General features: G+C 44.2%; 2 protein-coding genes and 2 long non-coding RNA genes across 9 annotated transcripts; 1 reads left to right on the top strand and 3 right to left on the bottom strand.

Moving 5' to 3' along the window:
- Positions 1 to 15777: 15777 nt before the first annotated feature.
- Positions 15778 to 30882, bottom strand: LOC309525311. The gene is made up of 3 exons (XR_014216139.1): positions 30479 to 30882; positions 28667 to 28852; positions 15778 to 15964 (listed from the first exon to the last, which is right to left on the bottom strand). It is a non-coding gene; the product is annotated as an uncharacterized lncRNA (long non-coding RNA).
- A 5370-nt stretch (positions 30883 to 36252) lies between these two features.
- Positions 36253 to 40922, bottom strand: LOC309525372. Its single transcript, XR_014216192.1, has 2 exons — positions 40791 to 40922; positions 36253 to 36737 (listed from the first exon to the last, which is right to left on the bottom strand). It is a non-coding gene; the product is annotated as an uncharacterized lncRNA (long non-coding RNA).
- Positions 40905 to 77965, top strand: DYNC1I2 (dynein cytoplasmic 1 intermediate chain 2). 5 transcript variants are annotated; one of them, XM_082240782.1, is made up of 17 exons: positions 40905 to 41063; positions 45062 to 45179; positions 47319 to 47433; positions 52242 to 52332; positions 55727 to 55786; positions 57370 to 57485; positions 67915 to 68004; positions 68246 to 68408; positions 68500 to 68599; positions 69022 to 69147; positions 69771 to 69917; positions 70865 to 70978; positions 71795 to 71928; positions 73491 to 73635; positions 74718 to 74858; positions 75833 to 75958; positions 77189 to 77965. In XM_082240782.1, the coding sequence occupies exons 2-17, from the start codon at positions 45072 to 45074 to the stop codon at positions 77300 to 77302; spliced, it is 1890 nt and encodes a 629-aa protein (XP_082096908.1). In that variant the 5' UTR covers positions 40905 to 41063; positions 45062 to 45071; the 3' UTR covers positions 77303 to 77965. The 5 variants fall into 5 exon arrangements, with proteins under 5 accessions (XP_082096908.1, XP_082096906.1, XP_082096909.1 ...); XM_082240780.1 differs by having other exon boundaries at positions 52188 to 52332; XM_082240781.1 differs by having other exon boundaries at positions 40910 to 41093; positions 52188 to 52332.
- Positions 77966 to 80353: 2388 nt separating this feature from the next.
- On the bottom strand, positions 80354 to 138827 carry SLC25A12 (solute carrier family 25 member 12). Of its 2 annotated transcripts, none has more exons than XM_082240146.1 (18): positions 138637 to 138827; positions 136067 to 136120; positions 129271 to 129413; positions 125407 to 125522; positions 119267 to 119406; positions 116915 to 117061; positions 116456 to 116594; positions 115062 to 115155; positions 113109 to 113193; positions 108347 to 108431; positions 106330 to 106488; positions 101638 to 101690; positions 100930 to 101010; positions 87582 to 87722; positions 84467 to 84605; positions 82987 to 83145; positions 82764 to 82854; positions 80354 to 80933 (listed from the first exon to the last, which is right to left on the bottom strand). In XM_082240146.1, the coding sequence occupies exons 1-18, from the start codon at positions 138646 to 138648 to the stop codon at positions 80741 to 80743; spliced, it is 2031 nt and encodes a 676-aa protein (XP_082096272.1). In that variant the 5' UTR covers positions 138649 to 138827; the 3' UTR covers positions 80354 to 80740. The 2 variants fall into 2 exon arrangements, with proteins under 2 accessions (XP_082096272.1, XP_082096273.1); XM_082240147.1 differs by lacking the exon at positions 138637 to 138827 and adding an exon at positions 136376 to 136473.
- Between the last annotated feature and the right edge of the window lie 973 nt (positions 138828 to 139800).

The following is a 139800-nucleotide window of genomic DNA, read 5'->3' as shown; positions in this document are numbered from 1 at the left end:
TCTTGAAAATCTCCTGCAACAGGCTTGCTTGTTTGTCCCGTTCCGCTAGTGGAATATGGCAACAGGCACCTATTTCAAAACCAGTCCACATCCAGAAATAGATTTCCATAGGTGGATCAACACTCCCAACCAGCACAGTGATTGGTGGGCTGTGAAAAAGCAAACATGTGGTCCCACGGAGGACCTTACGGTCTTCAGACAAAAACATCTTGGAGGCCCCAGGGAGGTTAGGCTGGCTTCAACCAGAGCCAGGGCTTTTTCGGCTGTGGCCCCGACTTGGTGGAACGCTCTGTCACAAGAGACTAGGGCCCTGCGGGACTTGACATCTTTCCGCAGGGCCTGCAAGACAGAGCTGTTCTGCCAGGCCTTTGGTCAGGGCACAGCCTGACTCCCTCCTTTGGTAATCCTCACAGAACTCTAGCCCAATGGTTGCCATTAATTAGATTTGAACTGATTTTACAATGAATTGATTTTAGAATGCTGTATTATTTTACTGTTGTGAGCCCGGCTTTGGCTGGGGAGGGCAGGATATAAATAACATTTTATTATTACCGTATTTTTCACCCTATAGGAGGCACCGGCCCATAGGACGCACCTAGGTTTTTTGGGGGGGGATAAAAGGGGAAAAAATTATTCCCCCCCGCCAGCCGCGGCTGCAGCACACCCTGCGCTCCGGGCAGCAGGCTGCTATCCACAGCCTAGGGAGCCCGGCGGGAACTCCCGTGGGCTCCCCAGGCTTGCTGATAGCTTCCTAAAGCCTGGAGAGTGAGAGGGGTCAGTGCACACCGACCCCTCTCGCTCTCCAAGCTTCAGCGAAAGCCTGTATTCACCCCATAGGATGCACACACATTTCCCCTTCATTTTTGGAGGGGGGAAAGTGCGTCCTATAGGGCGAAAAATAGGGTATTACTATTATCTAGGCTTGGGAGCCCTAAGTGCTTACTGCCAATTGGTGACTGCTCTTGGCTCTAATGCCACAGGGAAGCAGGGCAAGAGAGAAGGAGTGCTGGATTCAGCCAGACACACAGCCCAAAGCGATGCCCATACTGCTGCATTTGAAATTCGAAATACTTTATTGTCACTTGTACAACTTGTATACTGTGAGATTACATGAGCACCCCCCACTCAGCTCTCTTAGTCTTGATTCCCCTTGTTTACTGACGCACACCCACCAAACCCCAAAGTCAGTGGCCCTGTTGTTATCTTTTCATTCAGCAGCCTAACAGCCCATGGATAGAAGCTGTTCTTTACCCTGTTGGTGTGACTAATCATGCTTCTATATCTTCTGCCCGAGCGCAGGAGATCAAGAAAGTGCCGGCCAGGGTGTGAATCATCCCTGAGGATTTCCCTCACTCTCCTGAGGCAACGTTCTTCCGCTATGTCATCCAGTGGATTCACGGGACAGCCCATAATATCTTGTGCTGTATTCACCACCCTCTGTAGGCACTTCTATAAGTTGATGTCAAACCAGCGTACCACACTGTGATGCAGTATGAAAGGACACTTTTTATTGTGGACCGGTAGAAAGAGATCATCAAATGTTGATCAACATCGTTCTTTCGCAATACTCTGAGGAGATGGAGGTTTTTTGGGGTGTTTCTTTCCAGGTTCTTGGGAGATGACAAGGGGAAGCTTGCTTTGATATCCCTCAGAGCTACCTCTGCACCAAGTACATAAGCACTCAAGCAAATGGATGTAAGGACTGCAAACGTTCAATCCCGATTGAATAGCTCAGCTTGCGTATTCCTTCTGGACACAAAATGTCCAAAGGCAGAGTTTGAACTAGGAGAACTTTCTGTACCTGCCTCCCTCCCTGAGATTGCTTGGGCTGGAGAGGCATGTTGATGCCCGCACTCTTGACCCATAGAGAGCCCCAGTAAATAGCAGCAGGTAAACTATGGCTCAATTACCGTATTTCTCGCTCTATAAGACACACCAGACCATAAGACGCACCTAGTTTTTGGAGGAGGAAAACAAGAAAAAAAATATTCTGAATCCCAGAAGCCAGAACAGCAAGAGGGATCGCTGTGCAGTTATCCCTCTTGCTGTTCTGGCTTAGCCAGGCGAAGCCTCTTCAGGGCAGCGGGATGAAGGCTCCCTGGGCCCGGAAGAGGCTGCGCGGGGCTAAGGCAGAAGCCAGGACAGTGAGAGGGAGTGCTGCGCAGTGATCCCTCTTGCTGTTTTGGCTTCTGGGATAGCTGCGCAGCCTGCATTCGCTCCATAAGACGCACACACATTTCCCCTTTTTAGGAGGGAAAAGGTGCGTCTTCTAGAGCAAAAAATATGGTATGTAAGATGTTCATTGCATGCCTTTAGGGTCCGCCAGCAGGTAAGACAGGGTAGATAGAGGTTGTGGATATCTAGAGGCACGCAGGTGCTTCAAAATTCCCTTAGGTATTTATTTACAGTACATATGACACATCTGTACAAATACCAGGATAATTGATTTGTTGCTGGTGGTTGGAAAATTTGTTCTTTCGTTGTTTTTGTAATATGGAAAATAAATCAAAACATTTTTTTAAAAAACCCCTGAGGGTAGTGTAGAACTTGAGCAAATACAGTCAAACCTCGGTTCCCAAACAGCTCCATTTTGGAACGTTTCGGCTCCCGAATGCCAAAAACACAGAAATAAATGCTCTGGTTTTCGAACGTTTTTCAGAAGCCGAACATCTGACACAGGTTCCGCTTGAGTGCAGGAAGCTCTTGCAACCAATCGGAAGCTGCGCCTCGGTTGTCAAACGGGCTTCCAGAACGGATTACGTTCAACAACCAAGGTTTGACTGTAGTGGAGAGCCCTAACCTTAAACCAGATAGGTCAATTCATCTTTCATAGTTCCTCCAAGACTCCATCCTATATATCAGGGTCCGCAAACTTTTTAAGGAGGGGGCCAGTTCACCGCCCCTCAGACCTTGTGGTGGGCCGGACTGCATGCAAACACACACACACACACACACGGCAGAGGGGGTGTCTTCTCACCTCAGCCCCTCACCCTGATTTCTTACCTCCTCAGTCGCTCTGCCGGCGTTGGGAGCCAGCGGTGGTGGCGGCGCCTCTCCTTTCAGGGCCAGCTTTCCCGGGCGCCAGGTGTGGGGCCGGCAGGCGTGCCAAGCTCCAGCTGAAGACCCGCGACGCGCCCGTCACGATGCGCACAGCACAGCCATGGACGGAGAGGCGGGTAGCAGGCGGCGAGGCTTCGGATTGGCTGGCACCAATCAAAGCCCATCTCCCTTCCTCCACAGGGTAGGGAGAAGCCAGGAGGGAGGAGGTGCTGCCGCGGTGGGGGGGGGAGGCGCCCCCGCAAAAAAAGTTGCAAAAAAAATAATGGTGCAGCCTGAACGATCATGCCGATCCAAGCAGCGATTCCAGGACCATCCATGGGCAGGATCCAGAGAGCAATTGGGCCAGATCCAGCCCGCGGGCCTTAGTTTGCCAACCCATGCTTTATATGTAAAGGTAAAGGGACCCCTGACCATTAGGTCCAGTTGTGGGGTTGCGGCACTCATCTCGCTTTACTGGCCGAGGGAGCTGGTGTACAGCTTCCGGGTCATGTGGCCAGCATGACTAAACCAGAACAGCGCACGGAAACGCCTTTTACCTTCCCGCCGGAGCGGTACCTATTTATCTACTTGCACTTTGACGTGCTTTTGAACTGCTAGGTGGGCAGGAGCAGGGACCGAGCAACGGGAGGTCACCCCGTCACGGGGATTCGAACCGCCGACCTTCTGATCGCCAGGTTCTAGGCTCAGTGGTTTAACCCACAGCGCCACCCGTGTCCCATGCTTTATATGTATATAACTTATATAACTGCATTCTGATATTGGCAACTTCCTAATGATCCCCAACGTGGAATTAGACTCCCCCAACCGCAGTTGAACACTGGGTCAGAGCTTCCATTGGGCTATGCACCCCAGCCCCAAGATCTGTGTGCCAAAGCTTAACATCAACTTTGAACATCTTTGAGTGTTGTTTTGTAATTAATGAGAATGGACTATGAAAGGCAATGCAACAATGTTATGATCCTCTTATCAGCTGAAGAACTCATTAGCTTGCTTTTCAGCGTGAGAGAACAAGAGAGCAAAGCGAGGCTTTGGGGATGCTGTAATGTGTAATAGTTTTCTCATTGATTGCTTTTCCTGCAACGCTCTACCTTGTCTGCGATCCGCATTCTGGCTTATTTCCATACACTGAAATGAATGTTCGCCATCACACAGCAAGAAATAAAAAGAAAAGGAAATACAACAATAAAACTCTGCAGTGAGCAAGCAGTACAGATTTTCATTCCAGCAGCAGTATTTGGCATCTGTACACCACGCAAACATAATTAAACTGTCAGTAGAAAAGTTATTAAACATGCTGTTTTCCACCAGTTCCCTGTATTTATCTTCTCAGTTGCAATTCAAACAGGTTAAAATGCTACTCTAAGTCTTTGTAATATAGCAGAAATTAACCGGGGATTATATATTACTAGAGAAATTGGGTTTATTTTGCACTGAGTATATTTAATCTTCCAGATGGTCAAAAGATGGATTTGTGCTTCCTACCAACCAAAATGAAGTAAGATTAGGGTAATAACCATTACGGATCACACTATACACTACAAAAAGCAGACTGTTAACCTGGTGCAATAGCCAAATTTCAATATGGAGAACATCAGTTCAATTTTTTGAATTCCCACTGCATCACCAGTGCTTGCTAAATACTTAATGAAAGTGTTTTGTTTTTGTTTTTTGTGTTGGCCCCTGCTGTTAGCAATTTCTGGTGGGTTAGCAGCAGGTAATGTCCTTCTATTTATGGTCCATTTTAAGGAATGACACAAAGGAAAGAAATCTATGTTGGTAAAGTCCAATACAATGGCTGGAATCGCTAGCGGTATGTGTATGGTTGGACAAAAAGGGCTGTATCCAACAGTCTCTTTGCTTCAGTGGAAAGCACCTGAGTCTTGCTCATCTTTCCTACCTACTACCTTGGCCATTCTGTTCTGTAGGATGCCCCAGATGGGACTCATCCACCTGGGAAGGTAGCCCATGTAGGAAAACTCTGGTCCTAAACCTCTGCTACCTTGCAGGATATCTTCAGGAGAAGAAAAGGCTAAGGAATAAATCCTAACACAAATCCAGAGTGGAGTCCCTAAGATAGTTGGATGGTGGTTTGTATGCCTCTTTCTGGCAACTCCTGCAGCCAAGCTGGAGCCCAGTGTATTGCTCTGTTTTCCTTTGGACCACATCAGTGAGGCTGAGAGTGGGGTCTTTTTGTATGGGCAGCCCAGGACCTCCAGGCTGCCAGGAATTGGCTTCCTCCCCTGTGGCAGTAAACAAAGGACCAAATGAAAGGAATGTCTTGCCAGTCAGAATCTTTAATAACCACAGAGAGAACAAATAACAAGTCTCCTATAAATGGGGGTCGCTCAGTTGCGGATATGCCTGGAAGCGAAAGGAAAGTCCAATGCTGTAAAGAAAAATACTGCATAGGAACCTGGAATGTAAGAACCATGAAGCTTGGTAAGTTGGATGTGGTCAAAAATGAGATGATAATAATAATAATAATAACATAATAAATTTTATTTATATCCCGCCCTCCCCAGCCGAAGCCAGGCTCAGAGCGGCTAACATCAAATGTATAACACATTAACATAAAATCAGACAATCAATTAAAATACATCCTCAAATCAGATCAGGATCAGAGTAAAATCCAATCAGATGGCAACCCGCAGATTAGGGTTGGGGACCTTAAATGCTCACCAGGCCCAACTGTTTGTGCTGAACTTATATGTGAGAAAAATTGGGAGGCCACTTTCATGCAAGTTCTTATGAAAGGGGAGAGGGAGTCAGACTGAACCCCGACCAAAGGCCTGGCGGAACAGCTCTGTCTTGCAGGCCCTGCGGAAAGATGTCAAGTCCTGCAGGGCCCTAGTCTCTTGTGACAGAGCGTTCCACCAGATCGGACCCACAGCTGAAAACGCCCCGGCTCTAGTTGAGATGGCAAGAATAAATATTGACATCCTGGGCATCAGTGAACTAAAATGGGCGGGAATGGGCAAATTCAGTTCGGATGACCATCATATCTACTACTGTGGGCAAGAATCTTGTAAAAGAAATGGAGCGGCCCTCATAGTCCACAAAAGAGTGGTGAAAGCTGTACTGGGACAGCATCTTAAAAAGCAGAGACATCACCCTGCCAACAAAGGTCCGTATAGTTAAAGCTATGGTTTTCCCAGTCGTGATGTATGGAAGTGAGAGCTGGACCAAGAAGGCTGATCGCCGAAGAATTGATGCTTTTGAATTATGGTGCTGGAGGAGACTCTTGAGAGTCCCATGGACTGTAAGAAGATCAAACCTATCCATTCTGAAGGAAATCAGCCCTGAGTTGAGCTGTTTGGAAGGACAGATCCTGAAGCTGAGGCTCCAATACTTTGGCCACCTCATGAGAAGAGAAGGCTCCCTGGAAAAGACCCTGATGTTGGGAAAGATGGAGGGCACAAGGAGAAGGGGACGACAGAAGACGGGATGGTTGGACAGTGTTCTCAAAGCTACCAGCATAGGTTTGACCAAACTGCGGGAGGCAGTGGAAGACAGAAGTGCCTGGCGTGCTCTGGTCCATGGGGTCACGAAGAGTTGGACACAACTAAACAACAACAACAAATGGTGGTGATCCCAGTTAAGGCTTACACCCCCTCCGTTCCTATTAATCTACATCACTCCTATGTCTGGTAATCTGAGTTTGTACCCTCTATGCTTTCTGTTCTGAGACTTTCTGAGCTCTCCTTGGGGAGGGTGGAGGAATGCTGTTCAACGACTGAATCTATTAACACTCTCTCTCCCAGTGTTTCTTCTTCTAGCTGTTCTCCATCCAAATTTTCCAGCTTCTGCCTTCTGAACTATGCCCCTCGGCAAACCCCTGTTCCAAATCTATACTGCCTCACTGCTCCTGGTGAGATTCAGGATCAGGGGAAGGGGTGGCTCCCACCATTCCTCCTCAGTGCAGCCCTCCTCAGCACGGTCCCTGACACATACGCACTGCCCAGGCTTCGCTGCTGTGGTTTGTATTAAGTTGTGGGTTGACATAGCAGCCGGCACAGCGATTCCTTCAAGTAGCTCTTTATTAAGGTAAGCTGGAACAGAACTGACTGTGAACAGCTCAGCCGGCCTGTATTTATAGGCAGCCGGCTGTCAACATTGTAACCATAACAGCCCAGAGTTCCCGCCTAAAATAACTGCCGCGGACCTGAGTGAAAACTATCTACAGACCTGAGTGAAAACTATATACAATATCCCCCTGTTGGCCCAGGGTGAAACTACACTACATAACACCCCTCCCCACCGAGATAAGGCGTTAGTTACAATCGTAATGGTTTCCTTATATACAGCACTACGCGTAATGGTTCAATTAGGCACAAAAGCATATCGGTTACATTTCCCATACTTAGACCAACAGTGATACCTGTCCAACAACATAGTCCTTTAAATAAGTTGGGCGCTTGGAAACTCTGCCAGACCGCCGGGGACTGGTAGCCAAGTCCGGAGGGCCACACAGTTCTCGCTGAGGCTGTGGTGCGACCCTAGGTGGCGTTGGAACCAACTCCCCTGGATCCGCTGCTGTGGGTGGAGTCTCCGCAAGTGGAGTGGTCTGAGTCTGTTCTGAAACGGCTTGGTTCGGCTCCACGCTGGCAGTTTGCGAGGGAGGTGTAGGTGGGGCCTCGCCATCTGTACGTGTCTCTTCTGGAGCCGCAAGCACAGTTGGGGGCACCTCGGTAGTGTCCAAGTCGCCAACCCTGCGCCTAAGCTGGTCTATGTGCCGTCGCCACAAACGTCCGTCTTCGAGTGCCACCTGGTACGAGCGAGGTCCAGTGACTCCCACTACTGTGGCTGGCACCCAAGGGATGTCCCCCACATAGTTCCGGGCAAAGACCTGGTTTCCTGGGACAAATGACCGTGGTGCGTTGGCACAGCCTGGGGGTTCAGCCACGGCAAAATCTGGGTGTAGCCGGTCGAGCGGTGACCTGAGGCGGCGGCCCATAAGCAGTTCAGCAGGACTCCTCCCTGTGGCCGCATGAGGGGTGATGTGTTGCACGAACAAGTATTCGGCGACCCGCTCATGCCAGTCTCCCCGGTCCAGGCGCGCCAGTGCCTCTTTTGTCGAGCGCACCATTCTTTCCGCTTGCCCGTTGCTGGATGGATGAAAAGGTGCCGTTAGGGCATGGCGGATGCCCAGTCCCAAAAGATACCGCTCAAACGTGCCTGACGTGAACTGCGGTCCGTTGTCAGAGACAAGGACATCAGGACACCCATGCGTTGCAAACAGGCCTCGCAGCACCCGGATGACAGCTTCGGTAGTGGTGGAGGGCATCAGGGCGACCTCCAGCCATTTGGAATAGGCGTCCACCACTACCATAAAGGTCCGGCCGTGAAAGGGGCCAGCCAGATCGATGTGCACCCTCGACCAGGGTGTCTTTGGCGTCTCCCAGGTGTGTCCCTTAGCTGCCGGTGGTGCAGGCCTCGACTCTTGGCACGCTTGACAGGCGGACACCCAGGCAGTGATGGCATCGTCCATATTAGGCCACCAGACGTAACACCGAGCCAACGCCTTCATTTTGACAATTCCCGGGTGGCCAATGTGCAGAGCCTCCAGGACGCGCTGACGGAGTCCCTGGGGAATCACGACGCGGTCTCCCCACAGCAGACAGCCGCGATGAGCTGAGAGTTCATGTTGTCTGGTTGTGAAGGGCTGGAACTCCGATGCAAAAGGCCCTTGTGGCCACCCCCTCCACACCCAGTTGAGCACCCGGCTGATGGTGCGATCCTGGGCAGACGCGGAGGCCACAGTGGCAGCCGATACAGGCGCTGCCGGAAGATCCTCAATCAGAAGGAGCGATGAAGCTGGAGCCGGGTCTTCCACAAATGCTGGAAGAGGGCAACGGCTGAGGGCGTCGGCATGGCCCATCGATTTCCCCGGGCGATGGATGAGCCGGTAGTGGTAGGCAGCCAGGAAAACAGTCCATCACAGCATGCGTGGTGAGAGGACCGGTGGAGTTGGACGATCACCGGCGAGGAGGCCCAGGAGTGGCTTGTGGTCAGTGATGAGGTCAAAAGTCCTGCCATAGAGGTATTCATGGAACCTCTTCACTCCAGCCACAAGTGCCAGTGCCTCCTTGTCAAGCTGGCTGTAATTCCATTCCGTTGGAGATAGCGTCCTGGAAAAGTAGGCGAGCGGTGCTTCTCTTCTGTCTGGAAAACGGTGACTAAGGACAGCGCCGATGCCAAAAGGTGAGGCGTCGCAGGCAAGGACCAGCAGCCTGGATTCACTGTACTGTACCAGCACACTGTCTGAAGAAAGGAGGGCCTTGACCGCGTTGAAGGCCGCCGTCTCTCGATGACCCCAGGCCCAAGGCGTCTTAGTGCTAAGGAGTCGGTGAAGAGGCTCAGCCACTGTGGCTTTGTGGGGCAGGAACATGTTATAAAAGTTCAGCAGCCCCAGGAATGCCTGCAATTCCGTTTTGTTCTTTGGGGTGGGGGCCTGCTGGATAGCGCGGATCTTGGATGTGGTTGGATGAAGGCCGGAGGCATCGATAAGATAGCCCAGGAACTCTACCTGTGGAACGGCAATCTGGCACTTCTCCCTCTTTACCTTGAGCCCGGCCTCCTGGAACCTGGTCAGCACGGCACGGAGGCGCTCGAACAGCTGCTGGTGTGAGTCTGCAGACACCAAGACGTCATCAAAATATGGTACCATGCCAGGAAGCCCTTGCAGGAGACGCTCCATAAGGCTTTGGAAGATGCCAGGAGCCACACTCACCCCGAACTGCAACCGGCGGCAACGGAATGCCCCCCGGTGGGTGACGATCGTCTGGGCTTCAGCAATGGCATCATCGACTGGCAGTTGTTGATAGGCTTGGGCAAGGTCCAGCTTAGCGAAGACCTTACCCTCACCCAGGGAATGCAGCAGGTGTTGGACAACAGGAACCGGATAAGCGTGCTGCGGAAGTGCCTTGTTGATCGTGCACTTGTAGTCAGCGCAGATTCTCACCGACCCATCTGGCTTGACAGGCGTGACGATGGGGGTTTCCCACTTTGCGTGGTCAACCGGCTCCAAAACTCCTTGGGCGATCAGTTTGTCCAGTTGTTCGTCCACCTTAGCCTTGAGCGCAAAGGGAACCCGGCGTGGCTTTAGCTTGATGGGGGCGACTTGTGGATCAAGGCTAAAGGAGATGGGCGTACCTGTATATTGTCCCAAGGTGCCGTCAAAAACCTCGGCAAAGTCTTTGACCAGACCCTCAGTCTCTGCGTTAGAGATGCAGTTGATGCCGGTGACTTCCAGGCCGAGGGCATCAAACCAGTCTAGCCCTAGGAGGCTTGGCCGCTGACCTTCGACCACCACCAACCGGAGCAGGCCCGAAAAATCCTTGAAGGCGATCCGGAACCAGCCAACGCCTACCACGGGAACGTCGTTTCCCTGGTAGTCTCTCAGGTGTACGCGGTGAGAGTCGAGTTGCCTTTTGGACACTCTGGGTACCAGTCTTTTGATGGTGCTCCATGACACGATGGACAGGGCAGACCCGGTGTCGATCTCCATGTCACATGGAGCTCCTTCAATGAGCACCGTGACGTTCAGCTTGCGTCGCGTAGGCGAGTTGGTTTGGCCAATCGTGGTTCCAGACGGGCAGCGGCAGTTGGTGAGAGCGAAACAACTTTCCTTGGCAGACTGGAGTGAAGACTTGCGAGTCGATGAAGGGGGGGTGTCAGACGGAGCCAATCGGCAGACCTTAGCGATGTGGCCCCTTCTGGAACACTTCCTACAGATGGCGTCTCTGAATCGACACTTGGCACGGGAATGGTTGCCTCCGCAGCCAGCACATTCCGGTTGGCCCTTGGACTTCTGTTGGAACTTCCTGCGCTCCCGCTTTGTCTGGTGCACGTCATCGTCTTCACTGGAGGATGCCTCATCACTGCTGGCCTCTTTATGATGCACCGGAACTGGCTCCCTAGCAAGACGCGGGCTGCTGGACTTGTGGATCTCCTGGGCGGAGCGTTCAGCAGCTTCTGAGGCCACAGCCTCCTCAATGGCTTTCTGTAGCGTGAGGTCTGGCTTGGCTAGGAGACGCCGTTGCAGATGGATGTCCCGGACCCCGCAGACGATTCGATCCATCAGGGCATCGTCTAAGTCTCGGAACTCACAGTGCATTGCAGCCTGTCGCAGGGCGGTGGTGTAGTTGTTGATTGACTCCCCCTCTGCCTGGTTCCGGTGGTAGAACGCATGGCGGGCAGCAATCTTGGACGGCTTCGGTGCGTAGTGGTTGCGGAGCTTCTCTTGGATCGTGTCCCATGGTGTTGCCTGGACTGCTTCAGGCGCAACCAATGCTCGGGCCGTCTCAAACACCTCAGGCCCACAGAGGCTGAGGAATAGGCCCCGCTTCCGATCCGTTGATACTGCTGTCAGCTCGTTGGCTTGGAGGTAGCAGTCGAACCGAGCGAGGTAGGAGTCCCATGATTCAGAGGCTGGCGCAAACGGCGGTAGAGGCACAAGTGAAGCCAAGATTCCGATGCTGACGTGAAGGGCGATGGATGGAACACAGTGCTCCAGCCAGAACAGTCAGCTCTGAATTGGTTCTGCCCAGTGATTTCGCTCAGTGATTTCGCTCAGTGATTTCGCTCTGTGATTCAGCTTAGTTCAGAGGCTGGCCGCATCTGACTGTGCTCTGATGTCCATTATCCCACCTTCGTCGCCAGTATTAAGTTGTGGGTTGACATAGCAGCCGGCACAGCGATTCCTTCAAGTAGCTCTTTATTAAGGTAAGCTGGAACAGAACTGACTGTGAACAGCTCAGCCGGCCTGTATTTATAGGCAGCCGGCTGTCAACATTGTAACCACAACAGCCCAGAGTTCCCGCCTAAAATAACTGCCGCGGACCTGAATGAAAACTATCTACAGACCTGAGTGAAAACTATATACAATATCCCCCTGTTGGCCCAGGGTGAAACTACACTACATAACAGTTTGACTTCACCCCTGGAAGTCTCTTGAGACAGACAGCTACCAACAACAACAAGCTTGACCAAATCCCTTCCCTTCAATCCCCTTAAAGTTCTTTTTTCTTTAATTCCCAGAGACAGGAATAAGGCACATTAAATGTAGCTGAACAAATATCTAGCCATGTTGGCAGATACTGATTAGAAAACACTGAGCTAAGAGGAAACGGCAGGTTGAAGGGAGGACAGGTTGAAAAAGGCAAAGATGAAAGGTTAACCATAACCAACTGAATTGTGACAGTGAATATAAATCCTTTTTCCATCCTCTCTCTTAATATTTCTACAAGATAATAAGCAACAATCCAATCATTAAACAAAGGTGCCCAAGCAGGTTATTCAAGCAACAAGAATGTACAAAGTTCATTTCAACTAAATGAAATAATACATTAGGCACTAGTGTAGAGACTTATGGGATCGCAAAATCTCTAATACCTGTCACGACTGGACTTAAGTGCCAGACTCACTTTTTTCTGCTTGTCTAGGCAGCAGTCCATTGTCATTTAATATTAACTCTAATTTATATATAAAATGCAAGGGACGCGGGTGGCGCTGTGGGTAAAACCTCAGTGCCTAGGACTTGCCGATCGCATGGTCGGCGGTTCGAATCCCCGCGACGGGGTGAGCTCCCATCTTTCGGTCCCAGCTCCTGCCCACCTAGCAGTTCGAAAGCACCCCTAAGTGCAAGTAGATAAATAGGTACCGCTTTATAGCGGGAAGATAAACGGCGTTTCCGTGTGCTGCGCTGGTGCTGGCTCGCCAGAGCAGCTTCGTCACGCTGGCCACGTGACCCGGAAGTGTCTCCGGACAGCGCTGGCCCCCGGCCTATTAAGTGAGATGGGCGCACAACCCTAGAGTCGGACATGACTGGCCCGTACGGGCAGGGGTACCTTTACCTTTATACAGTGGTACCTCGCAAGACGAATGCTTCGCAAGACGAAAAACGTGCAGGACGAAAGAGTTTTCCTTTTTTTGAGTCGTTCCGCAAGACGAATTTCCCTATGGGCTTGCTTTGCAAGACGAAACGTCTTGCGAGTTCTTGCGAGTTTGTTTCCTTTTTCTTAAAGCCGCTAAGCTGTTAATAGCCGCTAAGCCGTTAATAGCCGCTAAGCCGCTAATAGCCGTGCTTCACAAGACGAAAAAACCGCAAGACGAAGAGACTCGCGGAGCGGGTTAATTTCATCTTGCGAGGCACCACTGTATATAAAATACTATTTTCATTACGTGTGCATATGAGCAGCATCCACTAGATGGCAAGCATCACCAAAGTTGCTTGTCAGCAATTTCCATTTCTCTGAATCTGTGATTGCCAGACGGACAGTGATGCATCTTACAGTTCAAAGATCTTTCTTGTGCTTATGTTGATCAGCTAAAAAAGTGTAGATTTAGTCAACACGTCCTATTAGAAGTAGCTTCCTGGATACTGCTTTTGTGCAATTCCTTTACCTGTCATTTCTGATGCTACCTGATTTACCAACCTTTTATCTCTGATTGAGCTATGGGAATACAAATTTGGTTGAAAAACTACATGCAAATCCAGAGCTTCCTGATAGCAAACTACACTGAGAAAATAAAGTGATTCCCATATGTAGCGCCATACAGTCCTACATTGCCAACAGACAATCATTATGGGGTATTCTATTCCACTGAGCCTAGGGCTTGCCGATCAGAAGGTCGGCGGTTCGAATCCCCGCGACAAGGTGAATTCCCATTGTTCGGTCCCAGCTCCTGCCCACCTAGCAGTTCGAAAGCACGTCAAAGTGCAAGTAGATAAATAGGTACCACTCCTACGGGAAGGTAAACGGCGTTTCCATGCGCTGCTCTGGTTTCGCCAGAAGCGGCTTAGTCATGCTGGCCACATGACCCGGAAGTTGTCTGCGGACAAACGCCGGCTCCCTTGGCCTATAGAGTGAGATGAGCACTGCAACCCCAGAGTCGTCCACGACTGGACCTAAAGGTCAGGGGTACCTTTTCCTTTATTTAGCTCCATAGAGCTTTTATACTAAATACAAATTGAGATACTACCAGCCAGTGCTTTTTTCTTTAAAAATGTTTAGGGGCACTTTCATTTTCCTACTCATATTGAAATACCGCTCCTCAATGAGGCCAAACTTAGATTCACAAAATGTTTAGAGGGTATGTGCACCCCTGCGTACCCCCAGAAAAAAAACACCACTGCTACCAACTATCTACAATACAAAAAAACCACACAAAAATTGGACATACTTTAAAAGGGTTTAAACAGTTGCAGATGTTGACTATTTACAGTTTAGTAGCGCTGCAGAGAGCTTGCTGGGGAGACTATGCATAACAAGGAACTCAAAAATAACTTTAACAAGGTTTTAATAACAAAACAAAAACTCATTTTACACTAAAAGTAACAACAACAAACATGACCCAACCACCAACCCATCCCCCAGGGTAAGGAGAGAGCTAGGTGCTGCTCCTTATATACTATACCCAAATGCTGACACAGCTTGATTAACACAACCTAGCAGCACCTGCTATGTTTCACAGCTGTAAGACTGGGTCTCAGTGGCGTAGCGTGGGGGGTGCAGGGGGGGCGGCTGCACCGGGCGCAACATCTGGGGGTTAGGGTTAGGGGGCACAAATCCACAGGTTAGGGGGCGCAAATCCACGGGTTAGGGGGCACAAATTACTTGCCTTGCCCCGGGTGCTGACAACCCACGGTACGCCACTGCTGGGTCTCGTTATTTGCCCTGGCCCTTAAAGACATACACAACTTGTGAGACAATAATGAACCTTCACATTTTACAGTGACCATTCAACAGCAAGCACCATGTACAAAAATACTAGCATTTAAGCACACCGTTCTAGTGACTAGAAAAAATTGGGTTTGCTTTTGCAGCCCAACTCCCCAAGGGACTCGGTGTCCCTTAAGTTCATGTTTGGTCAGAGAAGAATGGATGAAGGCAGGATTCGGCGAAAAGCAAGGAAGATCTTTATTTTTCTGTTGCAGCAGAGTCGTCCCCCCACCCTCACTTGCAAGGAGGTGAGAGACCAAGAACAAAGCTGTGCAAGAACTTTTACAGACTTGAAATTGCTTAAGCGCTTAATCAAAGACCACCCAAAAGGCATTATGTATTGGGGAATATTTCCTAAATTTTGAAGGGTGAAGGTTTGGTTTTCTGCGGAGTGTGTGCCTGCTATGTGTGTGCACCCTAAAATGTTACAACACATTAAAAAAAACCCACAGAGAAGCAGTAGCCATGATGTTGACACAGATCTTCCTTTACATTTTTCATATTCATCCCCTCTGCCACTAACCCCCCCCCCAAAAAAAACTGCAAAACTTAATGTACAAAACTGTAATGGCCCCTATGCATTACAACCTGGTCAACTTTTAAGTCAAAAGCAACATGCTTGCAGAACAGAACAGCAGCTTTTACAAATGGGTTTCTGCTGAAATTGAAATTGTTCCCTTGTTAATCTCAGCCTTCCATTCCAGGCCAACAGGCTATTTTGGCTTTTATTAGATGCAGTAGAATCCAAAATAGAGGCTGAATAAAGTAATTGAATAGGAAGATAGTATAGTTTAGCCACCTCTCTCTCCCCCCTTTGCTTTTATTCTCTCCCTGGGGGAAAAGCTCTTATTATTCTTTATTCTCAATCCAGTTGTTCCTTTTGGCAATCATGTAAATCCTGGCAACCGTCTCACAGCAGAAGGAGAAGTCAAATCAGCAGGAAGTTTCTTATGAGAGCAACAGGCAGCCGAGGAAGAAGAAAACCCCCAAACAATCGCTCTCAAAAGTGTTGCATTTATTTATTTTTTTAACTCCTTAAGAGATAAAAGGGGCCCTTATTCACTGAAAACACTTAGATACTCTTGAGAATAGAGTGCCCTTGATAATTGGTTTCAGCAAAGCCGGTGCCTCTGGGGGGAAAAAAAAGCCATCTCTTCATTTCAAGTTGTTCCATTTCAAATCTGCAAATAGAAGGAAATGGTTCTCTCTAGCGTCCTTTGTATTCTTCACACAAACGTTGACACCAGATTATGGGCAGGGATGACAATTAGGGTCCCTGGGTCAACAGCATCCTAAAGCAGGACGAGACACCTGCGGATGCCACAGGGTTGCCAACACCTGGCAGACAAAAGTCTGGGACCTGGAGAAAAACCTTGCAGTAAGAGGGCAAAACCAAATGAGCGAAATGCTCCAGAAAAGGGCAAGGTGGGGAAGGAGATGGGGGGCAGGGGGAGAGAGACTGGGAAGAGAAAGTGTGTAGACCATCAAGTAACTGGGAGACCACATCCCAAACCTAAAGCACCAGGGCACATCCTAAAGGTAAAGGAACCCCTGACCATTAGGTCCAGTTGTGGCCGACTCTGAGGTTGCGGTGCTCATCTTGCTTTATTGGCCGAGGGAGCCAGCGTACAGCTCCCGGGTCATGTGGCCAGCATGACTAAGCCGCTTCTGGCGAACCAGAGCAGCGCACGGAAACGCCATTTACCTTCCCGCCGGAGTGGTACCTATATATCTTCTTGCACTTTGACGTGCTTTTGAACTGCTAGGTTGGCAGGAGCAGGGACCGAGCAACGGGAGCTCACCCCGTAGCGGGGATTCAAACCACTGACCTTCTGATTGGCAAGTCCTAGGCTCTGTGGATTAACCCACAGCACCTAGAGTGGCACAATTCTGTGTCCAGGGCAGCTGTCTGCCAGCTCCATCTGGTATGAAGGCTGAGACCCTACCTGTCCGCGGACTGTCTCGCCAGAGTGGTGCATGCTCTCGTTATCTCCCACTTGGACTACTGCAATGCACTCTACGCTAACAACCAATGCGCTCTACGGCTAACAACCAATAATAAAACCAAGTTGATTAAAATACAATTTAAAAAACAAGATTAAAATACAACATTAAAACATTAAGATGCAGCCTCTTCAGAGGAGGAGAAAGGAAAAAAGAAAGAGGGGGAGGGAATCGAATTGATTCTAAGCCAAAGGCCAGGTGGAACAACTCTGTCTTACAGGCCCTACGGAAAGAAATCAGATCCTGCAGGGCCCTGGTCTCATGAGGCAGAGCGTTCCACCAGGCCGGAGCCAGTGTTGAAAAGGCCCTGGCTCTGGTTGAAGCTAATCTAACTTCCTTAGGGCCCGGGACCTCTAGGGTGTTGCTATTTATGGACCTTGAGGCTCTCCTTGGGGCGTACCGGGCGAGGCAGTCCCGTAGGTACGAGGGTCCTAGGCCGTGAAGGGCTTTAAATGCAGTTCTGCAACAGGAGCGAAACCTCCCCTGTACCCTTGACACTGGATAACCTAGCCCTCATTAATAGAGGCACCCAGGACCATGCTGGGGTTGGGCAGCCAGGTACACTGGCCTCAGGGGGCTAGGTTGGCTGGAGGGCACATCAAGGACAGGCCAGACTTATGCTGTTTTGAGTTTAGAACTTTATTCGAACAAGACTTCTGCTCCAGGCCTCAGACAAGCTCTGTAAGGGTCTGGGAGGCATCCAAAGGGGTGTCATTGTATTCCTAGGGCACAGAGATGGAGTGCATATCTCCGTAGTACACAGAAATTTAGGACGCATGCTATACTTATTGGCATTTTGACAGTTAATCGAGAATAATAAGGATTTTGCACATTTTCCATTTGGGCAGTGTTATGTACTGAGTTGAATAGGATCCAAACTGCAGCAGTCTGATTGGTCCTAGAACAATAGGATTCAGAATGCAGCAGTCTGATTGGTCCTAGAACAATGCAGCAGTATGATTGGTTGGCAGGAACCACCCAATCCTGCTCCAGATAGAAGTGAATCCACAACCTGATTGGCTTACAGTAGAATTCTGGAATTAGCCAATCATGTGCAGCCCATTGTGTAAATAATGTATATAAAGCAGATACTGTAAGGGGACTTTCATTCATTCCTCCTCACCACTATAAGCTGAATAAAGAGCATGAAATCACTTTGCGACTCTGAGTATATTTCAGGCAGGCTGCAGCTGTTTTTCTGTGGGCAATGCCAATTGTAACAGCAGCACTGCAACCACTGAGCAAGGCTGTTCCTCTTGCTACATCAGGGCTATAAGAAATGCATTCATTTGGCCCCCAAATTATCTGCTTCCAAACCTGCCCAAAATAGGTCAAGGTAAGATACGAGACTCTTAAACTTCACCTTTATGTTAAAACATGTCGTGAAGCCATTAATTACAGATGGCGTAAGGTCTGCATTTGATACCTATTTTGCAGCAATCATTATCATACAAATTAAACTAAGCCACTCTGGAGAAGTACTTATATTCTCTCAAATAAGACAAGGGAAAACTTACAGGTCAGTGTCGAAGTGGGGTAATTATTAGTTTAAAGATTTTATTTTAAAATGTATATCTGGAGCATCTGACTTCAGTGATGAAATCGCAAGGCATGCAGTAGAACTTGAGTTTCAGCACATGATCTTATATTTAATTATGTCTTTGTAGTCAAGTAATAGACTCATACAGTTGGAAGGGTGGCGCTGTGGTCTACCACTGACCCTCTTCGGCTTGCCAACCAGAAGGTCAGTGGTTCGAATCCCCACAATGGGGGTGAGCTCCCGTTGTTCTGTCCCAGCTCCTGCCAACCTAGCAGTTCGAAATTATGCCAGTGCAAGTAGATAAATAGGTACTGCTGCGGCGGGAAGGTAAACAGAAGCTCTGGTTTCCGTCACAGTGTTCCGTTGCACCAGAAGCGGTTTAGTCCTGCTGGCTACATGACCCAGAAAGCTGTGGACAAACGCCGGCTCCCTCGGCCTGAAAGTGAGATGAACGCTGCAACCCCATACAGTGGTACCTCGATTTAAGAACAGTCCTGTTTAAGAACGATTCAGTTTAAGATCACTGCAAAACTGGAAGTAGTGTCCCGATTTTAGAACTTTACCTTGGTCTAAGAATGGAATCCGAACGGTGGAAGGGCGTTGGCAGCAGGAGGTCTCATTAGGGAAAGTGTGCCTCGGTTTAAGAACAGTTTCGGTTTAAGAACAGACTACCGGAATGGATTAAGTTCGTAAACCGAGGTAACACTGTACTGGAGGTCCGTTCTTAACCTGAAACTGTTCTTAACCTGAGGTACCACTTTAGCTAATGGGGCCTCCCACTACCGCCACACGATTTCTGTTCTCATCCTGAAGCAAAGTTCTTAACCTGAGGTACTATTTCTGGGTTAGTGGAGTCTGTAGCCTGAAGCGTCCGTAACCTGAAGCGTCTGTAACCCAAGATACCACTGTAGTTGCCTTTGACTGGACTTAACTGTCCAGGGGGCCTTTACCTGTTACCTACAAATGTCATCTAGTCCACCTCTCTGCTGGTGCAGGAAATCCACTGCATTGAATCATAGAATCATAGAATCATAGAGTTGGACGAGACCACAAGGGCCATCGAGTCCAACCCCCTGCCAAGCATTGCTAAGAGATGGTCATGATGATGAGCCTATGAGCCTATGCTTAAGAAACTTCAAATGAATGAGAGTCTACTACCTCCTAAGGGAGTCTGTTTCATTGCCCAAATGCTTATCATATATTTTTTGCATAAAATGGGCAATAAAATAAGACATGTGTGATGGATTCAACCTGTTTTGTCTGGGATTTTCGAGAAGCTACCTTGCAAAACTGCAGATGGTAGTGTTGTCAAAATCCCCTTTCTTATCATTTCAACCATTTGGTTTGGGTCCTACAGATCTGCTCCTTCATCTAGGTGACTTCAAATATCTAAATATGGCTAATCATTTCCTCTTTCCACTTAAGTCCACCAAGGTCTCAGAACTTTGTTTTATTCTTGTTCCTGAAGGTCTTTTCCCCCCAGGTTTTAAAGCATTTTATTCACTTGTTTTGCAAATGTAGCAGATAAGCCAGTGGGATGTAAAATATCTCCCCTGTACTTATTTTCACACGCCTTCCTAATGTTGAAAAACAATATTTTGCATGTAGGTGTTCTGTGTCAATACAATTAGTTTGAACAATGAATAATAATAATAATTTATACCCCGCCCGTATAGCTGGGTTTCCGCAGCCTCTCTGTGTGGCTCCCAACAGAATATTAATAAAAAAGCAATAAACCACCAAACATTAAAAACTTCCCTAAATAGGGCTGCCTTCAGATGTCTTCAGATAGTTGTTTATTTCCTTGACATCTGATGGAGGGTATTCCACAGGGCGGGTGCCACTACCAAGAAGGCCCTCTGCCTGGTTCCCTATAACTTCACTTCTCGCAGTGGGGAACCGCCAGAAGGCCCTTGGAGCTGGACCTCAGTGTCTGGGCTGAATGATGGGGGTGGAGATGCTCCTTCAAGTATACTGGGCCAAGGCCATTTAGGGCTTTAAAGGTCAGCAAAAACACTTTGAATTTTGCTCAGGAAAACTCCACTAGTTCAAGAGGCAACTTCTTTTCCACAGTGGTCAACTGGCTTCCTCTGCGAAGCCCAGAAGCAGGATAGGACCAGAATAGCCCTCTCCTGCTCATGATCCACATCAACAAGCATTCAGAGTCTCTGATCTTGGGAGCTTTGAAACTGCCAGCCTGCTTGCAATTTCTCCAGGCTGGCAGAAACGGGAGTGTTTTTGTTTTCTATTTAACAAATGCTGGAGATTTTCATTCACATTTCAATACTTAACTGGTCTCTTGGTATCCATTACAATATTGTCACCGACTGCTGGAACGCTACCAATGATTTGTTGTCAAAAACAGAAATTTCAAAAGCCTGCGGGATTAGTTGGGTCAGAAATTATGCACTGTGCTTCATTACCATATTACTGAAATTACATGCAGTCTAAACATTGTGTTTTTCCTCTTGATATATAATCACATCATGTTAAGATTTGATTCCAGAAGACTTAGCTAATTAGTTTTCATCATCTTCAGCTTATGTTTACGTTTCCTTGTAGCTGCTTGCAAGTCTCATGCCAGTATTTTTCAGCGGAGTTTGTCAAAAGTAGTTAACCCTGTCTTTGCTAGTTGTCTCGGGAGACTGTAGTGCTCTGGGTACGTACATTCCACATACTGAAGCCTTTTTCATTTGGGAGGTGTCGCTGTACTGGCAACTGCCGCTCATGAGCACGCAGTATGCAATACGCTCCTGAATCTCTCTTGTTTATAATACCATTATGGGATACATGACTCTGCTAAGTGTAATAAAAAGAGTGTCTTAGGCCCTCACCTTTCTCTATCACACAAAGTAAGGGATACGGAACCCAGAGCTTCCTGATAGCAGATGACACAGAGAAGATAAAGTGATCCCCATATGATTGTTAGAACCCAATACTAAGATACTTTCAAGAATGTATAATTTGCTGTTAAAATGGAATACTCAGGATGAAACGGTAAAATCTGCTATAATTAAATGGGCACAGGATGTTGGACATAACATTATGTTTGCTGACTGGGAACAGTTGTGGACCACAGGTACGAAATGTACGGCATGTAATGCCTTAAGAGAGAATATTATGAAAATGATATATAGGTGGTACATGACCCCAGTCAAGCTTGCAAAAATTTATCACTTGCCCGACAATAAATGCTGGAAATGTAAAGAAACAGAAGGTACATTCTTTCACCTTTGGTGGACGTGCCCAAGGATTAAGGCGTTCTGGGAGATGATATATAATGAAATGAAAAAGGTATTTAAATATACCTTCCTGAAGAAACCAGAGGCCTTTCTCCTGGGCATGGTCGGCCAATTGGTGCCAAAAAAGGATAGAACTTTCTTTATGTATGCTACAACAGCAGCAAGATTACTCATCGTGAAGTATTGGAAGACCCAGGAGCTACCCACACTGGAAGAATGGCAGATGAAAGTGATGGACTACATGGAATTGGCAGAAATGACTGGCAGAATTCGTGACCAGGGAGAAGAGTCGGTGGAGGAAGATTGGAAGAAATTTAAAGACTACTTGCAGAAGCACTGTAAAATTAAGGAATGTTAAAATGATGTCTGATTGAAAAGAAGTGGTACTGGTAAAAAGATTTTAAAGAAAATGTAAATGGGGATTGATAAAGGATAAATGCTAGAGGGTAAGGATTTGCTGAATTTAATATTTGAACTGGAGTACAAGGTGGGAGGTGGGAGGAGGTCAGGAAACAAGTGAATGAAGTATGAGAGATGAAAATATTAACCTATTTTCTGTTTTGCTTTTTGGTTGTTCTTTTCTTCCTTTCTTTTCTTCTTTCTTTTATTTTGCTAATTGTTTCTTATTGTGTATTTTTTATATGTTTTGGTTCTGTATTGTTTGTGAAACTTTAATAAATATTATTTTAAAAAATAATAATAATAAAGTGAGTCCCATATGTAGCGCCATACAGTCCTATGTTGCCAACATAGGACATGGGTGGCACTGTGGTCTAAACCACTGAGCCACTTGGGCCGGCCGATCAGAAGGTCGGCAGTTTGAATCCCCATGACAGAGAGAGCTCCCATTCATAGCTGTCAACGTTTTCCCTTTTTTAAGGGAAATTCCTTTATTCCAAATAGGATTCCTCGCAAGAAAAGGGAAAAGTTGACAGCTATGCTCCCATTGCTCTGTCCCAGCTCCTGCCAATTTAGCAGTTCGAAAGCACACCAGTGCAAGTAGATAAATAGGTACCGCTGTGGTGGGAAGGTAAAGAGAGTTTCCGTGCGCTCTGGTTTTCACCACGCTGTTCCATTGCACCAGAAGCAGTTTAGTCATGCTGGCTACATGGACTATGGACAAACACTGGCTCCCTCGGCCTGAAAGCAAGATGAGCACCACAACCCCATAGTCGCCTTTGACTAGACTTAAACGTCCAGGGGTCCTTTACCTTTACTATTTAACACACAAGGTGGAGGTTGGTGGAACAGTCACCCCACCTTTTTTTTTTACTCAACTACATGCCTGCACATGTCTGAATACAGTTAATGCAAGTTAATAGTGTGAGAGATCTCCATAAACGTGCACAGGAGGAAATAATAGGTTGGATCCCAAGTGATGAGTAGGGCTGGAATGCAACCGCCAACAGCAAGGACCCTGTTACCTCAAGCATCCTTGCAAAAGGGACGAGACTCTCTCCTTGTCCACTCCCAGCCTCTTCTTTTCTCCTATGCAAGCTAATGGAGCAATTGCTCTGTCAATGAAGTTGCTTTGGAAGAAAGGAGAGCCTGCATCCTTGGGAATGGCTGGGGGAGAGATGCCTGCCCCCACCAAAAACCCTTGGAGTTGCGGGATCATAGGTACATAGGAATCTGCCTTATATTTAATCAGGCCAGTGTGTGTGTGTGTGTGTGTGTGTGTGTGTGTGTGTGTGTGTGTGTATGGACCCCTGACCATTAGGTGCAGTCGTGGCCGACTCTGGGGTTGTGGCGCTCATCTCGCTTTACTGGCCAAGGGAGCCGGTGTACAGCTTCTGGGTCATGTGGCCAGCATGGCTAAGCCACTTCTGGTGAACCAGAACAGCGCACGTAAATGCCATTTATCTTCCCACTGGAGTGGTACCTATTTATCTACTTGCACTCTGATGTGCTTTCAAACTGCTAGGTTTGGGGCAGGGACCGAGCAACGGGAGCTCACTCCATCGCGGGGATTCGAACCGCCGACCTTCTGATCGGCAGGTCCTAGGCTCTGTGGTTTAACCCACAGTGCCACCTGCATCCCATATATACATAATTTTTATTAAATTTTATCATTTCCATTTCAAAATACTCATTTAAACAACCTTAAATCAATGACTTCCCTTCTTCTCTTTTCCTTGGTTCATTTTGCATACCATACATCCCTGCCTATTTTACATGAACTAAACCGTTCAGTGTTCCATTATTACATCCATCAAAACTTATTTACACTGTTGAATTTATCTTAATGCTACCAGCATTTTTAAATGAACACTATATTCACCTATATATTCAGTAAACATTTTCCAGTCTTCTTTAAACGTACTTTCTTCTTGTTCTCTTGTTCTATATGTTAAATCTTCAAGCTGCGCGTATTCCATCTGTTTAAGTTGCCATTCTTCTTTGGTTGGAACCTCACTCGTTTTCGATTTTTGGGCTAACAAAACACGGGCTGCCGTAGTAGCATACATAAATAGTCTCTTTTGACACCTGGGAATTGCCCTCTGAATTATCCCCAACAAAAAAGACTTTGGGGTTTTTTTGAAAAGTACTTTTAAAATATTTTTACCCTATTCATTATATATCATTTCCCAATACTCTTTTACCCTTTTAATCCATCTAGCTCAGGGGTCTGCAACCTTTAAGACAAAAAGAGCCACTTGGACCCGTTTCCAAAGAAAAAAAAACCCTGAGCCGCAAAACTCGTCATTATAAAAATAACTTTTTTGTCACTTTTATTATTATTTCTTTGTTTGGCCCCTCAGAATTACTCCTCCTCATAGAAATAAACGTTAAATTAACAAGTTACCTTTTTGTGTGTGTGTGTTCTTCACTCCCCTTCAAAACAGTGACCAGCGTACATGCCCCCTTTCAATGCAGTGACCAGCGTTCATGCCCCTTACAATGTAGTGGGCGGGCGGGCAGGAAGGTGACGTCGGGACGGTGCGTGACTAACGCACGCACCGCCCCCATGCGACGTCACAGCCAGTACAGCGCCCGCGACAGTGGGGAGTGTCAGGGCGCACAATGCGCCTCCTCCCCTCGCTAGTATCCGCCCCAGAGCCGCGGCAAAGGTGTAAAAGAGCCACATGCGGCTCCGGAGCCGCGGGTTGCAGACCCCTGATCTAGCTGAATAGACGTTTCCCCGCAGTCAAGTTCTGTAGGACTTCAGGGGAAACAGACAGTGTCCAGAGTGCAAGCAAAAAGTCCAGGTCTAGGGTTCAGATACCATGCTAACTGAGATTAATCAAAAGTGGAAGAAGCAAAAACGTGCAAGCTCCTCATCATGGCTGTGCCAGAGGAGAGGGGGGGGCACAGAACCCCAGGCTCATTTTTGTCATGATAAACTATGGCTTGTGACATGGGCTTAGCCAGGGGGATGCAGGCAGGCATCTGCCCCCCCCCATCAAGTAAATTAATAAAAATTCTTAACAAAATAATAACAAGGAAGTCACGCATGGGGGGAGGGAAGACACAGGGCAAGAAATAAGAAATGGATAAATGCTGGTACATAATGAAATGTGAAAATGTGAATTTATGAATATCATGTATTCTGTAGGTAGGTTGAGTTAGTGTAGCGAAATAAGCTGAGTCAGGAACACAAGTAAAAATCTGAGAGGTGGTTTAGTGAGTGATTTAGCAGAAGTTATAGGTCTGGATAGGCACCCCATGGTTGTAATGGACCGATACTGTTTATGAAGCCACACGCCTGTTAAACTGCAATAAATAAACAGAAGTTTATGTTCCAATTTAACCCTGACTGGACTCAGTATTTTACCCAGGTAGGGCCTGGGTGGTGGCAGTGAGAAATAAAGTGGTGGCACAGGGATCAATAGACGGTGAAATGTCCGGGGACCCTGTGTGATCGCCACAGAAAAGTAATGTATGTAAAGATTCCATATACAGTGGTACCTCGGGTTAAGTACTTAATTCGTTTCAGAGGTCCGTTCTTAACCTGAAACTGTTCTTAACCCGAAGGATCACTTTAGCTAATGGGGCCTCCTGCTGCTGCCGTGCCGCAGGAGCACGATTTCTGTTCTTATCCTGAAGCAAAGTTCTTAACCTGAAGCACTATTTCTGGGTTAGCAGAGTCTGTAACCTGAAGCGTATGTAACCTGAAGCGTCTGTAACGCAAGGCACCACTGTAGTCGATGAAGTTGTCTCATATTGTATGTATTGCAACATTAATAATAAATAAATAAATGGGGGGATTCTTAACTAACTGACCAATTTCATTACAAATAACTTGGTTCTGCCCCCCCAACATAAAGCTTGCCCCCCCTAAAATAAATCTTGGCTACGCCCATGATTTGTGATGTCTGAATGCAGTTGATGGCTGTAATTCTCTGCAACCTCTTCATTCACCCCACTGAGGTCATTGCAATGCCCCCCTCTTTAAAAGCTATTATATGGCATGCCATTTTATCATCAAATTCTCTAGTCCATATGTTCTTTCCTGGGGTTTTCCTTGCATTCTCATACGCCTTAGGGCAGGCATGTCCAACTGGTCGATCGCAACTGAAATATACTTGGAGTCGAGAGTGGATTTCATGCTCTTTATTCAGCTCATAGTGGTGAGGAGGAATGAAAGTTTCCCCAAAGTATCTGCTTTATATACATTATTTACACAATGGGCTACACGTGATTGGCTAATTCCGGAACTCTCCTGTAGGCCAAACAGGTTGTGGATTCACTTCCATCTGGAGCTGGATTCGGTGGCTCCTGCAGACCAATCAGACTGCTGCATTTTGGATCCTGTTGTTCTAGGACCAATCAGATTGCTGCATTTTGGATCCTATTGTTCTAGGACCAATCAGACTGCTGCATTTTGGATCCTATTCAACTCAGTACATAACAGCAATCTACTCTGGTCAATCGCGGGGCTAACCACTGATCAACAACTTTGGTCAATCCAGTGGGTAGATCCCTGCCAGTTTGTTAATAGTGGGAGTAGATCGCAGTCTGCCTTAGGAGATTTCCCCTTGCTTTCCCCCTTATTTTTGCCTACTATTCTAAGTACTTGACACAATTATATATTTAGAAATAAATGCACTTGACACACATATAAGTAGATGCTAGGCTTGAGCCCATGATATATAATTACAGTTTGCATCACTATCACGGAACGTATTATTAAAAGGGAAGTTATGACACTTTCAAATCCACATTAGCATATCAAAGAATGTGCTCTTAAATTGGAATGCGTGAAATAAGTTACATTTAACACACACATATAAGGGACCTGCAGATTCTATCTATTCATGTAGTTTAGAAAGAGATTTGTCTGACCAATTTAAGATGTTCCCCTTGCATAATCCACTCGCAAGGCCCATTGTCCCTTGACTTGTAGGGGAAATGTCTCACACACATGATGGCATACAATGAAATAGGCTCTGGCTATTCCTGTCCACATAGGGACGCGGGTAGTGCTGTGGGTTAAACCACAGAGCCAAGGGCTTGCCGATCAAAAGGTTGGCAGTTCGAATCCCCGCGACGGAGTGAGCTCCCGTTGCTCGGTCCCTGCTCCTGCCAACCTAGCAGTTCGAAAGCACGCCAGTGCAAGTAGATAAATAGGTACCGCTCTGGCAGGAAGGTAAACGGCGTTTCTGTGAGCTGCTCTGGTTCGCCAGAAGTGGCTTAGTCATGCTGGCCACATGACCCGGAAGCTGTACGCCGGCTCCCTCGGCCAATAAAGCAAGACAAGCGCTGCAACCCCAGGGTCAGTCACGACTGGGCCTAATGGTCAGGGGTCCCTTTACCTTTACCTATTCCTGTCCACACTGCAGGGTGACAGAATTCAGCCACCAGCACAATATGATGCAAATGAGTCATGCCATAGCATGCTTTGCAGACTCTCCTCATAAACCTCACAAACCTCACTTCATTTTCATCCTGCTTAGTGAGAAAGGGGCTCTCTCATGTTAGGCAAGAAGGCTGCGGAAGCAAAACGCTTTGTCACTACTTTACCAGCCTGACTGACTTTTGCTATGGCCGTTGAAGAAGCATCTTCACTTCTTCCATAGCCACCACAGAAGGAAAGTAGATTGATGAAGTAGGAATGGTGAATTCGGGTTATGACAACCAACCACGACTGCTGGAAGAATAGTGGAGGGAGCAGAATTAAGCCAGTTAGGGTGGGCAATGAGCTGGTGTGGGGCAGGGAATATGGTCTAGGGTGGGGGGAAGCCTCAGGTCCAGGGGTGTAATGCGGCCATAAAAAAAATCAACACGTGAGAGAGGAGCTAGCTAACCCGTAACTACAGCTAACCACCGGAGTTATCCATGTGCAGAATGGAATGCGTTTCAGGAGTTACAGTACAGTGGTACCTCAGGTTACATATTCTTCAGGTTACATATGCTTCAGGTTACACACTCCACTAACCCTGAAATAGTGCTTCAGGTTAAGAACTTTGCTTCAGGACAAGAACAGAAATCGGGCTCCGGCGGTGCAGCGGCAGCAGGAGGCCCCATTAGCTAAAGTGGTGCTTCAGTTTAAGAACAGTTTCAGGTTAAGAACAGACCTCCGGAACGAATTAAATACTTAGCCTGAGGTACCACTGTAAACTGCTAAGAAAGAAGTCTGAGGGCTAAAGAAATAATAAAAAAGAGTTTTAGGAGCTATGTGTTTGTGATCTAGACTGTCCCGTGGCATCGCTTCCACGCAGGCCCAGGTCTGGAGACCTGTCTGCCGTGCTCCAATCATCACCTGCCACTCTCTGAGTGGTTATTTGGGGAGGCCTGATCTGTGGGAGAGGTCCATCTCTAGCTGCACTGCTGTTCTTATTCCTCCTCCCCTCTATTATATACAGGTACAAGAGAGGCCCTTTTTGAGCAGACTGAGCAGGGTCATACTTGTAGAACATAATGACCGCTCCCCACATTAAATGGGGGGGGCACCCTTTGCGTGGTTGCGTGTAGCCCCTGGACCCTATGCGGCCCCATTAGCACAGGCTTGGCTTCACCTTCCCCCAGGTGGGATACCTGAAGGTCTCCGCCTACCTCAGTCACTTGCCCAATCCTGCCTATGGAAGCGTTGCCAAGGTGACCAGGCCAGGTAGGGGGAGGGACTATCTGCCCACACAATAGAGGGAGGATCTTACCTGGGAATCCTCAGTTGGCTCCAGAGCTTTTGAGCAGACTGAGAAGGGTCGTGCTTGTAGAACATAAAAACAGAAGACCATGCAGAATATTGGGGCAATAGCACCCTCCCCTTTGTGATTCCCTGCAACTGGTATTCAGACTCTGCCCTGCATATTTTTCTTCCACGAACCACTTGATGTACGCTGCTGCGTGAAAAGAAAACTAGGGTTGCCGTAGATTTGGAATTTCCCGGACATACACGGAATCAGTGTCCAGGTGGAAACCCGCACAAAAAAAATGTCAAGCCATGTCGGCCATATTGTTTTTGCCAATTTCCCTGAAAAATAGCTCGAAAACGTTTTCTTCTTCTTGGCGAATTTGCCATAAAAAAAAGCTCAACAACGTTTTAAAAACAACAACACAACACCTCAACACAACTTTTCAAAATACGGCAACCCCAATAAAAGTGTGTATGACTGGGGTATCTGATTAAGCTGGAAGGTACCTTTCTTCTCATGCAACCAAGTGCAATATGCAAATGGAGAGAGAAAAATACATGACATTGGGGACTGAACCAAAAGCACCAGCCCCACTCCTCACCCTACATATTTACTCCCTACATGCAAGTAATGCATAGAAAGGTCTAATATGTAACCCTAAACCTAAATAATTGTGCAGGGATATTTGTATATTGGCTTTATTTGGAGAGTCCATTTTTTGTAAAACTAGTGAAATAGTGACTACATTTTCAATTTGCAATGGCCAACACAATCTGTCCTGACACATACATGCTAGCGGAACAGGTCCTTGCCATCAGGCTGTTACTATTACCGCGTCGAAACCACTCATTTTCAAATATTATTTGTTAAGATGCGGTTTATGTAGTATGAATTACTGATCTGATATCAAACATCCTGGATGCATTCCATATGTGTGTTATTTACAGTGTATTTTCATTGTTGGTTAAATTGCTTGTCAGTTTTCTGACACAGTAATTAGATTACAACAGATCAGCCTCACTTGATGAGAAGCAAATGTTTGGGCCGTGATTGATTATTTAAGCAAATCAGTTTGGATTGAAAATGAAATATTGGTGATGGCTTACATTTAAATTATCAGCAAGCTACATTCAACCAAGCCTGGTGTACTTACTATGAAATAAGCCCCACTGAATTTAAGAAGATGAGAGAAGAAGAAGAAGAAGAAGAAGAAGAAGAAGAAGAAGAAGAAGACGACGACGACCTGGGGAAATCTTGGCAGGATATGCCAGGAGAGGAAGATGGAAAAGGTGCCGGACACAAGTTAAGAGGCTGTCCTGTATAAAGAAAGCTCCACAAGTAGATTTCTAAAAGCAGCCACACAATAAAAGCAGCCAAAATTACAACAGGAGGAGCTTTCATCGCAGAGAATGATGGTACCATGCAGCTGGACTGTGTCGTGAGGGAAATTGGCTGGGGTGGAAACAATGCAAACATCCAAAACCCAGTGGTAATCTGAACATTCTGGGATTGAATTTGGAACTATTAGTATATAAAGCCCCAAAGAATCTCAGGCCAATGGGATTAAAAGACTTCCTTAAAAATTAACATTTTGGAGCTACTTTTAAGGACAATCACCAAAAGCGACACTGAATATGTCTGGATTTCCCCAGACATTTTTAGCGATTTCCGCCTGGACATTGCTTCCAACTGCAGTATTCTGGCTATGTCTGGGAAATTCTGGATGTATGGCAACCCTTCTTCCCAGCTACTTCCAGATGTCCCAGCTAAGGTGGGAACATCAAATGAGGCCTCTATCGCCCAACTTCAGGATAGCATGTCTGCCCCACCAACCGAGGAGGCATGTGAGCCTGCGCTGGACAGCGAGATGGTCAAGCAGACAGGTCCCATCAAGGCAGTTTCATTTCAGTACAAGAGAACAAGGAGTGTTGTTGTGACTGCCTTGAAACAGGAATGTATCCCCCCCATTTCCCTAAGAGCAATGTGGTTTCATTTCCCTCCTTTGACAGCATAACTGATTGTGATTGGTTATGCAGTATTGTGACATCCTTGCGTTCTGTGTGCAATGGTGGATTTGCTAGGAATACGCAAATCAGAAAGGCCGGGCGAGAAAAATGGCAGCAAAGGTGTTATGTACTGAGTTGAATAGGATCCAAAAGGCAGCAGTCTGATTGGTCCTAGAACAATAGGATTCAGAATGCTGCAGTCTGATTGGTCCTAGAACAAAAGGATCCAGAATGCAGCAGTTTGATTGGTCCAAAGGAGCCACCCAATCCAGCTCCAGGTGGAAGGGAATCCGCAACCTGATTGGCCTACAAGAGAACCCCGGAATTAGCCAATCATGTGGGGCCCATTGTGTAAATAATGTGTATAAGGCAGACATTCTGAGGGAACTTCCATTCTTCCTCAACACTATGAGCTGAATAAAGAGAATGAAATCCACTCTCGACTCCGAGTATATTTCAAAAGGAATAATAGATGGAGAAGCAAGAGTTGGGAACTACTTCAAACTGCAGGGGTGTGGGGGAAGACCTCTTTAGAGGTTATTCGTTAAAAGCTTCATACCCACCAAAACTCTCCACTCAGAAAGTTTTGAGAATGAAAATTTGGCACCAGCTTAATAAAAAACAAACTCAGTAGCAGGAGCTCACAGGATCTGGCATGTGAGCTGAAAAACCCAGTGAACAGTGGATTGAAGCGAGGCCTTTGATGAAAGAACTATATCAGAGATTATAAACATGCTTGCCAAAGTGTCAAGTTTTCCTGCTACTGCCAGAGCCACCAATTTTCTTTTAGCTCAACAGGGAGCCCTACTGATTTGAGATGCCAAGGGCCCTGGTTCAATTTTTTGCTGGAACGGATTCCTCACAAAGAAGAATAATCTCTTGTTTGATGTTTACTCACTTGGATACCTTTCCATACGCTGTTTGCGATTTTTATTTAATCTTGCTGAATGCTCTTGTGCATTAGCTGATTTGACTGCAGCTATATAGTCAAAATATCACTTCCCTACATATACCGGTATTTACGATATGAAGATTGCAGTCCTATCCGCACATACTTAAAATAAAACCTCACTCTTCTATCAGGAAGAATACAGGGGTTGAAAGACCAAAGGAAAGTTTGGGTTCAATGAAGTATCCTCTCTTACAATATGCAAAACAAGGACATATTTGCAGCTCAAATGATGTCTTGGACTTTGTTTTATTTTTAACATATCTGCATTGTGGTTTTACTGGGAGGAATCCAGTGAAGCAGTATGGCATTTGTTCCATCAGTGCAAGCTTTTCAGCTTGCCAAATGGAACCCCTCTCTCCCTGTGGGTTGTTCTGGGGATTATTCTGACACACACACCATAGCCAATGGGGAGGGGGCATAGGGGTACATGGGTGAGGGGGAAAGCCCTGTTGCACTAGCAGAATTCCTTGCGTGGTCTTCCACTAGTGGGACTAGTTAGCTGAATCCCACCCACTCTATTTAAATATACAGTGGTACCTCAGGTTACATATGCTTCAGGTTACAGACTCCGCTAACCCAGAAATTGTGCTTCAGGTTAAGAACTTTGCTTCAGGATGAGAACAGAAATCGTGCTCCGGCGGCGCAGCAGCAGCAGGAGGCCCCGTTAGCTAAAGTGGTGCTTCAGGTTAAGAACAGTTTCAGGTTAAGCACGGACCTCCGTAACGAATTAAGTACTTAACCTGAGGTACCACTGTAGTTTAATTGTATTTTACAACACCGTAATTTTTAAATTGCTGTAAACCACCCTGAGTAGTGCATAGGCAGCAGAAAGTGGGATTTCTTTCCCTCCCTCTTTCAACTATAGCCATAAAACAGTTGCTGAGGTGCCATGTGGGATGAAACCGTGAATTACAGCAGTGTTTTTTAAATCTATCACCATGGCAGGCGATAGGTGTGTGCTGTGGGGGTTGGAGAAAGATTCTCATCTCTTCCATAGAGTTTCCTTTTCCTTTCAATGGAAACTAAATACATGCACAATCACTGCTGAATAGAGTTAGCACTATTATAGTGTTAGCAGAAAAAAAATGGCTTTTCATTGTTGTTTGGAAGTACCCACTGGCAAAAACTCTGATTTTATTTCAGATACAAAGGATTACACCATTGTCACTTCATATTCAACAATGTGGGTTTAATATGAAGTGATAACAGGACCATTTCTGAAAGCATTATTATACTGAAACTATCTGGGTTTTATACCTAAACCAACCTAGAGACGCTGGGCATCTCACTGTTACTCTGCATTCACCAAGACTTAAAAGGAACCTAATTACCGGTATGTCCAAATATTTACTGCCATGTATTCTGTTCAACCCAACAACGGATCAATTTCATCTAAAGGCAAGCAGAGTATATTCCACATCAATTTATGCAAAGCAGTGACCTTATTTGATTCAAATGCAAAACTGCCCATTCCTATTGCAGATGAAATTCACCAGGGTAAAATGTTCAATGGAAAGATTACATTTCCCGTGAGGCAGAAAGGTATTTGCCAGTGTCTCGTAATGGCTTGGATATAAACATCCTGGATTTCAATCAGCACAAAGACAGAATAGCAATAATCTCTCAGAGAGGTTCTAGCCGAGTTCTTTGTCGCCTGCAACATTATGCAGGCTCCCCGCCCCAATATATTACAATAAGATCTTGAACAATTTTCAGGAGGAAAGAAAGAGAAGGAAATAGCCTTCTAGTCATTTTCACGTCAGAAATGTGATGTATCTAGTGATGTCTGCCTTGCCTGATAACTTTGCAACTGGGAGGTGAAGGTTACATCATTCACATTATTTCCAGCATAAATGAAAAGCAATGAATTCTTTGAACTGGAAGTGTTCCATCATTTCTCCCACCCTCCACAGCCCACCTCCCATTATTAAGACAACATACTGGCTCTCTGATGCATTTGATCCTTGCCTACGAGAAGTCATTTGTCTCCTTAATGGAAATATATGAAATTTGCTTTAACAGATTTTACGGGCTTGAATGAAAGGTCCCTTCGAACGCTTCATAAATGCCCATTTTGTGAAACGTGCACAATTTGAGCATTTTTAATAAAAGGAGGTTTTGTTTTGCGATGTCGCTTAGCAGTGACGAAAAAGAGAGGGTCACTTGAAAGACTGACAGATGCCTTCTGGCCAAAGATTCTATGCTACAAGAACAGCCTGTATTTTCACAATCAAAGAATTTACGATCACTTAGTATCTGGAAAAGATAGGATTTTCATCACGCTGTGTTGTCTTGACAGAAGGAAAATGAATGGTTGTCCACTACACAGCCTTGTGTATGGCCCTGCCCTGCCATGTTAGAGACTGGGGAGCAAATAGCAGTTGCATCCCATGGGTGGATCACATCATTCTAACTTCATGCAAATCCAGTACTGCTGTGCCAGGCCCGGGGGTAACCCGAACAATGCGGTCCAGATCCGGTCCCTAATCCAAGGGTTCTGCGAGGAGTCAGTCCAACAGGGCCAAGGCAGGACACCAGGCAAGGTCAGGCACAGGGTCTCAGGCAGTTCTGGCAAACAGCAATGTTGCTCCCGCAACCTGGGGCAGGGTCCGACAGCCTTTTATCTTTGTCGGGGTAAAGGCCGGTCCTGATCCCCCTGTGACTCATCTCCCTGTCTCCCCGAAGGTGAGCACTCCTCCTGCAAGTACTCAGGTCTCTCCTTCTCTCAGACCTTAGTCTCTGCAGCTCGGGAGATGTCGGTGGGTTACTAGACCCAGAGGCCGCCTCAGCCTCTCCTGACCCAACTGGTAGTGGAGCAGCTGTAAGTGATAGCCCAGCTGAAGGCAACAAGGTAATCCCTGCATCTGGAGCCAGGGCAGGCTCAGGCCCCTGACTTGGCTCAGCTGGTGCTTGCTGCAGGGGAACCTGTGCAGACTGGGGCTCTTCAGAATCAGGCCCCAGACTTGGTCCAGTTGCCACCTGAGGCAAAGGATCCAGTGCGGACTGAGATTCCTCTGGTTCTGAGTCTGAGCCCGAGTCCCAGCCATCACAATTGTGACATGGCACTACCAATTATCCAGTGGTGGTTGTGTGGTGACAGCCCTACATTTTTATGTATATAGGAAGAAATTCTTATGTAGAGGAAGGACCAGTCATCCCATGTGGCCGCTTTAAGCATCAGATTCCATAGCGGGGCAGATCTATGTAAACGACATTAGACTAGTCTGTTCTCAGCTCAGTAACAAACGTGTGTGTACCTGTGGCAGTTTACTTTGTTTGAATCTTTGAAAGCTAGTAGAAATAATGGATATTCACATGGCAGCGTCATGGAAGCAAATCCCATTGAACTCAACAGAGCCTGCTTCCGAGTAGACATGTTTAGGATTGTACCGCACATCATTTCTTGTATACGCAATTTAGATTGGCAGACTGCAAAGTGAGAGTCACAGCAATATAGGTGACGGGCTCTGGCAGATTGAGCGGACAAAACCAGTGGTGGGTCCAACGATCAAGAAGGCAGTTTCTACACATGCTGTAGAGGGAAGTGAGGGGCAGATGGGGCTTGTCAACTTGGGAAGGCTATATTTGGGAGAAGAAAAAGCTAGACAAACCCAGAGTGGAGTCCCTAAGATGGTTGGATGGCGCCTTGCACACCTCCTTCCGGCAACTCCTGCAGCCAAGATGGTGCCAAAAGTATTGCTGTCCTTTCCTTTGGACCACATCAGCGAGGCTGAGAGGGGGGTCTTTTTGTATGGGCAGCCCAGGACCTCCATACCCACTGCCCAGTCTTGCACCCCAGGGAGTCACTTTGGTGCTGCTAACACATCAGTTTGACTTCACCCCTGAAGGTGAACTCCATTGTCTCTCAAGACAGACAGGCGCCAACCAATTACTGGAGGAAATTTTTCCTGTGCTGTATGAACCTAGATGAACCACATCCGTTGTGCATGTAGAGGTGCTGTTTCCTGTAACCAAAAGCCATGTGCGAAACGGACCTTTGCCTCTGTTGCCACCTGTGCTTTTATGCCAGCACTTGAGCCGAAGTTATTTTCCTGCAAAAACCAATACAAACTGCTCTTCTTCTAAGCATAAAGGCTGCACGTATTAAGGCAGACTGACAGACAGGACCGATTGACTCCACAGGAAATTGAACACTAAGAGTTACTGTGACCTATGGAGATGGCACCTATGGTTAGGAGCATTTACTGGATAAAAATTTGCCAGCAAGAAGAGAATGCTAACTGTTCTGAGCATACGTACCAGCAAAATGTATGCTGCATGTTGGAAAACACAGTAGCTTTGCGCCTTCTGTTGCTTACTTTATCCCCTTGAAGTTGGGAAGGAAAGACCAATATGACAATGGGGAAATATGACGTCTTGAAATCTCTAGGTTTAAAACCATTCACCTTAATAGACTGGGGGGGGGGGGACCTCTCTCCTTAATTTTCCATTCCAATCCAGATTCCCAGTACTCTAAGAATTATTAGACAATAGCTTGAAACAAGGTCTCAAACTGATTTTCGGTTCGTGAAAGGAGAAACTGTAAATTCTGAACTAAACAAGCTCATCCCTTGCAAAGATCTTGATTTTCTTCATTGAAAATGAACAGCAACCCATGCACTGTGGATGAAGCAGCAGCAATACAACACTTCCTTTAGAAACAGGGCTGTATTATATTTTGAACGATCAGACATGTTCCCTTGCCTTTCTCCCTGTCAAATGCAAACTGATGGGAAGGGCAGAGAATAAGGGCAGAATATACAGTAGCCTACAATGTTTCTTTAAATGGTTCCTTTTCTGCCGATCTTTTTGGTGTTTCCATTCTTGCTTTTAGAAACCACTGCAACAGCAGAGGTTTGGGGGCCTTTTAGGAAGCTTTCATTTTCTCGCCTCTTAACCACATAATAGGAATAAAATTAGAGCGCCGTACTTGCTGGACCAAAACCGAGGAAAGGGGAACTTGGTCTTGTATTCTTTGAACCCGTGTAGGTCTATTTTCTATAATGTTTGGCGGTGAATCGCTCTTAAGTGCTTGCCCATTCACGAGTGTATGTTTTTCGTGGCAAAGGTTGCTAGATTGCAGGAGTACTCATCTCAGGAGGGACTCGCGATTCACCGTCACCTTATTTTGACACTAAAGAAGGAAATTTGTATCAAGCAAAGGGAATAATAGGGGAAGCATATTAACGGTGTAACAAATATAAAAGGAAAAGGAGAGACTAGAACAATAACAACAACAACAACAACAATAATAATAGGAAAGTAAGAGTTTTACCTTGTAAGAGGAGACTGGCCTATCAGTTAATGTTTGTCGGTGGATCCCTGAAATACAATGACTGGTACTCAGACTAGCAGAAACTGGAGCAATGCGCAGTGGTGAACTCAGAAGACATGCGGAAGGTACCAGTGCTTGAAAACACACACAACTGAAGAATGTCCCTACTGTAGATTGTTCACTGGCTTTGCAAAGAGAGCAAAACATCAGTTCTGCACTATTCAGAGAAGTGTGAGTAGGTGTGAGGACTTCTTCCAGACAGGGGCCTTATATTGCAAATAGGTTGTTCAAATCTGTTTTTTTCTATGTGCACATTTGACACACTCGCTTCCAAACATTGCTGTGTTTCCTCAGTCATGGATATTCATTGCTTATTCTGCTACTTCCCATCCACAACACCGGGCAGAGTTTGATGCTGTGTATCCAGATGTTGATTTTTTTGTCTCTCCCCTCAGTCACTCTCCTCACTACCTCCCACTGCCCTTTTCTGTTCTGGGCATGCATGCAGGTATTTCTGTACTTTTTTAAAAAAACAACCCCAGATCCTAAGAAGAGTGCAAGAGCACATTTTACCAGTCCTAACCTGGGTGAGACTTAACAGAGCAATGGGGCACCAACACATCCACAACACTGTTGTGCACACTGACCGGAGGAAAGGTGGCTGGTTGGAGCAGGCAGATCATTGCACTAGCCTCACAGTGCCTGGGTCCAGATGTCAGGTGGCGGAGGAACCAACCCCCACAGCAAGCTGTCAAGAACGGACCAGACAAGGAAAAGTTCTTATCATCTGCTTTTATTCAATATTCACACAGAGAGGCTTGGGAATGCAGCCTCTCAGAATAATGGTGTTGCCCTGAGTGAATCTCCACTCCCTCCGTCTCTTCCAATTCTTCATGAGTCATCGCTACAGGTGCTGCTATTTGCCCTCTGCCTTTGAGCTCTTTGCTCTCCTACTTTCAATGCCCGCCAGGTTCTGGGAAAGGGGAAGTCTGGATTGCTTTCTAAAGACACCAAGTCCATCAGCTGTCGCTCCCCTGGTGCTTCTTCTTCTTTTTCCCTCCTCCTCCTCTCCCATTATTTCCCAGCTTTCCCCCTCATCTGCCTCTGAGCTGTGGTCTCCCTCAAACCCCTGCTGTAATTCTGAACTGTCTCCTTCTTCTCTGGAAGGGTCAGGCTGGGGAGGTAGTCTCCACCATTCCTCTTCTGCCCAGTCCCTGACAACAGATCAGGCCTGATGCTGTCATGTGATGGCAGGGAGTAGAGTCGTAGCTACTGAGGGGGGGCAGAGCTAGACATGGTCTTTTGCCCCAAGTGAAGCCTCCAGAAGGGCGCCATTGAGACTCGCAGCCTGTGTGTGTACGCAAATGTGCATTGGGTGTGTGCCAAACTAGGTCTTTGACCCAGATGAAATATAGCCTAGTTTTGCCCCTGGCAGTGGGACTAGTTCAGGATTCAGCAGATCCTGGACTTGCCCAACACCTTCCTTGGAATGCCCCATTCCAGGGCTTTTGGCTGCTGCTGTTAACCTTAGTTCTTCTAGTTGGAATATACTGTATATGCACATATTTACCCCAACTAGTAGATATATTCATTTACTAAGTTTCTAGTCCCTCAGTATATGGAGGTTAATTATTTATTTCATAAAAATTATACACTGCTCGATTGTTTAAAAAACCCTCAAACACGGTAGTAAAAAGAAAATGAATCCAGGAGTCTTGCTGCTCTTTCAGTTCTGCAGCAGCTTGTTTTTAATGGTCTTAAAACAAATCTGTATCTACAGATTTATGGAGCAATAGACAGAAATGCAGACAGTTTTTCTTCCTGAGGGCAGTGAGCATCACAAAACAGGGTGACGGTGCATACTTTTGCCCCCATGGCAAAATTTGCAGATCTGGCATTGATTGTATTCCTTGGATGAGCATTGTCAGTAAGCTATGAAAGCTGTCAGAAAGAGTGACAGTAGTTGAGGATATCTATACAACTGACACGGAGATTATGGTGTCAGGTTGCACAACTCCAACCAGCAGAAATATAAAATGGCCCTGAAAATGTCTTCATATATCCTGCTGTCAACCTGCTTTTAAGCAATGTGAGTTGTCTCCGAACATTACAAATGATAGTTAGCCATTCACTCATGTTCCCCTGATAAATACTGGCAATATGAGAAGGAGCAGCCTCTTTAAGGTTTGAGATAGTCTATAAATTGTGCAAAATAACTAACTACATAACAGCCTCTATTGTTTACACAGATGTACTGTTCAAACTCTCATCTGATGAGAGACAAGAGAAAAATTCAAAAGTTTGATTATTTTCCTAAGACAAAGCTGTAATCAATGTAATGAAGCTAAAAGAAAAAAAGGAAACTGGAGCTATTGCGGGGGAAAGGGCAACTGGCCTGCTCAAGTTCCTAATAATTTATACTAAGCATATTGGAAAAGGGGATTGGGGTTGGACAATATTTGGCCCTCTAGGTGTTGCTAGACACGGACTCCCATCATTCCCTGACCACTGGCCATGATGACTGCAGATGTTGGGCATCTGAACAATTTCTGAGGGGCCACAAGTTCCCTATATCAAGAGTGAAGACAGACCAGCTCTACGTTCAGCTTCAAAGAAGTGCAAACGTCTTATGTCCAGAGGAGGAAATGGGTCCAAAGATTGAAGAGTTTGCAGCATGGGCAGTTATGGCAGTGCCTTTGTACCTTCTGTAAAACGTCCAGCCAAAGGCAGAGACAGCAGACAATGTCAAAGTGCTGTTTCTGTCCTTATGGAGAAGGGGCTCCCAGAAATGAACAGCAGCGCCTCACCCTGCTGGTGGTTTTTGTTTGTTGTTTTGTTTTCTTAGAATGGGTGTCGGGTGAGGAGAAAGCACATGCTACTGCAACATTAATTGGCGCACACGCATCAGATCCATAGCTGTCAACGTTTTCCTTTTTATAAGGGAAATTCCCTTATTCCGAATAGGATTCCTCGCAAGAAAAGGGGAAAAGTTGACAGCTATGATCGGATCTCGGGGCCAAAAACAAGCGCAACCGACCACGCCCAGCAGAACTACTGTGTTCTTTTGCTGCCCGTTACTTGGGAGTCACACAGCTTGAATTCAGCGCGATTTACTTCCGAGTGGGTGGGTCACGTCGTCCGGATTAGATTTCGGGCAACCTGTGCTATGAAAAAAACAGCAGAAACCCCTATCAGGACCAACATCCGCTGAGTTAATTGCATTTGGCAAGCGCTGCACAATGTAAGGATGCGCACTTTCAGCCGGCGGACCAGATGGAAGAAGAAGAAGAAGAGTTTGGATTTGATATCCCGCCTTTCACTCCCCTTCAGGAGTCTCAAAGCGGCTAACATTCTCCTTTCCCTTCCTCCCCCACAACAAACACTCTGTGAGGTGAGTGGGGCTGAGAGACTTCAGAGAAGTGTGACTAGTCCAAGGTCACCCAGCAGCTGCATGTGGAGGAGCGGAGACGCGAACCCGGTTTCCCAGATTACGTGACTACCGCTCTTAACCACTACACCACACTGGCTCTCATGGAGAGCAAGCAACGGGTTCACTTTCGGCTTCCTTCATGCAACCCAAGCGCGGAAAGCGGACTGCAATTCCCAATTCGCCCCGGGACAACTCATGGCAGTTCCCAGAATGCACCGCTCTTCCTCCTTTTACAAGAGGCTGAAGGCTTGACAGTAAGGCAAGTGGGCGGGAACGAGGCTTGGCCGCATGGCATGCTGGGATTTGTAGTCCTTACCCTCCCCTTAACCAACGCTATATTTGAGAGATGTCAGCAAGTGGCTGACTGATTCCTTCGCTCCATTAAAAACAAAAACACCCCACACAGAAAAACAGTGGAGCAACTTGGTCTTGGGCCCCCAGACAAACCGCCCTTCCGCCCGTTGGAAGGTTTACGTACGTACGTCACCCGCGTTTCTCGCCGCGCGCATGCGCCCCCTTCCCCAACGCCCAAGGGGCGGCGGCGGCTGCTCTGTCCAGTCTCCTCGCCTCATTTCGGCGCATGCGCAACTCGTCAGGTGATGCTGAGCTGTCTCCGGCGGGGCTTTGCTTTGGGTCTCAACCTCCTTATTGGAAGCCGCTGCCGTCTCGCCCCTTCCCCGCCGCCCTTTGTGAAGGAGCATCTCGGAGCAAAGCCGGCGGCGGCAATTTGAGCGGAGGAAAAGCCCCGGTGACAGGTCAGCGCGGCCTTCGAGACCGCCGGCGGGGTGAGCCCCACCCGCTTCCTCCAGGCGGCGGGGGTGGGGGGGAGAGAGAGACCCTGGGCGGCTTCGGAGCCGTGTGGCCTCAGGAATAACGGTCAGCCTGTGACCGTTGAGGGCGCGAGGGGAGGGGGGGCGCGCGCGGAGAGGAGGAGGAGGGATGGAGCCGCGCCTCTCCCCCTGCCCCGCCCGCGCGTTGTCGCCGCCGCTTTCCTCTCAGAGCGGCGCTTGCTTGCTTGGCCTTCGGTTTGCTTCCCTTGTATCTCCGGGCGCTTTTGCTTCCCGTGTTGGCAGCAGAGAAAGTGTCTTACCGTGGTGGGGGGGGGGGTGTCATACCGTCATGAAAGACCTACACTGGCTCCCAGGACGTTTCCGAGCACAATTCAAAGTGTTGGTGCTGACCTTTAAAGTCCTAAACGGCCTCAGTCCAGTATACCTGAAGGAGTGTCTCCAACCCCATCATTCTGCCCGGACACTGAGGTCCAGCGCCGAGGGCCTTCTGGCAGTTCCCTCCCTGCGAGAAGCCAAGTTACAGGGAACCAGGCAAAGGGCCTTCTCGGTAGTGGCACCTGCCCTGCGGAATGCCCTCCCACCAGATGTCAAAGAGAAAAATAACTACCAAACTTTTAGAAGACATCTGAAGGCAACCCTGTTTAGGGAAGCTTTTAATGTTTAATAGGTTATTGTATTTTAGTGTTTTGTTGGAAGCCGCCCAGAGTGGCTGGGGAAACCCAGCCAGATGGGCGGGGTATAAATAATAAATTATTATTATTATTATTATTATTATTATTATTATTATTATACTGGAATTACTTTTTAAGACCCGGTTACTCACCGGGGCAAGACGGTTTGAGCATATCACACTGGTCTTAGTCCATAGCTGTCAACTTTTCCCTTTTCTTGTGAGGAATCTTATTTGGAATAAGGGAATTTCTCTTTTTAAAAAATAAATGTTGACAGCTATGTCTTGGTCTGACTGCAATTAGTCAGCTACCAATTAGTTTCCGGGCCCAATTCAAAGTGCTGGTTTTGACCTATAGAGCCTTCAACGGCTCAGGACTGCAATAACTCAAGAACCTCCCCTTCCCATATGAACCCACCTGGAGCCTGAGATCATCTTCTGAGGGCCTCATTTGTGTGCCTCATCCGCAAGAGGTCCTAAGGGTTGCAACACGAGAAAGGGTCTTTTCCATAGTGGCTCCTCATCTGTGGAATTGCTCTCCCCAAATAGGTTCGCCTGGCACCTTCATTATAAACCTTTAGGCGCCAGGCAAAAAACGTTCCTTTTCCTACAGATCTTGGGTTGATTGACATCCAATGCCCTTTTAAAATGTGTTGGGGGCGTTACTGGGTTGTTGTATTTCATTTTCATTATGTATTTTGTGTTTTTGTATTGTGATTTTATCCTGTGAACCACCCCAAGACCTGCGGGTATAGGGCGGTACAGTGGTACCTCGGGTAAAGTACTTAATTCGTTCCGGAGGTCCGTACTTAACCTGAAACTGTTCTTAACCTGAAGCATCACTTTAGCTAATGGGGCCTCCCGCTGCTGCCGCGCCACCGGAGCACAATTTCTGTTCTCATCCTGAAGCAAAGTTCTTAACCCGAGGTACTATTTATGGGTTAGCGGAGTCTGTAACCTGAAGCGTATGTAACCTGAAGTGTATGTAACCTGAGGTACCACTGTATATAGATAATAATAATAGCAATAGTAATAGTAGTAATAGTAATAATAATATTCTTCTGATGCCCCCATTTCCTGCGGCAGCTTTTTCCACACCTTTTAAGCCTCCAGTTCTAGGCCAAGGCCAAGTTTATGCTCACCAGCATGGATGTTCTTTCCATCAATTAGGGCAGATACCCAACTCCAACTAGACTAGAGTTGTTCACTTTTGCAGAAATAGAACCGGTAGGATCCAAGAGGTACTTTGTTGCTTTTGCTGCCCGCTGCCCATTTAATGTTTACAGCAGTCTCAACATTGTCACTGACTTTGGGGTGACGGTGCAGCTTTGTACTGAATAAGTCTTCTGTAGACCAGAACCTGCCTCAGCTTCTGCCATAAAATCCTCTTAAGGTGCGCCCCCCCCATTACTCTTCATAGGTTTTTGCCCACTTAACAGGGCTGATCCTCTGAAAAGCTGACAACACATTTTAGGTAGGGGCACAAGCTTGGTCAGAGCCCACTTCAGCCAGTTACAGCTTTGCAATGGAAATGGGCTATAATTAGGGCTGGGGCAAGGCATTTTGGCACCTGAGGAGGACCCAAGAATGGTGCCTCTTTCCCTGCCAGAGAAGAAGGCATCAAGGATGATTTAAAACAGGAAGAAAGATTGGCAATAGGATGTGCTGCCCGGGTGAGTGGTTGCCTCACCTTGCCTAATGGGTGGGCCAGCCCTGATTCTAATGCTCCGTGGAAGCACCTGTGTCTGGGGAACCTGCGGCCGTCCAGATGTTGTTAGACTGCAGCTCCTATAATCTCTTAACTGCTGACCAGGCAGACTGGGGCTGATGGGTGTTGAAGTTCCTGCGTTGCAAGGGGTTGGACTAGATGACTCTTGGGGTCCCTTCCAACTCTACAGTTGTATGTTTCAAGGGGGCACAGGCTTCCCACCCTTGCTTTAACGTGATTCAAGCATTGCTTGCCTGAGTGTCATTGTTTGGGCATGTCTTAATTCAGCATAGGATTAGTTTGCAAGGTCCTGTGCAGAGTTATGGTAGGAGTGGTCCCTTTCTTGAAAGTAAGCATAATTTGCTTCTGAGTAAACATGCACTGGAATAGTCAATGTCTGGCAGGTTGCTGTGCTTTTTATGAAATGATGGAAACACACCAGAGACAGTCCTAGTGGCATTGTTGTTTGTCTCTGCCACTGAAAAAAGAAAGAAAGGTTACATAACTGGATTAGTTTAACCTCAAAATTGTTTAAAGTATTAACATTCATAATAGAACTTTTCAGGAGTACAAGAGTGACTTTTGCATCCATTCGTTCATTTCCAGCTAATACTGTACTCTGTAATCCTCTAAGAAGCTCTTAAAAACTTTATTTTATTTTAATTTATATTTTTTAAAAATCACAAGTTCCAAAGCATGTCACAGCATTACAGTATACAGTTATAAAAAATGAGTAAATGTGTTCCAATCAAAACCAGAATAATATAGAATCAACAAAATAAACTAACTGTCAAAGGCCAGGGTAAATAGGTGTTTTCAGCAGGAAACGAGAATGCCAGATGTACCTCTGTGAAACATCTTGAAACAGGAGGTTTGATATATTCAATGAATGTACATTAATTTTACTTGCTGCCCCTTCAGAATTAAATTCTGATTTTAATGTGTACACGCACTAACTTGTGGCATACAACTTTTATTTAATCCAATTTAGGAGTTTCTTAACTGAACAGGGACTGTTATCTCTCTCAAAATTATTATTTGGAAAAATTCTGCCCAGCAGGTATTAGCTGTCTTCCTGCTCCCTGTATTTATGTACTTATGCCAACTGTATTTAGGCAGTTGGAATTTTCCTCTCCTATGCTGCCTTTGATTGTTTTGGATATAGGAGTATCGGCAGAGTTTGGTTTGCATTTCTCAGTTGCAAACAAACAAATACAGCCTGTTTGAAAAGGATGTACTGCATTATAACCACCTTTATTTCGCTTTTAGCAGAAAGCTTAGACCGGGGGTGGCTAACCTTCCCACCATCTCTGACCATTGGCGATGCTAGCTGAGGATTTCTGAAATTTGAGTCCAGAAATGTATTGAGGGCCATAGGTTTCCCATCCCCTGTTCTAGTCTTTGGAATGCAATAATGCAAAAATTAAGTCTTATTTTAGTACGTAATATATGTCTTCCAAGAGAGGCTAAGGTTTTTCATATGAGCATACATTTATTCTAGGGAATTTATTTATGATAGATTTGCATAAGGGCCTTTCATTTATGTATACATAATTCTTCATGTAATCTTTATTTTGTTGACAGGATTCTAATCATGTCTGATAAAAGTGAGCTGAAGGCTGAGCTGGAGCGTAAGAAACAACGCTTGGCCCAAATCAGAGAGGAGAAGAAGAGAAAAGAGGAAGAGCGAAAGAAAAAGGAAGTAAGAACTTTTCAAACTACATCTGTGAGATGATTGTATCCCAGCTTAATATATTGAGATAAATAAACAAAGGATCTTTATGCACCTGCTTCACTCCTCCCTACATGTGAGGAGGCCAAGGTTTTGTTTAAGCTCACAGAAGCACATACATATAATGCTAAATTGTGGTTTAGCATTTGTGTGATCCAAGCATGTGTGTTACATGCTAAAAAAATCATTGGAAATAGCTTCATTCTTTTAACTGGATATTCATTAAAATGTACGTTATCTGATGACTATATCTGTGGTGGATGAAAGATGACAGCTATGTGGCACGTTGGGTGAGATAGAAGCTATCTGTATCTGTACTGTCATCATGAAGCTTGGCTTTGTACTCCAAGCATAGTCTTCTGTCCTGTTCATAGACTGCTCCAGTAGCAGCTTAGTTTAGTAGTATGAGAACACTACTCTTCCATCGGCTCCGCTAGAAAGTGATTTCCTGGCATGGCTCATCTTCCTGTAAGGGAAGGTTTTTCTCTAGCGGCATTACCAAAGGCAGTTCATTTATTCTTCGAGGCATTTTAATGCTGTGGTATACTTGTGCAAGGGCATATGCATTCTGAAGTATTAAGATTGTAAAAAGAAACAAAAAAACTGTCCGGCATTCTGCTCTGGGATGGCTCAGTCAGTAGAGCCTGAGACACTTAATATCAGGGTTGTGGGTTTGAGGCCCATGTTGGGTAAAAGATTCTTGCATTAGACTAGATGATCCTTGCAGTCCCTGCCAACTCTACAATTCTATGATACGCTTATTTTTGGTATTCCTCTGGCATGCCAATATTGGGTGTGTGTGGAGTAATTGGACCCTATGGTAATGATTTAGCAATACTGGAAAAATTAAAAAAAAATGCATATTTAAACCATTCTAATTAGTGTTGTACTGTTTTTGGAATGTTGGTGTACAAGCACAGGAAAACAGTTCAAACTGGAAATATTTTGTTAAGACCCTAAGATGAGGACAGTATCTCTCAGTCAAATTTGCCGCACAGGGTTCTTTAGAATGGAAGGAGAGTGACATATGCCACTTTGAGGCCCTTGGAGAAAAGATACCTTATATATGTAATAAATAAAAAGAAGAATGCAGTGCCATTTTAGTACTTTCTTGATCTTTACCCAGTTACTTTGCAGTCTTCATATACTGGGAAATTGGAAGTTGGTACAAACACTGCCTTAAGTGCACAATTGGCAGAGATGATGTGTAGGTTTTTGACAAGCAGCTGGTATGAAGCTTGGCTCTATTTCAGCAAAGTATTTAAGACCTGCTGAAGTTAAGCTTTGATGAACCAACAATCTTGAATGTAACTTCTGTGTAGCTGAACTGTACAGTTGTCAGATATCTCAGAGCACTATGTGATTGAACAATCCAGATATGTCAATTAGAAGCTAAATTTTTTCTCAGTCCAATGCAAGACTATGGTTACAGAAAAGTAGCTGGTTGTTTTCTAATGGTTCAGTTTGATACAACTCGCTTTTTGATAAATATATAATATCACGGATCTTTGAATTTGCATAAATCTCTGGAATGCAAAGGCTAACATCAATATCTTTAAAGTGTTCACTAATGTTAAATGCCATAGCTGGTGATTAGGATTGAGACCATTTAGATGAGCTTTTTCTTGTAGATTTGGCATTAAAAAAGAAACAAACAACGTCCAGAAATCACAGAGTGGGGGTGGATTTTTTAAAAATATTGGCAGTTTTATATTTACTCATTAACATGGAAATCATATTTTTTCACACCTGCCACAGACTTGGTTGATATTTTCATTGAGCTATATCCTCCTGCCATTGACTGATTTTAGGGTAGACCCTTAGGCCATATGTTGGTCTTCGGGAACTTGCTACAGTAATAAGCTTAAGTTCCTACCCCTATCCACATTCGCCTTGCTCTGTGTTGTGACCAAGAAATGGCTAGAGCTGGCACAATTCTTCCTCACTGACTTTATCAGTGAAATATAGATGCAATTAATATTACCTGTATCCCATTTCTATGAAATGAAGTAATTTTTCTTTTAAAACCTTTTCCTTGCACATAAAACAAGTGGTATGTGAAAGTATGCACTGTCACATATCTTGTTATTTTAAAATATATATATATAGACTGATCAGAAGAAAGAAGCTCTTCCTGTACAAGATGAGTCTGACCTTGAAAAGAAGAGACGGGAAGCTGAAGCCTTGCTTCAGAGCATGGGTTTAACGCCAGATGCTCCTATGGGTAAGAGTTATAAAGAAAATTTATCATGAATATCTCTCACCACCACCTTAGTGGTACTTGTATTAGCATGAAAGTTGTTACTCACATATGCATGTATCTGTTGTATGTTCATTATTGCCACAGCTTTTCTTGTGATGCTTCTCGTAACTTATTGCTTATATCTGATTTTAAATATGGCCATACACAGATAACTATAATTTGATCATTTATTGTTACAATATTTGGAGCATAATCCCAGAGCTTTAAAATTGCCCTATAAAACTATATGCTAAAGTATCTGAGATATGAAAGTAATATGAAGGCATCCAAAGCTGGATTTGTTTAATTTATTCACACTATATTTCTAAAATATAAAAAATGTAATGTATGGATTGGGTGCAGGGTTCCCCAGAGAGGCTTCCTCTGGAAGAATGGTGGCGGTGGCTTTTTTTTTGTCCATTTCTCCCTTTGCCCAGTACCCTCCCATGACACTTCCCATGATGTTCCGGAGGGTCTCCTGGGCTGGCAGAACAGTTCTGCTGGGTGAAATTGGAGGAAATTGCCTCTTTCCTTCCTCTTAAGGGAGTATCCCATGAGTGGAGTTCTGCTTGTGGGAATTCAAGATTCAAGCCAACGTTTCTGTTATTTCTTAAAGTACCCTTTAAAAAAGTGTTCAAGCAGGATGTCTTAAACTATCTGCTGATTTAGCAAGTAGAAACAGGAATATCTTCCTAAACTGAACATATATTTGTAGTTAATATTACAGATGCCATAATGCTTAAAGGAGAGTATTTTCAAAGTACTTCTAAGTAATTTTCTTTTTAAGTTGCTAAAACTTTTAATGGTTTCTTTTAAGCTATCTGTAGGCATATAAAAAGGAGACGATAACTCTGCCACAAGGGGGCATTGCAACATTGCAAAAGATTAGAAATAAAAGCCTACCCTGCATAGATATGATACTTTTTCAGTTCTTCTCTTGGAATAGGGCTGCTTCCTAACCAGTACAAAATAAATATGTTGTCCGCATGTACCTTCCTTCGGCATCAAACACTGAGAAGCCAGTATTTCCCAAACACAACATCCATCCTTTTGCCTTGTCGGCAAACGAAAAGGCGCCTCTTCTGTGGCCCAGGTGGGTTGGTGATCCTTAAGGGCTGCATACTCTGGCAGAAGATTGTGAGGGGCCCAGTATCCCCTGGTCCTTGATCCTCCTGCAGTCTTCGATCCACCACTCTGTCAGTGAACATCAGGAGGGAGAGGGATGAATTAGCATTTAGAATGGCATATGACCCATAGGACACCCACGTGCCGCACTCTTCTGCTTTGGTGATGTAATTCTTGGGCAGCAGTCCATAGCACCCTGTCACAAGTGAAGAGCCATAAATCCAGCCTGTGCTGGTGGTGACCTGCTCCACAGGAGACATGACGTCCCTTGGGACAAGCTCCAGCTCATCATCGTTCTGCGGTGTATGGGTAGATCACCTGGAGGGTCTCATGATTGGCAAATCTAAGATCCTAGGAGAATATTGCAGCCACCCATATTGCAGCCCAGCTTGACATCTATGCTCTGAGCTAACTTCTCGAGCATCAGCAAGGGACTGGCTTGGAAGTGATAGGCCAGTGTGACGTGGAGCTACTTCTTGTGGGGTTCCACGTGAACATCGGCTTTAGAAGTGGCTTCCATAGCAAAGTCTGCAGCAAATTTATTGAGGACCTCGGTGCTGTCCTCCTTGACATCGTGATTCCTTGGATGTGATTCCTTGACTCCTTGGATGTGAGGGCGATCTGGCTGCGACATAAACATTTTTAGTGCAGTAGTATAACTGAGGCAGCCTCCTTTTGTTTATGTCTACTTTTCAAGCTAATGTACACTGGTACCTCGGGTTACATACGCTTCAGGTTACACGCTCCACTAACCCTGAAATAGTGCTTCAGGTTAAGAACTTTGCTTCAGGATAAGAACAGAAATCGGGCTCCGGCGGCGCAGCCGCAGGAGGAGGCCCCATTAGCTAAAGCGGTGCTTCAGGTTAAGAACAGTTTCAGGTTAAGAACGGACCTCCAGAACGAATTAAGTACTTAACCCAAGGTACCACTGTATTTCCAAATACCAAATATCCTTTAACACTGCTGATGGGAATATTTTGAAAAGGAAAAGACACTAGTAGAACTTGGTAGCCATACTTTTATCAAATATAACTTCATTGGCGCTTTTGTTGGAAACTGCTTCCAAAATTTCAGGGCTGGTGGTGCAGGAAGGACCTTAATCTTTGGTGCTCCTGTGAATATTATAATATTTGGCACTGGATCGTAACTGACCATACCATTTTATTAACAGGAGTAAGTCCTATTTTGTTCAGTTGGGCTTAGTCACCAGTTTTGTTATGCTTTGATCATTTTGATTTAATGTTTGAATTGGCAAACTCTCCTTGTTCAAAAAACGATGAGCTAATTTTATTATTATTTATTAATTTTATTAATCGGCTACTAATTCAGCTTAAGTAGAGTATGTTCAGTTTTGCTTCATTAACAGACCAGTTCTAATTGTATTTATGAGGTAAATAGTAATAGGCTTCTGAGGAGGTAGGACAGATTAAACCACTTCAGACTATAGGTGAGTGATCACATTTTAAAAATACTTCCCGATCATTAAAGGGAAAGACATGCAGATGGAAAGCACCCACACTGTGGAGTGGTCTGAACAGCAGGGAAATTCTTGCATAGGGGAGCATTTAAAATTCATGGGTTGTGCCCAAGTTGTTCTGTTCAGGCAAGGAATTTCACTTGTGCAGTAGAAGACTCCCTCCACAAAATAATCGGCTTTAGGGGTCCAACTTTCTGGAGCAGACTTGGGAGCATGAGGTGCATGTGGGGAGAGGAGTTGGAAGAGAATTTTTGTTGTACAAGTGGAAGTCATTGTGTGAATGTGATAACATTTTTGGGCACAACTCCATGTTTCCGATCTGTTGTCTGCAGTGGTTTAAAATCTATTCTACCACTCTCTACTCTGGCTCAGGTCTCACTGAATTGGAAGCTATTTGCTTCCTAATCAATATTACATGTAAACTACTTTATTGGAGGAAATACTATAGTTTCCTCTAATAGAAAAAGGCACCTACAATATTTAAAGGTTCTAAACCAGAGCTTTCAAAACCTTTCATGTTGATGACACACCTTTTAGACATGCATCATTTCATGACACAGTAATTCAGTTTTACTAGCAAACAGGAGGTTAAACTAACCACTTTCCAGCTGCCCTGGAAGGAGTGTGGGGAGCTTTTGCGCGACACACCTACACATACTGTCGCAACATACAGTTTGGAAAGCTCTGTTCTAAACCATCATACTGTTTAACAACCAATAGATGGCAGTAGCAACTAGTTAAAAACATAACAAAGAACTTGATTCAGCATGCCCCTCTTAGAATAATCAAATAATGGGTTGTGTCTGTCTCCAGGACTAAGTGTTAGTGCATATTCTTTTAAAATAACATGAAAATAGCAGTTCATTAAAAAAAAATGTTTTGATTTTACTAGTCCTATAGAAGAATTAATGTGTTTTATTAAAAATACTTTTCCATTTCCAAAGCTTATATTTTCATATTTTGAAGACACTGAGCAGTGATGAGTAGCAAGGCATATGATTTTTAATATAGTGCTATAGGATAAGACATTCTGTCCTTCCCCTTTCTGAAAATATTTCTTATAATCAGCAATTATATCTGCAATTGGAACACTTTTAATTCCTTTGTATAATTCAAATAAGAAATCTGTATATCAGTTCAACTGCATCAGCATAAAGTTTATTGATTGACTGGCTTTTGAGTTTCCCTTTCCCAATCAGAACTGCCTGAGATTTACCATGTGGGTTATGGAAGATGGGGGAAAACTTTATTTGTCAATGCCACCTTCCCTTTCTATTTTGGAGGGTCCCCAAATCCTCCAGAGTAGCTTTTCTGGGGTCAACAGAACAAAGAACGAGTCTGAAAATTGCCTCTCCTTCCTCCAGCAGAAGCATCCTGTAAGCTGAATTCTTCTCATGGAAACTCTGAATCCAGCTTAATACATACTCCCATTTATCCTCAGTGAAAACAAAATTACTTGTTGTGGGGATATTTGGCTCTGAAAAATGCAGATCTGGATAAAAACCAATGTAGAGACATTAAAACTTGTACATCTTTATTGGATGTTGCACAAGCATAATTAATTGATAGGCACATGTTTTAGGTTGCATGCTGCTGCTTCTCATTTACCATTCCAGTTGCACTAAATTTGTATCACAAAATGTTGTAAACAAACTTCCCTTTTAAGGTGAGGCTTTTAAAAATATAATGTTAACAACTTATAAATCGAGGTTTAGCTGAAGAGAACAAACTGTTTTCAGTAAATAATTACAAGTTTAAAACACTGTGTTTTGGAGAAGAGCTTGTTTTATGACTCCTCACCCCCGCTCCAATAATAATTGGTATTATAAGATATAACAACCCCAAATTCATTGTGTAAATTTTAATAACATATTTCAGTTTCTGAATAACAGTTTTTTAGCTAAGTATTAAACTGTAGAATCCTTATTATCCCAGCATTTTGTATAAAGTATACTTGCTACATAACCCCAAAATGCATTAAATGCTAAAAACTGCATGAGTCTCCAGCATGATATGTTAACATTGTCTTTTCCCCTTTTTTTCTATTATTCATTTTCATCCATTTTATTTTATTTTTTGTTTACCATCACTTTTTTAATGCTTCCATGTTAAATTAATTTGGAAACATCCTAAGCTGTGCAACCTCTACGACTAGTAACAGCGGATACCTGTCTGTTTCACTATTTAGTCCCTCCTCCTATGTCTCCATCTTCGAAATCTGTGAGCACACCAAGTGAGGCTGGAAGCCAAGATTCTGGTGATGGTGCTGTTGGTTCTAGGTATGTTTTCTTAAAAGATTTCCGGATTAAATATGTTGGGGTCTCAAAAATGCAGTACAGTATTAAAATTGACAAGCGTTAACGTTACTGAAAAAATATTTTTCTGCTTTAAAGGTATGGCACAATCTCTCTAAACATGTCATAGGACCCAGCAGAACCCTCTCCTCAGAATGAGAAGCTGGTGTGATTTCCTATTTCCCCATCTAGCCTTCTCTTTCTAGTCCAGGTCTCTACCCAAGATTGTACTTCAAAGTTTACCAAAACTCTTGGATGAAATCTTTGGTTACAGAGGAAGGGTTAGATGAGGAAGTGGGCAGTGTGCCAGCATCTGGTTCTAAGTAATGAGCAATTTCCATATACTAAGGAGGGAGGGATTGTACCATATTTTTAATTCTAAAATACTTTAATAAATCACATAGTTCACTTAGCCAGTGTTTATCCAATGCTGCACCCCAGTTCATTGTTTATTGCTTCTTGTTTTTAAATTCAACTTATTACTCTGTATGCTCAAATATATCTCTCAGGAATGTTCTGATAGTTATTCATTTTACCCTGGGATTGCTATATCATCACTGGTGGGGGGGTGCACACACGTACAGAAATGCTTATGCGCTGAGCATTGGTATTTTGAGCAGATGTCAAGATCATCAGTGCCATGAGTCAGGTTAAACTGGCCTACATTAGGGTGTAAATTATCTCCCTGAAGAGCCCAGTCTCTTCCTAAAAATCGGTATTGTGAGAATTTAGGATTGGCTTTCTTGGCTGCATCCATGTACATGGAACATACAGTCTTAAGTAGAAATGGAAGTATCATTTCACTACTAGATATTTCCTCCTGGTGGGTCACCAGTAAGAGAAACTGTGTCATTATGTATTAATTCATATAGTCATAGATAGCCTTAGTTTACCATCAACATGTGGTTGGGTACAGTCATGTGCAGATGGAAATCACTTGTAGTGTAGTAGTTCAGTTGTGACTGTGGGCTTCGCTTCTGCCATTTAAGACACTTTCTTTGTTTTGAAAAAAAGAAAATGATGGTATATCTGACCTGAGCCTGCAAAATAGGGTAGAGTTCCACTTTCTATTGGAAAATAAGGAAGTGTATCTTTAGGTTAAGCACCTAGGGGACAGAACGTATACTTTGTAAATTCCACAATTATCTGGCAATGAGGGAGCCACAGTAGCACCAGTCCTTCATGTGTCAGAAGGATTGCATGAGGATTTCTGGATCATACAGGAGAAGCCCATCTGGTGGCTTCTCCTACGTAGTTTGGGGATTCTCGTATTACATTTGGTGGGGCATAAAAGAGCAGCTGTGCTTCTGTGACTTCCCTGCCATGAGAATTCTATGAATACCAAGTCTTCCATCATGGGATTCACCCAATAAATGGTGTTGATTAAGGGTTCTAGCCAACTGTGTCTATGGATGACTGGAACACAGTTTCATTCACATAGTGTGAATTACGCTTTCTCTCCTCACCCCTGGAGCCCCCTGCACGGCTCTGGAGAGTTGAGGGACCCTTCAGAGCAGATCCGGGGGGGGGGGGGCAGGGGCCAGGAGAGGAAGGGGATGTTCTGTTCTGTGAGTTATATCCAGTGGTAGTGCAAGTGGAAGAAATCTTGTACCTATACTGTACCTGTATGTATGTATGTGTTGGTTGGACCAAAGCCTGGTCCCAGGGGGTTAAGAGTTCTCTCCAGATGTATGTTCTTCCATGCAAAGCTGCCTGAGTCCTAAGATTGCCTTCAGATGCCCTGTTCTCCATCCTTCCAGCAGCAGTACACGGCCTTTTTGGCTATGGTACCAAAACTAGAATTTCTACCCTGGGAAAACCATTAGGTTCCCTTTTGTCTGCTCTAGGCAAGTTTTGAAGATCTATTCAGGTGAATTTTTAATGCTAGCACTCTGCTATTTTGTAAACTTGTTATTCTTTTGTTGCACTTCTACATTATTAATATTTTGTTGGATTGCTGGTGATTTTATTTTTGTGTGCTGCTTTGGTGCATCCTGTTGTAGAAAAGAGGGGTATGAAGTAAATTTAATAAATAATTGGAGTAATGAATTTATAGTGAACAGTAGACCAGTTATTTTAATGCAAAATCTGTCTGAAATGATTTTTGAGTTTCATGAAAGCAACTTAATTACTTATCAAAAGACAAACTTCTTTATTCAGAATTTTGAATGTGGTTAGTCATTAGAACGTCTGATATGTGTGTTTATTTGTATTTGCTTTGCTTTTCTAGCATTCTAGCATTTTCTAGCATTCTAGTAGGCCACAAGACTAAAATGTATACAATTTTATTTATGTAGGTTAAAGCTAATGCTTGGTATGTTGCTCTTATATACTATATAGTTGCAACTTGAAATATTTCCTAAATGGTTGTTGTCTTAAACCTACTTACAAGAAAGTAAATTCAAATTCAGCAGACTTACTTCTGAGTAAACATAGTTAGTACTGCACTGCTTAACTTGCTGAATGCTGCAACATTGACTGTCTTGAGTTGGCTTTAAATTAAATGACATAAGCCCAAGGCAGTGCTTAACCCATAATTACAGCAATGTCACATCTTGGAAACACTAGCAGCAGTATATCCCAGTGGAAAAGCGCTTTTTCCTGCACCCAAAGGTTTATGTGTTGACTCATTTCCTTTACCAATATGACAATTTCCTGAACATATTTAATGCTTCGGGCAAGATCACAGTATGTTAACAAACTGGATCTCGGGTGACACCACTAAATCTATGTAGCTGTATAGTGTTAATAAACTCTTAAGTTAAGTCAAAGCTTATCCTTGACTGAATGCATCTCTAAATACAGGGGATGTCACCTATTTAAAGAAGTGTTATGTGATTCATTGTATAACTTTTAAATTTGCATACATTTGCATGTGTATAAAAGATCTGAGGGTAAAGAGCCCTGCTCTTTGTTAGGACCTGATGCAACACATGCACATCTATCTAAGAAAAGCCATTTCTTCCGTGTGGGAAATAAGGGGGCGTGTCTTCGACGGAAATACCTCCCTTCCACAGGTGTTGCATTAAAATCTTATATTTAAATTAAAAACAATTACACTTTTTAAAACCTCAGTTTTAGCCGAGTAGAAAGGTTTTAATCAATCTTACTGATTGATCAACTGAATGCTGTCGCTCTACTCATTGTTCTGAACTGTATGTTTCTATTTTAATTGGTATGATGCATGTATTGTTGTAGTAGCGCTGAATGTCCACTCAATTTCCACTAACTGATATTTCTGGCACTTTTAAAATATCTGAAGCCATGATATTATTGTAGCTTCCAATAGCTTTTAACATTTAATAGAATGTATTTGCTTCACTAATCTCTGGCCTTTTTTGCTAATGCTGCATGGTTGTTCTTCAACCTGTGTTGTCAGGACGCTGCATTGGGATACTGATCCATCAGTTCTACAGCTTCACTCTGATTCCGATCTGGGGTATAGCAGAGATTTTTTTTTTATCTTCCATCTTTGTTGTAATGATTGTCTTTTATATATGCCAAATTATTTCACGTCTTAAAATATAATATGTAAAACAATTTTAGCTATGCGTTTAAGGTTGCATCCAGATCATTAAGTGAAAGTGATGTATGATGTGCAGTTTATTGATCATCAGCTTCCACAAACAGTGTGTTAAACCAGAAAAAGGTTTTGTGTTTGGGGAGAGCTGTTCGTTATATGACTGAACAAATTTGATCTGGCGCATGTACATTTCTGGATTGCAACCTCTGAATTTATATTCAGCATCTTAATGCAACTAATTTTCTAAAGACTTTTAATTTACTAATATACTAAATATTCCCGTAATTGTTTTTTTTTAATGACTTTATGACATCCATGTCAAGTCGTTAGTCATGAATGCCTTGTCTAAGTCTACATACCTTTGATAAAGCAATAATACTGGTCTTACAGGATTATTGAGATAATGTATGTGGCTTGCTTTGGGCACTTTGGGGGGGGGAATATGTTGTATAAGGGAAGAGGGCCAGTAATTTTGGGGGTTTGCCTTACTCACTGAGTGAAAACATAGGCGTTAATGTACATATATCTAGATCAGGGGTGGCTAGCCCATAGGCTGGATCAAGTGCTCCAAAATTTTTGGCAGTGAAAGTAAGTTTTAAAGTAGACTCAGTGCTGGGCCTTGGATAGAGAGCTCCTTGAGGAGGGATGCAAATTGTTTTCTCCCCACAATCAGATTGGTCATTTGATGACCTGGGAAGGAGCAGTAACCTTCCTCAACTAGTCTGCACAGATCAGATGAGAAGGAGGGACTGTGTGCTGGTTTGCATGTGAGAGGTGCTTGCAAGTGTGGGGTGACTGCACTCTCTTGGCCATACACACCACTGGCATGCAGCCCCTGGAAGGTTGGTCAAGGGTGAATATGACCCTTAGCCAAAAAATGTTAGCCACTCCTGATCTCGGTCAAATAGTTCCCTGGGAATTTTGCCAATTGGTGATTGCTGAGGTATTGCAACATACTGTTTTCTTAACTGCATTATATTATTTCAAGATGGTAACACAGTTTTCTGCAAGTTAAATTGCAGTTGTGTTGCATTGGCACAGAATTCACACATTTTACATTGGCTTGGTCCAGCGGCATGCTGTTCAAATGAAGTGGGCAGAATGTGGCTTTCCCATCCCTAAAAAACTTCTCATGGGGGCTGGAGTACACTACTGAATGGAGTGGACTGCAGCGCGGGAATCTGAGGAGGTTCCTACTGTGGTTTATGGAGGAAATTTGTTTAAAACTCAGTGCATACCAGTTATATGGGCTAGCATTTCTGCCATCTGAAAAAGCAGCATAACAAACAAATCCGTTTCTTGACGTTTTATTTACTTTCCTTTGTTTCCCCTTCTGTGCTGGCTTTTGATTTTAAAATAAAAAGATGTATAATTCAGCAATAGTTAAATTTAATACTTGTTATATAGAGATGATGGATTGTCTGACTTTCCACAGATTTGTTCTTTGTAAGTTGCATGAATTGTGGTTGCATTATAACTTTCTCCATCATTTTTTTTAGACGTGGACCTATTAAACTTGCAATGTCCAAAATTACACAAGTTGACTTTCCTCCTCGAGAAATGGTCACATACACAAAGGAGACCCAAACACCAGTTATGACTCAGCCAAAAGAAGGTGAATATGACTTACTCTTCTTATTCCTTCATTTTAAAAATCCTGCATGAAGAGGGTGAGATGGGTCATGCCACAGGGAAAAAATCCAAAACTTATTTTGTGAAAATACAGGAACAGAAATGTTTGCAGGACAAGAAATTACTATTTTTGCATGTGACTTTGGGGTTTGATAGAATACTGGCTTATTCATTAGATGGTCTGTTCCTTAACTCTACAAGTTGCATCCAGATTTGGGACTTTTTTTGGCTCCATGGACTAAATCCTAATCAAGATTTATTCTCATGGGCCAGAATTGACAGGTGTGCAGGGCTGCTCACTTGTCAATCACCTGGTGTCACAATGTTGTTGGGTGATCGAGCCATTTGAAGTTCTGAAGTTAGGACTGTGAAAACCTGATCCAAAGAGCTGAAGGAGGAGAATCTTTCAAGAACAGTGTGAGGGGCTGCAATAGGAAAGAGCACTTGGTGAAAATCACTGATCCACCATCTTGCTCCAGCAAGGGGTCTCCACTGGATCCTGGTTTCCTGTGAGCAGAATGAGCCCTTCCAATTGTGGAGGACACATCTGGATCCGACCCTACTTATTTTAACGACGTTCTCTTTTATCAAATTAAAATATATCCTTCAAAGATGAATAATACTTTCTGTTTCTTTTACATAAGGTTTAAACAGTGGAACTAATTATGATAACAAATGCAAAGAAGGCATTTACACGTAACAGTGAGAGCCAGGCACTGTGACTTTTCTGAAGCTCTTGTTACAGTGCAGTGTTCGAAACTCCCATTGTTCTAGGCGCATTTTGTGACAGGGAATTTCATTAGCGCAAGCAGTTTCTGAGCTGTGGGTGCAGTACTGTGTCTAAGATTTCAGATTAAAGGGAGGACCTTTTTCTGCCTCACTACTTCCAGCTACTCTCTGGAGAAGAGACCCTTTTAATAATATTGGGGGTGGGCATGGGAAGGACTAGACCATGTGAAAAATGAACATAATATTTTAGCTGCAGTTCATTCCTTTTCAGCTTTGTATTCTTATTATAAAAAGCACACCTAAACGTTCTGTTGTTACGCCCATAACCTAGTTTAAGGTGCCATTTAGCTCCTAGCTTTCATATCTCAGTTTCTAATGCTGTTACAGTGCCTCTGAGAGCCTAATGGGCAAGCCATATGCTAAATTGAACAGTGCCTTTCTTCTTTGGCTGTGACAACATGAGGAACGGAGGAACAGACAAAAGTGTATTTGCTAGTCTGTTTGGCTATATAATTCAAGGAATAAAAGTTTCTGCTGTATATCCACAGTCTTTGATGCCCTGTCTTTTAGTTCAAAGAATTTACAAAGTGAGTTTTAATGAAAGGAAACATACTTAGGATTTCAGCTTTAAAAGAAGACAAACTAGCTCAAACTGCATCTGTAGAAAATGTTGCTTAATGAAGACACTTATATAGTTTTTACTTCATTTGGTTCTGTTGCTAGAGTTTTCATTTAGAGGTATAAGGTCATGTGCTTTCTCCATCATTGAGACATCTGCTTAATTGGGTGCAGTTTAATTCCATGATGATAGTTTTCTTCTGCTTGTCTCATGTGAGCAGATCTGACTTGAGTATTTGAATACCAAGAGTGATGGTTCGTTTTCATTTTCATGAAGTTGAGTTTGGCTGAACTAGTTTTCAGTCAGAATTACAAATGAAATGAAATTGAACCTTGAACCTTGGCCATGCTGTAATTTCATGCAAAAACAAACAAATTGTGCAAATGTCCACCCTTAGAGGTTACAGATAGGACATGGTACTCTCTCTCTTTATCTTCCATAGAAAACCTAGGAAGCAGCATCGGTGCATTAAGATGCGCATCGTGCCCAGTGTGTGGGGAACTTGTAGAATTGGGTACAGAAGTAAAGATCCATCTCTTTCTGGAATCTGAAAATGATTAGAAAAGTCATGGAGGATAGGTTCATTAGTGATCATCTCATGCTCAGTGTTCGTATGTCTGTGACTGTTGGATGCCAGAAATGAACAACTGGAGAGAAATCACTCCATAATTGCTCTATTCTATACACATCCTCAAGCATCCATTTCTAGACACCGTTGGAGACAGAATGTTGGGCAGATGGGCTATTGGTCTAGCCCAGTATGACAATACTTATGTTCTTAACCACAGCCTGTCCATCTAATTCTTCTTAGAGTGCTCCCACAGTAAAATAACATTTCTGGATAGAATACTGTGTGTTAACTGAAACTTGCGTATCTTCTTCCAGCTATGTGCTTTTGAAATAGGATTCAATAATCCCAGAATATGAGCAAACAATTCCAAAGCAATGAGAGAATAAAAGGTGGCGCAGATACTTGTTTCTCTTAATTGCCAGTGCCAAGTTCTGTTGTAGAATAGTGTCAAGTGAGCTCAAGATACAGTATAGTATAACGTTGATCTCCCAATCCATCTTTCTGCTGTTTGCTTTGAACTGAAAAGTACATAAGGGATACATGTCCAGGTTACGACAGTCACTAGAGATTTGGGTGTTGATGTTTATCTTTGGGGAATACAGAGTGACTTCAGATGGCCTGCCAGTTATTCACTTATATCAGTAAGAGTCAGATACTGTTGAATGAAAACCTGTAGTTGTTTCCTTACAGTGTTACCGATGGGTGTCACTGTCAGTACTTTGATGTTCAGAACTTCTAAAATAATGAGAGAAGAAAGAAAATAAGACAAATTGTGCTGCTCTTTACATCCATATTAAGCAATACAGTTCAGATTCAACAACTTTTCTCACCATCACTGAGACAGAGAATGTTTTTCTGTTAAGGGCTGCTTAATCTGGTAGCAGGGACAAGAGCCAGAAATGGATAGAGTTTGTTTCATTGCAGGATTCCATAATGCGCTCTCTGTCTCTGTATCACTGTCTGGAAGGCTGCAGGTTCCCCATTGCTATTTCTGATTTAAAAAATAAAATCATGTTTTGATATTGTCAAACTTTGTATGTCTTAGCTATAAGAATTCAATATGTGGGTTCCCAGATGCTTGTGTAATAAAAATAATATCTGAACAGCACAACACTTCCCAAGTGGAACTGTTTTAAGAGATATTTTTGACTTCGTACCTGCCTAAAATATAAAATGAAATACAGATGGCAAATGTGATCTGAAGACACCTTCAGCTTAACAAAAGCCACCCATTTCACAGATGATTTAACTTTGATTAACCTACTCTGCAGCAACAGATTACACAGGCAACTGGAACTTCACTCTTGAGTGTTATTGCTGGGTGCTGTCTAATTTACAGCCCTGCTTTTCTTTCCATCTCGCCAAAATACATCACAATTTTGATGTTAACGCAAAGTAATAATTCACTGGTTCATTAAACTTGAATTTACCATTCATTGACAAGGGATTTGGCATTTTAAGAAGTAACTACTACTTTTACACATATTTAATGCTTGCCTTATAACCTTAGATCCTCTGTCAAGGGAAAAACACAGTATTAACCACTTAGCATAGTGTAATGAATATTCATCAATAAAATGATTTGACAATGATTTGATTTCTCATTGTTATGTTCTTATGTGGCTATTAAAAGTTTTTAGTGAAAGGTTTAAAAGAATGTGAAATAATCCTAGATAGGGAATAATAAATAGGCTAAAATAACAAAAGAAGTGAGGCTGGAAATAGGAACTCAAGAATTCGACTTGAACAAAATCCAGAACGAGTACAGCTGCCCTTGTCATCTAGTAGATGAAGAATGGTCTACCGTATTTTTTGCACCATAACACTCACTTTTTTCCTCCTAAAAAGTAAGGGGAAATGTCTGTGCGTGTTATGGAGGGAATGCCTACGGGTGGCATGCCTACAGATTTTCCTCCTCTAAAAACTACGTGCGTGTTATGGTCGGGTGCGTGTTATAGAGCGAAAAATATGGTACTCTATTTAGTGCAGTCATACTTTAATTCATACACTGACCTAGTTTGCATGTCACATTAAGCCATAGTTTAAAATGACCGATAATTCATATAAATGAGCAACATCCTAGTTCACCCTCCTCAGAAGTTCCCCACCCCACTTCTTGTGTCTCTAAATTAAACAAGTCAAAGTCTGGCATCCATGTCTTCCGAAATTGGGTTCTGTTTTTTCTCCTCAAGCTAACCCTACTGTTCGTGGTTTGCTTGGAAGAAGAATGAGCCCAGGTTCAGATAACATGACATTCTAGACTCTGGTGCATTAAGAGCTTCTGAGCAGCCTGCACTAGCTAGCCTCTGGCCCTTCAGATGTTGTGGACTAAAACTCCTTATTGGCTGCAGACAGCTTGACTGATGGTCAGGTATGGTGGAGTTGTAGCCCAGCAGCATGTGGGGCAGCACCCAGGATAGCCACCCCTTTTAAATGATTGTTTACCGCTGGCATCTTGTATGCCACCTTCCGGCAACTCCTGCAGCCAAGCTGGTGCCAACATACTGCTCTGCTTTCCTTTGGACCACATCAGAGATGCCGAGAAGTCTTGTTTTCTGGGCAGGACCTCAATTTACGCTGTCCAGGCTTGCACCCCAGAGAGGTGACTACGGTGCTGCTAACACAGCAAAAATAATGCAGGATGCAGCACTTACAAGTTACTGGTCTCTGCAGCCACAGCAGGCGCTGTGATTCTCCAGCAGTTTGACTTCACCTCCAGAAGCGCACTCCATTGTCTCTTGAGATAGACAGATGCCAACCAGAAAAGAATGTGGAATAGCCAACATGGTAACATCCAGGTATTTTGGACTGCAATTCCCAAGGTGCCTGACTATTTGTCATGCTGGCAAGGGCTAATGGGAGTTATAGTCCACAACCTCTGGAGGGCACAACTTTAGCTACCCCTTGCTTAATGTGTCAGGCAAACTGGGCTATCATACTGTACTACTATATTCGCAGCAGCTAATACATTGGATGTTAAAGAGGGGTGGAAAGCCTTGGTCATTACGAGATTGCCTTCCCAGATAATACGCTTTTGGGGGAATGTATGTTAGTGAGAAGAAATAGTTTGGCTGTACAGCTTTGGGTCTGTTTGCATAACCTGTTCACAATATGGTGGTTTTATTTTTGCCATCAGTGTGTTCACTGCTTTATGGAGTAACAAACAGAAAAGCAGTTCTTATACCTGAGGTGCCTACAATCTAAAATTCAACAAGAGGGGAGGAGATGTAAGAATGAATGAGGGTGGGAGGACATGTGCTCATGTACACGTATTTAAGCTTAGTTTTAGCAGGAATTTAAAGCTAAAGGTTGATCAAAAACCTTCACCAAAGGTTTTTTGAGGCAAAGGTTGAAGGAAGGGGGAAGTGTGCTGTTACACAGATGTTATAGACAGAAAGAGTACCAAGAGAGAAGGCAAGCTTGTTTAAAGGACCAGTGACATTTGGATGACCATGCATGGCAGAGATGGAGAAGCAAAGGCAGTAGGCACGGGTGTTTTGTAAGATGCGGGCAGATCAACAGAATACTATGGATTGCCTGTTTTTTGTTTAAAAACATTGTTTATTACTACTTTCTAAAACATTTATTAGCCACTCTTCAGTCTTCTGAAACTCAACATTAAAAAAACCGAAGATCATGGCCACTGGGCCCATCACCTCCTGGCAAATAGAAGGGAAAGAAATGGAGGCAGTGAGAGATTTTACTTTCTTGGGCTCCATGATCACTGCAGATGGTGACAGCAGTCGCGAAATTAAAAGACGCCTGCTCCTTGGGAGAAAGGCGATGGCAAACCTAGACAGCATCTTTAAAAGCAGAGACATCACCCTGCCAACAAAGGTCCGTATAGTTAAAGGCATGGTTTTCCCAGTAGTGATGTATGGAAGTGAGAGCTGGACCATCAAGAAGGCTGATCACTGAAGAATTGATGCTTTTGCATTATGGTGCTGGAGGAGACTCTTGAGAGTCCCATGGACTGCAAGAAGATCAAGCCTCTCCATTCTGAAGGAAATCAGCCCTGAGTGCTCACTGGAAGAACAGATCGTGAAGCTGAGGCTCCAATACTTTGGCCACCTCATGAGAAGAGAAGACTCCCTGGAAAAGACCCCCTGATGTTGGGAAAGATGGAGGGCAGAAGGAGAAGGGGACGACAGAAGGCGAGATGGTTGGACAGTGTTCTCGAAGCTACCAGCATGAGTTTGACCAAACTGCGGGAGGCAGTGGAAGACAGGAGTGCCTGGCGTGCTCTGGTCCATGGGGTCACGAAGAGTCGGACACGACTAAACGACTAAAACAACAACAACAACTTCAGTCTTAGCTTGCAAAGTGGAATACAGCATTGGACATAAAATGCAGTAAATATAAGAAAATAACAATCACAAGTTGTAGGAGTTAAAAGTCCAGTGGAAAAGAAGGGCAGACAACATAAAATTCTTTGGCAAATAACTTTTCAGCAGGTGCAGAAAGGGTTGTAAAGACAGCGCCCGAGCAGCCTGCCTTGGAAAGGTTCCCCAGTTGAAAAGGCCTCCTCTCCCATTGCTACCTGCCTAACTTCAGATATCAGAGGGATATGGAGCAGGTTCATGCAAGAGCAGGTGATCCTTGAAGTATGCTGTCAGACTCATTTTGCCATCAGCCCAAATGGAAAATAATAGTGACCCAACTCACAGGAGTCAGAGAATTACAGGATATGTGTGGCTGTTTTATCATTGCTTGCATTTTGCCCTTTACTATTTTGTTGGCGGGCCTGTTTGCTTTGAAAGTAAGTAATTTGTGTTGGATGCGGAAGATGGCAGGAAGCTGATGTGGGAATTTGAGGAGGTAATGGAAGAGGTGAATTACTTTGGCAGTAGACTCCTGGATAGAGCTGAGACAGCTGAAGCGCAATAATGGAAAGCCAGAGAGGACAAGGTTGCAGTAGTCAAGGCAAGAGAAACCTGGGGTGTGAACTAGACTTTTCATCAAAGGGGAATTTTTTTTGATGGAATCATAGAACTTTAGAGCTGGAAGGGACCACAAGGGTCATCTAGTCCAATCCCTTCAGTGGAGGAATATTTTGCCCAACGTGGGTCTCCCATCCCTGAGATTAAGAAGTTCCTGCTCCACCAACTGAGCTATGCTTAGCTGTATCAGGAACCTGTTGTTAGACTCTACGTTCTATGATTTGGCTAATGGCAGGGGTGATGGGAGTTGTAGTCCAGCACATCTGGAGGACCACAGGTTCTCCATCCCTGGTCTGCATTTTCGCAGTGCTGTACAGGAGAAGACAACTCAATTTGGCAATTTAACTGATTATAGGGAGCAAAGGAGAGGCAGTGGGGAGTTTAAAATGTGATCCCCATTGTACCACTCACAAGGATATATTTCACCGTGATGAAAAATGGACGGAGGGGTCATCTCTGACATCATGTTGAGCTTCAGAGGCACTTGAAAAACAGCCGGTACTGCTTCCAAGTGCCTGAGGCTTAGTACAACGCCAGGGAGAGTTTTATCCCCAAGTTGGGGAGGGCATTCATGGCAACCAGAAATTCGTTACTAGATGCTAAAGTCAGCTAAAACTTGTAGACCAGCAGAAGGAATAATTGAAATCAATCCTTTTACGCTGCAATGGTGGAATTACGGAATGAGTTGTATGTAGATAGCAGATTGAAGTGAAGTAATATTTCTGTTTCTATTTTGTTTGATATGAGTGTTAATAAAAACTAGGTTAAGGGAAAACTGTCTTCTGGCTACACTGTGGTTGGTTTGATTCCACTGCCAGTATGCTATTAAGTAATCTAATGTGACCATAATAGGGTGAAAGTTCCCTGTCATCTATATGGTGGCACATACGTACATCTAAAAATACGGTGTCTTAACTGGAGATGAGAAACTGCTCCAGTGCATCTAATGTATATTTAAGTAATTGCTGTTATAACATATCTAGCGTTGGAATGCAGCAATAGTAATTCCTGGAGACTGACAGCAAATGTGGAGTATTACGTGAGAATGAGTTTGGATCTTGTTTGCATAATATGTGCCATCTACGCTGAAAATGTGAAAAGGGAGGGGCAACTGGCGACAAGATCTCTTCTCTGTAATATTTGTAAAGGATGAGGTCACTTAGGCACTAAAGGGCTGACCATTTGCATTTAACAAGGATTTGACTTCTGTCACTGAAAATGGTACTTAGAATCAGAGTGCCATGACAAAGCTGGGAGGCTGGAGTTTAATTTTAGTTTTATGGCATTAAAGCTTGAAACAACTTAGAAAAGGGTGAGGGGAATGCATGCGTTGTAGTCTCAGTGGCATTGTTTGCCGCAGCAAGTCTGCATGCAAAGGAAAAAATCCATGCTTAATTCAACCAAATTATTTAATCCAATCATTGTCTTGTAATTTGCTATTTGCAGTGCTTCATCTATTAAATGAAAATTAAGCATTTATCAATTTTCCCTACACCAGTGCTTGGGGAGAAATCTTGTTTGAGGCACACGGCATAGAATCGCTCAGTTATCCAGTTTTCTGATTAATAGTCCATTGTATGTACAAATTCATCTTAAAAGGAGCAGTGTCTTTCTGTTTCTCTGTGTGATTATTTTGCCCAGAAAAGCTTTCATTTTTTTTAAGTAGCACAAAAGCTGTAATTGGCATGCTTTGTAAGGAAATGTCAATGTGCAAGAGAGTGGAGATCACTAAGAATTCTTTTACGCGTTCTTTCCCCTTTGCACCACCGCCTCCTCAGCAGGGTCACTGAGATCACTAGCTTTTCTTGAAATGGCCATTTTCACTGGCAGGTGCATTATACCCTGTATTTTCAGATTGTTTTTCCATTCTGAATGTTTGGCAGGTTGATTGCTCTGGCTGCATTGACGGAGAAAGGGCTGACAAATGCGGTTGGGCTGGCTGAAAAGACAGTGATTACTGTTTTCCTTTGTGGCTGATTGAGGCCCTTGAAAGGAAAGATTTTAACCTTCACCATTTGGTTCAGAAGTATGAGCATATATTGAAATCATTCATGCCATTTATCCTAGGTCTGTAAACTTGTCAGAACGTAAAAATCGCTCAATTTCATATAATGTGGGATTGGCATACGTCATTATCATTTTGATTAAGTTGGAGTTTGTATTATTGTGTGTTATATAGTGTCATTTAAAGCATTTGTTCCTTCAGGTATGGATATATTTTTATTGCCTAAACTATGGAGTTGGGAAGGTTTTTCCCCTCTCCTAGATCTTGCTTCAGCCTATCACTATGTGTGTGGTTTGGCAGCTGGTAGGCCCTACAAGCTGTATTATGTTTGCAGGGTAAAGGCTTGTCTGCAGACCTCCTGGAGAGCTAGTAATTGCACAGGCTTGCCATTGGAGAAAAAACATGATTGGAAGCAGTCAGGCAGAAAAATGCTGTGCCATCCCATTGCCACCTCAGAGCAGGGAGAGACAATCCCAGCAGTACCATCTGGTTGCTGCTGTCTAGTCAGCTGGCCTGGCTGCTGGGACCAGAGCTTGGCAGCTGGTTCCCATCTCTTGACCAGTCTTAGTTTTTTTTTTATCCCCCATAGGTGACTTTGAACATGGGTCACAGGGATGGCTGCAACAAACACGTCCCTGTTGAATCCTGCCTCATTACTTGTGACGAGGCGTGCTGCAGGCTGCTGCTGCCTTTCTCTTGCAGACAGATGACATAGTTGTTTAACCCGAAAAGAAAAGAAAAAAAGTCTTTTGAGAAACTTACCCCTGGAGACAGAGAAGGAAAAGGCAGTTGCAATGTATATGCTGTAACACTTGCTATTTTAAAAGTTGTGTTTTAGGGTGTTCTATTTCAAAGGTGAAAACCTAGTAATGCAAAAAGGAAAGAAAGTAAAAAGCAGCCTTCTCAGTATTCCAGAACATCAGCAGCACGTTATTTGTTGCAATTAAGGAACAACACATTTTGCTTTTTAAATTCTCATTGGCAAACATGATAAGGATAATGAGGCTTGCATTTGGAATGACAGAAAATAAAATGTAATCTGTCTGTGCTATTATCTTTAGGAAAATTTGCTTCTCCGACTAGCATCCTGAAAACTAATGTAAGCCATCTTTCCTGTATGAAAAAACCATTAGACACTGATGGTTCCATATCACAAGGAAGCAGCGACTCTGTGGGCTATTTAAGACACTTGATTTCTTTATTCAGCAGCATTAATATGTCAGCACATTACATAAAACTGTGGTTGCATATGCTGTCTTGAATGACAAATGCTGGGTAGAGGTTAGGAATTCAAAATTGAAATCTCTGAATAGTTTCTTGGAGGTTTTACTGTAGATTGCACAGGCTTGCGTTTTGTGAATTTGTTGTGAAAATTGTGGTATGTCCAGCTTACTGTCATCTCCTTTAATAAGTGCAATTCCCGAATTAAACTATTGCATTCTAGCAAAAAAGCTGCTTTAGGCAGAATATATAATATATACACAAAACTGTTTTGCCTGACATAGCATTGCACAGTGGTCAGAAGGTTGACAACCTTGCTCTTTTCAGATGAAGAAGATGAAGATGATGCAGTGGTACAAAAACCACCAGTTGAGCCTGAAGAAGAAAAAACATTGAAAAAAGAGGAGGAGGAGGAAGGTACAAATGTATCATAACACATTTAAACTATTGCTCAACTTAGTGTCTCCCTTTAATAGGTGCTGAATTATAAAGAAGGTTTATATAATAATATAAATACGGTGTGTGAAGATTGTTTTTAATGTACAGAACTTAAATAATTGTTTTTAAAATCTCAACATACACTCTTATTTTAAAGATTAGAATGATTTTATTTGTAGTCTGCCATCTAAAAATAAAGCTCCAAATCTGTTTCCCCCAGTTGCCCCTCATGAACTGACAGAAGAGGAAAAGCAACAAATTTTGCATTCTGAAGAATTTTTGAGCTTCTTCGACCAATCAACAAGAATTGTGGAAAGAGCTCTTTCTGAGCAAATTAACATTTTCTTTGACTACAGTGGGCGAGACCTGGAAGAGAAAGAAGGGTAATATGGGAATCTTACAAATGTGTTGCTAGGTTTGTTTTAATCTTACTGAAAGTGATCCTAATTGTGCCCTCTTCAATTGTTCTTGCAGAGAAATTCAGGCAGGTGCTAAACTGTCCCTAAACAGACAATTTTTTGATGAGCGTTGGTCAAAGCATCGTGTTGTTAGTTGTTTGGACTGGTCATCTCAGGTAACAATAACACTTCATTAAAAACCATTCTTCTAGAAACCCTTTAGCAGACGTTATTCTCATTTACCTGCAGTTGCAGTGTCATCATATTTATTTAATGCAAAGTTGCTTAATTCATTGCGCAAAAAGAAAGAAAAGAAAGAATAATAATGTGCAGAAGGCATCACAAAGGAATAACGTAGAAGTGTGTGAGTTGCAAAACTGAGCAGTCTGCATATATCAAAATAGAAGACAACTCTTCTGTGTCTACTGGTTCTGAATTGTTGGTTTAATTTTGAAATTGCTATTCTAGCTGTAGCTGTCTAATTAACAAGGTTGACCTTAGTAGCTTAATTTTAAATCATATGATAATTTAAGTTGGCTGATCTTACCTCTGTAAGCAACAATCTTCCCTTTTGTTCTCAATTACTTTTTGAATCCAGTATCCAGAGTTGCTGGTAGCCTCTTACAACAACAATGAGGATGCTCCTCATGAACCTGATGGGGTGGCCCTTGTGTGGAACATGAAATACAAAAAAACAACTCCAGAGTATGTCTTTCATTGCCAGGTATGATGTGAGTTCCTGCCTTGCCAGACTAAGAATTTTATGTTAATGAATGTGGACATGAGCCTTCTTCTACTTGTCAGCATAATGATTTCATTGGGCAGGCATGAACTTTAAACCACTTGTGTTTGCAAATACATGTCAACATCTGAGGAATCCATTAATCCTTTTTAAAGGTTCGTCTATAGCAAGCAGCCTTTCTAACACCATTTGGATTATTTAAGTGTGCTGCAGTTCTGTATTTCTTATTCTGATTGCATAAAAGGAAGCTTCTTTTGTGTGTCAAATGCAAGGAGATGTTTTAAGAATTGTGGTCTTAAAATGTGCGGCGAGACCCGAGACCTCTGAATAAAAATGTTCGTAGCCTGAGGATTTAAAGCAAGCTAAGTTAAAACACATGTTTTCAGGCGGAAAAACTGAGATCCAGTTTTTATAAAATGGGTTGGTGGAAAGTTAAAAATGTACTAGTCTAGTTTGCTATTGTGTTTTTCAAAATCTCACAATTCTGAAACTTCACAAACCATTGCTAAAATGTAATGTGATATTGTAACATCATTCTAAAGGTTTCAGTAACAATTGAAATATTAAAAAAACATTTACTTTTTCTTTTTCTTTTGCCCTTACAGTCAGCTGTGATGTCGGCTACCTTTGCAAAATTTCATCCAAATTTGGTGGTTGGTGGCACATACTCAGGACAAATTGTGCTATGGGATAATCGCAGCAATAAGCGAACACCAGTTCAGAGAACTCCCCTTTCAGCTGCTGCTCACACGGTAGGGAGTGGAATATCACCCCCCCCATTACTTCCTTATTCTCAAATTAACCCATTAATGTAGGATCAGTAGTGATAATCTGTTACTATGTTTTGAAGGCTGCAAACAATAGGCATTCGTTTTTTGCAGCATTCTGTGTTAAAAAATATTCTACGTAAGGCTCTTATATTAGAAACCTTTTTTTTTTAAGTTAGGTCTTCACGTGCTTGTTTTTATTAAATTCTTCAGATAATCAGATACCAATTCAGCTACCCTTTCTTCCCCCAGAGGCAATCCACCACTTAATATTGCTCAGCCCGAAAGTATTCCCACTTATCCACGTGTCCTTTCTCCAGCTTCCAAGTGCTCTCTACATTTATCAGTATTAGACATGACGTTGTATCTGAAACTGTCCATTTGTACCCACATCCATATTCAGAGGCATATTAGTTCTACTAGGAAAACATTGAGCTATAGAAGTTACTAATTATGCTTTCAACACAGCCTGTCTGACCAAGCAGCTCACTTAGCTATGCTCTGTGCTTTGTGACCATTGATAAAGTATATAATACTTTTTAAGGACTTGTAGCAACTCCTTTCAATGCCCCCCCATCTCCTTTAGTTGCATTTTAACCAATGCTCAGTCCCTTCTTCATCACAGCTTTTGTTTGCCACTCTTCCCTCTGCCCCACTGCCCCAATAAATGGCATAGTTAAGAAATAAACTCTTGACAGCACCGTTTGTGCTTTCAACTAAATTTGTAATGCTACCGAAGGGCTAGGCACCTTGCACACAAAACTCAAACCCCTGTTGGGGAGCATCTGTGGAAAACAGTGAGCTAGGTACCCAGATAATCTTGCCTATCTTCTCAACTTAAATGTCACTTTAAAAGCTAAAACTTGCACTAAGTTGTCTGTAAATTACCCTGACGAAACATTGCTAATCTACGTCGCCCACTTCTGCTTTAGCATCCTGTGTATTGTGTGAATGTGGTGGGGACTCAGAATGCCCATAACCTTATCAGCATCTCGACTGATGGAAAAATCTGCTCGTGGAGTCTGGATATGCTTTCACAACCACAGGTAAAATAATCAAACGCTGCTTCTATGTGATCCGTGTGCAGTCTCACACCAGAGTTCTGTGCATGTGCAGAAAATAATTTTAGAACATTAGCATTTTGATGGGATTGGCTTCTCCCATTCGCAAGGTGCACGTTCAGCTCTGTTTTTACTGCACCATGACAGTGTCACCAAGGGACTTTTTCTCCTGTTAGCAATTACCTTCGTCTTGCTTGGTGAACAAAACATTTTGGTTGGCTCTGTCTATATATTTTGTAGTTTGCACTTCGTTTTAAAATTTGGTTTGCTTTTCCTCGCGTGCCTCACGACACCCCTCCAGCCTGTCCTGCGGAGTCAAATGCTTGACTTCTTAATTGCAAATGATAATTTCATGGTATCTTGCAGGTCAGTAAGGAGGATCAGATCCATGCGTGCCGCACTCCTTGGACTCCTTGTAAAAGTGGGATATAAATTTATAGCATAGGTAGCCATGTGGAAAGGGCACAATTTATATAATTCACATGTTAAGCCAAGGATGGCTATGGGCAGGATTCCTGCGTTGCAAGGGGTTGGACTAGATGACCCTCAGGATCCCTTCCAACTCTATGATTCTAAGTGTGGATCTTAGGTCCTCCAGAACGTTCTGAGAAAACAGGGCCATGCTGTTTTTATGCAGTTTGTGCATTTTTATTGTATCAAATGCTTTAAACGTGAGAATAAGAATGCAGCAAGATTCAAAAAAATGTTTCTTTGGAAACTAGTATCAAAAATCCTACTTGATTCTTGGCAGAAAGTTCTCAGCAAACCGGAAAGATTTGTATGTGATCTTTTTCTCCCCAGGATAGCATGGAGCTAGTTCACAAGCAATCCAAGGCTGTAGCTGTCACTTGTATGTCTTTCCCTGTTGGTGATGTCAACAACTTTGTCGTTGGAAGTGAGGAAGGCTCTGTGTACACAGCATGTCGCCATGGCAGGTGAATAGAAACTGGGACCCCTGTTTTGTAAGATAAAGCAGGTTTGAGGTAGTTCCCCAGCAGTTATATGGGCAACTGTGTATAAACAATGCAGGGTATTCTTTCACGTTCCAGAAAGCCTCTTATTGGCACAAATATTTCCCTTATTCTGGATAAAATGGCTTTAGAATTATGTAATGGGAGATGAAGTTTAGCCATCATTCTGGTCATTTGACTCATGGCACAACATCCCAGGCCCTCTCTTCTGTGGATAATTGTACAGTAGTATCACGCACCAATCTTAAATTGGGTAGCATGTCTCCTGCTGTTCAATCTGTTTTGAAATTGTCTGGCTGTATCTTATCAATTGCTTTCTTAAATGAAATTGAGGCCCCAGTCTCAGCTCAGACACACACCAGCCCTTCCTTTATAGCACTTTGGGTTAAAGCTAACCAAAATTGGTGGTTCTTCCATTTAATCAATATTGATACTATTGGGAATGCCCTGGTTTCAGACTGAAAATTGGCCCAGGAACATGTGCATATTTCTGAAAGTTTTGTGCACGGCAACGTCTTCATTTTTGTGGCCCAAATATTTACTTTCTGTGAGAGAATTAATCAGATGGCATAGCACTTCTTAAGCACTGTTTTGTATCTTGAGGTGGCATATTTCCCCAAGGTTTATTTAATACGTGATTTTAAAATTCTGAGGTATGTAGCTATATTCAGGGGCACTTCTGCGACGCCACTACGAGGAAAAATTGCAGCCTTTGGGGTTTTTTTATTTCAAGAAAAGGCAAGTCAGAGGTGACATGAAAGAAGTTTTTGAAATTTTGCAGGGCACAGAGAAAGTAGATAGACAAGTAGACAAGTAGATTAGACCATGTGGGCATTCAATGAAGCTGAATGTTGGAAGATTCGGGGCAGATAAAAGAAAGTGCTTCTTCACACAGTGCATAGTTAAACTATAGAACTCTCTCCCGCAGAGGGCAGTTGATGGCCAGCAACTCGAATGGCTTTAAAAGAGAATTAGACATATTCATGGAGAAGGCTGTCAGTGACTACTGAGCATGATGGCTGTGCGCTGCCTTCACAATTGAAGGCAGTATCCTTCTGAAGGCCAGTTGGTGGAAGCCACAGGAAAGGAGAATGCTCTTGGGCTCTTCCTGTGTTCTTATGACTATTAGTAGTGTACAGTGGAACCTCAGTTTTCGAACGTAATCCGTTCCGGAAGACCGTTCAACTTCTGAAATGTTTGAAAACTGAAAGCGGAAGCCTTGATACAATAGGGAAACACAAAATGGAAGCCTCGTGGCACAGCCGGCTTCCAAAAATCGTTCAAAAAGCAAAGCAGTTACTTCCAGGTTTTTGGAGTTCGAAAGCCAAAACCTTTGACTTTCGAGACGCTCGAAAACTGAGATTCCAGTGTATTGATTTTGAAGGGGCAAACATCTATTGGGTAAGCATATGTTCATTAAGTTCCTACCCTATTATTTTAAAAATGTATCTCAAATTATTTGCGATTTTGTTGTTCTTGTTCGTAAGAAAATTCATTCCTGTGTGTGTGTGTGTCTCTTGCAACAGCAAAGCTGGAATCAGCGAGATGTTTGAAGGTCACCAAGGACCTATCACAGGGATCAATTGCCATGCAGCGGTTGGATCTGTAGACTTTTCCCATCTTTTTGTCACTTCTTCTTTTGACTGGACTGTAAAGCTTTGGACTACTAAGGTATCTGAACTTGAGACGTCTAATTGTCCCAATTTATTGAGGAAACAATGTAAGCCACAGTCCCATCTGTTGGCCTATATAGGCAACCATCATGTAAACAGTAATGTGGGACCGCATTAGTTCTGTTGACAATGGTGATAGGAATATCTGTTTTCAGTATCTCTCCTGTAATACATTTAGACATAAATTCATTCATCCTTTTTAAAAAAATACCTTGTTCATATTGGGCTGAGGTAATTCATATGAACATGGATCTTCCCTCCATCTCCTACAACCTCTTGCTGAGGTTCTCCATGGCTCTGCTGAACTTTGGCATGTCATATTTCTCATCATCAAATACTGTGCATGCATATATATATATATATATATATATATATATATATAGCGCAAAGATGAAAATGTGCAAAGCAAGAAAATACTAAATTATATTACATTGCAGTTTCAGAAGCACACAGTGCATATAATCCTATTATCAGCAGTAAGTTGCAGTTAGACCTTAACATTTGAGAATTACAATCTTTGTAACACTGATAGATGCTAGCTTCACAGAAATCTGAGGTTGCTTAGAAATGGATCCAGTCTGCTTTATGTCAAATGGTATCACCAAATAAAATAAAACTGAAGGGTTTAAAGTCCTATGTTAGACTACGTTCTTTCTACCTGACGGCAATATTTGCAGAAGTAAAACTGAGGTTGTTTTCATTTTACTTGGACACAAGATTTATTTATTTTTGTGGGAAAAGGTTCTCTGGCGAACCTTTTCCTTGCTTTGTTCAAAATTAATCACACTGCTACATTAGTTGCCGACAATGTGGATGAGAGATGTTTATATACCGTATTTTTCCACCTATAAGATGCCCCCATGTATAAGACGCCCCCTATTTTTGGGGACTCCAATTTAAGAAAATGGGGGGAGATGGCCCCCGTGTATAAGACGCCCCCAAATTTTGGACATTATTTTTTTGGGGGGGGGACCTAGTCTTAGACATGGAAAAATATGGTACTTGGTCTTATTTACCTTGCTAGCTTTTGTTTTCTGAATCGTGAAATACATCAATTTGTGTGTTTTTCTTTTCCTTCAGAACAACAAGCCTCTGTACTCATTTGAAGACAACTCAGACTATGTTTACGATGTGATGTGGTCACCCACCCACCCTGCCCTCTTTGCCTGTGTGGATGGAATGGGAAGGCTTGACCTATGGAATCTCAACAACGATACTGAGGTAGGATCAGATTATATTGGGTATTCCAAATCTGAAAATAAGTTTACCAGCCTTAAAACAAACTTGTGATTTTTTAGTAACTGCAGCCCATCTTTTGTACATACATTTTAAAGTTCTTTTGCCTTCCCATCCTATTTACAAGACTGGTTAGGAGAATCCTGCCCAGTGTATGCAGATTCCTTTCCCTTGGCCACCGCACTTGGAGTACAGTGGGCCCATATTCTGTGAGGTCAGAGACCACTGTAAATAACAAGAAAAGGAATGCACTTAAATTGATGTGCCATCTCTTATTTGTACTTGCTGGGACATTGGCTAAGATCAGCTTCTTGCATTTATTGTACTCCCAGGTATCTTATCTCCTGAGTGAAGACAGGTTCTTTGTGCATCGCTCATCATGACACCATAAGACGGTTGAAAAACCTCTCACTACAGCTTCATGAATCTACCCACTGATTTGTTAGTGCTCTTACAACAGCATAATAATGTAGCACCAAGACTGTGTTGGGCACAGTACAAAACCCAAACATGATGCTGCCATTGAGTGCTTTAAGTACTGCTTTAATATTACTTTTGTGCGGGGAACCCACCACACTTAACTGATGTATAGGTGATGATTGGCTGTACTAAAGTAATTTTTGCCCATGTACTTCACATTCAACACACATAGACAAGGTTTTATCCAAAGGAGGAGGGACACAGTAAGTTGGAACTGTCATCTTTAAAGGCTTGGAGCTCTAATTCCTATCATTACCAACATTCCTCTTCTGAATGTTCACATCTGCATCACGTAAATTTTAAACTTTTGAAAGGTATAATGTGTTCCTTCATACAGTATTTTGTTCCTGCGGCATAAGGAACAGCCGGCACACTTCAGTGTCTGTATTGCCATCTTAATATTTGTGATGAAGGTTAAGAAAGTTTGAAAGATACTATAAGTCCAGTTGAAACATGGTATGTTTTTAAAACTGGTATAGGTGCCAACAGCAAGCATTACTGTGGAAGGTAATCCTGCCCTAAACCGCGTGCGATGGACAAATTCAGGACGTGAGATTGCTGTCGGAGATTCAGAAGGACAAATAATAATTTACGATGTGGGAGAGGTAGGTAACTTCCAAGTGCTTCCAAAGTAAAAATGATGTCTTACATTATTTTACTTAAGTCCAATAATAAAAGGCACTTATTTGGGTCAGGCGGCCATAGTACTTTCACTGCAGATGCCAGTGTGCATTTAAGTTTCCGCATACAAAGATACAATGTTAAGATATAAGCAATTCAAGTATTTTTTATGTAGTAGTAAGAATTTTGGATGTGTCTAGTTTTGTTACGGGGTGGGGGGACTTCAGCCCCTCACCCCAACGGTCTTTCGCCAGTCCCTATTGCCAGGGAGGGCTGCTCATCCATACTTCCCTTTGGGGTTAGGCAGTTGTTCGGTGGAGGGCCAAATGGCAATAATCAGTAGGCCAAAGGTTTGGACAAGCTGGTGCTCTTGTGAATCAGGGTAGCACAATGGCTTGAGTCCAAGGATGCCCTTCCACTAGCACAGGTGTGGACAACTTCTTGGACTTGCCCTGCAGGCTTTCCCATTGGGGCCCCAAGGCTATTTTGGCCATGCCACACCCCCCCTCTACATCTGATATCAAGTGTAGGGCAGGCAAAGACCCTGCTCAGCCAGAAGGCATTTGCAAGCGCTGCCCTTTGCAAAGGGCATTAAAAGACCCAATTATCGGATGATTGATGAGTTTTGCGAAGCCCTTTTAGAGCTTCTCACAAGATCTGCCGTCAGCTGATGTTTGGGTTTTGCAGAGAGTTTTTGCAGTTGTGCATTTGCCCGCATGGTTTGATTTCAAACACGAAGGCAAAAGGCCACTTGATGCCACTGTAACAGGTGATTGGTGGGTGGGCCTTGTCAAATTGGCCTGCAAGAAGTGGGGGGGTGTAAAGATTTGGCCCAGTGGTCGGATCCAGTTCTCCAACCCTGATCCTAGCAGATAGTTCTTAGTGCTGCCACACAGGTTATTTCTGACCGAGCAGAAGAGTGTTTCCTTAGAAGTCTGACCCCAACTCCAGAGAAATTCCTTCATTTGTACAATTTCTTAAGACCATTCTACAGCCCACTGCGGTTAATAAGCTACAGCCCTATATTTTCCTTTTTCACCATGTTGCTCACACTTTAATAGAAGCCCTGTTGCATTCAGGTGCTGCGCTATGAAAAGTCTCGTGCTTGAACAAGGGAGCAGAGAATCTTCTGCTCACAATCTTTTGGATTCAAGCTGATGAGTTTTATTTTCATACGTCCACTGATGTTCCCATATAACTATTTCTCCACACAGCAAATTGCGGTTCCCCGAAATGATGAATGGACACGTTTTGGTCGAACTTTAGCAGAAATTAATGCCAACAGAGCTGATGCAGAAGAGGAAGCAGCGACCCGAATTCCTTCCTAGGTTGTTGAAGTGGGGGGTCTCGTTGTGAATTTGGGGATTGGTTATAGAGGGCTTCAGAATAGTAGCATGTGTTAAGTATGCGGCTGAACTTGAAATTTAAAATGTGGAGTAAACTGTGGAGTCGACAAGTGTATAAAGATCAGTGAAATTGATCTTGCAAAGTTGCTTTTTAATCTCTGAATCACCACCCTTAATCTGATAGATATAATTTATTATTTACCCTGACTTGGCAAGGTGTATGTTCTACTGAAACACTAACCACGTTGAATATTTAAAGTTCAACTTTCAATGGCATATAACTATTTCAGAGCAATTTAAGTTCTGTAAGTTTCTGAACAAGAGCTTTTCCAAGTCAAACTGACAGGCTATGCTGTGGACATCAATTTCTGGGGCACTGGGAAAGCGTTATGGCTATAGTACTCTTAATGGCTTAGATTTGTGCATGCATCTGTTCACAGTAACCTTTATCCTAATTATTATATAATAGGCTCCAGGCTACAGTGGTAGGTCATGTATATGACTAAAAAAATCTGTAAACCCTTTTTTGTAATGGAAACTTTCTAAAATACCTGCTAAGTACTTTGGATTTTTTTGTTTGTTACATTTCTGCAGTAGAGTAAGAATTCTTTATAAATAAACATTACATGGCCTCTTTTCTCACAAGCATCTGTTTAAAGACTTGTTTTTCAAGAGTTTGCATTTTCAGAGGTTTGTGCAGGGGCAGGGGTGAGGGGCTGCAGGAAAATAATTAACTTAGAAACTCCATTTCTTTTTTTAAAAAGTATCTTGTGCCTATAATAAAAATGGATTTGGGATTTATTTTGTAATTCTTCAGTTTACTTGATATTGCTCATGTAACAGTTCTTTAAACTAAAGCAAAAAGAATGTGCACATGAGGCAATTCATACTTTCAAAAGCAACTTGTCCATCTATTCTCTAGGACTATGTAGTAGGTGCGGTATTATCTTACCATCACATAAGATCAGTGTAAAGTTCCACATTATTTGATTTATTTTTTGCACATCAGTTTCTTTCCTATGCAACAATAAGATATACATTTTTAATTGTTTCTGAAATATCTGCCTATAGGCTTGAAGCTATTTTTAAAGGATTTTGGATTATTATTTTTAGTTGACTTTTTACTCCCATAGGTAAAAAAGCATGCTGTTTCTACTGATGAATACTACTCAGAAAATCCAATTACCAATTCTGATATTAAATTCTTGGTTATTCTACCAAAGAGGTGATCTTTCTGTTGTGACATTACATTAAAGGCTGTATGATTACTGGAGAATAATGATCACTACTTTTTCTCCTATTTTATAGAGGAACAAGCCTTGCTGCAGCAGAGCCAGCGTGACTTCTGCTAGGACAAATCCTGTCTCTAACCTGTTGAGAGTGCTTTGACTGTCAACAAGCATGGGTGGAGGGGATCTGATTGACAGTGTACTTGGACTTTAAAAAAGCTTTTGACAAGGTACTTCCTGAGTGAGCTTAGCAGTCATGTAATAAAAGGAGAGGCCCTTTTGTGGATGAGGAGTTGGTTAAGTAGCAGGAAGTAGATAATATTAGTAAATTGACAGCTTGCTAATCTCGAACAGAGGTATATAGAAAGTAGTGTTCCCCAAAGATTGGTATTGGGACCTGTGCTTTTAAACTTATACATAAATTATCTAGAAGTAGGGGTGAGCTCTGAAGGGGCTGTGGCGATCACACAGGATCCCCGGACGTTTCACCGTCTATTGATCTCTGTGCCACCACTTTATTTCTCGCTGCCACCACCCAGGCCCTACCTGGTACATTACCGAGTCCAGTCAGGGTTAAATTGGAACATAAACTTCTGTTTATTTATTGCAGTTTAACAACTGTGTGGTTTCATAAACGGTATTGCTCAATTACAATCATGGGGTGCCTATCCAGACCTATAACTTCCGTTACCTGCTCTCACTCACTAAACCACCTCTCAGATTTTTACTTGTTTTCCTAGCTCCTAACTGTTCCTGACTCAGCTTATTTTGCTACACTAACTCAACCTAACCACAGACTATCTCAATTCACTCCCACTCCAACCAACCACCCAACTCCCAAGGAACTCCCCCTTTGCCCCTCCCAGAGCTGGTTTTATAGTCCCTCTGACTCCACCCCCCTGGGTCCTGATTGGGTAACCCGTTTAACTATTTCACCTCCAGCACTCTCATATGTTAACATCACAGGGGCCAGGTTTGCTGATGGTACTTAATTGTTCAGGGTCATTAAAACAAAAAGGGCGTGTGAAGAGCTGCAATTGGCCTCTTCAAACTGAGTGAATGGTTGGTAAAATGGCAAATACAATTCAGTGTAAACCGGTGGAAAGCAGTGCGTGTTGGGGCAAAAAAATCTTAAGGTCACATGGAGTCTGAACTGGTGGGGTTGGGCCAGAAAGAGACCTTGGGGGTTATAGCCGATAGCTGGATGAAGCCATTGACTCAGTGTGCAGCAGCTGTGAAAGGCGAATCCCATGCTAGGAAAGAGACTGGGGAGAAAAAGTCACATCATAACGCTGTTATAAGGCATTCTGGTGCAAATGCATTATAGTAATGTGTATGGCTCTGGTCGCCTCACCTCAAAAAGGATATCGTACATTTGGGAAAAGGTTCAGAAAGGGGCAACCAACATGTTTGAGGGGATGGAATGATTCCGCTATGCAGAAAGGGTGTAGCAGTTGGGACTTCTTGGAGAAATGACAGTAGTTAAAACTGTGGAACTCACTCCCACATGAGGCAGTGATGGCCACCAAATGAAATGGTTTTAAAAGAGGATTAGGAGGAGAGGGCTATCCTAGCTCCTAGCTAGGCTATGCTCTGCCTCCTCCACCAAAGCCTGTATCCTGAATACCAGTTGCTGGGGGAGGGAGTTTGCACCATTTCTTCCCAGCAAACATTTTCATCTTTTTGCATTTCTTCACCTCTTGCTGTCTTGCAGACTATAGCAAGGTTGTCCAAAAGGATAACTTAATCCGTTTGCTTCCTACGGAGGAATTTAGCTTAGAACACAAAAAGAACCCTGTCATCCTTGGTTTTAATAAATTTTATTGTCACATGATTTTTAATAAAACACTTTCCAAAACATTCTGTACATTTCAAACTATTTAGAACCGCAACACCTGTTTCTACAAATGCAGTTGCATTTCAATGCCATGATAATGTCTCTGTACAAAGTTGTACAATATGTACAGTAACATGGAGTGCAAGCTGTGCTAAGCCAAGCCCTAGTTACTTATTCTACGCATAGAACTTAAAGCTTGAATCGGTCTCCCGTGTGCAAATGATTAGCTGTGTTTTGGATAGAAAGGAGTGATTCGATGTCGGAGCTCCATTCAGCTAGAGCATCATGCAGCTGACTGGAGGAGCAGAGCCACGGCTGTAGCTCTCTGTCCATGGCACTACTTTTTCATCTGGCTCAGGAGGGAGCGGCTGCTTTGGGCTGCGCTGAAACGGCACCTGATTTAAACTTTGGAAGAGAGAGGCCAAATTTGTTCTCTATCCCAGCAAAAGTAGCTGTTGCAAGTCGATATCCACCTATGTGGTCGGGATTGGCAGGAGGAAGGCCGGAGATTCGAGACTTGGGTGTAGGTTCTGAGCCGGAGGGTTTGCTGGTAAGGAGGCAAAGAGAAAATTAGAGTTCAGGTTTCATCAGCATAACGCTATTTCTTTAAGGCAGGGGTGGGAAACCTGCGGGGCAAATCCTGACCTACCTGGGAGTCCAACATGGCCTGTAAGGCAATTTCCCCATAACCACTGTGGAGGGGGTGTTTCAGTTCTGCTCTGGGTACTGCTTTGCTAGCATGTTCCCTGTGGGGAACGTGCTGCTGAAGCAACCACACTATAGCAAATCAAATTCGACAGGTGAAACCACCCCCACCCCAGTCACCTGACACAGAATCGTAGAGCTGGAAAGGGACCCCAAGGGTCATCTAGTCCAACCCCCTGCAATGCAGGAATCTCAGCCAAAGCATCCATGACAGATGGCTCCATCCACCTGTCAAAGTTAGCCCATGGGTGAATAAAGATTTGGGCCACCAGCCCATAAAGGTTCCCTGCCCATACCTGAAGCGTTACACTCATGATCTCAGCCCCTCCACACATCTTTTTGTCAGTTTTTATCAGTGTTGAGCATGGCTGGGCATGAATCTAGACCGGGTACTCAGAGCTGATCCAACAGATCACTCAATTGGGGAATGCATATGCAGATCTGAAATAGCTAGGACTGGGTCAGGTGTTGTTCACTGGGCTTTTTCTCTCCCCATGAAATACATTTTTGCATGGTGGCTTATATCAACCAAGGCGTGAATCTTTTTAACAGCCGACACCACAGGGTTCTTCTAGGATTCATCGTATATACCTTGAATGCCACCAGCCAAGGGCAGTAAATTGGTCATAAGCTTTGATTTAGATTCTGACTCTTTGTTTAAAGGTAAAGAGTAAAGGTAAAGGTAAAGAGACCCCTGACTATTAGGTCCAGTCGTGACCGACTCTGGGGTTGCAGCGCTCATTTTACTGGCCGAGGGAGTCTTCATACAGCTTCCGGGTCATGTGGCCAGCATGACTAAGCCGCTTCTGGCGAACCAGAGCAGCGCACGGAAACGCCGTTTACCTTCCCACCAGAGCGGTACCTATTTATCTACTTGCATTTTGATGTGCTTTCAAACTGCTAGGTTGGCAAGAGCAGGGACCGAGCAACGGGAGCTCACCCCGTCGCGGGGATTCGAACCGCCGTCCTCCTGATCGGCAAGTCCTAGGCTCTGTGGTTTAACCCACAGTGCCACCCGCATCCCAGTGGACTCTAAAAATGCACAAATTCTAAGCTTGAAGGGAGAAAAGCTGAGGAACTGCTGGATGGTGCAGACACTTCTCCACCAACCCTGAGCATTGACTATGCTGGCTGGGGCTGAGTTGGAGTCCAACAATAACAACATATGGATGGCCACAGATTCCCTATATTTCTTGTAGCGCATCACCTGCCTGTTCTGTGTCACAGTGTCTCAACCTTACGCTAAGACCAGTAATGAAAACCGGAGTGTTGAAGAGTAAAGATTATATTCTAGGTTGCTGAACTCTCCTGTTTATATTTAGAAACACAATTTAATCTAAATGTACCAGCCATTTTTCACCAACCAAGAAGGGATGTGGCAACCCATGGTTCTCCAGATGTTGTTGGACCCCAACTTCCATCATCCTTGCCCATGCTGGCTGAGGCTGATGAAAGTTGCAAGCTGAACATTGTATCAAGGGCCACAGGTTCCCTGCGCTTGGTTTAGAGCAGGCTTCTTCAACCTTGGCCCTCCAGATGTTTTGAGACTACAATTCCCATCATCCCTGACCACTGGTCCTGCTAGCTAGGGATGACGGGAGTTGTAGGCCAAAAACATCTGGAGGGCCGAGGTTGAGGAAGCCTGGTTTAGAGGATGGTAAACTGTACTTACATGCCTCCAAAATCAACATAGAGCCAGCGCTGCAAAAGTTCATAGGTCACTAGAGTGACGCCAAACTGGGGTGAAGATCTGAACACTCGTGCTGTTGAAGAGAATAAGCACAATCTTTATTGAGCAGGTATTTAAATGGTTGCGAGCCTTGGGACTCTCTAGTCTTCTTTAAATTAAAACAGAAGTTACAAATGTACCCACCCATCCCACCTCTTTTCCTTACCTGCGGCTCCTTTCCAGAAAGCTGCGGGGCCTTCTTCTCGAAGTATCTTTCCAAAGCAGTCAACAACTCCATTGTACGTCGTCTGACCAGCGCGAGCCGCCACTTGCAGTCTCGTCTTGATGACATCAGCAGGGGTCACCAAGGAAGCAGCAGGCACACCTTTTCAGGAGAAATGAGTGTTTAGTTTAACGCAAACGGAGACGGGCAGAAACATTTCTAATGCCAAAGAATATGAATACAAATAACGGCTGAAGTCGCATTTGTAACAAAACCAAAAGCCAACGGCAGCTTCTCCTTTCCTCATGTGCAGCTTAATGCTTTATGCCAGAGTACATTCAATATAATTATAATAATAGCTTATTATTTACATGCCGCCCATCTTACTGGGTTGCCCCAGCTGCTCTGGGCATCTTTCAACAAGTAAAAAAAATGAAACGCAGTAAAACATCAAACATTAAAAACTTCCTGATACATAGTTGCCTTCACATCTTCTCCAAGTCAGATAGTTGTTTATTTCCTTGGCATCTGATAGGAGGGCGGTCCACAGGGTGGGTGCCACTACCGAGAAGGCCCTCTGCCTGGTTCCCTGTAACCTCACTTCTTGCAGGGAGGGAACCGCCAAAAGGCCCTTGGAGCGGGACCTCAGTGTCCAGGCTGAATGATGGGGGTGGGGCTGTTTAGGGCTTCAAATACCCATGTGGCGAAATGTACTCTGGCATAAAGTGTGAAGCTGGTAAATAACCCATACACAAAGTCACATAATCAGCAATGATCGGACACCATGTATTGTGCCTGTCTGAATGGCAACAGGCCTGACAGATCCAGCAATGGGATGGGGAGCAAAGGCTTTAGCAAAGATCTCTGAACAAACACCTTCCCACTCATGGGCACAGGAAAGGAGGACTGCGCCATAAAATTGCTTTCTGCTTCAAATAAATGCTTATGTGAACTATTTTAATGGCTTCTCCTTCAAACAAGTTGCAGATGAAGTGAATTTTGGCTCTCCCGAAAGAATAATTTTGAATTTCAACCTCTAAAACACACTCTTGTTCTATATATGATGTCAACTCCTTCCCAAATGAAGAAAAACCAGACAAGATAATTTAAAAAAACTTGCCTCTGTATGTTTCCTTGAGATTTTAAACGCCAAGCCTCCCACATTGAGAGCTTTGAAACAATAGCAACTCCCCTATCGAGGCCAAGAGTACAAATTTGACTACAAGTTGCTGAGCTGCATTAAGCTGTTTATCCACATTATGCAAATGTAATTAGCTCTCGTCAAAATTACACTACCTCCCACCAAGGATAAAAGTGATCAAATTTAGATTAAGGTAGATACAATAGTGTATTAGCTTCCTATCCTTGGCTCCGATGAATATTAACGATTGCTAGGAAAGGGGACAGATTTGGCAAGCGGGGGGGGGGGGAGAGGTATGTGAGAGAAGGGGAGCTGCCTGCAAATCACGCCGTAAAATGTTACCTGCGATAGCACCAGCTGCAAGCAGATTAAATCCTCCCACGTGGCCATTTTCATCTGCAAGCATCAGTTTACAATGAGCGTACACAGGAAAATAGATTGCAGAAAAGGGAATATCTCGGAGGAAACATGCTTTGGCACCCTGTCACGTGAATAAGGGGGGGAAAGTGCAAACAAGTTATAGACACACAGGATAAATTCAAACTGCCTCTACACACAAGGCTCTGGGACTACCCAGGCGCAAAGAGGGGGATCTAGATGACTCCCCAGCCTCAGCCCTGAGATGTGGGCAACACCGGTTTGAAGCCGCCTTGTGGTTCTGTCTATAGTATAGGTACATTATGCAATACCCTGGGGTCCAGCCTTTTTGGTGGTGGCACCCTGGCTGGGGAATTTCTTCCCTCCTGAGATTCAATTGGCACTCAATTGCCTATCTTCCGATGCCAATTTTAAAATGTGCTTCTTTTGCTAGGCGTTTACTGGCGACTGCTCTTGAGTTGAGCACTTTCGCTGCAGTATTGCTGGGGATGTATTTGATGCCAAATCACGGGCGCTTCGCCAAGGATGTCCCAGTACATTTCTGAGCACAATTCAAAGTGTTGGTGCTGACCTTTAAAGCCCTAAACGGCCTCGGTCCAGTATACTTGAAGGAGCGTCTCCACCCCCATTGTTCTGCCTGGACACTGAGGTCCAGCACCGAGGGCCTTCTGGTGGTTCGCTCGCTGCGAGAAGTGAGGTTACAGGGAACCAGACAGAGGGCCTTCTCGGTAGTGGCTCCTGCCCTGTGGAATGCCCTCCCAGCAGATGTCAAGGCAATAAACAACTATTTTACTTTTAAACGACAACTGAAGGTGGCCCTGTTTAGGGAAGTTTTTAATGTCTGACGCTGCATTGTTTTTAATATTCGGTTGGAAGCCACCTAGAGTGGCTGGGGAAACCCAGCCAGATGGGCGGGGTAGAAATAATAAATAATATATTATTATTATTATTATTTTCTTCATCATCATCATCATTATTAAACCAAAAGTTTGTAACATTTTAAGTACTGGCTGCATTTTTGTATATCTCGATATATTTATTTTCTTGGGTGACCCAACCTGGGTTCGTGAAAGTGAGCGCAGGGGAAATGCAATGAATAAAAGACATGCTTGCATTCCCTCCCACTCCACCTGCCACGTCTTGGCTGAGAGAATGCTATTGTGGCTCCATGAACAAATATTACAACTGAGGGTGCAGGGCTCTTTACAATGCGGGCAAGCGAAGAAAGCTGAACGTGGACGAGCAAGAAAAGACCCAATGCTCAGACCGTATGAGTCCTTGGCTGCAAGATCTATTGGAGATGCTCAAAGACTTATAAGCACCAATCACCCGCAGCCGTCAGACTGAAAAAGGAGAACCACCACTTTGGTCGAAAGCCAGAATGCTTTGTTGTGTGGCAGTGTGTGCAGTGGACTTCGTTTGGGCTTCGTTTATGGCCGCTGTCCTTCTGAATTCTATGGGCAGGAGAGTCTACTTGTGATGATCCAATTGATACCTCCTATCATCAGTATGTAGCAACCTCTCTACTGCCACCCTTGGAACAGGCTCAGTGCCGACAGCAAAATCGGTAGATCATGAGACGCTTAATCTCAGGGTCATGGGTTCGAGTCTCACATGGGGCAAAAGATTCCTGCCTTGCAGGGGGGTTGGGCTAGATGACCCTCGTGGTCCCTTCCAACAGTACAATGCTATGATTCTAATGGTCAAGTCCATTAGCACAGCTTGTAGCGATGGAATCAAAGCCATGCACGTTGTCTTTGTGCCCCCCCCTTAAACCCCCAAATGATTTATAATCTGCCTCCTAAATCCATTCGCTCAATTCAAATTACCGTATTCTTCGCTTTATAAGATGCACCAGACCACCAGTTTTTGGAGGAGGAAAACAAGAAAAAAAATATTCTGAATCTCAGAAGCCAGAACAGCAAGAGGGATCGCTGCGCAGTGAAAGCAGCAACCCCTCTTGCTGTTCTGGCTTCTGGGATAGCTGCACAGCCTGCATTCGCTCCATAAGATGCACACACATTTCCCCTTACTTTTTAGGAGGGGAAAAGTGAGTCTTATAGAGCAAAAAATACGGTAATCTGGGATTCATTTTTAGCAACCCACTCAGACCCTCTTTTAAGACACTGTGGTTTAAAGGGAAAGGGTGACAAGAAACAATACCAGCCACCCAACTGCAGCGAACTCTTGCTCCGTGTATTAAAACGCCTTTAGGAAAATGCTATAGCTATGCAGTTCCTGATGTCCTAACTTCTGGATGGAAGCTGCCACTCTGGAACCAAATTCTGTGCACAAAGAAAGGCGTTAACACTGTTTCTCGGGAGCCCAGCTGCCTGCCTCTGCCGAATTTACGTATTAGTCTCTTGCCACCATGAAGGGTGTCGGAAGAAATAGTCTTCCGAGTTTAAGAAAACTAATAGCTTCCGCTCCATTACCTCTGATCTGTAATGATGGAAGTAAGTAGACCTGCAGGGAAAGGATCTGTTTACTGGCATTCTGCTAAAAGTACCGTACGGTATGGGCCTCGCTGGGTTGGTTGCGGGTTTTATTCCTCCTCCCTCCCTTCACAAAACGAATTCATTATTGACAAATCCCATCACTTAACTTCTTAAAGATCTGAATTCTGCTAAACTACACTACTGTTTCGCCGCCGCCGTGTGATTAAGACAAAGAGAGCAGCCCGCTGTGAATGTAACAATAGAGATAGCGGAGACACGAAATAAATGCTAAGGCTATGTGGGCTGCCATAATAAACACAAAAGGGAAAGGCGAGGAAACTTTTTCTCCCTCTACAACACACCCCACCACCTCTTCCCACTGAAACGATCTGTGCCAGAAGCCAGCGGGTCGCCAGAGCCATGACTCCCTACGGCTCGGGATAAAAGCCCGTGGAAGAAAGCGAGGGAGTGTTTTTGTACATCCCACTGCCACTAATATAAATGTGGGTTTCTCTCTATTTTCAACCATGGGGCTACCCTGCAGGCAGAGATTGTTTTCAAATTTGAAAAGATTTACACACACACACACACACACACACAAATCTGAGCGAGTGGAATGTAGAAAAAAAGAAAATATACACCTTGTAAAGACCGAAAAGTCCCAAGTCCTTTAGAACGGTGAGGGCTCTAACTTTCGGCCCTGTGGTGATTTCTCCTGCTACCTGCAGCCGAATCTTGACAATCTCCAGGGGATTCGTGAAGATGACCTGAGACCCTCCTGCCTGCGAGAGCAGAACACAACACAATGTTAAGCGATTTCCCACCCCAAAGAACCCCCAAATCCACACGTGATCTTTCCAACTCGCATCCACATTGAGTATCGGGCAACGGCTTTCGGCAACTTAAGGTTTGCTTCGCTATTCTGATATTCTAGGGATCAGAGCTGCTACAGTTTTTGCAACTGATGAATATTGAGAAGGCATTCAAAAGGGGGGCATCGCAAGGAGGGTGGGGAAACACAGACATCCACTCTCAGCCTCCTGCTTTTATTCCGATGGTCCTCCGCCTAGCTGGTTCTGTATGGTGTGTTTTAGTTCAGAAGACAAATATTCCCCAGCCCCTAAGCCAATCCTGTAACTCTACTGCCACCCCTGGAAAAGGCTCAGTGCCGATAGCAAAATTGGTAGATCATGAGACTCTTAATCTCAGGGTCATGGGTTCGAGTCTCACATGGGGCAAAAGATTCCTGCATTGCAGGGGGGTTGGACTACATGACCCTTGTGGTCCCTTCCAACAGTACAATGCTATGATTTTAATAAGCTGAAAAGCAGTATAAAATCTGTGTCAACCATCACAGAATGTACAGACAGTTGAATACACTGACCTGCCTTTTTTATTTGTATAAATGTGTTTCTATGGTGTTTGTACATTGCGTCACGTGCAAGCAGCGGCAGAGCACGCTGATCGGGCGCCTTGGGTGGTGCACATGCCCGGCGGCCGGGTGCGGGGCGAGCCGGGGCAGGACGCTCCATGGGGTCTCAGAGGAGTCTGCCTGTCTCCTCCCACTCAGCTGCCTGTGGGGACCCAAGCCACCCTGTCACTCCCAGGAGAGATGCGTGGCTCGGGCGCACTGCAGGCCCCGCAGTGAGTGCCACCCAGCATTTTGTCACCTCACCCCCCGCAGTGGTGACACCCAAGTCGAACCCCCCCCCGTACCTCCCCTTCCTTTGCCCCTGCGTGCAAGGGAAGCAATGAGTAAAAATTAATAACAGTGACAACAATAAGATCAAACCAATCTTTATTATGGTCCAGAGACCCAACAAATCGTTACAAAGGAATGCACAATTCATACAGCCTACCTCCAGGTTAAACAAGCATTTTGTTCAAAAGATAGGGATCGTTGGTTCTTGCAACCACCGATAAAAACTTTGCCACTGCTAATGTTCTAGCGTTTGTCCGGTCTTCCAATAGGAACCTGACATAGTGAGCCTCTTATTTTCCCGGGAAAGGTACCAGCAAGGGTAATATCAGTTCAGCCCTGGCTTGCTCGTATTTTGCACAGCGCAGCAAAATATGTTTTATGGAATCGATGTCTTGAGCACACGAGCAAAGTCTGTCCTGGTAGGGAACTCCTCTCAACCTGCCATCCAACACTGCAGTTTAGTCTGGCTTTGGTGAAAAGCCTTCTATAATTTGGTACTGTCAGGTTTTTAATGTAAGATGTTAACTTAAAGACATGCCTATATTGTACTCCTACTGCCAATGGACTACAGACTGTGTGTGACCGAGATCGCAAGTCACTGTGTGCATTATCCCATAATCTTTGCTTTAACGTCTTTAGGGCGCCTTCATAACCCAGTAATACAGTTGGGGGGGGGTGACAGATCAGTAGAGGTGGCTTTTCTAGCCATGGTTTTCTGCCATTTGCTGACAAACTCCTTATTGGTCAGGTGTTGGTACAAACCCTTCCCTAGATCAAACGCTGAAATCCTGAGCCAATGTTTTAGGGCAGCCCACCATGCTTTAGTCGAAATTGCAATAATAAACAAATGTCTATTATGCCATGCTTTCCTTCTTCTTGGTACAGAACAAATAAGCAGGTTTTTCAGTTGGTAGGTGGACAGGCAGACAACCAGAGGCACGTGACTGGCTAGCAGCTGCTGATGTCACAGCAGCAGCAGAAGTGCAGTTCACTAGCCAAAACCACCAGCAGCCATGGCAAAGCGACAGATAAAGGAAGGAAGAGCATTTTACCAGGAGGTGGTGAGACTCTGTGCAAGTACACAGCTACTGAACGGAGGGGCAGACTATCAATGACATCGGGGCGACCCTACACTCAAGCCACTGGACTCATCGATGGACTTCCTCCACTAACGTGGAACAAAAGACCACGGCAGAATAAAAGACAAGGGTGAAAAGGCCCAGCTATCACTGCGTCTTCCGTCAGCTTTGACCGGTGGCCCCACTGGGACCTTCTCTGGACAGGGAAAGCCTAACTTCTGTTGCCTATGTTCTGGCAACCTCTAGGCTGGATCTCTGCAATATGTGGGGCTGGCCTTGAAGCGAGTTCGGAAAGTGCAGCTGCTGCAGAGTCCAGCAGTTGGACTGTCGACCGTGCAGGGCAGCCTAAACGTAGAGCACCAATTCTGGCACGACCGCACTGGCTACCGAATAGTTTCTAGGCTCGGTTCAAAGGGCAGGTTTTGCTCCCAATACTTCGCCGCCAGCCTCTCCCAACAAGAACCAGCCGTCCGAACTCTGCGATCATCACCTGAGGCCCTTCTCTGCTCCGCAAGAGGTCTGTAGGGTGGCAACACAACAGCAGGCTTTGATTCGTATAAATGTGCGTTTTCGGTTTTTATTGGGAGGGTTGGCTGTTTCAGCGTTTCTACTGCATTGTAAGTCGCTTTGGGTCATTTCTGAGAACAAAGTGACTAAGAAATATAAATAGGCACCATCGCTGCTGGAAGGGAGCATTAATTGCTGTTGTGCTTGTCAGTGTTTAATGATTTTGAGCGATGGCAAAAGGTGAGCTGAATGAAAATTGGCTTTTGCTACTGTAAATAATTGGCAGGGCTCTTAGGCTTGACTAGGAGAGCTTTTTACCATTTAAACTGGAAATTCATTGTTTCAGAGTGAATAATGGGCACACCTCCATTACCACATCTGTTACAGTAAAAATTATATATATATATATATATATATATATATATATATATATATATATATATATATATATATATTATTTTTTTAAAAAAAGGTGCGGGGGAAGATACAGACAGAAACAGATTGATATTACCAGTTTCCCCAGCCTGGGTGTGACACAAATTCAACAGCTGTCAAGTTGTTTTATATTTCATTAGCAAGAGCGCAAGCCCCATCCCTCACAGGAGGTTTGCTGCATGAACCGCTCTCTCCCAAGTTGTGCGTTTTAACCTCAGACATTCACCAAGCGGCATTTCAAAATTTCACAGGGCGATTCAACGTGACAGTTTCGCTCCAGAAGCATGTAAATGTACTGGGAAGTGACATGTTTAGACTTTCCCTTGGCCCGCTATAGGTTTAACCACCCTTCACTTCTGGAAAAAGTGCAGGGGTCATCGTGGGACAGACGGCTGGACCGATCCGCCTACTCGGAAGGGCTTGTCTGCCTTAACCAAAATTAAACCTGGATGTGATGCTGGCTGCAACACTTCGTTTTAAAATTATAATAATAGGCTCTGGGAAATGGGGGGTGGGGAGGTTTCCACCAGCACAGCACCACAAAAGAAGAAATTTAAAACTCTTTCCTCCACAACCATGATCTCTCGGCAGTGTCATATACCCTTGCCATCTCTCCCTTGACATAGGTCATCCTAAGGGCAACCAAGGTAGTTTCAGTGCCTAAAAAGGTAAAAGCTAAAGGATCCCTGGATGGTTAAGTCCAGCCAAAGGTGACTATGGGGCGTGGCACTCATCTCGCTTTCAGGCCAAGCACCCACCCACCCATCACGATTTGCAATATATCGCTAGGTCAAAAATTACGAAACCAATATCATACTTTTGGTTTTGGACAATATCTCGCCCAGCCCTAGTTGTGGGCATTGTAGTCAGCAGTTTGTTTGAGCTGGGTAACTGATGACACACACTGATAGCATAAGCATTTTGCAAAATATTTTCTCTTCCCCTCCCATTAGAAAAAACAAGGCAAAACTGACTTGAAAGGTGTAGATTTGTTCATTGAGTCATTAAAGATATTTCTTGTAGAATTCACACACACACACACGCGCACACACACACACACACACACACACACACACCCTCTTTAAAAAAGGAATAGAAATTGAATTTGGCCAGGTTAGTCATTTGAGATTGGTTCACCAGAGTTTACTGTGGTGCCTGTATATACAGGAAATTCTGTTTTGCAAGGCGTTGTTTTGTTTTTATTTTTAATCTTTTAGAAATTAAGAGTTCCTGCAGGGCTGGCAAAATAACCCTGTAAAAAAAGCCAAATAGATCAATTCATAAACATTTTTATTTTCGAAGGAGAGGGAGGGAGAAGCCAATCACGGCCCAATTAACTTCCCCAGTTCCTTTTGTGGAAAGCGGTTGAAATGGTGTTTTGCATCTACACAAACAGCAGCAAGCTCTTTAAAGGGACAGGATTTCAGAAAAATGCAGTTTTGACTGATGGAACCTGTATCAGTAGCTTCAGGTTTTTGGGGCTTCAGAACCGTGTTGAGGGCTTGAGAAGCACAATGTAGCTTATTTCTTTTAATTAAAATGCACAATCTTGTCTAAGGCTCAGTGTGAGGTCAGAGGGGAAAGGCACGGAAAATATTGCAAATTCCGACTTCAGCCAATTGCTCCACCACCGAGTCCCTCACAGTGAACTTTCAAAGCACCTCTGAAAATGTGTGCGCTTCTTTCCTGCCTGTGCACATGACTAAGGGTGCGGCCACGAGTCCTGCACGCAACACTATTCAGTGTGTCCCAAAATACACACCCCCAAAGTTGGCAGGACTGCCTGCTCTGACAGCAACCGTCAGCTGCTTGAGGGACTGCAAGGACTTGGGCTCAGTCTCCTACCTATTCCAAGAGGGGACTGGTGGTGTCAACACTTAAGTCCTGTGGACTGAAGATGCGCACATCTCCAAGTACTTAGGTGCAAGGATCTGGCCGCAAGAACTGCAGCACGCAGAGGGCTGCACTGACCAATGTCATGTTACCAGGCCAAATTCAAAGTTGGCATAGGCTTATCTGCTTTGCTGCTATAGACCAGTTTACCTCAGTGATTGCCTCAAATGTGTCCCCTTGATCACTTTGGTCTGTGGAACTCGCACTTTTACAAGTGCCACACAATGCCCATTTCGCATCTGCGACGAGTCATTCCTTCAGTGTGGCAGCATCTGTGCTATGGAACTCCCTGCCACTTGACGGTAGGCAGGTGTGGCTTCACTATTTATTTATTTTAACACGCTGGATGAAAAGGTTTTAATTTCAGCAAGCTTATCCAGACACACAAGTTAGTTACACTTATTTTAAAAGCTTCGCTGATTTTACCTTGGTTTTTAAAGATGGTTTTATGCATCTTTGATGCTGGTAAATTGGAAAAATAAAAATGCGGCTCCCTTCTTTGATTGAAGATTTCTACAAACTCGCAACATATGAACATCTTGCATATAAACGAAGACAAATTCAACAATATTTGGAATCCATTCTTACAAATACTGTAATAGGTTAAACACGGGTTCTGTTTCTCCTTTTCTCTCTTTTATTTACGCCTCACCATGTTTAGTGCACATTTAATTATGTACTTTTTGAACTTTAAAAAAAGATGTTTAAAATCTTTTTTTAAAAAAGATGGCTTTATGCATACTTGTTTTTAACTGGCTTGCATGTTTTAGTCATGTTGCATACAGACACTTGGGGGAATTTATTTTTCAGCGAGATGTTTGTGGATTTTCTAAAGAAACAAATAAAGCCATTGCATCAGCAGAAACACTTCTCCCTGTGTAAATGGATTTTTTCGTTCTGCCCCCCCCTTTCACTGCCCCTTAATCTACTCTTGAGGGGGGTCTCCCTACACTCAGGAGCAGATTTAGGTAAGTGCGAGGGGGGGGGGACGGAGAGGGAGGGGAAGTTCCACTGCATGAAAGTAAGCCGTTCTCATTGTGCAATGACTTGACTGAACTAATCCAGAAGCCCAAAACTTCCCATCCTGGATCAGTGGCTGAACTGTGGAATAATTTGTTCCAGAGTTTCATTCTTTATATTTAGTGATGATCAGTGAAGGTATTTTGTTAAGGTGGAACCGGAAGCCCTCTGGACAAGGTAAAGGTAAAGGACCCCTGGACTGTTAAGTCCAGTCAAAGGCGACTATGGGGTTGCATCACTCATCTCGCTTTCAGGCCGAGGGAGCTGGCATTTGTCCAGAGACAGCTTTCCGGGTCATGTGGCCAGCATGACTAAACTGCTTTGGCACAACGGAACACCGTGACGGAAGCCAGAGCGCATGGAAACGCCGTTTACCTTCCTGCTGCAGCAGTACCTATTTATCTACTTGCACTGGTGTGCTTTTGAACTGCTAGGTTGGCAGGAGCTGGGACAGAGCAACGGGAGCTCACCCCATCGCAGGGATTTGAACCGCCGACCTTCTGACCGGCAAGCCCAAGAGGTTCAGTGGTTTAGACCACAGCGCCACCCACATCCCTGTCCCTCTGGACAAACATGACTTGACTCAGGTTCTGTGCAGCATGTAGCATAATACTGGCACCCAACAAATGCCCCACTGTAGTAATGGCTATGGTAGCAGCATGGGTGTTATCACTGCTTTAGAAACTGAAATTTATTAAGGAGGGGAGACCAAGGAAACTTGGTTCCAAACCCTCAGCGGGGAGGGGGCGGAACACCCTGGAAAAAAGAATCTATGCAGACATTCTGAGAGCGCATTTGGTATGGCTGTGCTATAAACAACGGCCCCATTCAAATAGAACGTCCAAATAATAAGCCCGATACAAGCCCAGTTATTCGCACTCGCAGAAAACGGTTCCTAAATTATGACAGACACCTTTTGGGGCAGCAACATGACAAATTCAATCCTGAATGGAGGTTATTCATACAGATCAGGAGTACGAACAATTCAAGCTCCCTTGCTTAACCTTAACGTCATGTAAAATAAAGTCTCCACGAGAAACAAATGCAAAAAAAACTCAAGCTGACAGCAAAGGTTATGAGAGAAGAGATGCAGTCTGAGATCCCACAGCAAACACCTTTTGACATGCCAGAGGCGGAAGGAAATGCGCAAGTGACCCTGGAACAGGAGACCTCTTGCCCTTTCCAATTCCACCCGTGAGGCACAAGACACAAAGGGGGAAGGGGGGGGAGAAGCGCCTCAGCCCTGCCCCCAACACCCGCTTCCTCTTGCTGAAAACAGACAGCGTCCCAGACCAAAACTTTTCCCCACACTGAAAACATTGTCCTTTGACGTAGACTGCTCTTAGGAGACGACTTCTAGGTGCTCACACTCCCTTCTCCCAGCTAAGCTCCAGAAATTTGTGCTAACTCTCTCAGGCAAGTGCGCATTAAGCGCCCTCTGCTTTTAGGGATCTTGGGGAATTTTTCCCTCAGCACATCACTCCATTCTCTCAATGGGGCTTCTTACAAAAAAGGATGCACAGTCAACTGTGTGCCCTTGCAGCCTGACAAGTACAGTGGTACCTTGGGTTACAGACGCTTCAGGTTACAGACTCCGCTAACCCAGAAATAGTACTTCGGGTTAAGAACATTGCTTCAGGATGAGAACAAAAATCGTGTGGCGGCAGCGGGAGGCCCCATTAGCTAAAGTGGTACCTCAGGTTAAGAACAGTTCCAGGTTAAGAACGGACCTCCAGAACGAATTAAGTACTTAACCCGAGGTACCACTGTATATGGAATGATGCTGTGAAAGTAATAAAGTCCCTGCCTCCCTTCTTCCCTGTTTCTTAAAAACAGAAGCACACAGGGGAGATAGCTAGGTGATTCCACTTCCATACAGCTGATGTTGGTCAGCTACATCGTCCTGCCCCTTCTGGAAATATGGCCACTTCGAAGACGCCGTCCACAGAAACCAACAGCCCTGTTCCAATAAAAGGAATCCCTCCCTTACTATCCCTACAGCACCTCTATTGCGATTCCCCCCCCCCCCAGTTCCGATGGGGGTGCCCACTCCTGGCAGGGTCCAGCCTGGCCACAGTCCTGCATGCATCACTTACCTTTCGGCTGCACTAGAATCACGCACAACGTGAGGCTGCCTTTGAAAAGCACTCAGGAGCTCCAATACATGAGGAATGCAGGCGCTAAAATCTCGGCTGGGGCAAGGTGCTGGGATCATGTGGCCCCTTCTATTGCGCCAGCTGTTTCAGAGTGCAATTTAGGGTGCTTTGTTGTTGTTTAGTTGTGTCCGACTCTTTGTGACCCCATGGACCAGAGCACGCCAGGCACTCCTGTCTTCCACTGCCTCCCGCAGTTTGGTCAAACTCATGCTGGTAGCTTCCAGAACACTGTCCAACCATCTCGTCCTCTGCCATCCCCTTCTCCTTGTGCCCTCCATCTTTCCCAACATCAGAGTCTTTTCCAGGGAGTCTTCTCTTCTCATGAGGGGGCCAAAGTATTGGAGCCTCAGCTTCAGGATCTGTTCTTCCAGTGAGCACTCAGGGCTGATTTCCTTCAGAATGGAGAGGTTTCATCTTCTTGCAGTCCATGGGACTCTCAGGAGTCTCCTCCAGCACCATCATTCAAAAGCATCAATTCTTCGGCGATCAGCCTTCTTTATGGTCCAGCTCTCACTTCCATACATCACTACTGAGAAAACCATAGCTTTAACTATACAGACCTTTATTGGCAAGGTGATGTCTCTGCTTTAGGGTGCTAGTTATTTCGGGTGCTAGTTATTGCCTATAAGAAGCCCTAAAATGCCCTGGGACCAAGAAGAGAAGACTTTCTTTTAAATAGATATTATATTTTTTAAAAAAACATCTTTACTGGGGAACCGCTCAAACATTTGCCTTTCTGGAGCGGATTGGCTCAGAGACATTTGTGCAGGTAGCGCTGTTCTTTTAGTACTTTGGGCAGAGGATGTGCAATTCAGAGCCAAAAACCCCTTAGGATTCCTCGCCTGCTACCCAAGGGGAGCATCAGAGCTTAGTGGGAGAGCAAAGTTCCTGGGTTCAAACCCCAACATCTCCACATACGGCTGGGAAATACATCTTTCTGAGATGCTCTGCCAGTCAGAATAAGCAATGATGAGCTCAGCTTTTGATGTTCAAATGTTCTCGGTGTGATCATCAGACTACACTTCAGTTTAAAATTCCTTGAGCAAAAAGGGACAGAGGTAGCGCTTAATGAAGACTTGCCCATGCTAGAAACATGTTTTGGTACAAAACGCTATTAAGTTAGTAACCCTAATAATCAAAGTTCATTACCGAAACAGAAATCGCTAAGATTCCTTACTGAACACATGTCTCAGCAGGGGGGGAAATAGCCTAATGAATGCATACCTGAAAACATCCTCAAGCAATTTTTTTTTAAAGGAACTCAAGTCTAATTTAAAATGTGCATACATTTTCATAAAATTTATACTGCCGTTAGGCTGTGTGGGCTTCCTCATGAAACCACAGCAGCCCCCAGCAGTTTATAGCTGACTTGGGGGGGGGCTGGTGGTGGGAAGTGGGGGGGGGAGAGAAGTCAGCAGATGCGTCAGGCCTTTGAATTACATTTATTTGCGGGGTTGAGGGGTCTCTTCCATATAACTGTAGCTGCTTCTAATGGGCCTTCAAAAGCGAGATTAGGTTCTCTCTGGGGTACGGCTATAACTCGCTCAGTTGTTGCCTTTCCCAAACGTGGGTTTGTACGCTGACAAGCGAAGGCTGGGGTATCTACAGGGCTGCCATTTCTAATCAGGGAGAAGTAAGAACAGCAGCACTCCAGGGCTGCCTCTTTGAATTCGGAGTTTGCAGAGGTCAACAGCCTTATTGCCCATGGTTTTGGTGACAAGCTGAAGGGATTTCCATCCAGGAAGTTATTAAGAGTTCTCAGATCCAAACCCGAGGAGGGCTCCAGACTCTTTGGCCACAGCTGCACCATACATCTAAAGCATTATTACAGCCCTTTGGAAGAATCCTGGGTGCTGCAGTTTGTTAAGGGTGTTGAAAGTTGTTAAAGGTAAAGGGGCCCCTGACCATTAGGTCCAGTCGTGACCGACTCTGGGGTTGCGGCGTTCATCTCGCTTTATTGGCTGAGGGAGCCGGAGTACAACTTCCAGGTCATGTGGCCAGCATGACTAAGCCGCTTCTGGCGAACCAGAGCAGCGCACGGAAACGCTGTTTACCTTCCCGCCGGAGTGGTACCTATTTATCTACTTGCACTTTGACGTGCTTTCGAACTGCTAGGTTGGCAGGAGCAGGGACCGAGCAACGGGAGCTCACCCCGTCACGGGGATTCGAAGTGCTGACCTTCTGATCAGCAAGTCCTACGCTCTGTGGTTTAACCCACAGCGCCACCCACTACGCCACCTCGTAGTTGTTAGGAGAGCCCTATTCCTCTCACAGAGGTACAGTTCCCAGACTTCCCTGGAAAGAGGGACTGGTGTTCAAATCATTCAGCTCTGTGATGGGAATACGGTCATACCTTGGATCCGTTCCAGAAGTCCGTTCAACTTCCAAAACGTTTGGAAACCAAAGCGTGGCTTCTGATTGGCTGCAGGAAGCTCCGCCGGACGTTTGGCTTCCAAAAATAGTTCGCAAACTGGAACAGTCACTTCTGGGTTTCTGGCGTTCGGGAGCCAAAACTAAGCTGTTCGAAAACCAAGGTACGCCTGTAACTCTCAGCACCCTTCTCAAACCATGGTGCCCAGGATTCACTGGGGAGAAGCAGGGTTGCTTAAAGTGACGTAATAGTGCTCTACATATATGGTTCAGGTGTGGCCTTTTAGATGTTGTTGTTGCTTAGTCATGTCTGACTCTTTGTGAACCCATGGACCAGAGCACGCCAGGCACTCCTGTCTTCCACTGCCTCCTCGCAGTAGCTTCGAGACCACTATCCAACCATCTCGTCCTCTGCCGTCCCCTTCTCCTTGTGCCCTCCATCTTTCCCAACATCAGGGTCTTTTCCAGAGAGTCTTCTCTTCTCATGAGGTGGCCAAAGTATTGGAGTCTCAGCTTCAGGCTCTGTCCTTCCAGTGAGCACTCAGGGCTGATTTCCTTCAGAAAGGAGAGGTTTGATATTCTTGCAGTCCATGGGACTCTCAAGAGTCTCCTCTAGCACCATAATTGAAAAGCATCAATTCTTCGGCGGTCAGCCTTCTTTATGGTCCAACTCTCACTTCCATACATCACTACTGGGAAAACCATAGCTTTAACTATACGGACCTTTGTCGGCTTAGAATGGATAATAACATTAAGCACAACTGAGTCTATTGCTTCACCAAAGTGAGGACAGAAGCTACATAGGAAGACAGATGCTTTTCGACTCAACTCTTTAAAAAGGTACTAAAAGCACTATGATGCCACTTTATGTGGCGAACCATCCTGACTTTTACGTACGAAGGGTGATATACAAATAAATAGTAAACAATAAAAATGCAATACCTTTGCAGGGTCCGGGTTTGACAATTCAACAGGGACCTTCCCCAAACGCTTTAAGAAGAGCAAGCCAAGGCTGAGCGTATATTTGGAAAATTAACCCGTGGTGAAATTGGGCTAAGTGTGCTCACCAAAAGCAGTCAGCATTCATTCAAACGGCTGTTGGTTCTCTGAGAAACAGATTACCTGCCTCCAGCCTTTGCATCAGTTGCTCTCCACACTCTTGGGGGAGGGGGTATATTTCTGGTTACTGAAGGGCACAGGAGAACTGAGGTGGGCAGAAAGAGGAGCTGCTGCCCTTCAGTAAGGAATGTGTTAGAGTGGAACTCCTTGCATTTCAATAAGATTCAAGCTGCAATGGAATCAACACGTCCTGGAAAATGTCCGTGATATATTGTTCTGAGAAGGACGGCAGCTCAGTCGGTGGTGGGGCATTTGCTTTGCACCCAAAACGTCTCAGGTTCAACCCTTTGCTTCTGCAGGTAGGGCTGGGAGAGACCCTTGTCTGAAGCCTTGGACAGCTGCTGCCAGTCAGTGTAGACAACAATGGACTTGATGGACTGACTTGGCACAAGGCAGCTTCCTATATACAATGTACAACACTTAAAACTCCCACTGATTCCACTGGGACAGAATTAGGCACCTGCTTAACTCTCCCCCATGGAAATTGATGGAGTTCAGAAGTGTTTCACTTTTGGCCCTGTACTTGCCGTATTTTTCACTCCATAAGACGCTCCTGACCATAAGACGCACCTAGTTTTTAGAGGGGGAATGCAAGGGAAAAAAATATTCTTTAAAGGGAGCGCAGAGCACAGCCTGTATGCATCCCAGGCTCTGCTCAGCATTCCCTTTCACGAGCCGCATGGAGTGTGTGTTTGGTGCTTGTGGGCTTTTCCCTGAGGAGGGGCTGCCAGGCTGCCCTTCTCCCTCCTCGGAGAAAAGCCCTCAAGCACCGCACACATGCTCTGTGCGGCTCTTGGGGGCTTTTGCAGGAGGTGGAGGAAAAGACAGAGCCGCACGCTCTGTCCCTTCCCCCACCTCCTGCATGAGCCACGCGCTAAGCCAGAAGCCAGGACAGCAAGTGGGATCGCTGCGCAGCGATCCCTCTTGCTGCCCTGGCTTATGGGCTAGCCGCGCGCAGCCTCTCCCGGGCAGGGGGATGAAGGCTCCCCCAAGAGCCGCGCTCCCTTTAAAGAGCGTGTGAAGTGTGTGCGCGGCTCTTAGGGGCTTTTCCCCAAGGAGGGAGAAGGGCAGCTCCACGTGTCTCTTTAAAGGGAGCGCTGAGCAGAGCCTCCCGCCTGCATTCGCTCCATAAGACGCACACACATTTCCCCTTACTTTTTAGGAGGGGGAAAGTGCGTCTTATAGAGCGAATAATACGGTACATTGTTACTTACATAAACGTCCTCTTGATTAAAAAAACAACAACTGGAGCCAGAAAAATCCTGTTGCAAGCAGACAACGGATTTGCTCTGCAGGAGATAAATCCAGCTCCTCTCCACCTTTCAGACAAAAGGAACTCTTCTGCCAAGAAACCGAGAGAGCTCTACATCTCTCTCTCTATATATATATATATATATACAGCCGTGGCTTTCTCATGGTCATTTTCTCTGTTGACAATCAGAGCTGTTCTGTGGGGGAAAACAACCTGACATTTCTAACAACAGGTCCGTGCTAATGGCAGTAATGTAAAGAGATGCCCTGCTTTGCTGTAACCTGCTCCACGTAGCAGCCGGCAGTGGAAAAGGTGTCAACAGAAAGGGACAAACAGCACCAAAATTGCGGCAGCTCTTCCCATGACACAGCAATAAAATTGTTATGTGTCGGCAGTCATTGTAATATGGGCACAAAGTGGGAAAGGTGTGCTCCTTCCCACGGCAGGGATACTTACGCAGCCTCCCGCAAGGATCTCTGCATACAGTGGAATGGAACCATCTCTCTGCGTGAATTTGTCTCTGACAAAGTCATTGACCTAACAGAAAGACATAATTAATACCATCAGGCCCCAATTCCACCTTCCTCGTCTACAGTTTTATTCAGGAGATCTAAAAACAATATTTGGATATTTGGATTTGATATCTGGAATCCATTCTTACAAATTCTGTAATAGGTTAAGATCTGGTGAAGTACAGTAACAACCTTGTAAAGTAAATGGGTTTTGGGTTCTCCTCACCTCCTCCCGTTATTTTCTCTTCCTCACAGGTTCTGTTTCTCTTTTTCTTTTTCTCTCTCTTATTTACGTCTCACCATGTTTAGTGCACATATAATTATGTACTTTTTGAACTTTCAATAAAGATTTTTTTCTAAAAGGAGATCTAAAAACAAGAGGCCAGAGTGTGGCATTTCCTGGAGCAGAGATATCACCTGAGAAACGTTTTGGGTGTTCTACAAAAATAAATATTTCTCCCCCCAAAAAGAAGAAAGCAGTGCAAAAGTGTCGAGTTATCCTCACTTTAAAATATCTTTATGTTCACATTTTTCATACTGCATTTGGATTTGGATTTGTATGTACGTTGGGAGCTGCTTTTGAGGAGCGTTTCCTCCAAAAACTGGATCGAAAACCCTCTAAAGAAAATTATTTAAAAATAAATATACTCACTGTAAGCTTAATGGCTTTTTCTGGAGCGACACCAATGAGCTGTGGAAGCAACCCTAGGCAAATGGAGCAAATGTATCACAATTAGACACGCTCAAGTTTGCTGGCACGATGTCTAGGGTGCTTTGCCCTGTAATAGCCTAACACGCCCATTTCCCCACAGAGGTTTTCCTTTGACATCAATGATGTTTCTACATATGGAGCTGGCAGTTCTGCTATGTGCCCATTGCGCCGTTTTGCAACTGAGCATTTCAAGACTTCTACCGCAGACGGTGAAGATGAGCTTGCTTGGCAAAGGGCTTGCTGGCGCTGCATTTTCCTAAGTCTATTGCCCGATATCAGCTGCCTGCTATGAACTAAAATCAGCTTTATTGCTGCTGAGTTATTCCCAAACGCCTCTTGCGGGATGCTCAGAGCACACAGTGTGCCTTTCTTTTAACCGCAAGATGCTGCTCCTTGTCGATTTGATCAATCGGCAATCAGTCACTAGGTGGTTTCATTCATTCCCAATCAAGTCCTGCCGCTTTTTACTTCTTATTTAAACTGCTGCTTGGAAACAAAATTGAAATGCCAGGACGTCTAGCGAGCTCCGTAGACACTCCAGTCAAGCGTCATTATATACACAGTCAGGCAATACCATTTCCTATAGTTAACCTAATTCATAAGAGAAAGACAGTGGCTTGGATCCAGAGAAGTGCAAGTGAAAGGAAACTTGAAGAAAGTTCTATTCCCACCCACCCCTTTCCCCATTCTTCACTCTGAAGTCCCTGAATGGCGTGGGATGGAGATCCATGCGAGGGTCACCTCCAGGCTTGACTACTGTAATTGGCTCTACGCGGGGCTGCCCTTGAAGCTGACCCAGAAACTCCAGCAGGTGCAGAATGCTGTAGCGAGGCTCCTCACGGGGTCTCTGCCATGGGAGCATATTCACCCAGTGCTTTTCCAGCTGCACTGGCTCCCGGTGGAGTACAGGGTCAGATTTAAGGTGCTGGTTTTGACCTTTAAAGCCCTTCACGGCCTAGGACCCTCGTACCTACGGGACCGCCTCTCCCAGTATACCCCACAGAGGCCCTTAAGGTCCATAAATAGCAACACCCTAAAGGTCCCGGGCCCTAAGGAAGTTAGATTGGCTTCAACCAGAGCCAGGGTGGAACGCTCTGCCTCATGAGACCAGGGCCCTGCAGGATCTGATTTCTTTTCGCAGGGCCTGTAAGACAGAGTTGTTCTGCCTGGCCTTTGGCTTGGAATCAGCCTGATCCCCTCCCCCTCTTTCCTTTTCCTTCTCTTCCTGTGATGAGGCTGCATTTTAACACAGTTTTACTGTTTCAATATTTTAATGTTGTATTCTAATCTTGTTTTTTAGTTGTATTCATTCAACTTGTTTTATTATTGCTTGTTAGCCGCCCTGAGCCCAGCCTTGGCTGGGGAGGGCGGGGTATAAATAAATATTATTATTATTATTATTATTATTATTATTATTATTAGAAATCACCCAAAGTTGGATTGAGCTCCAGGCACGTTAAGATGCTTCCACTTCATTTTGGGTAACTTCCTCTTTTCTAACGCAACACACTTTCCTCCATTCCCATACCATTCTGGCGCTCTGGGGAATGTTTATGGGAGGTGAAGGGGCTGGGAAAAAGCAGAAAAATCCCCTCCCTTGAGTTTTTCCCTGTGTGCAGTTCTCAGTATCCAGGCCGACACTACCTACATCTACACACAACGCTCTCTTTTCACTACCTAAAAGAAAGTAACTTCTAAGACCAATGCAACTGTCTACTTTGTTACTTACATCGTTAAAATGGAGAGACAGAGGTTTTAAGCGCTAGGAGGAAAAGTTAGCGTTAAGTTACAAAAGAAGATGAAGTCGCTGGATTCCCCCCCCCCCCCCAGTTAAGTGCAATGTGAGGCTATCAGCACCAAAACACATACATACTTGCACCTGTTTAAAGATAGATTGTTTGTCAAGCGAAGTTTCTTTGGGTATAACATAGTCGCAGGTTGAGAAACAGGAATTTTGGGGTGGCCAGGCCATAGGGTACACTGGAAGTCAATGTGAAACAGCAAAAACATGAATTAAGTGCCGCCTAGTGTATTTTATTTAATGGATTTGTTTTAATAAAATGAAATGGGGATGGGACATTTTAAGTGTCATGTGCTTGAATGTTTATTTTATTTTATTTTTGTTCCTGTGACACCGGACTCTCTGCCCAGAAAAGGTGAGTGATGGGAACAGGTTCGACGACCTATGAGCTCCTTTCCTGCCCCGCAATAACTGGTGGGTACTTTTCCAGCAGCAGACCTGTTTAAAAAAACAGATCAGCAGAGGGCAGCCTTCCCTCGCTTGGCTTACGACGAAGCATCTTGCCACTTTTAATCCAGTCCCTTTCCAACCTAGACAGCAGGCGCATGTGTTACCTGTCTCCCTACCGTCGCCCTGGCCCAACTTTCGCAAAAGCTGACAGAACTGTAATAAAGTGCTGATTCACCCCACTGTCGTTTCAAGGGAAAGGAAGTTAATCGGCCGAGCGGTCTGCGAGCCGACTGCCGGAAGAGCAGGCCGATTCTGTGCAATGAGGCCGTTTCCCCGCTAGCAGGAAGAACAGCGGGTTGTTCACACCCTTGCGCCAGCAGCGGCAGCAGAATGCCGTTCTCTGCAGTAGCTCTCGCAGCTTAAAAGCCATGTGGGGTTTACCTTCCACACCACGCAACTCCCTTCTCCTAAGAAGCCCAAATCAAATGTGCGTGTAGTACCTACACACGCACAGACGCAGATCAGCAGCTAATGTATGCCGTGGCTTAGTTTCTTTCAACGCAGTCCTTTTTGTCTGAGGCTTAACAGACTTATTACGCTGGGGGAAAGGTAGTTATTAAACACACAAAGGGCGTTTCACAACAAGAAAAAGAAATGCCAGCCTGAGTCTCTGATCCCCTATTAAAAGGATATTTAGCACAGTAGTGCCTACCGCTAAAGGAACTAATAGACAGTAACACCTGGAGGCACACCTCCCGCCGCCATTAATACACAGCTAAATACAGCGCATGTGCACGCGCACAAACACACGTATACAGGTTCAACGGCTACGAGTCATGATGCCTACATACAATCTTCAGGATCCGAGGCAGCAGCGTGCCTCGGAATACCAGTTGCTGGGGAAGATCAGCGAGAGAGAGAGAGAACACTCTCATGTCTTGTCGATGGACTTCCCGTCAGCAATTGGTTGGTGCAACTGCAGAAAAGAAGGACAGGGGACTGGGTCAGGGTTTCCCTCCCTTTTACCTTCCCAAACGTGGGCCTCCCAGCTGTTTTTGGACTACAACTCCCATCGTCCCTAGCTAGCAGGGCCAGTGGTCAGGGATGATGGGAACTGTAATCCAAAAGCAGCCGGAGACCCAAGTCTGGGAAACCCAGGACGAGATGGACCTGTGGTCTGATCCAGCACACGGTTCTTCTTACGCATTCTCGTCCTCTCGACTTACACAGGCACACATAGACACACACACTGTACTTCATGCAGTCTTAGAGCAGATTCACCCTTTACATGTACAAAAACTGCATGGCGAAATACACATCCGGCGCTATCATCTGTGCAGAGAAAAAGGAATCAGGACTGGCTTCTGTCCTGACCGCAAAGGCACAGAGTCACTTTGCTGAATGTCAAACCCGTGTAATTTTTCTGCCTGAGCTTTAAAGTATGAACGGAGTAATAGATTCTGCAATGAACCATTGTGGAGGCTTAGACTGTAGGTAAGACTTGGTTCTGGAGTTTGGTTCCAGGATGTCGAAATTCAGTGGTGCCCCGCAAGACGAATGCCTTGCAAGACGGAAAACTCGCTAGACGAAAGAGTTTTCAGTTTTGGAGGTGCTTCGCAAAACGAATTTCCTATGGGCTTGCTTCGCAAGACGAAAATGTCTTGCGAGTTCCTGCTGGTTTTTTCCCCTTCCCCCCCTTTTTCTAAGCCGCTAAGCTGATCCGATCAGCAGATAAGCCGCTAAAAGCCGCTAATAGCGCTAATCCGCTAATCCGTCAATGGGCTTGCTTCGCAAGACGAAAAAACCGCTAGATGAAGAGATCACAGAACGGATTCTTTTCGTCTTGCGAGGCACCACTGTACTAGGAAATAAGATTTGTCGGGCAACCTTGGGCCAGACATTGCCTCTCATCTTAACTGACCCCCACAGGGTTATCGTGAGGAGAGAATGGAGAGGAGGGGAGCAACACACACACCACGTTGAGCTTCTTGCAGGAGAAGGTGGCATATAATTGTATGTAATAAATAAGTAACTTAAGATGCGTGTGCGCACGAAAGCACAGGAAAGCTCCTAACAGATATTAATCTATACAGCACCTTCAAGGTACACAGTTTGAGAGTTTTGCAGTTTTAGAAGCCAAGAAGTACCCAACACACACAGACACAGCTCCCTATCCCTCAAGAGTTTCCTTGCACTGTTTAGGCGCCTGCACAAAAGCCATTAGAATCATAGAATCATAGAGTTGGAAGAGACCACAAGGGCCATCGAGTCCAACCCCCTGCCAAGCAGGAAACACCATCAGAGCACTCCTGACATATGGTTGTCAAGCCTCTGCTTAAAGACCTCCAAAGAAGGAGACTCCACCACACTCCTTGGCAGCAAATTCCACTGTTAAAAAGTCAACCGCAGGTGTATTGGACTGATGCGTTTCATCTGCTCACCTCTGTAAAGGCCAAAAGCGCCTTCGTAACGCAGAACTTTCTTGAAACAATCAAAGCTGTTTTTGTACATCAGCTCTCCCACCACGGAGCCGGTTGTGCGCTGGTTCTGCATGCGCGTCTTCACCAGATCAATAGGGTAGACGGCGGTAGCTCCTACGGCTGCAAACCAAAAGACAACGAAAGTTTTATATACCAGTTTCTCACTGTGCCCAAACAAAACATGCTAGCGTGGAATAAGTGCTTCTGCTCTTGTTTTTAGGTTTGTTTCGATTGCTTTTATCTGGAGTGTGGATTTTAGCTGTGTTCACTCTCTAATTTTTATTTGTACACTGCTCGGAGAGGTGTTTTTTTTTTTTTTTTAGCAAGCAGTTTATAAATCTTCTAAATAAATTAATAAATAATTGTGAGACATATGAACGGTGTTACAAGAGCCCTGAGACATAAAGGAGTTTGATGGAGAACAGAGTCAAATGTAGGACTTAGGACAGGAAAAATATGAAGGACCATAGAAGCCAACTGCTAAGGGCAAAGGGGTCTTTGGGGCCCCCCCAATAAAATATTTGAAAGGGCACCCACCCCAAATTGATGGGCATTGCCATTCAAATGGTGTACGTGCACCGCGTCATGGGATCGATTATGTGGGAGAGGGCTTACCTGCCACCCTCCATATTTTATTCAAGTTGGCACCCCTGTGAAGGACACTCTGCTTATGCCCATGGAACTCTTACCCACAGTCCTGGGTGGGAGGGTGGGGTAATTAGGATTGCTTGGTAATCTGCATATGTTCTCCATTCATACTTCACATTTTCCAGGGCTGAATTCTGATGCGGAAAAACCGGCTTAACCACTCAAGCCTTTGCCTAAAAATGAAGCCCAGATCGCAAAACATTCCTTCCAACCTCACTGCCGAATAGCACTGGGGATGGGGAGATAATTCTTTGGAAATGTTTGCATTTTGCAGGAAAGTTCTCTGGGCAGAGAGAAGCCCTGCTTTTCCTTGCTGAAGAGAAGCCAATACTGAAAAATGTGGCCTAGCTCTCAGGGTGTCTCAAACGATTAGGAGACTAATGGATGCAGGCCTTCCAAACAACTACAAAAATCATCTCGTTACAGAGGCTCATTAAGCTGGAGATACGCTTCATCGCAGCATCCTGCATTCCCCTTTCATCCTAGTCCCAAACAGCTGCTGTTCTCTGCAGCGGAAGGAGTACAATTCACCTTAAAATGGCAACTGCTCAGATGGGTATGCAAATCTACAGTCAACAGAATACGACTATCAGCTGGAGCACCTGGAGCAAACATAGGTGTGTTTCATGGCCTCTTGCTATGCCCCGTTTCATAATATTATTTTGTAATATTATCATAAATCAGTAGTTCAAAGATGACTAATGTCTATATATACCGTATTTTTCCATGTATAAGTCGCTCCCATGTATTTTGGGGGACTCCAAATTAAGAAAACACCCCTCAGCACTACCCGTGTATAAGACGAGCCCCAATTTTAAACCTAATTTTTTGGTTAAAAAAAACAACACCCTAGTCTTATACACGAAAAAATATGGTAAGTCTCAACCAAATTATATACCAAAAATGAAACAAGGGAGCAGGAAAAATGCGATGTCTTCAGCCTCTTTATTAAAGACACTGTCTTTGTCCCCGGCCTTCGTTTCCCTTCCTGAGTTTGGTATCAATCCCATCAAATATAATTAAGAGGGGAGTCCGAGGCTATATCTGAGAAGTCTGTCGTTCTGCAAGTTTTGCTCCAAAGACTGTCTGGAGCCTGCAGTGCCAAGGTCATGTTCTGTCAGGACTTCTGATCATAGGCTTGGGGTTTTTTCTGGGGTTTTTTTTTTTTATAAGTAACAATAAAGAGCTCTCTTCAGAGCTCCACCATTCCTACCCTGGGGGTGGGTGGGAGGGACAATGAACTCCAACTTAGCTGATCTGCAACCAGCCCGGCTAGATAATATTACAGCAATCCCAGCTTGAAAACAGCACACAGAGACATGTCACTCACCTCCAGCAATTGAGCCCAGAGTGAACCTGTAAGCCGACTCAGCTGCCTGGAGCCAGATAGGTCTGCCCAGATCACCGTAAGATTGCTGTGAGTGAAGAACGGGGGTTGGTGGAGCGGGGGGGGGGGAGGGAGGGACAGAGAATAAGACATGAAATTGGGCAAAAAAACCCAAAACCCTGTTATGAGAACTGAAAGCAGCTGTGCACTGAGCTTTAAGAAAGAATAAAAATGACCAGGCAGCTCTCTTAAACACATTAACTGGGGGTTTGTCCTTCTAAGGATTGAACTTCCATCTCTCTCACATCCCAGAGACAGCGCAACTGAAAAACTGATTTGTGAAGATGCACACGGACAACAATGACTTTCTCTCGTTCCCACATTTACAATATATACTGCTAGGTAATGCTCAGCACTCAAATGCCCTTTTGCATGCAACACGATTTAAAGTCTGTGCTCATGGAACGTGGGAACCGAGGCACTATTGGGTTTTATGGTTAAACCAAATACGGATAAATTAAAAGCTGCAGGCCTGCTGAAGCATTTCCAGCTGAAGTTCTTCCTATACTCCATGCGCTGTTTTTCATTTATGCTTCACTGGCTACTAAACCATGCTTGGGTTGTAGCAAAACTCAAGTTTGCTCCCCTCCGCTTCTGAAACAGTCTTCTGTTTTAGTATAACCACTGTTTAGCGTTTTGCCCGAACACTAAACTGTGGTTAATCTATGGTTGGTGGAAAGATTAACCATCATTCAGGTTCAGACGTGACAACAAGCCAAAATTAGATGAAAAGGGAACTGAATGCCTCTAAGTTCTTCCTCCCTACCACGCCAAAGGAGGATTAGGAGGGAGTCCATGGCTCACTGCCAACCATCCTCATATTGCTAAACCATAGTTTACCATTATGTGTGAACTCAGCCTGTGCTTCTTCATTTCCTTGCAATCCTCATGAAATCTTAGCAAAACTGTGCACTGAGGTGAGTCCTAAGCATATGTCACCCTGAGCCTGTCTTCTCCTCCCTTCTAATGGAAATATAACTTTAAGCCTATTTATGAAGGCGCTTACTATACCCCGCCACGTGCCTGGATTCACATAGGTTATGCAAATTAGTATAATTAATGCTATGGCTTTCAGAGCATGAATATTTATAAATAGAAAATTACTGTCACTGGCATCACTCCGTGAAGCCACTATACACAGATATTTAGCAGCTAGACAAAAGAAAACCTTTCCGTGAGAATATCAGCCGCAAGTATGATTGAAAGACTGGCAGCGTCCCCTTCTTTTATCTTTGCCAACTAGGCGGAAAGGGTATGTTAATAAAAATATTTAAAAAGTTACGGCTTCCGTTATCTAAGATTGCTCTCCGCAGCCAAATTCCCCTTGCACAGATCGCCCTCTTCATTAGTCTAATGACCTGTTCTCCTGCACTGCTGTGCTGACATGGCAATGCAGAGCATAGAGGTCCCAACACTAGACATTGCCTCCTTCTCCCCTTAGGAGCATAGGAAGCTACCTTATACAGAGTCAGGCCACTCATCCATCTAGCTCAGTATTGCTTACTCTGACTGGAAGTGTATATCTCGTGTTTCAGGCTGGGAACATCACCAGCCCTGCCTGGAATGAGACTGGGGGAAGGAGTGAACCAGCGCTGCCTTGCCTCCTTATTGGCTACCCGATGAGGCTCTCCACTTTCATCTCACTTCTGAGAAAGGCACTCTGGGAGAGGTGGTCGGGAAAAAGGCCAGCGGATTGGGAATTATAGGGATAGAACTACCTAAATTGAACAGAAATTTGTTCACGTACGAGACTACAGCGGCAAGAATGTCACTTGCCCCAAAATGGAAAGAAGAAGAAGTCCCGGCGAAGGAAGAATGGATACAAAAACTTATGGAATATGCAGAAATGGCGAAACTTACCGAAAGAATAAGAAAACATGATAACGAGCTTTTTAGAAAAGAAGGGAAATGGTTTATTGAATATTGACAAATTGTAAACAGATAAAAGCAATGGCAAGATTATTGTAAGGTGGTACCTTGTTCTCAAACGGCTTAGCTGCCGAACGGATCGGCTCCCAAACGCCGCAAACCTGGAAATAAGTGTTCCAGTTTGCAAACGTTTTCCAGAAGCCAAATGTCCAATGTGGCTTTCGCTTAAGTGCAGGAAGCTCCTGCAGCCAATTCGAAGCCGCGCCTTGGTTTTTGAACTGTTCCAGGAGTCGAACGGACTTCTGGAATGGATTAAGTTTGAGAACTAAGGTAGCACTGTAATAACCTGCAGCTGCATAAGAGCATATATTTAAAGAAGATAAATAAATGTGCAAGTTAAGTTAATTTGGATATGCAGAAGATATTAAAAATAAATTTAAGGAACCGCAGAAAGAGGGGGAAGTAAGTCTAGTTTTAAAATGTCAAAAAGGAATGTAAAATCAAGGAAATGTATATATCTGAAAAGCATAAATAAGTTTTATTTATTTTTAAAGGAGAGGGCCAATGGCATAGCCACAGTGGCTGGAAAGACTTTTAGAACTTTGTAAAGCTTTGTAAAGTTAAAGCTATGGTTTTCCCAGTAGTGATGTATGGAAGTAAGAGCTGGACCATAAAGAAAGCTGATCGCCGAAGAATTGATGCTTTTGAATTATGGTGCTGGAGGAGACTCTTGAGAGTCCCATGGACTGCAAGAAGATGAAACCTCTCCATTCTTAAGGAAATCAGCCCTGAGTGCTCACTGGAAGGACAGATCCTGAAGCTGAGGCTCCAATACTTTGGCCACCTCATGAGAAGAGAAGACTCCCTGGAAAAGACCCTGATGTTGGGAAACACAGAGAGCACAAGGAGAAGGGGGTGATAGAAGACGAGATGGTTTGATAGTGTTCTCGAAGCTACCAGCACGAGTTTGACCAAACTGCAGGAGTCAGTGGAAGAAAGGAGTGCCTGGCATGCTCTGGTCTATGGGGTCACGAAGAGTCGGACACAACCAAACGACTAAACAACAACAACAAACCATCACATCCACCCATGGTGCAGGGGGCTTTTCATTAGAATTTGCCACCGCTAATGTGGCAGCAAGAAAAGGAGTAAGAGTGGGGGAAGGAGGACAGCCACACCACTTCTGTTACGAGAAGAAGGATGGAGAAGTGCAGAGAGAAGGGAGGAGGAGGAGGAGGACAATGCTTAATTCTACCAAGAATGCTTCTTTACTTGAACCTTCATTGAGGTTCTAACCAAATGAGAGCCAGTGTGGTGTAGTGGTTAAGAGCGATAGACTCGTAATCTGGTGAACCGGGTTCGTGTCTCCGCTCCTCCACATGCAGCTGCTGGGTGACCTTGGGCCAGTCACACTTCTCTGAAGTCTCTCAGCCCCACTCACCTCCCAGAGTGTTTGTTGTGGGGGAGGAAGGGAAAGGAGAATGTTAGCCGCTTTGAGACTCCTTAAAGGGAGTGAAAGGCGGGATATCAAATCCAAACTCCTCTTCTTCTTCTTCAAATGTAGGCTGTAGAAGTCTTTTTTTTAGCTAATATAATCTGATCATCCAAAGACTGAGTCAGGCCCAAGTAATGCTAAATCTTTGATTGTTCCCAAAACACAAAAGATTCCAGGAAAGCCTGTATTTCTTAGCAGGTGACAATTCATTAAGGCTGCAAAATATGCAACCCCTTCTTTTCCAGAGAATTTCCATTCATTTTAAGCAGGGCTACTTTAAAGCAGCGTTTTCCCAGCAGCCAAAAGTTTGAGTTAATTTAAAAAAAAAACCAACAACAACCCTGTTGCTATGGAGACAAGGGCTAAAAACAATCAAACCACATAAGCAAAATTCAATAAATTAGTCTAGCCAAACAGTCCTGGTCAATCTCCATGAGGGATAATTAGTCCAACAAATCTTTCATGTGCTGATTGTAAAATAAAAAATCAAAAAATCAACAAAGACAGAGTGGCATTATCAGGCAAGAGAAGGAAATATGCCGAAATATTAGAGACAAGTTAATTTCGAAAATGAGCTTTAACACAAAACAATCCAGATAATGCAGTAATTTGCAAACAGTAAAATCCACATACAAGGCCTCATCAAATAATTTGACTAGACTGTGCTTTTCCTCCAGAAACAAATCAATACATGGCAGCTTGTGCAAGCATCCAGATTTGTACTTTTTAAAAGGATTTGTTTCGGGTGTATTTATTTCTTTTTTCAACAAAGTATTTATTTTTAACATAGTTTCACAAACCTAAAACACAAATGCAAGCGTCTGAAGGCAACAATATTCTGAAAGGCCAGAGCAACAGCCAGCTATTTTGTTACGATAATGAGCAACTGCTTTGGGAATGCTGTGCTTCAGATGAGAGGTCCCCACGTCACAAGAAGGTTGTGTCTGTTTCCTTCAAACTGCCTTTTTTCAGCCCAATTTTTTAAAAAACAAAACAAATGTTTGGTGGAAGAGGTGTTGCAAGAACTGCTGAAAAGGAATGGGACACACACAGACCAAAGGCAGCCCTGCTGATATCACCACCTCTCAGATCAAGCACTTTCTATTACACAGAACAGTTTAAAAAATCATTTTGATGGTTTGACAAGGGCCGTTTTCAGAAGGGTGGAAAACTTTCCCCAAAACTGCAGTGCGCTCGTGTGTCCATGGACTGAGCAAATATAAATATGGATGTCATGGGAAAGATTTCAAAATTATGATCTCAGAAGCCCTAGCTTAAAAAGCCATAACCATAAAGTTTACTGGGATTGGCTGGCTTCCATATTTTCTTGAAGGTACCTACCTGCCTCTGAAGTTCTGCCAAGTTGTAAGGCAAGGCTCCTTCAGCCAAGGGAGCTATTCTCTCAATGTCTGCCAGCGTCAAGCGTCTGCATTCAAGACCAGGGAAAAGAAATCCCTGTTAAACGTAACAGCAAGCCCAAACCCATCCGGCACATTTCAGACTACCATACCTCAGCCTACAGAGCTTTGGACCCTGCCAGGATATTAAATCATGGTTTGAAGTTGACTTAATGCCCTGGCTTATTCCAAAAACATAGTTTCTCCAGTTCTGATGAAACAAGAAACTATGGTTGTTTGAGGCTTCCTGGTTTAAGTTACAGGGAACCAGGCAGAGGGCCTTCTTGGTAGTGGCACCCACCCTGTGGAACGCCCTCCCACCAGATGTCAAAGGAAAAAACAACTACCAGACTTTTAGGAGATATCTGAAGGCAGCCCTCTTTAGGGAAGCTTTTAATGTCTGAAGGACTATTGTATGGAAGCCGCCTAGAATGGCTGGGGGAACCCAGAAAAATGGACGGGGTATACAAAATTATTATTATTATTATTATTTATTTAAGTTCATGCAAAGAGACTCCTTGCATGAGCAAAAGGCTTGTTCATATCTTGATTTATTAACCTGAGCTATTATTGCCCAAACTCACCCATCAAATACTCATCCCTGTACACAGAAAACTAGCACATCACAGGGAAAGATTCTACAACAAGATTCTACAATCATCCTTCTCTGCAATATGCTAGTTTTTATACTTGCAAAGAGGTATTGCAGTGGAAGCTTGGTTCCTGAACAGCTTAGTTGCCGAACAAATCGGCTCCTGAATGTCACAAATCTGGAAGTATGTAAGTGTTCCGGTTTGTGAACATTTTTCGGAAGCCGAACGTCCGACACAGCTTCTGCTTGAGTGCAGGAAGCTCCTGCAGCCAATCCAGACTTTCTTCCAAGGAGCTCGTGGCAGCACCCTTGGTTCTGCCCTTCATTTTATCCTCACAACAACCCTGTGAGATAAGTAAGACTGACCCAGTGTTACCCAGTGAGCTTCATGATGGCCGAGTAGGAATCCGAACCCATGTGCAGTCCTCCATGTGCATAAAGTAATAAAAGACTGAACCATAGCTGTCAACTTTCCGATTTGAAAATAAGGAATCAGCAGCCTCGAAAATAAGGGATCAGTAGCCTCACCTGTCCTGGGGACAGTCTATGGGTTATCTAACAATCCGGGATAGCAGCAGGAAGCAGCGGGAAACGGCGCTGAAATAAGGGAGTTTCCCGCCAAAAAGGGAAGGTTGACAGCTATGGACTGAACATACACTGTAAACTTTTACCCTCAAAAGCAAGGGAGGGATCTGTGGTAACCAGGTGAATGAGTGCACAGATATAGGCAAATGTGTTAGGATATTTCCGTTCCACCTTAAAAAGGGAGCAGGCTGTTGTTTGAGTCACAGTCTGCGTGCTTCCGGCTTACAGGAAGTTTCTCTTTTGTACATAGCTTTCATTCTCTCTGTGTGCCTGAACATCGAAGCAGGCAGTCATGTTTTTTCTTTGTTCTGACCATCGCTGAATAAAGTTGTAAATAATGCTCTCCTGAGTGCATCTTTCGTTGTGCGAACTCTGCAAAGGGCGTGCACAGTCCTTGGAATGTGGAATGCTGTTTCTGAGGCTTGTGTCGCTAATTGACTGATACTGCGTTTCTACGGGAGATCTATGGATCGTCCGGAATTGACGTGGGGGCAGGATGGCCTTTGTCTCCCTGGCAGTATCCCAACAATATGTTGCCCTAGCCCCATGTCATATTGCATATACACTGAGTGGCGCGCATACACACCATCTCAAGACCACACCGTGTGCACAGAATTTCCATCCCGCAGTTGTCAGTTAAAAAAAACCACACACAACAACAACCTCCATCTAATGACAACACTCTAGAAACATTAATATAACAAAAAAAGTTAAGATTACCCTGAGGCATTATACAAATCGGAGAGCTGAAAAAGGATATCGATCTCCAAAGGTGTAACTTGTCCAAATTTGATTGCAGACTGAGAGAACTCCTCTGTTTTAAAGCAACGGGTTAAAACAAAAAAACACAAACTAATTATGCATAACTTATTGGAACTTTTAAATACACAATCTACAGTTTGGCTTAACATTATGGGAGCAAAATCCAAATACCAGGGTGAAATGAACGCAGTTTGCTCTAAAATTTGTTAGATTTTTGAGATCCAATCACATAATTTTGCCCTGGACATACTTCTCCTAATCACAGGTGGGTTGCAGCTCTTCAGTAGGGAGAGAAAAGTACTCTGCATATGGTCAGAGGCACTCTCTTCTAGAGCTCTGCTCTAAAATATCCAAGACCGGACCCAGCCATTGAAAAAGAAAGAACTAAATACCAACTCAAATTAAGTTTAAGGGGCTACATGCCCAAGAGGAATCCTTAACAAATTATATTTTCAGTTACTAGAATACAGAAAAAGCAGGCAGCCTATGTGGGCCTTTTACAGATCATGCTATCATGAGTATTTGCCAATCTGTTATCGTTGGTAGTATTTCACTTTTCCAATTCCTTGCCACAATAATTCTCGCTGCTGTAATTACATACATGAACAGCCTTTCCTTATTTCTAACATTGGTACCTTCCATCCTTTCTTCCCCCCTGTGAGATCTTACAACCCCAAAATATTTTACTGTGACTCTAGTTGTTAGCTCTAAATTTCTGTGTATTTTTACCGTTTGATTTAATGCATATTTTGTATTGTAAGCTGCTGCCTTGGGGGCTCTCGTAGTTAAGAGGCGGGGTATAAGTTTGCAAATGTACAATTGACCTTGGCAGAGCATGGACTGTTGCCTTAAGTCAGGTATAGGCAAACTCGGCTCTCCAGGTGTTTTGGGACTACAATTCCCATCATCCCTGACCACTGGTCCTGTTAGCTAGGGATCATGGGAGTTGTAGTCCCAAAACATCTGGAGGGCTGAGTTTACCTATGCCTGCCTTGAGTCAACTATCTTTTGCAGCTGCTGAAGTTCTGATGCAGTAATGGAGCTCTTCAGCCCATTCATTTCAAGGGATGAGGGATATTACATGGGCTCCATGCATGGGGAAGCTTGCTCACCTAGGTGATATGTATCATAGATACTTGATCAGTTGCTTTACATCAGGTCAGACTGACTGGCCAGGGCTCCCCCAGGTCTCAGGTGGAGGTGTTTCCCATCGCCAGCTACCTGGTCCTCCTAACTGTGGACTGAATACAGATCTTCAGCAGGCAAACTAGATACTCTGTCAATGAGTAACAGGGGCCAAGTATTGCTCCAGCTTCAGTAATCTCAAGAGTTTATGGCATACAATGCTTTACCTTTTGTAACCTCGACATCTTTTCTAGCACCTGCAATGAGGCTGTATATCTTTCGAACAAGCTCCATGTTGTTCAGCAAGGCATTGAAAGCGTTGAAATACGAAAAGCTGACTTGGTGAGAAATGGATCCGCCTGCAGCCTGGGTGGAAAGGGAAAAAAATGGGATTTTTTTTGTATGTTTCAGTTCCTGGAAATACCTGCACACAGGGGACTGCAGGGGGAGAGTAAGAGAAGAAGATTTCACTAGCTATAGCTAGATCTCCACCAATTGCTGGAAGATTTCTTATTTCTTCTACCTGCTTATTTATGTTATTGCCTTCTTTCTTGTAAGCCCCACCAGGAAAATCCTTGTGGAGGTCACAAAATCTTGGCTGGGCAACGGATGATCCCAAATCTGCAATTTTTGAGAACCTGAATCTCAGTCCTCATTCCCTGTGCCCCATGCTTCCTGATACTTACTGAAACCAAGTTCTCCTCCACAAAAGGAGTAAGCATGTGTGGACGAATTGTAGCCATGATGCTGCCAAAATCCAGGCCAGTAATCGTGCCTGTTTTGTTCTTGTCTTTCAGTGCAAACGCTTGCCGGGCATGTTCTGACTGCAGCTCCTGAAATAATATGATAAGAAACGATATACTGAGAGCTTTGTTCTAAATACCCATCATACTGATGGCCAGAATCTACACATTGACCATGGATGCATGCTGAAATAAAGACCAGCAGAAGTCAGTGCAGATCAGTGCTCTGCCCTGCACTTTTGGAAAAGCTGTTGCTGCAAGTAGCCGGAAGACAGCCCAGTCCATAATGAGTTATCAGTTCATACTGACATGACCATCACTGGGTATGGCACACAAGGCTATCCATTACCTTGGATATCCAATCACAACACATCCAATCACAACAAGGCTATCCAATCACAAAAATACAAACACAACACGTAGCTAATAGTTAGTAGAGAATATATAATAGAATAATGATATCATTTAAATAATAGGAATAAGCCAATCAAAGTTCATATGTACAATGTAACAAAGAGGTAGCGAGGAACATCAAGCCGTGTGTTCCAAAACAGATGCCTAAGGACAGTCTCACAATAGTCTTTCCAAAGTTTTAACAGATGACGTCTCAAAAGTTTCTAAAGTAAAGTCTCTCAATAGTCTCTCAAAAGTTTCAACGGAAGACATCTCAAAAGCCTCAAAAGGACAGTGTCTCCGGAATGATACTAATGTTTTGTAATAGTCTTCATCAGCTGGAAATAAGATACAAGGCATACAACCGATGAATGGTAACAATTAATACCAACTGGATTGTGTCCAATGGAGTCAACTGATAGCTCAAGGATATCCGCCTGAGCCACAGGACTCCCTCTACATTTCTTGTATCCCTCCAATTCTGCACTGGAGGGCTGGTGGAACCCCCAGAACAGATAGAGGAGCTCAGGGGGTGTACAAGGGCAGGAAGTCCTATTGAACAGACAGAAGTCCTTGTGCTAATCAGATAACTTCATTAGATACAACTGATTGACTCAAAACTGGACTCTCACAGATAAGACTGGCAAGCTTACCTTTTAAAATGTTCAATACAAGGTTCTAGTTTTTAGGATGGCTGTTGCAGTGTTTAGTGAAATATCAGAAGCCAGTAAACAGCACGTATCTAGCAGAAATTTATGGTTGTGAGGAAGAGCCCCTGACATACACACCCCTCCCTGAGGTCAACGGGTTGCTGAACAAATGATCCTGGAGATACAAACTTTCATAATTTACACCAGTTTTAGAACTCAACATGTTTGGCAAAGAATTTTATCCAGGGGCTGTTTTACAGAGTGAGAAAGCAATCCAAACATAGCAGCAGTACAACCCAATATTTTTCTGAGTTGTATCCAATGCTAGGAGATGGTTTGCTAAATTACTTAGCGGGGTCCCCCGCCCTTTATTTCATGCTGGCTTGTGTTCTTGGACCTACTAAATATGCACATGGCAAAGCAACCTTGTGAAAATCAGTCCTCACAAGAACATCAGCAATCTGGATGCCACCATGCTCCTTTTTCATATCATGTTGGGCAAACCACTGAAAATCATTTAGGATCAGGGTGTCAGAAAACTATTCTTGTCATGATATTGTGAGGTGGACCAAGTTATTATAACACAGCAGCACATTTTGTTTAAAGAGATAGAAACTGTGAAGGCAGCCACAACTGTATTTTGATTAGCAAGTCCTTTAAGGTTAGAGTAAGGGCAGCAAAAGATCAAGAGAATAAACAAAAGCAGCACAAGAGAACAACATACTTTTTACTCACAAAAGGGTGGCCTGATGATGCACACAGATCAAATCTAGCCAACTCTTTAATGCAATATCCCTTTGCAAACAAATAAATAGAGGACAAATAAAGCCTACAAGTCAATGGAAAAATATTTTAAAAACAACTTTTTTCAGATCTAACAGTCTCAAACTGTTTTCCAAAATCAACTTGATCCAATGCAAATTGGATACAATATGGAAAGCAATCCCAAGTTCAACGGCTGAAAGTCCACTTAATGCGATGAAAAATGCCAAATGCATCTTGACTTTCATCTTCCACAGTGGCTGTTTTACAACCCACAATCTTCATTTGCGAGAAACATATATCTGGAGTGGGGTGGGGGAAGAGTCATTCATAGTTTATTGGCCAAGATAAAAGCTTTTAGCTTCTATGAAGGTTTAAAACATTGGATCCTTTGTGAGTATAAAGCTGGGCTGTATCTCTACTTTGCAAACATTTGCTGAGCACAAGAGAAGGAACCCATCATTACAGTACAGGAAACTAAGCAACTGACCTGCAAAAACTGAGTAAATTCCGAGTATGTCAGGTGTTTCTTCCTGTTATGGCCAAAGTGCAATCGAATGAACTCGCAGTCCCAATTGAAAGGGATGTGATGGTGAATAACGGTCTGCCCAAATATTTCTTTTACATTTTCTTTGAAAACAAAGAGGGGGAAAGGGGAGAAAGGAAATTAATTAGAAAAAGAGAGAGAGAAAGATAAACCCTACTTAAAATTCTTCGAACAGAAAATGAAAACCATACTTCTAGAAGAGCCAATCAAACAGAGAAACACTTTTTTTTTTTACAACTTCAAGTTAGAGAGCTGTTTATCTTTCTAGAGTGAAAACACACTTTGTATAGAATAGATTTTAATACTACTTGTGTATTAATACTATGTAGATCTTCAAGATCCATGATTTTGCCTTATTCAGTTTTAATTAAGAAGCAATTTATTTCCTTTATTAGAAATACCTGGTGCTTTGCATGCTGATATAAAATCAATGCTGTGTTCCTTGATTCTGCGTGTCAAATTAAGACCTCATTGAAAGGCAATGAATACCTGTACTCAAAATACACCATAATATTTCACAGACTATGCACGGCATGATTGAGACTTGATTGAGACTTGTGTGAATGCAACTATTAAAGACAGGTATAAGAATAGGGTCATTATCATTACAGAAAATATGTTAACTATTTCAGATCATTGCCCCAACTATGACTCTGGCACAGAATATCTTAACCAGGGAGGAGCCCTTTTCAGGCATTCAGTATGAATGTGTGAAGGTATCGCAGACAGGAGTGCTATCCCCCACATCTCTGGAAGGTGAAGCATGTGGTGGTCATGCTCATTGCCAATTCACGGTTCATTTCTGTTGTATCCCCATGGAGGGAGTTCCAAGGACACACATCTATACGTGCATAGGACCCCCTTTGGATCAATGCCAATAATGTGTTTAATGGCTATGTGGCCAATGCGCATTTCAGTGTCAAGGGGGTAGGGCTAGTTCGCTCATACATAAGATCACCCGACATTAATGGATTCATACTGAACACTTAAAGAGAGCATGTCAATGTTTAAGATGCTTTTAGCATGTTCAGACATTTCCAGCGCATCCTTATCATGCCTACTCAGAAGGAAGTCCTCACTCAGAGCTTTCCAAACTTTTCACGTTGGCGACACACTTTTTAGACAGGCATCATTTTGCGACACAGTAACTCAGTTTTGCTAGCAAAAAAAGACCCCTTGACGGCTAAGTCCAGTCAAAGGCGACTATGGGGTTCCAGCGCTCATCTCGCTTTCAGGCCGAGGGAGCCGGTGTTTGTCCACAGAGAGTTTTCGGGTCATGTGGCCAACATGACTAAACCGCTTCTGGTGCAACGGGACACCGTGACAGAAAACAGAGCACACGGAAATGCTGTTTACTTTCCCGTCACAGTGGTACCTATTGATCTACTTGCACTGGTGTGCTTTCGAACTGCTAGGTTGGCAGAAGCTGGGACAGAGCAACGGGAGCTCTGTGACCTAATGAATTCAATGGGTTTTTTTCCCTGTTGAGTGGGACTGCACTCTAAATTACCAGTAAGAAATCTCAAACTTGCTAGGCGTTTTGGAAGAACGTATTTGCTTAACTCTTCGTGTCCTGACCAGATAATACCTGAATGGAGATGCATCACGTCTGCCTCTTCAGGATATAGAGAACCTGGGAAGCTGCCTTATACTGACTCAGACCATGGGTCCATTTAGCTCAGTATTGTCCACAATGACTGACAGCAGCAGCTCTTCAGAAGAAGAGTTTGGATTTGATATCCCGCTTTATCACTACCCGAAGGAGTCTCAAAGCAGCTAACAATCTCCTTTTCCCTTCCTCCCCCACAACAAACACTCTGTGAGGTGAGTGGGGCTGAGAGACTTCAGGGAAGTGTGACTGGCCCAAGGTCACCCAGCAGCTGCATGTGGAGGAGCGGAGACGCAAACCCGGTTCACCAGCTTACGAGTCCACCGCTCTGAACCACTACACCACACTGGCTCCCACCGCCAGGATTTCAGGCAAGAAGTCTCTCTTTCAGCCCTACCTGGGGACGCCAGGGACTGAACCTGGGACCTTCTGCATTCAAAACAGATGCTCTCCCACTGACGAATGACATTTCCCTTTGGGAGTTAGAGATATGACGCATTCAGATGAATACAGTGCCGTCTGAATCAGATGTTCCTCTCCTCTCGTCTGGAGGGGGTTAGAAACAGGCTGAACCCCTGAATGAATTCTCTCTAGCAAAGCATCTCAAAAGCTCCACTAGACATCTGTCAAAACTGCATAGGGCAGACAGCATAGCATTTTCACTTTCCACAGAATACCTGTGAATTATTTGTACATTAGTTTTAAAACGACATCTCTCCATTTTTTATCGTTTTAAACTTTGCATTCAAAGGGCAAATAATAGATAATTTAAGTCTGTGGGGAGCTGATGTTAACTGAAGGAGGGAATTGTTGCAATGACCTTCTCGACCCTGCCAGCCCTCTAATCATAGATTTTGAAAGGCCTGGCTTTAAAATTCCAATTCCTTAATTTAATTACCCATATTGTGCAAGAAGAAAAATTACATTATTTGATTGCTATTAATATACATTAAATAACCAAATCCCTACAGAGCAGAAGAGTGGAGAGATAAGCTACAGCTCCTATCAAGCAGAAACGTATTGCTAAGAAAGATGCAAACCTTTAATTTAAAGTCAAAATTATATATATAGCAACAGAGTGCCTTTACCAACATGCTATATATAGCATTTATGTTACAATTAAGTACCATATCCCAGTCACAACAATAACAATTTATCTGTAACCGGCTTGCAAAATGGAACAATGTATCTGCTACAAGATACCCCATGGTATTAAGGCTGCAATCCTGCACTCCTTTACATGGGAGTAAGCTCCACTAAACTATATGGTACTTACATCTGAGTACACCAAGACCAGTACAAATAAAGAACATTTTCATACTGCAAAATGGATTTTAGAGAATGCCCAACCATTTTAGGAATATTTTAAAAAATATGTTTATACTTTCCTTTCCTTCTTTACATCAATGTCCATTCCCAAAAGAAAATAAGGACAATTCCACTATAAAATTCCAAATAACGAGATATAGTTTCTTATCCATAGTTGAAGCTTTAGGCAGTTACAATGCAGGCAATTCAATGCCAGGCGATATGCAAGAGAAATCCAAAATCCATGTAAATACCAGTAACTTCAGGAAAACCACTACAAAGTGAACCAGGCAAATTATTAGGGTGAATCTTCTCTTCAGAAAACATAATTGATCTCTAGATGGAAAGAAGATAAAGTCCCTACCAGAGAAGAATGGCAGATTAAGTTGATGGATTATGCCGAAATGGCTACATTGACCAGAAGAATCAGGAATAAGGAATGGGGAAAATAATAATAAAATCTTAAAAACCATTGTAAACAGCTAGTAGGATTGGAATAACACTTGAAGTTTAATGGTGAATTTTGGACACAATGGAGAGGTAAAAGATTTGGATAATCATAAAAAGATGCAGGGGGAAATGATTAACAATAGGACCCACAAAGGAGAGGAGGGAAGTCCAGGAGATTCTTCGGAATCTTGTTTTTATGTTGTATGTGATTGTAGAACTTTAATCTGAAAAACCAATTAAATGTTTTTTTTAAAAAAAGGGAAGTGTGATTTAAATAGGTTTACCTGCAAATGTGAACTGAATGGAATTTATCCCCCATCTCTTTATCTTTATCAAAGCTAAAGGATAATGTATTTGTTTTCATTAAAGTAGCTGTTGTTTTTTTAACTGAATTGAAAGGGGGTGAGGAACCATTAAGTTTAAAGGGATTTTCTTGCATCTCCAGGGCAAGAGCAACTTAAGTAAAAGAAAAGAATAAATAAGGGACAAATTTGATAAAATTAAGTTTAGGATTTGCTGAAATAATTTTGGAAATTGGGATGTAGAAAGGGGAGGTTTGGAGGAGTCAGAGAAGTGAGGTTTATGAAAAAAGGATATGAAATTATACATGTTTGTTTGTTTCTCTATTTGTTTGTATTGTCTATAAAAAGTTTTGTAAAACCAATAAAAAATATTTTTTAAAAAAAGAGCAACTTATGGCGGGCAGACAAGAGGAGCTGGAAGGCCAGACGTACTTCCTCCCCATTCCCCATAATGCTCTGACGGTCGTGTACACCAAAGGGGAACGGGGAGAGGAACAGCACCCTACTGAGATCAATGCAGGATGGTTCTCGCATCAAAGAATCCTATCTAGTCATCTCCTTTGCCTGCCTGGGAGATTGACTTGTTTCCACTGGCGCGAGGTCGGTCAGCCCTGGAAGGGAGCCTTCCATCTTCCGGCAGACCGGCTGCTCCCCTCTTTCCTACACCTTTCCACTCAGCGCCATTCCCACCCCACTCAGCCACCCTCCGTCTCCTCCCCACCACCAGTGCTCACTGCTTTCAGGCGAGCTCACTGACACCTCCAGCTGACACAGTTCCTGGGCGCTGTCAGCGGTGGAGCCAGGTGCACAAGGCAAGAGGGGCTTGGCGCATGGCCCTGCAGGTCTTGGCTACGGCAGAGTATTGCGCCGCGCGCCTCCTTTAAGCTGTCAATCTGGAAGCTCTTTGCAAGATAAAAGGAGGCGATATACACACTGCAATTCCTCGCCCTCCTCTTTGGGCAAAATGCTTGCAAATTGATTGAGGGAGGGAGGGATCGTACTGCAGATTGCCTCCTTTAAACCGGCAAAGTGCTTGCGAACTGACAGGTTAAAGGAGGTAATCAACAATGAGATGATGTGCAGCTGAGCTCCACCCCTCCCCTAATTAGTGTGCAAGGGCTTTGCCTGCTTAATGGAAAAGCAAAGCAATCCAGACTGGTCAGGATCACCGGAGTCCAAGAAAACATGCCTCTCACTTGTCACTCAGCTACATTGGTCCTCATAAAAGTCACCTATACCTGCTATGTGCTCCCTGATTGGTTGGATCGAAGCAGCACCTGGGGCGGGGCAGGGCGGGGTGCAGGCAATGGATATGAACAGTGGAGAAGAAATGGTGCCCCCCGCCCTGAAGGACTCAATTCAGTTCAGTATTATTTTCAAATTAGCTATAGGCTACAAGAAAAAGTCATAACCTCCTGGCAAATAGAAGGGGAAGAAATGGAGGCAGTGAGAGATTTTACTTTCTTGGGCTCCATGATCACTGCAGATGGTGATAGCAGCCACGAAATTAAAAGACGCCTGCTTATTGGGAGAAAAGCAATGACAAACCTAGACAGCATCTTAAAAAGCAGAGACATCACCTTGCCGACAAAGGTCCGTATAGTTAAAGCCATGGTTGTCCCAGTAGTGATGTATGGAAGTGAGAGCTGGACCATAAAGAAGGCTGATCACCTAAGAATTGATGCTTCTGAATTATGGTGCTGGAGGAGACTCTTGAGAGTCCCATGGACTGCAAGAAGATCAAACCTCTCCATTCTGAAGGAAAGCAGCCCTGAGTGCTCACTGGAAGGACAGATCCTGAAGCTGAGGCTCTAGTACTTTGGCCCCCTCATGAGAAGAGAAGACTCCCTGGGAAAGACCCTGATGTTGGGAAAGATGGAGGGCACAAGGAGAAGGGGACGACAGAGGACGAGATGGCTGGATAGTGTTCTTGAAGCTACCAGCATGAGTTTGACCAAACTGCGTGAGGCAGTGGAAGACAGGAGTGCCTGGCGTGCTCTGGTCCATGGGGTCACAACGAGTCGGACACGACTAAACGACTAAACAACAACGCGACAAAAAGTGCCATTACAGCCCATGGGTTGAAAATGTGTTGAGGTGAACACTCAGCCAGCATCAAGTCTATCTCACAAAGAATTCTAGCTAGGTGTGGCTGGAACGAAACAAATTTTGCAGCAACTATTTTAGGAATGTTCAGCCACTGATTATGCAATGAGCCACAGTAATCACATTGTGTGGTTGCATGTGTGTGCGGCAGCAGGATCTTTTAAGAAAATGAAAAAGAAAGAACCTAATTGTTAGTTACTAGAATCTCAAAGTACGTATTTATTTGGAGGTAGATTTCTGGGACACACGCCAGAACTATCATCCCTACCTTCCCGCACTGCTTTAGGAAATATCTTTAACGCTCTTACCAAAGGTCACTTCGCCATTGCCACTCTTGTCGAACAACTGAAAAGCAACAATGAACATTGAATCTGGTGTGCATAGGACGGATTCAAACGCCAAAAACTCTTGATAGGAGATCAACCTACACATCAGAAGAAACCACAAATTTCAGATTGGGGGTTAAGTGGAGAGAGGAAAAAGAGACCAGCAAAATAAGATCTAGTGAAAATTCCAACACTGTTGCGCTTTACAACACTGAACATAAAAGAATAACCCACAATTAAGATCAGCTCTGCTGCCCCATTGCTCCTTGGAGACTGTTCTGGGCCCATAAGCAGTATCAGATCTACCATCTGGGTCTAGAATGGTTAAGTTCGTATCTGAAGATGTGTACATGCACACGAAAGCTCTTACCAATAACAAACTTCGTTGGTCTCTAAGGTGCTATTGGAAGGATTTTTTTATTTTGTTTAGAATGGTTAAGGTGCAGTTAACCAGTCATTGGAACACAGCCAATCCAAATTTCTGGGCAAAATCCTGGGGCTGCCAAATTGTGTGCCATATGCAGCCATGTGTCTGGAAACTGGACAAGGGCTGCTGGAAACCAAAGCATGGCTCACGACTATAAAATTCTGGCTCTGCCTACATTTCATGACCGATCCATCTTCTTTAACTCTCCACATGCTGGCGGAATTCCACCACTCCAAATGGTTAACTTGCATTGAGAGCAAAATCAGAACCTGTGACCTATCACTTGAGTTGCTGCTTATGCTCCCACCGTAATGGGAATCATTCCAGACAATCAAGCGCAGAATCCTAGAGACTGAATTCCAAACCCTTAGCAGTGCAGCCAATAAAACCTGTTCCCCATTGGGGTTGGGAATAACACCCTCATTTTGGCCAGGACACTCCATATTTACATCACCTATACATCACCCACCTCCGCAAAACTGGCCTCAAAAAACGTTGCCGACCACTGCCATAAGAGCCATTTTTGTCTGGAGAGTTTTATCCTAAAGTATCTCCTACTATGTTTCGTTCTCTGTGTTGTTTTCTGATCCATGTATATGATGCACTTTCTCTATGCAAGTTGATTGATTGATGCAAGTTGGTTGATTGATTGATTGATTGATTGAATGGTTAAGACGACTCAATGGTCTGCCATTAACAAAACTAACAGAAACTTTTCTGAATCATTTTGAATTACACTTAAAATGCTCCTATGATTAAATCCAACAGGAAGAAATTAAGTATAAGAAAGGAACGTAGATTTTCACTAATTTAGTCAAGGATGAAGGAAAGCTGTGCATCTGATCATACTGAATTAGCACAGGATTGATGCTGTCAGTTCTTCTTTATAAGAAATGTTGCATTTTGGAAAGTAACATGAACAGCTGTCTATGTTATGAACAGGTCAATGACAACCACTAATCAAAAGACACACAACAATAGGCAATGGAAGCCTGGGTATAAATTCTAAACTACAGCATTTTAAATCACACACTGAGTTGATTCCGACATTATCCTCACATTGAGGATACATTAAGATCCTTGCTGCCCCATCTCACACGGCTTCCACTGCAAAGCAAACGATGGTCAAAATCAAAGGCGGGACAACAAGGTTCTTGCACCTCTTACAGCAATCGTGACAGCGGCGGTAGCCAATGTAGTGTTAGGATATAGTTCCGTTCCACCTTAAAAGGGTCAGGCATGGCTGTTGTGTATCACATGCCTGTTTACTCCCAGCACTGTCTGCTGGGAACTTCCATTGTATGTAGCTTTTGTGTTACTGCTGTTTTGCCGGACACGAAGGGATGCAGACATGTTTTTTCCTTTGTTCCTGAACTATGCTCAATAAATGCTGTAGATATGCTTGCACATCTGCCTCTGTCTGCCTCTTTTGCTGTGAGGTGATTTACGCACTCTGCTAACAGAGCGTGCAAGGGTCTCTAAACGTATCTGAGACTCGTGTCGCTGTTTGATGCTGTTCCAAGGAAGACTGGCTGGCAGTGATTGTCCAGAGACATCTGGGGGCCTGCCTGACGCCCCGGTCTTCCCAGCAGTATTCCAACATGTAGTGCCTCCACAGATGTTGCTGCATACAACTCCCATCAGTCCCAGACAGCAGAGTCCAAGGGACAAGGGTGATAGGAACTACAGTCCAACAACATCTGGAGGGTACCACATTGCCCAAGCTTGAGTTGATGCCTCTTTTGGGCCTCACTTCACACTTTGGAAAGCCATGGCTTCAGGGGCGAAAGCAGAAGGCCACGGTTTGCATCCATTGTAAGACAAAGGACATTCAGCATATGCACACTTTGGCAGAGCTGCACAGGGCTTGCCACAAATAATAATAAAAATAGAAGATACTAAACCAGAGCAGTAAGGGAAATAACAGCATTCAGAATAACATCAGGGGTCATATGTGCACACGAAATAACCCTAAAGAATATAAGGGGCTTTTAATTCCACATAAATGAAAATCGGACATTTAGCAAAAAGAAAAAGAAAAAATAGGGGGTGGGGAGAATATTGCTTTTTTGTTTTAACAGTAACCTTTAATTGTCTCTCTATCACTGCTCTCTGATGGCCCCAGCGGCCTCTGCTCCCATGTATGTTTACTTGTTGGCTATTGTCCAACAACACTGGCACTTCCCTGCTAAAATAAATTTGGAGAGCCACAGAAAGAGACCAGAGAAGGGGAGGCAGGGCAAGGCTGCTCTGAAACCAAGTGGGTTAAAAGGCTATGTTTGAGAAGAGTGGACATTCTGTGAAAGCAATTTAAGCAACAAAGAATATTGTCCATAAGTAATGTTTTAAAAGCGCTGTACGGCATGACCTTCTCTTGATTAGGCAAATCGTTTCTTGCTGCATATAGCGATTAGTGTCTCTCTCCCTAATAGATCACGTTTTGGAGGAGCCTTCCCTGGTTTGATGTGTGGGAGTTAGAGAGACCTCCTGCCACAAAGGTCACGTGACATTTCCTCCCTTTCCTAAGCCTGGATTCGGAGGACCCCAGAATCAAAGTCTCTGACTAGGAACCTGATATAAAAAGGGAAACACAACTTCTCCAGAGTAGTTGTAAATGAGCGAGTGAACTGAATGCATCATTTCCTTGTTTGTAAGTCAGGCTTCAGGGTCAATCCCCACATTCTATGGCAACTCGATGCTCTATTCTATACCACTCTATGCTCTTTCCGTCGTTCCATCTGTGCAAGCAATGCAGTTTGGCAGAACCTGGGCTGTTCTTGGGGTTATCCTGACCTCCCCAGAGTCAATTTTGGGGGAGGAAGAAGGGGGGAAGCCCTATTGCGAAGGGCTTCCGCTGATGAGACTGGTTAGGTGTATCCTGCCCAATATCTAAAAGACTGCCACAAAGTGTTCTTCCCTTGCCTATATTTTTCTTCCTGGTCTCCTCATAGCAGGCTTGGAGAAAAACCTGACATGTTAAAATCAATCACTTGGAACGTATGGAAACAATCCAAACATGGTGCTTCATGTCCACAGATCAAAACCACGCCAGAGATCATAGAATGGTAGAGTTGGAAGGGAGCCTGAGGGTCATCTAGTCAAACCCCCTGCAATACAGGAATACGCAGCTGTCCCATACGGGGATCGAACCTGCAACCTTGGTGTTATCAGCACCACGCTGATAACCAGCGGAACTATCCAGGCTATGCATGCTACTGTCTTGGTCATTTTTGCTACTGTAGTTCTGGCAGCAGCAGAATTGATTGGCTTGTAAAACCAAAAAGATGGTAGCCTCTTCGGCCCTGTGGCCAAAACTTCCAAGAGAAATCTATGCCTATGTGCAGTTTTCACCTTCGGATTGTAGCCTAAACAACATAATTTCCAATCAATTGTTAGGAATGTACTGGTTGGTTCCTTACCCATCCTTTGTCTGATCTGCCACTCCTGCTAACAGCTGCACCGTTTGAGGATTGAAATGGGGGTCTGTATACAGTCCCAGGTATCTCTGCACGAAGTCGCCTGGCGTCATGTAATGCTCTCCATCTTGTTCGACAGTGGCATACTACAGCAAAGACAAAAAAGGACATAGCGATTGTCTAAATTGTTAGTATTTGTTTCAGAGTAGGCAATAGCCCAATACATCTCCCAGTACGTTTCCAAGCACAATTCAAAGTGTTGGTGCTGACCTTTAAAAGCCCTAAACAGCCTCAGCCCTGTATACCTGAAGGAGCATCTCCACCCCCATCGTTCAGCCCGGACACTGAGGTCCAGCGCCAAGGGCCTTCTGGCGGTTCCCTCCCTGTGAGAAGTGAGGTTACAGGGAGCCAGGCAGAGGGCCTTCTCGGTAGTGGCACCCACCCTGTGGAACACCCTCCCATCAGATGTCAAGGAAATAAACAACTACCAGACTTTCAGAAGACATCTGAAGGTAGCCCCGTTTAGGGAGGTTTTTAATGTTTGATGTTTTATTGTGTTTTTAATATTCTGTTGGGAGCCATCCAGAGTGGCTGGGGAAACCCAGCCAAATGGGTGAGGTATGTATGTATGTATGTATGTATGTATGTATAAATTATTATTATTACAGACTACAATAACTAATAAAAAATGATGGCATCTAGAGAAGCTTTTGTGCATGTGCAAAGTACAGTGGTACCTCTGGATGCGAACGGGATCCATTCTGGAGCCCCGTTTGCATCCTAAAGCGAACGCAACCCACGTCTGCGGGTCGTGATTCACCGCTTCCGCGCGTGACGTCATTTTAAGCGTATGCGCATGCGCGAGCGGTGAAACCCGGAATTAACGCGTTCCGTTACTTCTAGGTCGCTGCAGAGCGTAACCTGAAAACTCAACCTGAAGCATATTTAACCCAAGGTATGACTGTACTTCCACTCACAAGCTGAGTTTCACGTAAGTTCCTTTTCAGTAGCAGTGGTGTTAAACTTTAAAGTCCTTAACAGCTTGGAACCTGGGTACCTTCTTCCATACATTCCTCCCTGTATGCTCCAACCATCATCCAAGGCCCTGCTCCAGGTCAGACTTTGTTACGAGAGGCTGGTGTCAACTAGGATTAGGGCTATTCTCTGCTGTGGAGTCCACTCTGTGGAATTGCTTTGCCAAACAAGTGTATGAGACCTCAGCAGTGTACTATGGGCAGCTGGTCAAGACATGGCTCTGTACTAGTAAAGGTAAAGGGACCCCTGACCATTAGGTCCAGTCGTGACCGACTCTGGGATTGCGACGCTCATCTCAATTTATTTTCCGAGGGAGCCGGCGTACAACTTCCAGGTCATGTGGCCAGCATGACTAAGCCGCTTCTGGCAAACCAGAGCAGCACACAGAAACACCCTTTACCTTCCCGCTAGAGCGGTACCTATTTATCTACTTGCACTTTGATGTGCTTTCGAACTGCTAAGTTGGCAGGAGCAGGGACCAAGCAACGGGAGCTCACCCCGTCGCGGGGATTCAAACCGCCGACCTTCTGATCGGCAAGTCCTAGGCTCTGTGGTTTAACCCACAGCACCACCCACGTCCCTGACTCTGTACTAGTTGCTGGTAATTACAAGTGGCAAGTGTGCTGTTGCATTTATGCTCTGTTTGAGACATTAGGTTGGCCATTCCGAGAACAGAAGGCTCGGGCCCTTGGTCTGATCCAGGAGGGCTCTCTTTGCATTCTTAAAAAAAGGATTTCAGCTGACTATTTTGTTTATTTGTGCCAGGGCTTTTCAGTAACACTTTCCTGGTGTACATAAGCTGAACTATCTCCCACCAAAGAGGGACAGACTACTCTAGCCACTGGTAAGACGTGAAATAAGTGTTGTTGAATTCAAGTGTCGTTGAGTTGTACCTGGAAATTGAGCTGAAAAGTAAAACAATTCTCTATTTTCCACAGGTAAAATTCTGCACTGCTAACTAATGGAAACACTCTGAGAAAAGGTCATAAGATTTAGAATGGTGTTGGAAACCATACAAATTGCTGGAGCCTGAGAAAATAATTAAGCCATTCGTGTGCAGCATTTTTGGTACAGATTTGCGTCAGCCAGCTTTTAATCATCTTATTAGCACACCGACTAAAAAAATCAATTGTTTTATAAGGTATAAGAGGTATTAATTGTTTATTTGGTGCTTTTTTACATACTCGTTTGTATTCTGCTTTCAAAATTAATTTGTGTGCATAATTACTCCAAAGCAGCTCACAAGTCAAAAAACAAGAGAAAGTTTAAATATAGCAAAAAAAAAAAAATTAAATCTCCATAAAACTGTACAAATATAAGTTAGTAAAATTTATCGTAACAATCCTTCTGAAGAGATGTTTTCAGAGCGCATTCACAAAGGGGAAAGAGGAGGCCTTGTAAATCTTGCTAAGAAACAAAATCACAGTGTCGCTCAAATCCTTGGTAACGATGGGCCAATCAGAAACTTATAGTAGAAAATTATTTATCTAATGAAGGCTTACAGCCTGAAATATAGTTTTCATATATGAAATATGTTTTATTATACAATCTGACAATTAAATAGCATTTTATATCTTGGGTTGCCCTATGTCACAACAACAAAAATAAGAAGATTCTTATGTGAACGAGACTCAAACTGGTTTTTGAAATTTCCTTTAATGCAATAGGACTGACTTCTAACTAAAAGGGTTTGGGGGCCAAACCAAAATAGGAAAATTAACCGTAAAAAACCCAACAATAACTCTGCAACTATTTCAAATGTTAAAAATCAGCTTCCAGAAATCCTACCAAAAAAAAAAATCAGGAAGGGGGAGTTTACATTTTTAACATTCGATTCCTCTCCCTCTTTCTTTCCCTGAAACTATTTAGTATTTTAAGACTTTTACAGTCACCAAACCAGGGTAGTCTCCGAAGTAACAACCTCCCCTGTTGTGCAGCTTCTACTGAAGTGAATTGCAAGTTGCACTTTAGCAATGCATGGTGGGCATTTACTCATCTACTTATTTATAGATGTAACCGAAGTCAGGGTTCCCATGCAGCTGCAATATTAAGACACTTAACGGCACAAATGGTTGAGGCGCCAAGAAAAGCATGGCTTATTGGGGGGAAGTTCTATCATGTTGTTGTTATTTATTGTTTGTGAGCCGCTTTGGGATTCATTCGAATGAAAAACGACATAGAAATAAAAGTAAAATTTAAAAAATGACAGACTTGAGGGGAGGAAAAGATTCAGCAATGTGTGTATGCTGGATACAGAGGTACACAGGGTGGCAAACCTCACAGGCAGCAATAGACTGGCAAACCGCCTGACTCTTTAGGGCATAGGGCAGGCATAGGCAAACTCAGCCCTCCAGATGTTTTGGGATTACAAATCCCATCACCCCTGACCACTGGTCCCGTTAGCTAGGGATCATGGGAGTTGTAGTCCCAAAACATCTAGAGGGCAGAGTTTGCCTATGCCTGGCATAGGGTAACCGTAGGTTGGAGACGCCGGGCACTTGCCACAACCCCAAGAAGGGAGAGGACACCCAGAGTCACCACTCTAAGGAGGAGGAAGTTTTGATATCGCTTTAAAGCAGCCTTCCCAAAACTGGTGCTCTCTAGATGTTTTGGAATACAATTCCCATCAGCTCCAGTCAACATGCATGCTGGGGCTGATGGGAAGGCACCAGCTTGGGAAAGGTTGCTTTGAATTGTTATGATGAGAGGGAAGCCTGAACTTTCTAAACTGACTGCTTAAGAAAGCTCTTATTGTGTATTATTAGACTAAGGGATCTAGGTGTTGCCTTTGTCACAAGAAGGAGACAGCTATAAAGCACAGAGCAATAGGTGTGTGTGAGGCAGAGAGAGAGTGAGAGGGAAAATAAAGACAGGGTTTGTTTGTTTGTTTAAAAATGATATTTTCCATTTGTTTTATCCTTATTCAAATCAACTTTGTATTGTGCCTATATGCAGCTTTTCATAACAATTCCTCAATCCTGCCATTTACTTTAACATACCTATTCCAAAGGCTGAACAAAACATAATATTTAATCATCACATGAAAAGTACCAATTTCCTTTCAAATGTTTCTGACCTCACTTCAGGAATCCCAATCACAAAGGCATGCATCCCACTTCACTTCAACTTTTGATCCAACTCGACAGGTATTAGGCATAATAAATTGCACTTTATAAGACACATCATGGATATACAGAGAAATTGACATAAATATTACATTAGAGGCAAAAAAAAAGTGAGCACATGAGCTCTTGTTTGATTTGATATTTGTATTCTGCTTTTCCAGCAACAAATGTTGGGCTCAAAGCGACTCATAATAATAATAATAATAATAACAACAGCATTAAAAACAAAAATAAACAAACACTGCCATCACTATAATATCAAACACAATAGCATATAAATAAAGCCAACAGCAGCAACAAATTCATCAAAGTCTGCTCCTGACTGCTTTAAACTCCCCGCCCCGTTTCAGATGTATATATATCGGCATCTGAGCATTATACTTCATGCTTCTGATGAAGTGGACTGTTTCTGCCCTAGTGAAACTTGTTACACTTTAATGGGCCACAAAGTTCTTTGCTGATGTTGCTGTGGCAGACCAAGACGGCTACCCCTCTGGAAATGGTCATATGAACTGTGTTTCACTTAATGATCTTCACCTTCCCTTGCCTCCATTTCCAAGGGTAGCCAAATTTAGGCCGGAATGCACACCCTTTAGGGATCACAGCATTGCATAATCAAAAGAGCAAGAGAGAACTGACCCGTGAAACCTGCTGTGGTTTCAGCACAAGGCGCTTTGTATTTTGACGCAATGGATCGAGTTGCAAGGAATTACAAACAAGGTCGCTCCCAACTGCGCTACTGAGAAATTCAAACCTGCACATCACACCGAGTCATGAATAAGTTGATAAACACAGAGGCGCAATTAAATGCACAGCCTAGCCAAAATGAAAAAAACAAAAACCCAAATCCTAACTCCCCTTGATTTCAACAGAAGAAGTAAGCATGTGCACACTGCAATAAATACCGTAGGTTTAGAAGTGCATAACTTTAGCTGTATGAAAACACATTGCTAATGTTCTGATCTTTCAGAAATAAGGAACTAAATTAGTATCATTTGAAACTTTGTTTTTTTAAAATAAATATTTATTAGGATTTTACAAATTATAACAAACATATCAATACATACAAACACAAAAATAAAATAAAAAGAAAGAACAAATATAGTTTCAATACCTTATTTTCTTAAAACTTATTTCACCGACCTCCTCATACCTCCCCTTTCTGCATTCCCATTTCAAAAATTTAGTTCAGCAAATCCTCACCCTTAATTTTGTCTAATTATTATCCTTACTTTCCTTTCACTTAATCTTTACAGCTGTACTCCATTTGATTTTAAAAACCACATCATTCTAAAATTCATTAATTTTACAGTATTTCTTAAGATAATTCTTAAATTTCTTCCAATCTTCTTCTGCCGTCTCTTTTCCCTGGTCTCGGATAGTATCATTTGAAACTTTGGCAATGCACTGTCATACATTTAAAGCACATGACTTCTCACAAAAAAAGTCCCAGGAATTAGTGTTTACTCCTCTAAGAGCTACAATTCCCAGCACCCTTAGCAAACTACAGTTCCCAGGATTCTTTAAATGCGTTGAATTTATGGTGCATACACAGCCTTATATTCTCGTTTTGACACCTACTGCCTCAGATGCAGATTTGCTCATCTGCAAATGGAAGTAGAAGAGTTTTCACTTCAGCAGAGAGAAGGAGGGGAGGCCATTTTGGCTGGTCGCCCTTCCCACCGCAGCCCACCAGTCCTGTCTACCACCTTCTGGTCCCTCCCCCCACACTCTGGAGCAGATTTTGGAGGAGTACAGGGGGCTCAACGAGAAAAGTCATCAAAAGGTGCCTCCTCTTCTTCTCCGCACCCCAGTTCTGAAAGCAGGAACAACCTGAGTTCCAGAAGACATCTCTCCATTTAAGTCACTACATGTTATTTACTTTACACAAATACAGAAAAGCATATTAGGCAGTGCCATTAAGAATATGCTATGGGGTGCAGACATAAAATGGGAAATACTGCATGTAAAAGGACACGCTGTCTTAAAAATGCTTTCCTATGTAGCTGTGCAACCCTCCGGAGTTAATAAACATATAGACCCCAGAGCAATTTAAGATGTGCATATCTCAGGTAGGGAGAATGCCTATCGTCCTCTGAAGCCTCTTAGATCTGAGGGTGGGGGAGTGTTGCTTTTTTTTCTGTTCAAGGCCGCATTCCCTCTGAGGGGGAATATCTGTGGTCTGGTGCTGGGCAGGGCCAGAGCCAAAAGTGTATGGGGGGGGGTCCCCATTCTTTCTCCCTTCCCCTCTCCTAAACAGCCTGCTGGGGGAGACAGAACACTCTTCCCAGAGGACTGAACTGATCACCTGAGGAGGCTTCCTGAAATCTGGCCAAGAAATTAAGCTGAGGACCACTGATTTCCCTCCCACACCAGATCTACAGAAACACCCTGTGGTCACTCCATCTGCCTAGCCTGTGAACAGGAAAATCAGGCTAATGGCCTCACTGGCTGCTCCCAAGCGGTCCTAATCTCAATGCCACTGATGTGCCACTTCCAGGATCACGCTGAGCATAGCAAAGAATGAGAGAGCCCTTTGCAGAAATTCACGCACCATTTTCCAGCACACCAAGAAAGCATGGGAAATGACTAAAGCTAAAAATATAGAACTCTAACAACATCAAAAAACAGTCACTTACCTTCAAAAATATGTTGCGAAGCTCATTAGGATCTGCTCTCCGGGTTGTTTGAACCTACAAAACCAAGAAGGAAGGGGGAAGGTTAATGCTCCGCTTGTCGGGTTACTCATCTACCAAAGAGGGAAACCTAAACTGCAATCTATGCAGATAAAGAGTAATAAATATCAAGTCTCTTATCTAAATGATAGAGCGAGTGCCAGACATTCAGACACATGTTTATGTTGCTGAACAGTAAAACAATTGCAAGCCTCATGACAGCTGTCAAACTCGGGAGGAACTGCCAAGGAAAGAGAAACAGAGCCTTCTAACTCAAGAAGAAAACTAAAACAACAGACAATGAAGCTAAGAAGATAAAACAGAAGTGTTCCAATCAGAAAACAGTTTTGCCCTCCTACAAAGAAGTCACAACAAGAGTGAAGGCATATTGTGCATGCCAGAAAGTGCAAGTAGCCCTCTGCAAATAAACTAACCTCCCCCACCCCCGGAACAAGATCCGGTAGCCATTGCAATTTAGCATGTGCAACAGAATATCATGTATTACTTTGCATGTGGTGTGTTCCTGGAGATGAATTACAACACTCTTAAAACCTACAAAGGACCTCTGATCCCCAGACTGACCTCCAGCAAACCTTGGGTGGAGGAGGCACACCAATGACCTTATTTATCCCAATTAACAGTCCCTTTCCTCATGTCACTCTCCTCCTTTTAACACTGCTTAACTGCTGTATGGCTATACTGTACCTCAAAGAGACAGGCCTTTCTAAGAAACTGGGTAAGTGCTAGACAAGGAGAGGGCTCCACCTTACCTCCCACACCTACAGGAAGATGGAATGCAAAGCATTTACTTGCCTATGCAGCCTCGTGTCCCAGGAAGTGCGACATAACAAGCTCTATTTGACATAACAAGCTCTATTTTACATCGGTGGAGGGAAAAGGCTTCCTTCCTTCCCTGTCTTCAAGGATATCACAGGCCTTACAAGGCCTCCGCTATCCTCAGGCCTAAGTTGCTTAGCAAGGGCAAAGCCTTATTTTTACTTTTTAACACATACCTCAGAGTTCATCTGCACACTCTGCAGTTAATCATTCCAAAATAAGCACCACCCCAATGTTGCATAGATGATTAAAGGCCTCCTTTATCCATACACTAATAGCCCACGGCTGTGTACATATTCCCAGCTTAAAATGCAGCCTGGTTATTCTTTTTCTCAATTCAGAGCAAAACTGGTTTGGCAGCTGGGGGGGGGGGCGGGGAGAGAAAATGCATCAAAATGCAATATTTCATAAGAAACAACCGGACAAATATGGATTGCGGCTACTGTTGTGTGTACATTGCTTCCCAAACCAGTGTTGGGGGGAGTGCCCTGGATGCAGACCAAATAGAAGTGTATACACAGATCGCTGAAGAATATTATGGGAACAGCATAGGCTGCGATCCTAACCCCACTTACTTTGAGGTAAGGCCCACTGAAGCCTTAGGCCCGATTTGGATGACAGCCTAATTTAGCACTCCCTGGTGTGAACTGCATGCTGAGCTCCCAAAGAGAGAAAACAAGCCCAGATTCATTCGAACCGAGCGCGTGGATTTTGGGGGGATTTAAGGGGATGGGGGCACAAAAGCATCCCTAAGTTGCCCTGCTTTGATCAGCTTTACTAATGGTCTTGCACTGGGTCACAGAATCACAGAACTGCAGAGTTGGGAAAGGGGGACTCTGAGGATCCTCTAGTCCAACCCCTTGCAATGAAGGGATCTCGCCTAAAATCCTACATGGCTTAGTCGAGATGGGGAGAACGGGGCTTTTGCAGGTGGAGACGCTTCGTAGGACCGTGGACCAGGCAAACAAGGGGGACTATGACCCAGTGGCGTAGCGTGGCGGGTGCAGGGGGGGGCCGGCCACACCAGGCGCAACATCTGGGGGTTAGGGGGCACAAATCCACGGGTTAGGGGGCGCAAATAGCTTGCCCCGGGTGCTGACAACCCACGCTACGCCACTGCTATGACCCCCCCATCTTTTTCCTCATGGCTACCTACCCTGCCAAGCACCCCCACCCCACCCACTGAGGTCTGAGGTAACAAACATCCCACTGCGCCCAGTTACTCAGAAGCCCATTTCAACATGTGAAATGGGGGGGGGGGGATGAATCCACCAGTGGCGAGATTGAGCCCAGATGGGAATGGGAAACCTGCCGTTAATCGGGATTTTTGAGACACCCTTGGCAATTAGATAGATGGATAGATTAGATAGATTAGATAGAATAGATAGATAGATAGATAGATAGATAGATTCATGATATCTCTATCTCTTCTATGCCCTCCTTGGGCTCCCCCCCTTGTCGCTAGGGGCGTCTTTCAGCCGCCCTCACCCCGCCCTTGCCAACATTTGGGGGGAACCCCCTTCCCCGCCCTTGCCGCCACTGTGGCCTCGAGGCGGAAGGGGGTCGGGCCCCCCACATCCATCCACCCCCCCGCGCGCGCCCCGACCCCTCTTCCCCGCGCAGCCGCCCGCGCAAACCGGCTGCTGCTGCTGCCACCGCCGCGCTTATTTGCAGGAAGCCGAGAGGAGGAGAGTCACCTTGACCGCCATGCTGAGCTCGGGGAAGTGGCTGGTGGTGGAAAAGGAGGAGGGCAGGAGGAGGAGTCTCCGGGAGAGACACCCCGCCCGGCGCACGGCGGCCTCAGCCGGGGCCTATGTTAATAAGGATCCCCGGCCGAGCTCGGGAGCTTGTCCCGCCGTGACCCCGTTGCCAGGGCCGCCGCCGCCGCCGCCGCGGAAGGCTAAGCGCCGCATTCTGACGAGCGCAGCCGCGCCATAGAAGAGCAAAGGCGGAGGGAGCTGGGAGCAGCGGCGCGGTGGGAGAGAGAGAAAGAGACCAGCCCGGAAATTGTTATTTTTTCCCTTTGCTTTTCTCTCTCTTCCCCACCGGCCCGCCAAGGGAAGCCTTAGCAGTAGTGGCTGCCGTGGGGAGGAATCTCCGCGCTGCCGGTCCCTCTTGGAGGCAGGAGACTGGGAACAGCAAGCGGGGCGAGAGATGGATGTCCTTCTCTCGGGACTTCCCATCCATAGGAGCCCATTCCTAGGGGCCGAGGAGTCTTCTGCCACCCCCACCCCCAAAAAGATAGATAGATAGATCATATTGGACCAGGCCCCCCTAAGTTGATGGGCATTGCCATTCAAATAGTGCGCAGTGCAGCTCATCAGATGATTGACTATGCGGGATGGGGCTTATACCTGGGCTGCCCCCCCAAAAAAACAAATACTCCCCCCAAAATATTTTATTCATATTTTATTCCTTGTTCCCAACCTGTTTCTAATATTTGTATTTTATTAAGGTGGTTTCAGTTAAAAAGAAATAAAGTGATGGGGGAGAGGGAAAAGTGAGAGAAAAACAAAATCCTATATACCCTTTTAAAATGTGGCTTTTTTCGGGGGGGGGGAGATGTTATTGGGTTGTTGTTTTTATTCTGATTATATATGTTGTGATCTTTCCGCCCTGAGACCTCAGGGTACAGCGTGGTATATAAACTCAATAAATAAACAACAACAACAAAGATACATATGAAAATGAAAACATACCCCCCAAAAGCAATATACGATATTTCCATATGTTCTTGTGTAAATTGGTGTAGTGTTATTGTCCTAGTGCTTATGTAAATGTTAATAGCCTACTACGTTTTGTATCAACTCATTCCAAATGTTATCATGTTTATCATCCCAAATGTTATCGTATCATGTTCC

The sequence above is a fragment of the Podarcis vaucheri genome (genome assembly GCF_965113315.1).
Source record: "Podarcis vaucheri genome assembly, chromosome: 1".
NCBI lineage: Eukaryota > Metazoa > Chordata > Lepidosauria > Squamata > Lacertidae > Podarcis > Podarcis vaucheri.
This window is presented reverse-complemented; position numbering and strand designations above follow the sequence as displayed.

Coding starts and splice junctions, on each gene's coding strand:
- SLC25A12 (XM_082240146.1), bottom strand. Junction 119,407..125,406: donor CAATGGCGAAGTGACCTTTG/GTAAGAGCGTTA, acceptor TTGTTTTCAAAG/AAAATGTAAAAGAAATATTT. Junction 80,934..82,763: donor TATGTTGATTTTGGAGGCAT/GTAAGTACAGTT, acceptor CCTCCTTACCAG/CAAACCCTCCGGCTCAGAAC.
- DYNC1I2 (XM_082240780.1), top strand. CDS start 45,072: ATGTCTGATAAAAGTGAGCTGAAGGCTGAGCTGGAGCGTAAGAAACAA. Junction 73,636..74,717: donor TAAAGCTTTGGACTACTAAG/GTATCTGAACTT, acceptor CTTTTCCTTCAG/AACAACAAGCCTCTGTACTC. Junction 75,959..77,188: donor TAATTTACGATGTGGGAGAG/GTAGGTAACTTC, acceptor TTCTCCACACAG/CAAATTGCGGTTCCCCGAAA.